The 144179-nt window shown below is 39.3% G+C and overlaps 1 protein-coding gene across 1 annotated transcript; it reads left to right on the top strand.

The window, feature by feature from the left end:
- The first annotated feature begins 11128 nt into the window (after positions 1-11128).
- Positions 11129-111191, top strand: LOC137272621 (gamma-aminobutyric acid receptor subunit alpha-3-like). Its single transcript, XM_067805015.1, has 9 exons — positions 11129-11398; positions 64288-64388; positions 85838-85905; positions 91396-91619; positions 97840-97922; positions 100669-100797; positions 103461-103613; positions 104822-105030; positions 110595-111191. The coding sequence occupies exons 1-9, from the start codon at positions 11355-11357 to the stop codon at positions 110907-110909; spliced, it is 1326 nt and encodes a 441-aa protein (XP_067661116.1). The 5' UTR covers positions 11129-11354; the 3' UTR covers positions 110910-111191.
- Positions 111192-144179: the final 32988 nt, after the last annotated feature.

Genomic DNA, 144179 nt, shown 5'->3' on the forward strand with positions numbered 1-144179 from the left:
GATCTTGTCGCGGAAAGTTGATCGTGAAATCGAAGCTTTCCTGTTTTTATACACAGCTAGTATTAATGGTTATCTGTTGATATCGGTCTCCATCTTTTGGAAAGATTACCCTAGAACGCCTGTTTTGTTTCGCTCACTTTTATATTCTCACGCTTTTCAAAGACGCCTTGCTCAAGTGTTGAGACTGGCCCTTGTGGGTCGTTAGTGGTCCTGTGATCGAAATTTCAAGTGGCTTACATTCTAATCAAGTGGTACGAGGGGCGGTTGAAAAGATCCGAGCCTGACAATGATGGGACTGAGTTGATGCCAACTCTTCTCATTTGTGTTGTGAGTTGTCGATGCCATCATGTATTTATAAACATTGTGATAACTGGTGACAGTTAAAGGTCTTCCTTGTCTTGGATCATCTTTGAGGCGCTTCTTTATCCTCTTACTTTCAACCCAACAGAGGTAAAGGAAGGAGCGTCATTCACTGAAGGTGACACCATGGCCAACTGGATTGCGGCATGCGTTAACCTTTTTTAAATGACACCTCTTCGTGAGAGCGCTCTGGCCAAGTGTTCCCTGTTTAGACCAAGAAAAAAAATATCTCAATATCTTCAGAATTGTGCAGCCCTGGCATGTATTTGATTTAAATACAGACTGAATGTATGGGAAGTGCTGCGCATTTTTTCTGTGCCGCCGTCGAAGGTTAACCCAGGACGTTTCAAACTCATCTTCGAAGTTAGATGAAGAAAGTTTCAACAATAATTTCAGAATTTGGTCCAGAACGTTTCAACATGCAATTTAGACCAAGATCGTTTAACTACCCTTTCCAAGTTATGACCAGAACATTTCAAGTACCCGTCTAGCTAAGGACAAGAACGCACAACTACTCTTTCCAAGTTAGAACCAGAACGTTCTGAATACCCTTCCTGCTAAGGACAAGAACGCACAACTACTCTTTCCAAGTTAGAACCAGAACGTTCTGAATACCCTTCCTGCTAAGGACAAGAACGCACAACTACTCTTTCCAAGTTAGAACCAGAACGTTCTGAATACCCTTCCTGCTAAGGACAAGAACGCACAACTACTCTTTCCAAGTTAGAACCAGAACGTTCTGAATACCCTCCCTGCTAAGGCCAAGAACGTTTAACTACCAACTATGTTACGCCCGCAACGTTTCAAATACCATTTAGCCTTATTCAAGTTCCCAAGTTAAGCCTTTTAGCTTAGATCACGAGCGTTTAACAACCCTTCTTACGTTAAGTCCATAACGTTTCACGTTCAAACTCAAAGACGTTTAAGCATCCTTTCGAAGTTGTGCCCGGACTGCTCAACAATCACTAATTTAACACAGTTCACGGTGCCTCAAGTGTCGTTAATCCAACAGTCTACCACTTGACAAGATATACGTTTCCACCTGACTGGCGTATATTTCAATCCCAATGTTTTGTACTGTTAATAAGTAGATTACGCTTTCTAAAACTCGTATTACCAGCTTGCATTACCATTGCACATCAAACAAGTATTACCAAACCCGAATCTGGTATTAATCAGGACCATATATGCTAACTGGATAGAGTACCAAATTGAATGTTAGTCGTGCGACGGTAGTTTCATGAATACCAGATGATTGAGGCGGTAAGGGGGACCTGCATGGCTGCGTCATGTCGGTCAAAACTAACAACGTTATTTCAACAACGGCTCACTTAGTACATCCTATGCACTTATCGAAATATACAGGAACTGCATTTTTGCCGTTTTAGCTATGCGAAATGAATACAGAACGGAATAGACATCGATGCAGGAATATGTTTTCTTTCAAACTACTAAACGCAATATCTCATTTTTGTTCGCTATCTGAGTGAGACTATTGACATTCGTTACTTCCAAGATAATGGTATCGCATTAATACACTGAGAGCTTCACTGCCGTCCAATCTACTCAAAGTAAATTTGCTCAGATAAAACATAGTGCAATAGTTTTGCTAAATATTTGTTCGCTTGAAACCTTCCATCCAAATTTCTCCCTGCTGAATGGTCGAGTATTCACCGAGGATACGCTTAGATAATGATAGCAGGGTCCTTACATCGGCAGTTTGAAAAATACATGATGTTTGGTAAAGAAGGCAATTAACCCGGCATGAGTTGCCTCCCCTTATTTCTTCCCAAACACAACCGTTGACGGTTCAAATAACATACTGAGGCGACAGACTTCCAGTCCCTAACTTGAAACGCAATTTCCTAGTGACTTCAATTCGCTGGAGATTTCTAGACATTATTAAATCACTTCATGAATTTCGTCTTTGATTAAATCAGCCCGGAAGATTCGGGACAGCACCGAGCCGATGGAAGGAAGGAAATGTACTGCAGCTGACCACAGTGGCTAGGAATAATTCAACAAAAGAATGCGCCTATTACTAGTATTTAGCATTTACTCAAAACGTCGGGCCTTAAACTGCTGTTGCACAGTCGCAGTACCGTTAGGTGGCGTGGCAGTATTTTCACGTATTTACCCTCGCAATCAGATGTTTGACTGTTGGGTTCATAACACCGTATAGGAAAGTGGCTTCACACTGTGAGTAGGACCGGCCAATAAAGAAGGAGAAGCGAAACCGTTCAACGTATTAAGGTCTTAAACTGTCTTCTTATGGCAGTCGTTAGCATTTAATGTGAAATATTGTAACTTGCAAATGGTTTTCTGATGCAGATGCGAATCATTAAGCTTTGCAAAGTACGAATTTTCACACTCGAGAGGATTTACAGATATGAACGATATTTCCATTTTATTATCAAAATCTTGCATTATTGGCATTGTATGACTAATATATCAATTTAGTGTCGTTTTATATGTGAATGGGACATATTGGAGGTTTAATCATATGTTAATATTTCGGAGAAATACTTTGTGGTAAAATTATTGAGAAAATTTGAAATACCTTTTGGCACTGATGATGCCGAGTGGCAATAAAGAATAATGCGTCTAAGAGGGTTATAGGGGACCGGATCAGACTACACATTTGTCGGAACATTCATGTAAAACACAAGTCTACAGAGAGCAAATATCACTTACCATTTAGAATAAAATAACTGTTGAAGTGGGAATTACTATGCAATATTCAAATCGGGACTCTTATGTTACATTCCGTCTCATAAATCAGATATAATCTACAATAATGTGACGGGAAGCTATCAGAGCACACCGTTGTGCTGATGGAATAAGGTCCCCTAGGAGCTCCGAGTGTGGAAAGTCGGGGACAGATGTCAGTATTTTCTCAGTGACACAAACAATATGTTACCGAAGTTTTACAGGTGACTGGCTGATTTGCCTTTTCATGCGCCTTAGATACAACGTCCGCGTACGAGTGAGTGAGTGAGTGAGTGAGTTAGTTTAGTTTTATGCCGCACTCAGCAACATGGCGGCGGTCTGTAAATAATTGAGTCTGGACCAGACAATCCAATGATCAACAGCATGAGCATCGATTTGCGAAACTGGGGCCAGATGACATGTATCAACCAAACTAACAAGCCTGACCACCCGATCCAGCTAGTCGCCTCTTACGACAAGCATAGTCGCCTTTCACGGCAAACATGGGTTGCTGAAGGCCTATTCTACCCCGGGATCTTCACGGGTCCTGTTGGCACAGGACATGCTCAGTGGTATGATCATTATTTGACATTTCCGCTGTTTGATATTAGTCAGAATTACGATTTCATAAAAGCTGGAATTAATATTTGATATTTGTTGAATTTACTATTTGGCATTTGTTATATCGTAGAATGTAAATCGATTTAAGTTACGATTCCTTATGATTTTGACGCGTTTATGTTCTTCATACCCACTGGGCTTGGTGTCCAAGTATTTTGGGTTTGGGATATGTACGATGTGCCTGTCACATGCATTCATACTGAACGGGGTGGTGGGGTAGTTTAGAGGTTATAGCGCCCGATTGTTAAGCCGAAGACCCGGGTTCGATTCCTCAAATGGGTACAATGTGTGAAGCCCATTTCTACTGTCCCACACCATCATGCTGCTGGAATATTGCTGAAGGCGACGTAAAACATTTCTCACTCATGTACTGAACTACAGTGTTCGCTCGTCACTCAGAAGACCCGAGTTCGATTCCCCGCATGGACACAATGTATGAATCCGGTTCCTGGTGTCCCCTCGCCGTGATATTGCTGGAATACTGTTTAAAGCGGTGTCAACCAATACACTCATACTGAACTGTTCGGCTTCACCCACACGCTCATATCAGTGACTAAAATGCAAAAAAACAACAACATTTCCTGCACATTGTGATCGTAAAAGTTGAAAGGTTGCGTTTATTATAAGGTCAGTCAGTGCAGATTTTGTAATATATATTTCCGGTTCCAGTCGAATCGTATTGTGCTGGAAAGACTTTCTGGAGAGAAGCTTTGATTACCTAGCCATCACTCTCTTATCTGCTGGAGGCAGTTGTCTTCGTTAAGGTAGATAACTCTGTCTATTTGTTTGATCATCATGGGCTGGTTCATTAAAAGAAGACTTTTTGGGTTTTTTTTACCGAATTTGGAATTACCGGTTTAGGTTTGAAATGTTCAAAAGGTACAGAGTTTTCCGATTCAGATAGGCTATTTGTTTGCAGTGAGTTTGATAATCAGCGTAAAGAACGTCTAACCAGATTTGCAAAGAAATTGTTTCTAATTTTATCACCGAAACGTAGGCACTACCGATTGTGAAACCAGGGCCGCCTCCAAAGATGGCGTTGAGGTGGGCGAACGCCCGTACATCGACTAACTTGTGTAGTAGCGCTTCCCTCACTTTGTGGATCCGAATCGAGTATAAACCATCCATAAATCAGCCTAGCTCAACCACACATAAACGCTATTAGAAAATAATGGTATAACGAGGTTCTGTTGTATAGAGGTATTACATTAGCACGTACTTCTCTATTCATTCTAACTGTTGTTTCAAAAACGCACCAGCAATGTAAAAGGTATCCGTCCAGTACAAATGACTCCAAAAATTTATAAACGAGAATGCATAAAACTGGATACTCCGAAAGGGAAGTATAGCCTGCACGTGGAAAACCTTTTTGCAGAAATTCTGCAAGTTCTGTTTAACACTAAAAACAATTCTTTCATTTTGTAACCTGATGAATATGGCTCGAGGAATTTGAATACAAAGCGACACTGCGAAGCCATGTGTAGTCTTTCAGTTTCGTTTCATCGTATTAATTTCTTTTTCAAAAGTCTGCAATTCTTCATGCACATTAACAGACTGTTATATCGATAGCTATCTTGTTTGCATAAGCTATTGCTTTATAGCTATTGTCAGTTCTAAGAGGATTTTAGATATATACATAAGTTTGTCTTCAAATAGCATATATAGGTTTTCATCAAAGAAGGATTAAACGCCATGGGGTATATAAAATCGATCTTTATTTTATGATGACCGCTGTCTCATATACCTTCCCCTTTCACTGATGAAACAAACTGTTGGCTTTATGAAATGGCGTCAGAAAATTAACAGCACACTTCAATGCTCCCGCTGAGGAGACATCACTTCTTCTGGAATATTTCCCAGGCATGAATGGCCCACTTCGATGTTCAAAGCAACGTCCTTTATGTACGCCAGAAACCCGTGATCACAGATTCCAATCTCTGCTCAAAAATCTCCAACTTGTTTGTAGGTTTGTTTGCTTATCGATACCCTTCCGTGTAAACGTCAGATCTTCATCACTTGGGGCTTTCATAAAACTCTCCCCGAATGATGTCATTGAAGCAAATGTTCAAAACTTCTTTAAATGAACCTTACTCACTCACCTTGGGATATCTCATTTCAAAACAAGAGCAAGCCCTGTAGAAATAAACGGTATTGTGTTGTTTTCTTTTCCTAGTTCCAGTCAATATTTACATTTACAATGATTGTCTCTTTTGTACTCTGTAATGCACAATGGAAAAAGAGTTGAAAGGAATTCATCAAACACTGAAGCAACTGTTTACAAACCAGTGCGCAGAGGGAGTACCTGCAACGTGTTAACTAATATTTTTCATTTAATACAAACACAGTATCAATGCAGGGACATTATGTGAATAACAATGCTTTGCTTTCTCTGTTCCTGTTTCATAAATCATTATTTGGACAATAATGACAGCTTGAGGAAGAGGAAGAATGCAAAGGTTGTTATCGCCAACATGACCAACGCCCATGATAGTCTTTATATCTCAGTATGGCTAGTAAAGGTGGACAGTTACAATGATTGGTATGATATGAAAGTATTAATACTGAGTGCCTAAACAGTGTACATGTGCATGAGTGTGTAAAAAAGGTTTGATAAAGAGTTGACATTTGTTTATTTATTTAATGGCTTATACTAGCGATTTTTTTAAAAAAAAAAATCATGGTGACGCATGTTAATAATAATGGCGATTTATAAAGCGACTGTTTCCACAAAGTTGAACATGCTCAAAGCGCTAACGCATTGGTACTACCCTGGTTAACCCAAGCTGCCTGTTGGGCACCAGTAGGTTGCACATTACTTATCCCACTGGGTGAACAGAGGCGATTTTGAACAAACTCACATGTCTAAGGTGAGACAATACATATCACACATACTTTGTTATGGGAGAGGACTGAAGTCACCCGTGGTCACCCATTCTAGACTCTAATTTGTGACCTGAATTCTATGCACACATTGGTGAAACCCACGAGCAGAAGTATGGAGTTGATAAATTTGGGATTCGAACAAACGAACAGCGAATCCTGTCTAATCTGCACATGTCGCTTCAATGCATTAAACCATCCGTGCTCGCTTACATGTGTTTTATGTTTCATTATGAAAATATGAAATCAAGACACATACTAACTAGAGAAACCGAATCCTTTTGATCAAACACATTATACTGGGATACAGTCTAAAGACATTGTGACATTTAAACAGACACATTTTGCCCATGGGATTAATGTTATCTTGCAGACATCAACATGGTAAATATAGCCCATGTCAGCGTTCCACAGCGCGTTCGCGTATACTTCGACAGCCGCAGCACACAACATCACGGCAGATCTACCCCGAGGAGGCATAGGTAGGAGCGTTTCTCACTCAGTTGTCAAGTCAATCATGGGTCATTCGCATCAAGATGCTACATATGAACTTTAGGACTGCTTCATATTTTTTTTTATAATTCTGCAAAATCATCGGTCATAGGTAAACAGAATATAAGATGGCATATACGAAATGTCAGCTCAGACATAATTAGAGTCACTTGGGTTTAACATCGAATGGTATTGGTCTTGGTATAGCACAGTCTTCCATCCTAATCTGAAAAAGCAAGATAGAGTTGGTAAACCAAGAAACATGATTAGGATTCGAACCCAGTCATACGATCACCTAACGGAAACAACTCTTAACATCTAAGTGAGGGTGTTCAGACGTATGTCTACAACAAGGAATGGAATTACACCGATTTGTAGTCATTCATTATTTCATTTTTCGGTATTAGCGATTATCACATGATGCGCACTTGTTGATTAGAATCCTAATTTTGGTTTGATAGTGAGCCATTGTTTGTCAGGACAAGTGTAGAACAATAACACGAAGTCATTATATCATGATTTAACTGAAATAAGGTTTACCGACCCATCAAACCAATCCGGACCCGTGAAGATCCAGGGTAGAATAGTTCTTCAAATGGCGACTATGCTTGCTGTAAGAGGCGACTTACAGGATCGTGTGGTTAGACTCGCTGACTTGGTTGACACGTGGCATCGGTTTCCAGTTACGCAGGTCGATGTTCATGCTGTTAAGCACTGGATTGTCTGTTCCAGACTCGATTATTTAAAGACCGACGCCATATAGCTGGAATATTGCTGAGTGCGGCGTAAAACTAAAATCACAAACACTCACACACCAAATCCAGAACTATACTGGACCCTGCATACGGTTGTGTATACTCAAGATACGGAATACAAAGATTTCTGTACTCTGTAATAGAAGGTGAATCTGGCACTAATTGGAGGGAACAACAGGGCCGCCATGAACGTATAGTGCACCAGAAACATTTACTGCGATTGTCCTAAGTTTGTTATGTACCTAAGACAATCTATACCTAGTTGCAGTCTATGGCTTCTCCAAGCCTTGACCAGCTTGTGTCCGTCCTCAAGCTGCAGGTTGTATCTATGGATCCGCAAGTTTTGTACTGTCTAAATACCGTGTCTATATAGAAATCAATATCAACATTGAATGCAACTCGCAAAACGTTAGCGAAACTTCGTATTTTATATGTTGCGTTCAGGTTAACAACTGTCATTCCTTTGTATGTGTTTGTAAGGAGTGCTACCGTGGGGCAGGACAACACCTGCGAACACCTGAAATCATCACTGTTTGATAATTATTCAAAAACACATTCAATGATAGTGTTGGAATCGAATAATGGACTAACATATGATCATGATTAATATACAGTTTTCCCCTTGGTATTACATAGTTGAAAAAGGATGAACATGTATAAGATAACAAGCATACTTTAAAGTGTAGAACATGGAAACATGAAGAGAGTTATGAGTATATTTATCCAGTGAAATGCGTTTTAATAAGTTCACCTACAGACCAAAGGGAAATAGCTATGTAGAAACAGCGAGTATGAAGAGATGATGAAGTGTGTGTAGATCTGCATCAAACTCGTTCCACATGCCCGCGTGAAGCAGAACACTATGGAGGCCATCTCTGCACTGATCGACAATTTCATTTATATCGTTCCTTCTGACAGTAATTGCGAGTTAGGGAAAACGCAGGGGTGGCATCAAGTGTTCGCGGCAGAGGAACGCACCAACGGTGTTGGTAGTTTACACTGTCTGACAACGTCACCGTGGGCTCGTGTTGTTACTGTCTGTCACTAATGTTCAATACATTTGACATGTTTATGACTACAACTCTACAAGTACCAGTAACGGTCGAAATCAAGCCTGTAAATAACCCTCTATGGTGGAGCACCACTCTAATTACAATCACACACAAGTCCGCTGCCCAGATGACAGGAGATGGTTTAGCTTAAAGGTTCAGCACCATAAGTGTTTGATCAAATATCATGGCACTAGTATTCTGTTATAGGGTTAAACCAACAAAGGTGTATTCGGGACATATTCTATACCAAACAGCTTTGCTGCCAGATCATCGGGTTCGGGGAGTGCTGTTCATTAAAGGGGCATTGAATCAGCAATGGATTTTGCCCATCGGCGTAGGGATTTCTGTCTCTATAGGCAGTCAAATCCGATACCAGTGTCAATCCCTTTGGAAATGCTCCCCAATCCACCCAAGGAATCAGAGAAGCAAATCTAATTTCATGGTGAATACATTTCCTGTTTTGACAAAATGCATTTCATCGAAACAATTTTCAAATTGCTTTATTTTTTTTCAACTTTTTCTGTATATTTTGAAAAATATGTAAGTGGGATGGAGAAAGTTTTGATGTTGGTCTCGAAAGGACTGGATCAAAAGTCACTTCTACTGAGTTGCTTCTCAATTCAAAAACATAATAACTTGATACTGATTCTTTGAAAAGAACTCAGAAATACGATTAGCGTGGAATTAATGTCGTAATAGTACCATAAACAGAATGAATTAATGTTTTTAACATGGAGTATAACAGTCTTGGCAAAAAATAAAATTTAATTTGCATCACGTTTAAATGGGAAGAGTTTCATGAAAAGCGAAGATATGTTATTCAACCCCAGACTCAAATCGATAGCGTTGAAGAGGCCAATTACTACACAACTATACGTGTTTTTAAAAATCTGTGAATCTTTTTAGTTCACAATGCTACACACTAAAACACATTTTCGCAATGGCATCTGTTAAAATTTACCCGTTTCTATGAAAAATGCCCAACATATTCAGCAGATTAACAAGAAATAATCCTCTAAAATTAAAGAAAACAATCCGAGTATATTCATATACGGTCCATACTTGTTTCTTAAACATGCGTGGTGTCTCGACTGGAAATATGAGATAATGTAGTTCTCAGTGCACTTCAAAATCAGGCAAAAAGGCCACGCAAAACTGACAACATTCAATTTGTATAAAACACATTTCCATATCACTGTCTCCTAAATTATGTTTTTTCATGCCAAGCTATTATATTATTGTCATACTTCCATTATATAATCGTCCGTTTTTGCTTCTCCATCCTGCAATTTTGTTTCGAAGGTAATGAAACTTTTCTTTTAAATTTTACTGATTCATCCTTGGTCTCGCTTCGCATTTCCCCATTCTCTCACTGACACCTATTCATCCCACGGCCACCTTTATCAACACTCTTCATTAAATCAATACATCTAATTTTCCATAACTTCACGTATCATTACTTGTATTTGTATTGAACATGCGGTAAACGCAGATTAGTAATTCCCATAATTACAAAATTAACTCTTTTTTGCAAGAAAGACGCCGAGTCTTGGCTTACACACTAGTTCTTTGGCATCAGTGAGCACGTGTTTTATCACCATGTCCACAAAAAGGTTTGGTACCATCAACTGATCGCTGTTTTCTACAGGTCGAAGCATTTAAGAAGCGTACTCTAGGAAGAACCACCAATGGAATAAAATAAGGAATAATTAATCTGGTAAAAGAAAAAAGCTCTAGCGCAAAAACGATTACCCTTACCATCAGAATCTTCGTTTGGCACTACTGTTTAGCCATAAATCAAATTTACCTCAAACTTTTAATATTCCTCATGGCGAACCTCGTCAAATTAATTGGAACTTTGATCAAATATCTTGATTTGTCTGGACGGGCAGAGCTTTTCAAAAGCAGTCAATTGGTTGCGTTCTCCCCTGTAGGATTCTGACTTTGAGCTCGCCCAAGTCATGAGCTTGCATTGCTTCCCTTTGCAGTTCTGTGTTGACAATTGGTTGATCGGAGAGGCAAGATTGATGGGAAAGTGCCAACACACGTGATTGATGTCAGAGAGCTCCACTTCCGCGTCACGTGGTCACAGCTACAGACTAGGAACCAATGAGGATCCATGTTGTATTTAAGCACGTGCCGCGTGTTACATGCTTCTAGTCTCCTCATGGTTCCTTCCTATCCTGGAACCAAAGACTTGCCTCAGGGCCTTCTTTGGCAATTACCCTCACCAAGTCAGCGGAATCAACCGTCGATGTTATTGACAAGCTAACAACAATAAAAGAGTACGAGTCACGCCGCCTGAATCAGTGCTCCCCATAGCCGAGTGACTGTTATATACAACCATAGCCACCTGTCAGTTGCACCATCGCTTGCTCAGCTTGGAAGAACAAGTCTAGAAGCCAAGCATAGCCCCAACACAGCACAATTGTAACACAGGCGTAGACGGACTCCAGATACATCCCAATTGATTTCATCAACGATAATGGACCTCCTGTTGTCGGTGTTTTCTCTCTGCATTCATTTCAGGTAAGCCATCGCTGTTATTCTTAGCTTTTACTACCTCATTGCTAGCTTAACTCTCACACGTTTCATTCCGAGACATCAATCACAATAGAAACCTGGTGATTACGGCTTCGTTATATATGATTAATTGACACGAGTCAATTTCGCACTGCTTGAAATGTACACGTGTTCATTTCATACCCACAAGGCGGTGTAGTGTTTTAACTCTATCGCTGAATGTCTAACTAAACGTGTATATGGCATTCCTTACAAAGAAAATCAATTGTTCCATGTCTCTGTTGCTCCCTGACTTAACCAAACACCGGGGAAACACATGTCTCGGCCTCTCTGACATCCTTAACACATGCCTCGACTGCCTAATATCTCCCTCCAGATAATCGTCTATTCCACCGCCCAAGCGCTTGATGTATACCATTGCATCAGTGTCTTATACTGGGGTCCCAAGTTAACTCGAATCGCATTATCTGTATCTTATAAAGCGTAAGATGAAATAACTCAATTATTCTTCGCGATTACATAAACTACAGGATAATGATCAACCTGATCAGTTGTATCGCCCGATTAGCTAGAAATGGAACCAATGCATGTAGAAATACTATATTTGCAAGAAGAACCTTGTTTTAGTAATAAACAAAATACATTATTAAATACCGTACGTCCTTGAACATTCGTTGATGTTATGGTGGTACTTAGGTCATAACTGATAGCTAATCAAATTTCTGCTGTGTGTAATTGGTCTCGTGGAACAAGGCCCCAGTTGCTCAGCTCCCAGCGCTGATAGTTAACAGTAAATACGGACACCCAAACACATGTAGAATCGGGTCAAGAACTCAATAGTCATTATCTCCCAACAATAACGGAGTCCGACCATTGACCTGTCTCCGTGGCATCGTATATCAAACAGCTTGCCTTGACAGTAAATATTCTCAATCCACAAGGCCTTGTCGCTGACAGTGGGTTTCATCATGTGTCACAACCAAATAAGGAAGGCATGCTTAATATCTGTTTTGAAGAATGACAAATGCCCAAGCTAATCATAGAGTCCGGAACGGGACATTGATCTGTTGTGGTCGATAACGTATTTTTTTTAATAAAACCATTTTTTGAAATGTGATTTGCAAGTTCTTCACCAGAAATAAGGAGAGAAGCATTTGAGGGCAAAGAGAGGCTGATGTTGCATCTTTGGTCGATTCCGACTTGGTCCTCCTATACAATAATATCTCGCGGTGCAGGTCACAACGGCCAGCTGTCTCATTCTGAAGCACTTGGCATGGTTTACAGAGAGTCTGGTAAATTTAGGTCTGCCGTGACATCGGCATGGTCAATATTGGGGCAATGGAGTGGAAGAATATTGGTTAGAGCCTTCGAGAGCATTGCATCGCAGGCATTGATTACACCATATGTAAAGTACAGGCCGGGATCGTGAACTTCTGGGTGTGCATCCATGAAATTAGCATTAAGTACCCTGGTAATGAACATTTGAACCGTACTTTTTACTTCGGGGAATGGACTTATCGAACATATTCTAACCTAAGGAATCGCGGCAGGCATCAGGGACGAACTGATTAAAGGACATTCATTACAAGCGGTTCAACACTGCTGAGAAGACGGTGTCCACAGTGTGTTAAACGTGAAGAGAAATAATTATAGATCTATGATTTTTGTAATTATATCTTAGTGATGTATCCTAAATTTATAATAGGCAAGTTATCGTTATCTTAGCTTTAACATATAGAGATCGAAAAGTGATAGCAAGTCAGCAGCGTTGCCGTATACAAAAGCATTAACCATGACAAAATATGTTCTGCCTCATAAGTGATTGCAATGGCCGTCTGACATTAGGAAAATCAGATAATATTATGAATCCTATTCGTAAAATTTGATGTTTTCAAAAGGCTCATGAAAGCGTTTCGCTTTAATAATGCTAAAAAATGAACTGTTACATGAAAGCATAGTGACTGGATTTCAGTTTAGAGAGGCTCAATGCAAACAAGCTGTTTTCAAAATGACAAATTTGTCTTTTCCCACTAATCATATTCTATGTCCTTTTTATTCGACAGCTAATGATGACTTACGCCTTTTATTGATATTTATTGATGGATTGCGTTAAAATTCTCTTAAGTAGCAATATTGTTAAAGTAAAGTGTAATGTATGTGTCACGTTACGAACAAATGTCTTCAACATCTCATCATTACCCTTTCATCTTCTTAGATTAAACGTTGACAGCTATTCCAATGAACACTGATGTAAATGTAAAAAAACGATTAAACAAACTTAAAATGTTCTAAAAGGAAGCCTTGGTTAAAAAATATCAATTGACTGGGAACGCAAGTTGTTTAACTTTATGACGAAGGGACATTGCTTAGCGTTAAAAGACGCTGCCCCTCTTGAGAGTACATCCCCCATTCTGCTTGCTGACAATTAGATTTGTGAATGTTAACGATATTACCTGTCGAGTAGTGTCTCAGAGTTGGATTTCAGGCCCTGCCCTTGTCAAAATATACAGGAAGAGCGATGGTTCTTAAAAGCACTGGTGGAGGCCTTGTCGTGATCTGATTGGAACAAATTGGCTTCGAACTTTAAGAGCGTCTGGTGCTTTCTTGTTCGTACGTGAACCGAAAGAATTTACGGCCACTGATTGTCAACGTGTGACATGTCTGCTAATGAAAAAACTGTTTACAAATGCAATATACTATTACAAACACAGACCCTCGTGTAACTTTATAACGTGTTGCGAGAATATAGTAATCCTCTAACAATGTACACACTGCTGGGACGTGAAAGGAAAACGCATATGTTTGATGTTGGTTTAAAATGACACAAAAAGGTAACGGTGATTTATTTGAAAAGGACTGTGATCGGATCGAAAGTTTAGGTAGTTTCAGCTTCTGTTTTAGCCCATGTAACGTTTCTTATACTTTAACGAATCCAGTTTGTAAATACATTTTTGTCTGACAATTTGTATCAGACAGTTTACAAATGCATATTTGTGTTGATGCTATGAAACATTATGTTTTTTAATCGGAGAATCTAAACAATTGTCTTGAACATTTGTAATTTGTAATGTAAGTTTAGGGCATCATATCGACATTATCTGATGGTGTGTTTTTTAACACATGTTGTATTTATTGGCACAATTCACATTGTATTCAAACATTTTCAACTTGGTACTTTTCTTATTACAATAGCCAGTGCTAAGCAATATGTAATTGCAGCATTGTTTTGTGAGTGTTGTGACAGATAGTATCTACTGGCTTCACGAAATTAGTACGAGTCACTTAAACAAAGATTATTGTTACAATTGAGACAACACTGGTAAAATACCCTTACATATTTGAAGACTGAGTGAGTATAATTTAACGCCACATGTATAAATATTGATAGAAGATGACTAATCTCGGGACTGATGTACTTGATGAAAATTATCGTACAATCGCCACGGAACTGCTTCGGCGTCACGTGACTTTATAAGTATCTTTAAGATTAAAGAGAGTAATATGACACACACCCGTTCTGTATATTCAAACACGCAACTCTTTCTGTCAGAACTCTGGAAAATGGAAAAGAGTTGTTTACGGAAATGCTGAACGGGGTTCAGATGACAGACAATGAGCCGAGTAAATGTGAAATATTTCACCTGTATAAATATGAAACGCATTCTCACCTTTCGGCCTTTTGAAATCGAAATATGCCTTCACGATTTGATATTAACTTAAAACTTCGAGGATTGTCTATGTAAAGGGTATCGACCCTCGTTAATCTATTTGATATCAAAGACATTCAGGTAACGTCTATTAATCATATCTTTCATTTTATATCATCTATCAGTTCGAATTGTATGTATTTCGCATTCAAGGACACTGGCCAGTTCTACTATAAATGCGATATTCTTGACCGCAACATTAAATTCTATCAAACCTCATTGAGCAGAGGGGTAGCAGAGTGGTTGAAGCAGTCGCTCGTCAGAATGAAGACTGGGTTTGATTCCCCCTCATGGGAACAAATATGTGAAGTCCATTTTCGGTGTCCCCACCGTGATATTTCTGGAATATTGATGACAGCGGCGTAAAACCTTGCTCACTCACTCAGCTTTATGATAAAACTCGAAATCTGAGCATTCCGTGTTTTAACTCCAAAGTCTAAAAACTATACAAAACGAAACGAAAACAGAAACTAGCCAAGGTTGACATCAAACTATTGTGTAACCGCAGGTAGTACAAGCAGCCAGGTCATGGTGACCCTATTTTTTTGCAAACACCGGGTGTCGTCACTGATTTTTAATGAGCTTTTAATTATCTATATTCTTTAGCCTTTCCACAAAACCGTTTTCGTCCAGTAATATATACTCTGACGGTTAATAGTTAATTCAACATTCACACTTAACGTCGTAAACCTGGGTTCGATTCCCGTCATGGTACAATACGCGAAGTCCATTTCTGGTGTCCCTAGCCTTGATACTGCTTGAAATTTGCTAAGGGCGACGTAAAACTACACTCACTCACTCAACACAGTTTATTATGTCTCCAACACCTTGATTACTCAGTGACCTTTGACATCAGATTACTTCACCAGATGGCACTGTATTTGACAAGTCAACATTTGAATTTAAGGCATAATCGAAGTTCTGTTCGATTGTACATCCCAGGTCACGGAACGATAGTGAAGGCGGTTCAGAAGTTCTTAGTAGAAAGGCGGTCGTTAATTTGGTCTTTCTTTAATCAATATTGAGAAATCGAGTGAGGCTTACTTTTCATTCCAGTAGGAATTTCATCAAGGTTCCTGCAAATTGCCTTCAACTGAAAGAACGAAACCCTTTTTTAAAAAGGGAATGGCTAGACCGGTGCTTTCTACCAATTGCTAAAGGCATGATTGCCTGCCTGCGCAAATAGATAAATCACACACATTGTTCGTAATGTCGCAATTTTTTGAAGTTCAAAAGACTGTTTCGGACCTTTGTCCTTTGCACAATCATAAACATATCAGCCGTACGCAAAAACAAACAAATTAATGACAGGAGATGGGATCTTTTCTATTTGCAGATTGACGTTTCATCATGAGTCATTTCGCCGTGGTTATATACCCCTCTTAGTAACAGTATACATGCCACATTTCCCTTTGTGCTTCCCGTGAGGGATCTGCTCTAGAATAATGCACCACGGTTGTCGACGGAGTCGTGTAAAATGAGGTACCTCCAGTTCGGCGTCGTGTTATCCTGAAGAGGAGCCCTATTCACAGCAAATAGGTTAAATAGTACTTACAAACAATTGCCATGATTTCAATTTAACTATCTGGAACAATAATCATTTATCTTCCAGACCCGCAGCCATATCGCCGAGTGCGGCGTAAAACTAAACTCGCTCACTATCACCCAGGTACCGTATGCTGCGGTTATATCAAAATAAACGGGACAGATAATGTTAGTTCGTTATAAGCGTAGCTACACATTTGGGCCAACAATATACAGACAATGCCCAGTACCAATTATGCAGTTCCTTTCCCCTCGAGTTTCATTGTGATGTGATATCTATATAGAGTCATTGCTAGAGAATAACCAGTCACGATTATCGGCTGAAACATTATGCGAGTGAGTTTAGTTTTACGCTGCCTTTAGTACTGTTCCAACAATATCACGGCGGGAGATACCAGAAATGTACCTAACATATTGAACCCATGGGGGAGTGGAAACCGGATGTTCAGCGTGACGAGAGAACGCTTTACCTACCAGGTTACCCCACCACTCCCATCTGAAACAGAATTAGTGCAAGTGCAAAGGCAGATAGTCGCGAAAACGTACGATTGTACAGCTGAATACAAGTGATGAAGCAAGATGTTCACAAAAGGTTTAGGATATTCTGCACCCCCTCCCCTCCACCCACCCTCTCAAACTTACGTTAAAAAGCGTCTGTCACCTCGTCACCTGACGCCACACAACACTTCTGGCATACAATGGGCCAGCATATTCTGTGACAAATAACATGTTTACTGAATATATTGGGACTCAAAACCATCTGCTAGTACATCATTGCATTCAATACATCGGAAACAATCTCATACTGAACCAATATTATCTTGCCATGACATTTAGTTATCTGTCGCTTACACTGGTATGTCAGGTATCATGCTACAGCTGATATGAAAACCCCTCACACCTGTTCAATATTTATTTATAATTTCCAGTGTTGATATTCTTTTATATTAACAGTAGCCAAATCTAGGCGATCATTTAACCATACGGTTTGTTTTCCATTCAGGGTCGACAATCTGTCTGTTTCCAGATGACTGGTCCTTATTTCAATTTCTGTGATGTCGATGACCTACGTTCATCCAAAGCATGAAATGTCGTACAATAAACAGTCCTGTACTCACATCGTGGCATGTAAAGCGTAACGAAATAATCGCATATTCATTCACTAAGGGCGTTCCATTTACAAGAACAAAGGAAACTAACTGTGGTTATCAATTTACTATGTACAAGGTCAAATAATTATTTTCTAACAACCACTGACCTTAGGTCAGTGATTAAAGCCTATCTATATTTACGTGACCCCTTGGTCTCGAGATAGCAATGTAACTGTCTTCCATGCATTCTTGTGTCTCTGTTTTGGTGAACAGCTCTCGTGAGAGTGATAACAACAATGAGATTCTAAGTTATTGCAGGGTATTAAATGTTATTAGATGGCAACTGAGTGATTAATGTCAGGTCAGTGATCAAATCCTTATGAAAACAAGAAAAACTGTACCCCTCCAAAATTGATCCCAAATTCTTTTAGGTATTAACTCAATCACTCATCTATTCTTTCATATTCTGGACACTGTCTTGCCCGATTACTGTTTTCGGGAATGATTAAACGGCATCTGGAATAACGTAGAATAATTATTGATTAAATTCCACTGGTCTAATAATAGCGGCAATGATATGCATTTTTACTGCAAAATCGAAGTTTGTGTATCTGTACTTTAAGTACTTTCGACGTGACTATATGGCTGACAACACCGCTTGCGTTATGAAGACATAACGGTTAAACAACCCTGTTCATCATTTGCCACAAGTGATGGCACCGCGCGAATGTCTATATACACACTGACATATTTCCATATATCGTCGCCTCGATGTTCATATAATACATTTACAACTTGTCATTATGATTCACACAAATCAAATGTAATCATTTTATTCTGAACATCTCGATATAGATCATATTTCATGTATATTATGGCGTTTTCTCATTAAGGGTTTTACATGGATGTTGGCTCTCATTGATTTTCCCATGAAATCCTAGAAGCAAACTGTACTTTATGTGCTCGGAGATAATATATTTCCAGTCAACTGGCCATTAACCGTCACATGTATGTTCTCATGACTTAGAAAGGACACCATTGTAAACTGGTGACGATAAAAGGGTGGAATCGGTTGTGTCAATACACTAATATGTGATCAAACACCTGTAAATTACTATTTATGGGCCGGGTATAACCGTCTGATGTATATCTGCACATACCGGCCTATACTAAAATGACTTGTGTTTTCTCTTCACAGCGTACATTTATATCGCCGGCTCAGTTATTCTATAGCTCGTCAGAACTTTGTAGTGAATTGTCAAAACCGTGGGTTTATCATGTCATATTATGTAACACGACACAAAGATTGGTCTCTCTGTACCCGCAAATTAAGATCCGGGTTAGAGCTGATCTTTAGTCGTGCTTGTCGTAAGACGCGACTAACGGGATCGGGTGGTGAATCCCGCTGGCTTGGTTCACACATGTCGATCTTCACGCTGTTGATCACTGGATTGTCTGGTCAGATTCCATTATTTACAGACCGTCGTCATATAGCTGGAATATTGCCGAGAGCCGCGTTAAACATTGATCAATATCTTTTGGGGTGACAGATGACAACCTTCGTCAGAAGGCGCTGAGTATCCTTCAGATATTACTGATGTCATTATCATCTCCACCAAAAACTACCATGGAAAGAATGCTTGTTGATAAATGCCATTATTTCAGGTATATGACGAATGAATCCAATGACTGACATCATGAGCATCGATCCAAACAATGGAGATGACTTTCATTAACCATACCAGAGATCTTGGCCACGCGATCCCGCTTGTCTCCTCTTACAATACGCATGGCATGCTGACTACTCATCCTTACCTGTTATGGGTTCTGCCGTAAAAAAATCCAAATAGGTATGATAATCGACAGTTTTAGATATAATACGGTATCATAGCTGTTTAAAAAGTAAGTCTGCATTGTTTCAACGACTATTTCACCCTCTTAGCGGTAAAATTTGTAATCATTTGGGTCAATTCCAGTTTTGTAGTGAATGTCTCCCTTTGCCCTATTGTTAAGTATAATGTCTCAGTTCAAATCCAAACAACTGTGTTTAGTCTACCTGTAGTAGCTGAAGGTATAGTGCTGACGAATGTTTAAGCGAATAGGATTGTGGTAGAGATTTATAAACAAGCTCACGAGATAATCACAACCGTACAATGGACTGCTTTTAGCAGCGATGTCCGATGATTAGAGAAAGGTTTTTTCCACTGCTATTGACAATGCTACACAGGATACTTTGTTGCACAGGATACTTTAATGACGAACCCATTAGCAACTGTAATATTTCCTGAAGATGAGAATGCAAAATAAAATAATTACAGACAATTATCTTACAGAGTATGATATGAATACTGATGACACACACTATGCGAATACCAACGATTAATTTGCACTTTGTTATAGCAAAAAAAGGGATCGACAGCGATCGTTTCTGTTCATATTTATAAGTACACCCAGTCATATTGCTGATCAGTCCCGTTCTTCCTTTAGAAGTTTGAAAGATGGTGTTTGTTGTTCCGCTGGCTTGCGTTTGACATTACTTGGATTAAACAGGTACGTACTAGTCGTGATGGAGACGTCGTTATATGGCTCGGGACGGTGGGGAAGGTCAGTGGGTCGTTCGTCACACTGAAAATACGTTTTCAATTTTCCACATAGGCACAATGTACATAGGCTATCAATGGTGTCCTTCTCTTGGTATTGCACGAATATTGTTAAAAGCGGCATAAAACCATACTCATTCCTTTACTCTTTCCTCAATATGAGGTGCCCTGTGTTTAGTAACTGAACACGTTCTATTTTTTGTTTCTCTGTGGAGCAAACATCGAGATACACCTAAACATTCGGTATGCCTCCGTTTGTGTGAAAGAAATTGACTTTGAATCTAATATTAACTGAGAATCGATCCCTGGAACCTCATCCGTCAGCTGATCGATATCAATGACGGCCGAGCCGTTGAATTTCATAGATGCGTAGTAATGCCTAAATTTCCATTATCACAAAATCCGAATCAATTGCCAAACTTTTGAACAGATATATGTCTGTCTTGTAATTAACAGGACTGAAAGACTTTTTAACTTTGGCAATGAAAACAACTACAAATGGAACTTTGAATTTGATAGATGTGTGAAGTTTGTTTTTTTTATACTCGTTGGCTCCATTTGCCGTGTGAAAAAGATTAGTATATACACAGTTTCAGCACTTGCTACAGAGTTTCAGACAAAGTCCCAAACCGTCGCCAGGGTAATCTGTCTGCGCCTTGTTTAGTCGTTTTCCCCATACTTAAACGCTAAGGAGTATTTGAACTTTACGAACAAAGCCTTCACTTCAAAGGAACGAGGTATCAGAGGTTTCAGGAAGACATCAGTGGTGCTGAGCCTTCCTTGAATCTGCAACAGAATGATAATGTCCTTCAAGGGACGCGTCTAATTATGCAACCCCAATCACAGATCCCTGGCATACCTTCCAGCAAGCACATCTCCACGTGCTGTTGGAGGTTGTCCACCACAAAACAATAACTGAGATAGATTCCTAGGTTTCTGTGTAAATATGTCTAGCCATCCTCTGACACGAGCTGATTCTGGAGGGATAGCGTCCGTTTGCTTTCCTCTTGCCTTGATTCTGCTCTGTGATCTTCTCTCAACAAAAGAACATGAAGTCGGGGTTATGACGCTGAGCTGGTGGACTGTGTTTGAGATGGATCGGTGTTACACATGTAGTCTGGGTGGTTCATACTTCGTCTATTGATTCTGCATCTTACGGGATGGTCTGGACGTGCGTCTTCGATGACTGACTGAATCCCTTATTCATTTAATCCAGAGTTATGAAATTATTCTTCATAGGTTCTTTTTAGCGGTTTGATATGATTATTTAAGGTAACTGAATTAGCATATATAGTGTTATATTTGGATTTGGTGATTAGTGAGTGTGGCTTCCAAAATAGTTCATTTATACAACTCATTTGGGCTTAGTTTTAACACTTGTCCTTACAAGTCTGTTCAGTGTATTGTAGCTCAATTCGTTTTGTTTTCTGACATTCATAAAGTGCTCAACTATCATATGCTAAAGGGATCACTTCCGTGGTCTAGTGGATTAAACAGATTTTAGTGGTCCTGGTTCGATCGCGTGGTCGGATTATAGTAGATGTTTGAAAGATGGTACTTGTTGTTTGCATGCCTTAACGGTTGAAGCGTTCGCTTATCGGGTTCGATTCGACGTGGGTACAAACTGTGAAGCCCAGTTCTGGAAAATATACCAAAAGCGGCTTAAAACCATACCCGCTCACCGTAATTTGTCTGAGAGGGGGTATCAATAATGTGCAGTATTGACTGCCTCGATAAATCAAATATTGTTAACTACAAGGAGTCACACACTTACTTGCACGACGCTATATGAGTGAAATAATCTTCAAAGCGATGTTTAACTCCATTGCGCTTTACCTCAAAGGCTGTGAAAAGCGGCTCTGTTAGCTGGCGGCTGTAGACTATGCTGTACATAGAGGAAAGTGGGGTCGCGAAATACATGCCTGACAAAAATATGGTGATTAAAAACTAAAAATGGTCGCTGAGATCAAAGGATCAAAGGGGAGATTTCTCTTTTGATGTACGTAAACAGCCAAAATATACAATCTCCCAGCCCAGCATCTTTGTTTTGATATTCCTTGGGTATGTAATTTAGCTTTTCCCGACCCACGACTCCCGCTGTGGTTTGGTTTTTGTTTTGTTGTTGTTGTTTAACGCCGATCTCAGCAATACTCCAGTTACACAGGAACGGTCTGTAAATGAAAGGAGCAAGACAATCGGGTAAGCAAACACATGAGTATCGATTAACGCAATTGGGATAACATGACGCATTTGGGATAACATGACGCAATTGGGATAACATGACGCAATTGGGATAACATGACGCATTTGGGATGCATGATACGATGACATTGCTGAGACACCAACATAGACAGACATCCCCCAACCTCCCCCCAACACACACACACACAAATCTCACATGTCTAACATCACATTCATATTGAGCGTCAATCAAATGAATATCAATATATCTTTCACGAACACCTTGAGTCATCAACAATTTTTAAGAGCTCAATTCATAAAATTTCACAGCTATTTTGGCCACGTGCTTTTGAACACGGGTTACTAAATATTAATTTTCGATAACGTAAAAAACCTTTGTGAATTTTTGAAAACGTATGTTAAGCATTTGAAACTTTATTGACTACCTTAAAAAACAAGTTAAGGCCGGTTACCATTATAATAGGTGGCACTATAGTCAATGTTTTGATTAGCATCAAGGGTTTGATTCCCCAGTTATGTTCTACATGTGAGACTCCGGTTTTATGCCGCTGTGGTGTTTAAATATTTAGGGTCTGCGTGAAATCTCTCTCTCTCTCTCTCTCTCTCTCTCTCTCTCTCTCTCTCTCTCTCTCTCTTTGTCAGACTTTGTCCTTTTACCCTGAATGTACTTTAAAAACACAGGCCATCAGGTCACTATTGCTGCTGTTAAATGCGATTTTACCTTTAACACACATGCGATTAGTTACGACACATAGTTGATACTTTCTCTGGAATCGTCCATAGTGAAGTGATTCTAATTCGCAAGGATCTCATGGCTTTTAGTGCTCAACACTTTCACAGAGTGCCATAGATGCAATTCGGTACGTCGAAGTGATATGTTTGATAAGTCTTAAAATGCATTAAAGGGACTTTCTGTTTTGGGAGTCTAGACACAATTACTTACCAAGTACCCATCTGGATTCAGACCTGGTCGTTTCTGTGTCCAATACGTGTAATTTGGGACAATGCGGGTGTCGGCCTAATTGGCCAACTTTCTCCTTACAGCTGCGTATGGGCCCTTTATGCTTTATGGCCTGCAGTTGGGAGGTACGTTTTAGGGAATGGCGGTACTTTACTGGTGCAGCAATTACAGACACGTAGGCTGTTACGAAGACAGTAATAACCTACATCCGTTCGTGAGCGTTTTCGGAAACTGTCTCATTTTTGGCAAAACAGTCATTTCGTTGAAGTCTGTCTGGAGATACCCCATAACTGCAAAAAAGATTTGATTCCTAATCGTTATGTTTACCAAAACACAGACGTGTCGTTATAGGAAGAGACAAAACAAGGTCCATAACCATAAAAAAACCCATCTACTTAAACCAGTGCATTGTACAATCCCCACAAGTGTTAATGGATTCCTATCATATTCAGTTTGTTTGCATAAAAAGACGTCAACTGAAACAAGAACAAGCTGGGGTAGACGGCACAGTACAATTAATGTCACGTAGGATGTTGTGACGTTATGACGTTGTAACGTTGTACGACTTAGAACACATTCTAATTAATCATTTGAACTAACACTGGTTCTCCTGAGGTATTTGAGGTTTCATCGTATTATCGAATTCATGATTATTCCACCGGGATGTATTTTGTACACTTACATTATACCTGATACCTGTCAACCATATTTGTTTGATGCTTCTTGTAATTCGACACGAGACAGCGAAGCTAAGTGAAAAACTGGGAAGATATGGCTCAGACAAAGTACGAAAATGGTCCCACTTGCATGTGGATGGTTTGATGTGATTGAACCACGAAACTTAATATCAAAGCTATTCAAAATCAAGCAAAATCAGACATCAAACTTTGAAATATTACTGGAAAATAGAAATTCCAAGATAGCGTGCAGTGACCCTATTAGTTACATGCAACTGGGCTACATTTCAACAAACATGCAGCATTTTTCATCAACTTTGGTAACTAAAACTGGCATTTACTTACGAAAGCACTTATTTTAAAGACTTGTGCTGGTGGCAAGGCCCCCAAATCCCTTGTTAATTTAGCTAGTCGGCTAAAGCCGCCTGAATAACATGGAGACCGTTACGAAGGAAGCAGATCCCCATCAAAATGGCGGATAGTGTAGGGTGTGTTGCCAGTTGTCTATGTTGCTACAGTCATTAAAACGTTTGTTTGAAATTGTTGTTTAACGTCTCACATATGGATATAAGAGATGAGTTCATGTGGTGGACTTTCAAACTCCCATAACATGTTTCCATGCTGATAATTAAATGTCAGTGTTCAGCCTACATCTTATTGGACCAGACAATCCAGTGCTCAGTAGCATGAGCATCGACCTACGCAATTGGGATACGGTGACATGTGTCAGTCAAGTCAGCAAGTCTGGCCATCCGATCCCGCTCATCGCCTAAAAATCTTTTAGCAGTTTAAGAAGTCAGATTATACCGATTCATCCTGTCTATTTATCTATGAACAAAAGAAGAGACATCTTACGCATTGTGAATTTAAGACAATGTTGCAAACTTTGTTTTGTTTGTTTGCCCTTAGGATAATTCCAATTATATGGCGGCGGTCGGTCGTTAAGATTGATTACGAGTAATTCACCATCACTTATCCCTACGATAGTTTGTAAAACGCTATCAGTAGCAGGGTAATTGTGTGTAAACATATTTTGGTCCAGTGATGACTTGGGTCGCCTGACTTTCTGCCGAAAACAGACATAATCAATAACTGTGTATTATGCCAAATTTTATTTTCAAAAGTTTTAAATTAAGTCATGTGTACAACGTACCTCCACGGATGAAAATGGGAAAGTGTTGACTAAGCGCGAGTACAATCTTGTTTAGGGATATGGAACGTCAGTGTCAATGAATTACTTGTCCTACTATCCTGGTGTAAAGGGAAACAGCTGTGAAAACATACATAAATGGATCAGTGATGGCACCAGACGTTCGCGAAAACAGTAGGCATACATTGCCTTAATGCTAGCCTTTTTCTGCATATATACCTAAAAAATGGATACACATGTATGTTTTACTTGACACATGTCATGCTACAGCGGCCTGCAAACAAACCAGACGATCAAGTGATCGATGGATCAGAAAATCCACTTATTCTGAATTAAGACTACTGTGCAGAAGTACAGAATGTCGATGCTAATAAACATGTACCACGTTTTGGAAACAGGTTCGTCTGAAAACTCTTTTGAGGTCAGTTTCAACATTTTTGACTAAGCATACTTAGATATTTTAGTCCACCAGCAGAAACTTAAGTCTCCCCAGTTGAATTAAATACAAAATGTCAGTGCTAAAGTATTCCCAGTCTCGACTATCATCAGATAATAAATTCTTTTTGGTGTGAAAGGTAAAATAAGCCATAATGAAATTATGGATCATGGATCTCTGTAACCATGGAGATCGCGAAGACGTTAAGAGCCCTGCCTTAAGAAATTAAAACTTCCAAATGAAAATAAACGAAACGTGACAAAATCAAACGATAGGTAAATTGTGCTATGCTTATTAGCACGAGATCTGTGACTATGATGAAATAATGTTTACTATTATTTTGTCTGACTGTTTCAGTAGTCTTTCTTCGCATTAAATATTTTGAAAATGTTTGGTATTGTAAGCAATATTCATGGAATTATCAGGTATGGTTATCGATATAGAAATGTCAGGCGATCATTCTACCAACAATAGGCACTGTTTGTATTTATGTGCAGGAAATCAACGGTCTAGACCAATACCCATTTAGTCTGCGTGTCATACAATGTCCTCTGCCAGTGGACGTAGTCAATATGATATCTACATACACGTCTAGCGCCTATGTTCTAACATACGCTATCATTTGTCAAATATATGGAGTTTTCGGGACCCCTGCAATATTGTAGCAATATTTCAACCTGCCACCGCTGTAACCATAGCAATCATATTTGAATTACCGTACAAGATAGTCCCATTTGAAAACATTTATATTTAAAGTTAGATATTTTTTATAACTGTCCGAATAGCCTTAAGAATTACAAGTCGCCCGTCTGCGACTAGTTTTATTCGAGACGCTAGGAATACGTATGTGGCTGTCTAATATGGATTAAATTATTACTAATTCGGATGTAAATAGGTAATATCGACCGTCAGAATTACATATAAAAAGTACGACCTTGTCTATGACTGCGAAATATATTCGATGTCAAGAATATTAACATGGTGTATACACACTACTCTCTTGAAATTATTTGGAAATGTATCGATTTTTCATGAAAACATTTATCTTCCAAGTGTTTAGAAGGAGAGTTAGACACAGTTGTGGTTCCATGGTTGCGTTTTCCTACAAAATGAGTACTTAAAAACGACGTCTGTGTCTCCTTGTTATGAAAAAGTAAGCAGTTTATCAAATAATCAATAATACACCTTAAAGTAATTCTGTTTTTATCATTTACAGGAACGCTTCATAACGCGAATGCATTTAACTCTTGTTAACGAACCAAACCCTCATCGATATAACGCACTGAAACAGGTATCATTGCCACTCTGCTGAAACTTCAACAAAGTCTTCCAATATGTAACAGTTTCACAAATAATATTTCGGTCAATGGTTATTCATGAAGCATCAGTTTTGGGTCAGTGTGTCTTCATAATACCATCCATAGCTGGTAAATGGCTGCATGGAGGCCAGCAGTGTCATTCAATGCATGGGTTTGCCGTGCCCATGAGAACTACCATGTAGCCCAATTTCAACCCTAGGCTTCGTTAATTCACGAACTATCCGCATTTCCATATGTGTTCAGTTTTCATTTATAAAATCAATCTCCGAAATATGGCACTGCTTGGTATGTATTTATGCTGAATGCGCTCTCATAGAATATCGACGTCTAGTCTCACAGCTCCGGGGCAGCATGTCGCATTTATCACTAGTCATTTACACCTTGTGATATATACCAACGTATTCAGTGGGCCAGACACATATACAATTGCTTAAAACTTAATATGGGCATTTGTCATCCATGCACGAACCTATTCAATTACATAGCACTTGGTCTTAATGATATGTCACGTTGGGAAGTGTGAGTTATGGTGTCACCAGATCTCAGGAATATTCTTCTCGATTATGAAGTTGCTATTAATCAACTCCTGATGTCCTGAGCTAGCAGGTTTTTTGAAAGGTATATATCTCGAATATGCCAAGTCTGCCATGCCGAGTCTTTAATACTGTATATGGTTCTTGGTTATCATGTCCTGAGCTAACAGGTTTTTGAAAGGTGTATATCTCGGCTGTGCCAGATATGCTATGTCGAGTCTTTACTTTACTATAATACATGTATAATGGTTTGGGGCTATTATTCCAGAGCTAGCAGGTTTTTGAAAGGTGTATATCTAGACTAGGTCTGCTATGCCGACTCGTTAATACTGCATAATGGTTTTGGGTTATGATACTGACGATGGTAATCTGAAGCCGTATGTTTTCTCTACGACTACTGCCGTGCGGCGTAAAGCACCATTCAGTTACAGTTTTTATGTTCGTTATTGTCATTTGCTACATCCAGGTCAGGACATACTGACCTTGTTCGAGAGCACCAGGAGTTGAAGACTTAATTTCGGTAATCCTTCCATAGAACTTTTTACAGCTTTTTTCTCTTATCGTCCACTGGATCCTGTGTTGGGGGACGGTCGGGATTGACTATTCCTTGTCATTGACGTTTTAAATTTTCATCCTTTCAAGAAAAACCTGGAAAGGAAAAATAAATTATAAATGACAGATGGTGCAGATTGAAGGGCATTTTCGACATCTGCCTCAAATGATGCGAATCCTCTAAAAGTTTGACTTGAGACTATGCTGTTCTTGGGCGTCAAACATTGCCCATTATCCAATCCAATCTCTCTACTTTTTGTAACCCGGTGAACTTTTAAGTCCATGTCCCCAAAGTGTAATGAATAAAGAAGTTTTAAAGAAGGCATTATCCTAGTGTCAAGTTTTTTGTTGTTTTCCGATACTCAAACGCCCATCACTGCACCATCGCTATCAGAGGGAGATTGACAAATCACCTCTGAAGTTCTTTTCATCAATTCTCTTGCGTCACCCGTGGGGATTCTGGTGACGAATTAGTCCCGAGTAACACATTCTAGTCGTAAAGACGCCTAAAGTTTGGAAGTGGTTGTTACATTGTGTGTGTGGTTTGTCACAGTTCTGAATACTGGAATAGTGTTCATTATATCTAACACTTGCTTGTCTGGTTAAGACTTGAGTATGAACAAGAAGAGTTGATGAACAGTATCAAATCTGCAAGTGACACGTCTGCAATTGCCCACTTGCTCTCTGCGTGTTATTGTGAACAATATATTTCATGGAGAACTATATCTGTGTCGGGTACACCGGAAGGGCTGATAGGGTGTCCTTTAGGGAACACTTGGTGTCATCACTTTAGAATACTGCTTCGTAAAAATTCCTTTAAAATAGAACCTTACAATGTATTTTAGCAATACTTTTAGGAGGCATAATTGTCATTATGACAAGATTAAGTAATGTTTCCAAAACAGTATTTCACTTTCGGTATCAATAATGTTGACATATTATGATATGATATTTGTATGAATGCATGGATAGATAGTTAACTATCCCGATAGAAGAATCACAAAGATTAGATTGACCTTCTGATAAGCCGTGGTCCCAACAACGTCAGACGTCCCCCAAGATTTATTGTGTTCCTGGAAAGGGTTTCTTTTTTGCTCTACACTATTGAGCGCATGATATTGAGGAAATATGAAGAGGTATTAGGTAGCTGTTCCCTGATTGTCTGGGCATATCACGCACAGAATCTTGATATAAGAATCTCGTCCGTCAATGTTTATGTGCACGTCAATATAACCATAGTGCCATATTGATTGTGTTTGAGTCATTAGCTTCAACGATAAATATAAATCCTACCTGATTGCCCAGCACATAAGGGTTAGGGGGATAAATTCGCAGGCAACGTTAATTGGAGGCTTTGAATTTATCATGGCTAAAAGATCCCAAGGAACATTAAATATTGCATTTACTGCTGAAATGAATCGACGAATTATTAAAGATAAGGAGATGGCAGATTTTAAGGCTAAAGGTGTTCCGATACTCTGGTCTTCTCTGAAATATTGGTCGTTTGACAAATGCCAATGCAGAAATATCTGGAAGCAAGATGTTTGAAAATGTGATATTTTGTCCATTTACTCTATAATTAGAATAAAGCCTTGAAAGTAGTGACATCACAAGTGAGAAGCACGACGTAAAAAATTGAACATTTGTTGTTTTTGGAACAGTTTCGTAATGCACATTTGTCTGGTCAAGTGTCAGCAGATGTATAAACGTTGCCTTGTCACAAAGTGTGAAGGCATTATGACTGCATGCTGTAGCAGATGTAAAAACGTCGTCTCATCACAAAGTGTGAAGGCATTATGACTGCAGGCTGTAGCAGATGTATAAACGTTGCCTCGTCACAAAGTGTGAAGGCATTATGACTGCATGCTGTAGCAGATGTAAAAACGTCGTCTCATCACAAAGTGTGAAGGCATTATGACTGCATGCTGTAGCAGATGTAAAAACGTCGTCTCATCACAAAGTGTGAAGGCATTATGACTGCAGGCTGTAGCAGATGTATAAACGTTGCCTCGTCACAAAGTGTGAAGGCATTATGACTGCATGCTGTAGCAGATGTATAAACGTTTCCTCGTCACAAAGTGTGAAGGCATTATGACTGCAGGCTGTAGCAAAAGTATAAACGTCGTCTCATCACAAAGTGTGAAGGCATTATGACTGCAGGCTGTAGCAGATGTATAAACGTTTCCTCGTCACAAAGTGTGAAGGCATTATGACTGCAGGCTGTAGCAAAAGTATAAACGTCGTCTCATCACAAGGTGTGAAGGCATTATGACTGCAGGCTGTAGCAGATGTATAAACGTCGTCTCATCACAAAGTGTGAAGGCATTATGACTGCAGGCTGTAGCAGATGTATAAACGTTGCCTCGTCACAAAGTGTGAAGGCATTATGACTGCATGCTGTAGCAAAAGTATAAACGTCGTCTCATCACAAAGTGTGAAGGCATTATGACTGCAGGCTGTAGCAAAAGTATAAACGTCGTCTCATCACAAAGTGTGAAGGCATTATGACTGCAGGCTGTAGCAGATGTATAAACGTTTCCTCGTCACAAAGTGTGAAGGCATTATGACTGCAGGCTGTAGCAAAAGTATAAACATGGTCTCATCACAAAGTGTGAAGGCATTGTGACTGCAGGTTGCATGGTTTTTGGCTGTAGGTTCTTGGGTGTAGGCTGTAGCAGACATTTAATTAAAGACTGTTAAGTCACAAACCATGCAGACATTAGTATCTGCAGCCTGCAGTCTGCAGAAGCATTATAAACGTTGTCAGGTCACAGACTAGAGTGAAGCAGCACCCTAACCATTGTCTAGTCACAAACTATGAGGGCATTATGACTGCAGGCTGTAGCAACAATGCAGCCGTTGTCTAGTCACAAAATAAGAGGCCAGTATATCTATAGATTTAGGGATATTATATATGTATCTAGACACAAACTATGAAGCCAGTTTGTAGCAGAGTTATTAACGTTGTCGGGCCATAAACAGTACATGCAGTGTGGCAGAAAGTACTTGGGCTGAAAGGCGCAGTTATTGCAGGAATGAAATGACTGGTAACCATGTTAACACATTTTTCAAAGCAAACCACGTCTCAATAGTTTCTCTTTGACTGAACACGCAAAACCTCGTTTATTCAAGTAATTAATTTACCATCCCTAATACCTTCCCTAACTCAATATACGATGTCGTAATGCTGACATTTATACATCTATATTTGTTTCTAAATTGGTATATATTGCCGTTGAGACACTAAAGAAAAACAAGAGCCCGCTAGTTTTTCTATTGATATATCTGATAAATGTTTGCAATTAATTTGTCGTTCATCACGTCGGTAAATAGCATTCATCAGGGACCTTTGCAAGAAGAACGAGTTTTTTTGTCTGAAAGAACCATTGCGTCTATATTCAGCAATTTATCACCTTGATAACAGACGGAACAGATGTCTGCTACAATGAAACACAGTTGGAACAGGCCGCGCTTGATGTATGTTTTTTATTGCCAGAACTGGATGAAATAAAAACCTGAACATTTATTGCAGCTGAGGTAGATTAAAGTAGGTGCATTACAGGTTGAACTGCGCATGTTTCAGTTACCGTTATATCTGTCCATGTGACTCCACTAGCAGCAGTTAACAAACGGTTTACATTAATCCCCTTCATACTGGAATGACAGTGATTATACTTCAAGGAACATCAAAGAGTTTAAATTCGGGGTTTATTTGTGCTTGTCTTGCATGACATAGCAATGAGATACGCTTGGGAATTTGAATGATATAGACTATCATAGAGAAGTATTATCTTTCGCGTGAACATTGGTCACGTATGTATTTATTGGTCATAGATGGTGATGATGATGATGATGATGATACTAGTGATGACGACGACGATGATGACGACGACAACGACGATGATCGTGACGATGACGATGACGACGCGATAATGATGATCTGTGATAAATGTATACCAAACAGTGCTATAACCTAACCGCATGTTGTCATTATCTCAGTCACTGCCCTCCTCACGCAAAAAGTTCCATTCCAGACATGGAGACAATCTGCGAAGTCGATTTCTAATTTCCCCTGGCGCGATATCGCTAGGATTATTCTAAAACCTTTTTCACTGACCCAATCTCGCCAACCTGAAGAATACACAACGCAACTTGAATATAAGACACTTAAACGTTTTCTGTCATAATTATCCTACCTGATAGCACTGCAATACAGGGATTTACGCTTCTCCGCATTATGTATGGAAAGATAAAAACTTTACATGACTTACGGGATTGAGACCGATACTCCGTGTTTAAAGAGCAAGATTATGACCTACCTGCTTCTAGGTCCTAAATGTAACGCTAGATGCTTCATATTTCATATCAGATGCCATTCTGTAATTTGACTAGGGCCACGTGACCTATTAGGCAGAGGGTATGTTATGACTATTTAACGGGATTCGTTGCTTTCGTTCAGGGTTAATCAACATATATACCAGCCACACACCCTGAAATAATATCATTTATCTTTCCAAGGGTGAGTGAATACGTTTATTCGCAGCTTTAATTAATATCCCAGCAATATCGCTGCCGAGGAAACCAGAAATGAGGAATGTGTGGAATCGAACCCGCTCTTCGGTGTGACGAGCGAACACTTTAACTACTAGGCAGCCACACAACCTCCACGCTTTCGAGAAAGGTGACAACTCAACCTGTTTGATCCGATCTCAGGCCATCTTCAGTGTCCTGGGTTATATTGATATTACAACTCAGATACCGAATATATACATGCATACGGTTTTATGTGAGGGTATAAATTTACTTGAAGGTCACCTTTCCGAAATGAGGGATGTACTTGGAAATTGCCAAATTACAGCTTCACCTCTCTACTTTTTAGCTTCATTGCAGGCTCTCGTAAAAGGAACATGATATTTGAAGTCGCCGTGAAGTTAATCGTTTTCTCAGCGCCAGAGAAAGTATGAAACATCTTGCCGACAGACGTGGGTTGCTTGGTCAGGCAGAAAATGTCACTACGCGACTGTCTGTGGTTTCATGGGTTTAATCGCGGCTACGAACATTACTGCTATGCTAGTTCCTTGTGATTAGGCGTGTTCTTGCACCCGCAACAAGGAGGTGAAGAGATGCCGGTAGGTTCTTTTGAGGGCTATTCGAGAAAGACAACAACGCGTACCATCAAATACGCTGACGGAGTCCTATTTTTCTTGAAAACATAATGCAATAAACAGATTATGAGGTAGCTGTACAACGCTGGGTAAACCTGAACGAACTGGTTCCATATCTTGCTAACCTTCCCAACAGGCAGTTGATTGATCTATAAATATTTGTACTTCTATATATTGTGTTAGAGCTCATATAATTGGACTTCTGAACAGGAATCTCAGAAGAACTCTTAATGATGAAGTCCGTTATAGAAGTACTACAGCAAGAATGGTACTAATCTGACGCTATATTGCATTACCCTCTGTTCATTGGGGATAACCAATTATCAAGGTATTAAATCTGTCGTACATTTGCTGTATCAAAGGTTAATGTCTTACAAACTGCTGCATTCTTATCTTATCGTTCTCACTTCTCCGATTCGAGTGTAACTTAATATCAATTGGTGAAGTTTGTTCGCTGTTCCTAAAATAGTATTGACAGATCAATGGAAGAAGATCAAGCGAGATTCTCAACCAAAGGTAAAAGGATAGTCTCCGAGGGCGATGAAATACACACGGCGCCAATCACACCTGCTACAAGGAGACCAGTGTGGGGATTGCTGGTCAGAATCGGTTCCCAGGATGGATAGGGTAATTGGAATCGGTGACTTGACTGATCATATGTCATCGTAACCCTAGGTCATGGGTCGTTGTTCATAATATGAATCACTGGATTGTCTGGTCTGGAGGCGAATATACACAGACGATCATTTGCGTTATCGGACGAAAGAAATTATGGGTGGATATGACTGCCAGACAAAAGGAAATTTGTTGATGGTTTTGAAACGGGTCGTTTAGTAGTGGTTTTATTTGTGCTTAGCCGAGAGCTTGTAAAGTCTTATAAAAAATGGTAATGAATGAATCGCTAGCCGGACCCGGTTTCAAACCTTTTTTTGTCCGTTTGTATACCTGGGACATTTTGACTTATCTTTTGTAAGGGGAATATTAAGCTGATAAAACACCCTCCGTTTCAGCGCATGTAGTTGTCAATTAACTAGCAAATTAACTTTGTTATACAAGACTGCCCTCGCAGATTCATATTGTCATTTAAAACAGGTTTTAACATCTTAAATAAGTTATCTTTTAGTGTGGATGACAGATGGCATTGCCTTGACAACCAATGATGATCATCTGCTCTCTATCTGCCTCTCAGGCTTGTCATGTTTCACCAAGGTTTACATTCCGTCAGTCATTACTTGAAGTAACGCGATTAACCCTTTCGAGCCTACGTTCATTTGTGGCTCCATTCAAGGAACCGCGGCTGCATGCATGAGTTCTAACCGCGATGGCTTAGCACCAGGAGACAACAGGATTGATGTTTGCACATCCCTTCTGATATCGTGACTGACGAGCTGACTTATCCACTAAATCATTCCAGCTGAACAGCATGACAAGCAGCTTTGGTGTTGATGCTGGAAACGTTTCATCATGGAAGGTATCAGTCTTTTGTGAATGCCATCAAGTGCGTTTATATTTTTTTTTCAAGTTTTTAAAGTAGAAAGTGAATACTTCCATTAAAGAGTTACATCAGTGAAGACAAGAAGATTCTTTTTTCAAAAGGGTTTCATAAATACTGGTGACATATATAGTTTTTTCGGTATATTCATTTGATGTTCATTCGAACCACGTGAGTTCTTGGTGCCGTAAACACTTAAATGGATGTACCAAATTAGACATGGTCGCGTGTTCAAATGTTTATATTTTTTAAAATAAAGGCACTCATGGCACTATGGAAGTACACACTACAACAAAAGAAGTAAGGGTTCATTGTAACAATTTAAAAGAAAACTATTGGTGCCACACCGACATTGAAAACTAAATTGCGATACAGATTGCATGCAACGATTTATGATGTATAAACCTTGTATGAAGAGATTTTCTACAGTTGTTTTGAAAGGACTCATTACACACAATGGATGTGGTGTCAAGTGTACATATGTATAAATATAATGAAATTTTAACTTAATTGTTTTGAATGTTCTTTTGTATTTGACTGTTATTGGCGAGTCTGTTGTGCTATCTAAGTCATTGTCTTGAAGAACTGGGGTATAATAGGTCTTCCACCCTTGCCACAAAAGGCGACTAACAATCAGGATCGTTGACTTGGTTGACACATGTCTTAGGTTCCCAATTGCTGTTGATCACTGGATTGTCCGTTCCAGATTCGAATATTTACAGACCGTCGCCATATAGCTGCATTGTTAATGAGACTGGCATAAAACTAAACTCACTCACCTATTCTCTGCAGAACGGCTATTGCTTTGTTAGAAATGTCCCGTTTAGCCTCTCCATTGTGTCTACATAAGAATAGAAACATACATAAATTCTAGCAACCATGGAGAAACAAGAAGAAAACATCAAAACATCGAGATTGGCTGTTCCTTATATTTTCGTTCATCCCAGTGAGCATCCACCATTAACTAATTTTGAGTCGTGAAAAAAACTCGTGTAAACGTACGGAAATGTGAGTATACTCACCTAGAGAAAGAAAAACCAGGCCAAAAATACCCCCCCAAAAAAACAACAACAAAAAACAAAAAAACAAAAACAAAAAAACCACACACACACAAAACAACAACAACAACAAAAAAAAAACCAAACAAAAAACCCCCCCCCCAACCCCAAACAAACAAAAAAACCCAAAAAACAAAAACAAACAAAAACAAACAAAAACAAAACAAAAACCCCCAAAAGATAAAAAAACCCAGTTTAGTTGGAACCATTCTACATTTCTTCAATTGTGAAGTCATGAAGCATGTATTTATTACGTCATTGTACGTCATTGCAAGCATTCAACGACGGGAATTTAGCAGGAAACATATTAAACATGCTGAATCATGTCCAGTCAGAATAGTTTGACCTGTGTCCAGTCCATAATTAGTATAGTGAAACAGAAGCACCGTTTCTGTCACTGACACATGCTCCAATGCCGGTGATTCTAAGTGTACATTAACATGATTAACGCAAGACTGATAAAAGTAGCCAAATTCGGTATGCACCGACATGACGTGATTCGCCTTTTCACGCTCATGTATCTGATGAAGTCATCAAGTTGGATATTCCCATTCCAATTCAGTATTTACATGTTCGGAAGCCCTGCAGCGTTGTGTACAACCAAATTTCCGATAAAGCAACCATTTGCATGTGATAAGGGAAGACCTTCTAACATGGTCGTGGCGACATGATACGCCAAATGATAGGGGGATGTTGGCATGATGCTGTAGTTTAAGATGACTTGTTTGATATCTTGGGATTTATGTTTTGCTCACCCGAGGTTTGCGATAGAAGAAGATAATGTCTCGTCAAGATTTAATAACAAAGTGAATATGGGGCAAAATGTGGACACGGCATGGACACGTCGGGGGGTGGGGGGTCGGATGGGAGGGAGGCCATTTGCTGTCGAGTCAGACTTGATGTTATGAAAGGTGAAGGTCATGCAGGGACTACGTTATTTGCCGAAACTCACCTGATTTTCTGCAGTCCCCACGGGGGAAATAGAAAAACTTATTTGTGCATATTTTAGAACAGCCTCGTGCTGTAAATCATCACGATGATTTTTAATTTGGATTTAAATCGTAATTTGAGTAGGATGCAAGCCGACAGAACAAAAACGACTTTTTCGTGAGAGATGTACGGTAGCCCAGAGACAGTCATAAGACACCAGTGGATCCGGTATACGGCGAAGTAATTAGGAGCTTCTTCTTCATCGTCTTCGTCTTCTTCTTGTTATCAAATTTGAAAGGAAGAGATGAACGATGACAGCACGTGAGGTAAACTGAGCACACACAAGTCGCACTTGTTAATTTTACTTGTAGTTAATGGACGTCCTCGCTCGCGAATTTTGGATACATCTGATATTTTGATCTTCACTAGGTTATTCTTGTTTATAACAATCGGTAGATTTGACTAAGGTTCAGCAATTCGTTTTGCGGTGTTCTGTGCCTCAGAAGAACCAGAACCCTGCAATCCAGTGTTTCAGCCCAGATTCTCCCTGGTGATGTTCCCTGCGTTGTCATATTCGTAGTGTGATGTTCCCAGGTTTGTCAGATTTATTCTCATGATGTTCTTATTTTTGTCAGATTTGCTCTAGGGGTGTCTCCAGGTTTATTAGGTCCCACCTAGTGTTTTTGTTATCTTTGGTCTCATGAATTTCATCTGCTATACCTGAAGGACAGGCATGACTTTCGGCTTTCAACCTTCATGAGGCTCAAATATTGCTTGATATAACGGAATTTCTATTCAAAGAGCTATCATGATGCCCTGATGAAGTCCCTGTATTTACCATATTCGCCCTGATAATGCCCCTATATATTGTGTACAGCCACACGCACACGCACACGCACACACGCACGCACGCACGCACACACATACATACATACATGCATACATACAACCCTGACATTGGGAATTTTATACTGAAGGGACTGTGAAAAACTTCAATCGTGGGAGATGTATTTCCGATATCTACTCTCCGTGAATGATCTGCCCCAGCACAAATTCTTAAGTGGTGTTATAGCCTAACACCATCGTGTCACAGTTATTTAGATACCTTCGAACGCTGCAAATAGCCATGAAAGCCAAAACAAGATACTTCCCCTTGACACAAAGAGCCCCACACATGTATCTCCACCTACATGCTTGTTAAAGGTTATTGACAGGTGGACAGTAACACACCAATGCACACATTAGAACCGAAAGCCGCAGCGGCAAAAACGTTGTATAAAGATCGTCATCTGTGAAGTTAAAATTCGTCGTGATTAATACATATCCCAGACGTGCGTCAATCCAACAAAGACAGAGAGCCCAATGTGCTACTTTTAAGGCTGAAAGCCAATACAGAACATGCGCTTTTATGTAAGACGTCTAAAAAATACATATGGTAGACTAAAAATATCAAGGATTCACAGAGGTTTTAATTTGTGCGGATGAATTCTTAATCGAATCAATTTCATTCGTAACTAAGGGCGGGGGGAAGTAGTAGCGTAAGGGATCTAAACATTGTAGAATTGGTTTCCTGCCAGCGACTGGGAGGCATTTTCATCATTGCCAATGCATTTTGAATTGCAATGGTTTGGGGGATTATAGAGAATACACAATATTCTTAATGTAAGCGTTCCTGGGTCTGTCTAGTATGTCGGTTGTTCTGTGCCAATTACTCGTCGTAACGAGGCTTCATCAAATTCAGTCTTTGTGTCATCAATGTTTATTTCATCAATATAACGTCTTGTATGAACAGGCTGAATCATCAGTGAATAACTCACTAACTCTGCAAAGACAAACATTGTGTCATCAATATTTACAAACACTTCACATATGAACAGGCTATATCACCAGTGAAGAACTCAACAACACTGCTAACAGTTATTGTGTTATCAGTATTTACAAATATGTTATGTCAGAACAGACTAAATCATCACTAAACAACTCAATAACTCTGCAACAGTCATTATATCATCACTTTTAACAGAAACGTCAATCAACAAGTCATCATTCAGTCACTAACACATTACCTCCGCAAAACCCCACATAGTAACCTACTGCAGTGATTCGTCAATGACTACGTTTAATATTTTTTCCAATTTCCATTTGATGCACATGACAGTGATATCATTTTATCATATATCCGCTTTATGCCTTTATTCCGTCTTTTCCAATAACACCTTATGAGGAAACGCTTAAGAATTTCCCTTGGGGGGTGAACTACTTTCCAATGTGAAACGGCGTACACTTTCAACAACTAACGGCCTAGAAATCTAATCATAGAAGGCTGATTTCTTTTCTAGTCAAAGCATATCTTTCGTATTGTTTTCCATCTACTAAAGCCAATCGATGACTACTTTTTCCGATGGAAATTACACAATCACCAAAGCCAATTCGATGGACTTGTTTTCATTTTATGAAAGGTGAGGATTTCAATCAAGAAACCTTGTCTTGTTATTTACGTTCTGACAAAGATAACACCTACACCAATCAAAAGGGCATGCAATATTCTGCGCGTTAATTGAGGCAAGGGATGGGGCCGCGCTTCAAAACAATCGCTTATCGCCTCGCTGGTTTCTTGGGCACGCCTTGCGTGATGGTTCTGCCAAAAAACATTTCAAACCAAAGATTCTAGATCCTTCAGAAACTGGCGTTGGCTTCTACCGTCATGAGCCAGCTTACATTCGTCCAGATCTTATCAGAAACCTGCCTCTCCAATGCAATCATGAAGTCTTTTACAGACAATTCCCAAACACGTACAGAACCGTTTATAGTCTGTCGGTAGATGGAGACCGAGCGCTGGCTCCCAAGCCACTCATCTGCAAGGCATGACATTCGATGTGTCTCTAAGCCATGATAGGTTCTGGTAACACGTCCTGGTGTATTGTCTGTGATCGCTTACTGCTCCATTGGACTTTATTTATCCCTTACAGCTCTTCTTTGCCAATCACAAAATTAAAGTAGGATGGTTGGAAAATATGGGTACGCGCTTCGGTGAAATATCAATTAAATTGACGTTTTCTATTTGTTGCCTTTGTGAAGCATGGTTTAGTGCTGGAAGGTAGGATGAGTAAGATGGGTTTATCGAGAGGCGAGCTGTAGTGTTCTGTTAAGAAACACAGGATCGTGCATCAGGCTGATACAATGAGCCTGATTTTCATGGAAACGCATTCATGAACGAGGGACCATTTTGAGATGTCATCATTATTGAATTTAGGACTAAATGAAAATAGATTAATATTTCGAAGGAAGACTGTTTTTAAATACGTACTTACCATGAAGGAGAATTTGTTTGTAATAATAGTAGCAATGCACTTTAATATGATTATATTTGTGTGAACGATGTCTTTTTCTTAACACATCAATAAGACTCTGCACACACATTTAAGTAGGGTTACATGTCTACGGGCGGGGTTATGTCCCAACACTTTGGCTGGATCTACTATTTGTGGATCGATTACAATGCTAGCTCTCGTCATGATCATTTTCTGAATAGATGGACTGCTTACTCCGTTGATAGGGATCTTGAGTATTTGCAGGGGGTCCATCAGAGGGCTGTATTTTCTCGCTTTTACTTCCTTGTTGATTTTTGATTGATCTATAACACATCACTAAGAAATATTCCAGCTAGAGTGTAGGGGTCTGAAAATAACCGAGTCTGGACCAAACAATCCAGTGAACAACAGGATGAGCATCGATCTGCGTAGTAAGGATATGGTGACATGTGTCAGCCAGATCAACGAGCCTGACTACCCTATCCTCTTAGTCGCCTCTAACGACAAGCATCATTCCCCATTAAGCTATCCACCACGATATAATAAAAATATGTTCCAAGCGTTAAACCAACCTAACTCGCTCACATATCAATATGTCGCTAATGAGAACCGTTCTTGATGAACTTAAATCAAGGGATAAAATCGAAAGTTAATCATTCGCAAACGAGAAACGGGGAACTTGTTTATTTCAGACCCAAAGTTAACGCATTTAGCAGGAAGTCGTAAAAGCAGGTCTTTAAAAATATTTGAATCATCCTTTTAATTTAGCGTTAGCGTCACCTGCTAATGAAAAGATTTCATGCTTTGAGAAACCAAGTCAAGTATAACGTTTTCAAAAATCATATATCGATAACGTAACTATTCGTTATCTCAAACCAGAGTCATAGCGAAGGAAGCGTATCAACCTTTGTTTTTCCAATAATTACCTTGAATTACCAGGAAACCGTTGAACACTACATACGGAAACAACGTCAGTGATCAAAGGAACATGTCGGTGTATTTAAGCTGTAGAATGAGTAAATAAAGCGTTAACTCTGTGAAATGATTACGCTTGAACTGTTACTTAGTGCCACGTATCGGCAGTAATCAGTTCATGGTGGAGAAACCGTTTTCACGATTTGAATAAGATGACTGCAGGCAATTTCGAGCAATTTTCTTCATTGGTCTGATTAATTCTATAACAGCATGAGTAATCAACAAAAATGAATATTCGATGTCGATGAAAACTGTGTAAAATGAATCTTTGGTAACAAGTTGTTTTCGGGAGAATATGAATGACTAAATTTGATTATCGATGCATTATAGATGTACCTCACAGTAGAAATATCAGTGGGTTAATATCTTTAATGAATTCCAATGATCATAAATTCATGTTACCAAAATTTCTTTATAATAAATTAATGTTGTTCGTATCTGTGGAGAACTCCTTTGATACGCATGTGGATGTACATTTACTGTAGTGTATTATGGGTCAGTTGGCCTTCAAACAATAAATAACTGGATTGAATTATCGGTGCTGAATGATCTCCGAGTTTCCAGCCGCGAGGATGTTAAATTGATGGATACAATTGCTGCCGGAAAATGGAAAGGTAAAGACAGCTAGCCACTGAAGGAAATGTAACCTAATTTTGATGAAGGGACTTGAGCAACGCGTGTGATGGAAAATACATTTGCAGGCGTTGTATTCATGAAATTTTAATCCTGGAATATAATTACTTTTGTTTTTTAATGTTTAACAAAATATGACTAATACTGAACACATGCTATTAAATCAATATGGACGAGATAGCGCCACTTTGAAACGCATTGTGTGTGAAACATTTGACCTCAGAGCAAAGTCATTGTCATAAATTTGCATCGTTATAAGAACCATATTTGGAGGGGGGGGACAAGCGAGAGAAAGCGAGAGCGGGAGAGACAGAGGGGAGAGAAAACAAGAAAGCAAGAGAGAAGAGAGAGAATGAGAGAAAAAGCTAGAGGGGAGAATGACAAGAGAGCGAGGGACAGAGAAAGCGAAAGCGAGAGAAAGATGATAGAGCGAGAGAGGAGAAAGTGGAGAGCGGGAGAAAGGAGAGCGAGAACGAGCGACCGACAGAACGAGCAACGAGTGAGTGAGAGAGAGAAAGCAAGGGCGAGAGACAGAAAGAGGAGAGAAGAGAGAGAGAGAGAGAGAGAGAGAGAGAGAGAGTTGTCTCCACCCAGACAATCCGGCAATCCAGTGATTGACATTGCGAGCAATGACCCACGCCCACGCCCACGCCCACGCCCACGCCCACGCCCACGCCCACGCCCACGCCCACGCCCACGTCTGGTCGCCTCTAAAGACGGCCTAGATTTCTGATTACCGTATGTCACAGCAAGGTTCGCCACCTGCTAATTACCGAGTGCTATATACTGCTATATCAACAATGGCCGTCTGTTGTTTTGACATAAGCAATATCTTTAAGAACGACAATATCCTCTATTAAACTTATTCGATTCGAACACTTGAAATATTGTCGAACAATAAAGGATGTACCCACCATGCCCTTTGTAAGGTGATGTGAGGCCTTCTTTTTCATTTTTCTACCGGTATACAGGCATCAGTGAGTGTGCTTCAGTAGGCGGGACTAACGCCGGTTTCATTTAACTGACATTTCAAGTATCAGTTTAAATGAGACGGATTCCCAGACTTTTGACTCTTACTGCTTAACGCAAGCTTTGCAAAAAGAGTCATCTTCTACTATTTTGGTTCCGACACCGACGGGGATCGAACCGTTATCTTACGGCTCATCGGGGAAACACCCTATCCACAGAGCCACGTAGTCGGTCGTCCTTGTTTAAACTAACGTTAAAGGTGCGTCAAAAATGCTTGTAACGGTACACGTGGATTGTATCAACACAATGACACACAATCTCTGGCCTAAGGAACTTGTGTCGCTTACGTTGATATTGACGCTTTATTAGCGTTCTCTGGGTTCCGATGAATACGTCTTTAGCACTGAGGTTTAATATTGCAGGTGAAAAAAAACCAATAATCATACTTGACCAATAAATTCACTTCATTAATTGGCTAATAACTTCAACGTTGATTACTGGGGAGGCGTTTTATTACACAACCTTTCATACGGAATTCTATTTTGGATAGAAGGCGTATTTGCATATGCCTTCCACTCACAATAAAATTGGGAAATGCAATTTAGATCGACTTTATAAAGCTGTAAATTCGAAGTACTATCCTTTTACTACTCAAAAAACGTAAATGGTAGGGAAGGCATTCCTGAGCACTCAACAGTCTCCTAAAATACAAGATCTCGCAAAAAACACACACACAAAAATGCAAAACAGTTTGGAATGTGCCCAATTTCTGATAAGAAACTAGTTGCAGAAGGACTCTATTGCTTCACTATTTTCTTTCTGCCAATCGCAGGAAATTGCGCATTTTCGCCCTATAAAAAGATCGTGCTATCTGTGCTCGGCTGTTGGATAGAGCCACCAAGCTGGTTTGTCGATATGAAGAGCCTCCGTCCGTTCCCACAATGGCCAGTTCATAAAATCAATGCAAGAAATCTGCAAAACTTGAACCAGAGCATATGGCATTTTGTTTTTGGCGTAAAACTGTGTGCTAATCTACATTTACGATCCAAATGGAAAAGAAATGTTAGTTTTAGGTCTAAAAACTGTATCTTAAGGTCTCGGGAAGTGATTGACAGGGCAGCCGTTCAAGTATCTTTCAGAGTAGATAGTCAGACGAAGTCAATATGCAATGCACTTTCATATAGATATAAGTATATTGAGTCTGACCTATCAGCGTGGATGCCGCGGAGAGTGAGTGATTTGTGATTTAACAAAGTGTATAAGGTTATGTCGATCAGATACCCTTTTAATTTGGATTCCCAAAGTTATCGAAACCTGTACGGGACATTCTCTCATTCTTGACATTTAACTTGAATTATCTCTGCATTATTCTAAGAGTGCAAAATGACGCAAGTGAAGGGTGATTGGAAACCAGTTTGAACGCCCGGGATAAGGATGTTCATCGCGGGATAAGGATGTTCATCGCGGGATAAGGATGTTCTCATCGCGGGATAAGGATGTTCATCGCGGGCTAAGGATGTTCATCGGAGGAAACCTGGAGCACGAAACTGCTAGGAATGTAGTCAGTCTACAGTTACCATTCTGATACTGCCATTATTCTACTGCTACTGAGGCGTTGGGATGGCCTAGTGGTAAAAGCGTCCGCCCGCCCCGGTAAAGATCCAGGTTCTATTCCCAGCATGAGTACAATGGTGTTCCCCTCTGTGATATTTCTGGAATATTTTTAACTGTTAAAATCACTACTCATTCACACTGCTGCAACTATTACCGCCACTACTACTGCTGTTTCTGCTACTCCAATTATTGTTGCGACTACTACAACAAATGTGTCTGTTGTTATTGCAACTCACTTTACTACTTATACTAATTCCGTTACTAATACTGGTCCTAATACCAGTGCTGGTGATATTCTATATTGCTGCATGGTACTACTGTTTAGTATCATATCTGCCAATACCGCTGCTACCACAACAAGTACTGCTGCTTCCGCTAATGTTACTACTATTGCTGCTGCTACTACTGTTTCTTTCACTAATACTTCTAATTCTAGCACCACCACTACATCACTACTACTACGAATACCATCTTCTTCTTCTTGTACTACTACTACTACTACCACTACTACTGCTGCTGCTGCTACTGCTACTATTACTACTGCTACTGCTACTACTACTGCTGCTACTGCTACTGCTACTGCTACTGCTGCTACTACTACTGCTGCTGCTGCTACTACTACTACTACTGCTACTACTACTATTGCTGCTGCTACTGCTACTACTACTACTGCTACTACTATTACTACTACTACCTCACCTTTCACTAATTTCACATCTACTTTTACTTCCACTACTACAACGTCTACGACTACTACTCCTATCACTACCATTGCTTATAGTACTATCATTACTACTACCACTTCCGCTACTATTGCTGGCACCAGTATCACCTACTACTACTACTGCTACTACTACTACTACTACTACTACTACTACAACTACTACTACTACTACCTCTCCTCTTACTAATTTCACATCCAGCCCCACTAAATCACTTAATACTGCTGCTACTACAACAATCTCCTCACCAAATTGACCAATACATCAGAACTGTCATGCGGACGAGTATTCACGGTACAGTGTGTTTTTCAGCAGATAAAGACTCAATTTTCCAATAACTGAAATTACGCTACATTAACGCAAACGACGTGTCACATTAATTCTTCTTTGGCATACTCGCCAGAGATGTGTTGCTCGTGTATTAATGATATCATACAAGAATATGTCAAGGAAGCGTCTGACCGCTGGATGGAACCCTAGCTAGCCTGTTTGCCGACATTCCATCGTTCAAACTGAAATTTTCTGTTGATCCTCATAATCATTCATTTCCCCTTCACTTCCTCTTCGTTGTCTTCAGCCTCACGTGACGTAAGGTCGAGTTCGATGTTTTACGTTGCCGATAGCTCGCTAGCTGTCACAAAGACACGACAGAAACAGTTTTTTATCAGAGTTAAATGTTTTCTATTGTATGTTTCATCTTTTAGTTGTATTTGTCGTAATAGCTAATGTCGTAATAGCTAATGTCATAATGACTTCTGTTATAGTGAGTGCTTGAATTTATGACGGTTATCCGGAGGTGCTGATTTATGTCTGGGTTTTTCAGCGCCATAACCGTTTTTATATAAGCATTGTTTCTGGCAAAGAGGCCAAAGGCATAAAGAACAATACAGTTGGAAAAAACACAAGCATATGTTTTAGCGTCATATAAACGTTGTCCCCAAAGTTGAATGGATATGAATAGTGATATATATATGTTGCATTATGACGTATATGTGCATTGCATAATAACAACTATAACTCTATATACTGATACAGGTACCTATGGTATGCACCATGAAGTGTAAAAGCATGGTATATATTCAAGGTATAAGGTTGCTGATTGATAATTTACGTTCATTAAGTTCGTGAGATATTCCTGTGATGGATTTATCGTATACATGTATTACATAGATAAGGAAATACTGTACATACCAAAAAAGTCAAATGAATTAATTTTTCATTATAATCTAATCCATACTTACCAATAGGGTTTCCCAAAGTAGTAAGCAACTTTGGAGCTGCATTACTTCGGGATTTCCTCCCCATTCAAGCTGCAATGACATAACTGGAACACTGTTGGAGACAAAATCACTCACTCACTCACTGCACATTAATTGTTTCATCAATATTGTTGAATTTACCATTGGAAATAACCACGATCGGTTTATTTTTTCTTTACAACTTAAAGTCAGAACTGATGTTCGCTGTCCATTTGTTCTCTCTAAAACAGCAGCATATATGTCTTTGTTCCATAAGTGATCCATTTTTAGGTGCTTGCAGTGAGAAACTTTAATCTAAGTTTGCTAACTTATGAATCAGATGTGATAAATGAACTCAACCTCGATAGTCCAGACAGTACCGCTCGTATTCAAAAGGTCCGTTGTAATGAGGTTTCGGATTAACGACACATTGTTATTGAATCGTGCACTTATAAAACATATCCTAGACGTTTATTACACCCATCGTCGGAGAAAAACTATCTGCGTGACGACAATGGAGTCTTGCTGGACAAATATATTTCTTGAACTACATGACTTATACCAGTACATGGTGAATAGGTCAACGCACACAATTTGGTTAGTGTCAAACTGAGCTGGTCGGTCGTTCTGTTTTGCAGCCGGCGAGGTTACAATTGAATCAGCTGAGACATTTATTTGTCTTTAACTTCTCCCGTCTCGGCATCCCACTGGCAAGACTGACACTGAGCGTACGGCTGAACACGTTCACGCTATAAATCACAAGTCCCAAACAACGACCTTGATGTACACCACGTGTGGTTTGGGTCTTTCCATGCATATGCTTCTATTTTGTCACAGTATCATAATGGGGAAATATTTTACGCCGCATTTACGATGTGAGAGTATGGATTTACGTCTCTTTAAGCAATATTCCAGCAATGTGTGATGAAGCACCTCCGATACATGACTCGTCACCATATGGTTGTGATATTGCCGATATGACGTTAAATATTAACTCACTCACTCCGATACATGAGGTCTCGCATGAGGCATGTGCCTTCGTTCACCCAGCAGAAAATGGGTACCCGGTGGGATAAGTCATATGACTATAACCTTCTAGCGGTTCTAGCTTCTGTTACCTTTGATAATAATAATCAGATTGTAACGGTGGGTTGTGAGCATGGTTAGCCATGGATATATGCGCGGTACAAACATACAAATTATTAATATCACATCTGGGGACTCCAGAAATGGTTCTCGTATATGGTTCGAAATGGTTCTCGAACCCGGGTCTTCGGCGTGTCGATAAGAAACTACGCTACACCAACGAACCCCTATCTTTACAAATATTCCAGAAATATCATGGTGGTGAAAGCATGCAGTGTCTTTGAATTGAAGCAAGTCAGGAATCGAACTCAGGTCTTTTGCGTGACGAGCGAACACTTCCAATATTGAATTACCTTATCGCTCCCAAGGAAAAATAACATGGGCAATTCATATTTTCACTGACAAACCGTAGTAGGATTTACTGTTAATTCGAATGGATAATCAACGCTACTGGTCATTGTGCCATTATTCTCATGGAATTAATAAATATAGGTCTGCAATGTAATATAGCATGACAACGTCCGAGAATAACATGTTTCCGTTGGAAATAACTTCATTGGGCTTAAATGTCAGAATGGTGTGAATGCATCATTGGAAATCAGTGATGACACCAGGTGTTTGCAGTCGCGTTTTGAAAAACTGCTCATGGTCAAAGATCAGTATGCCCTACATTCTCCCATCAAGAAAATGCATATATATCTGAGACAACTGTATGCTGTATTGAAAACACCTGATGAAATTCCGGTACTTTCCCGTCTGGATTATGGAAACTGTAGACCGCATGTGCATATAAAACGATGAGACCTGCCATACCTTTTCTGAAAAACCTAGATTTGATGCCGTTTCTTAAATCTGTTCATCAAATCTCATCTTACTTTGTCATGTACGTGCTTTTACAGGACCATTGTCATGAACAAACGTTACATTTAGTAACATAAATCCATTTTCTATCTACATCTTTTTCAAAACGACTGACCAGAAGCAGTGGGAATGGGCATGTGTGAGTGTTAGAACCATTGCCAACCCCGGAATCGACACTGGTGCTCTTCCTGAGCTGCGTCTTCAACGTTAAAATTCAGATCAGAATTGGTTTTAAGCAGTCTGCGTCTATTGTGAGAGGCAGCTAACGGTATCGGGTGGTCAGAATCACTCACTTGGTTGACACGTCATCGTATCCACATTGTGTAAATCGACACTCTTGATGTCACTGGATTGATGGTCATCGTATCCACACTGCATTAATCGGTGCTCATGATGTCAATCACTGAATTGATGGTCAAAACCCGATTATTTACAGAATGTCGTCAAAGAGTTAGAACATTGTTGAGTGCGGCGTTAAACAATAAGCAACCATAATATTTTGTGTAGAAAATCTTCAATAAATAGACAGAAACATAAACTTCGTCAAAGGCCTTCCAACACTCATTTTCCCACGATTTCAGAAGAAAAGCATGGAACATTGGAATATTGAAGCAAGTGTAAATAAAGGTTTAAAAGCTGTTGAGCATTACATGTTTTATCACTTCTGACATTCGATTCTACGACCATTTTTATTCCAAGGCGTTCATTCTCTACGCCCATTAATCCCACACAGAATGGCCATAGCGGGCGCGTTGTGATATTTATGATACCTGTCATAATTGGCCGGTGAATGTTATGCTTCCGAGTCGCTGTTTCACTTTCATTATCAAGAGGATCAGCTTGTTGCGTGTGTGCAGAATGTCTTTCTCTCTCGAGAGCAGACTAACGTCTTTTCATTTCCAGCGGGAATATCCTCAGAAGATGTGTTATTTTGCAGCAACAGCTGGGGTTTGGAGAAACGTTGTAGTACGCGTTGGGAGAACACGTGAAACTACCATCGTCTACTTGTATCATTTTGTTGCTGGTCGAATGTCGTGACAATTGGGAGTTCCTGCTATGTTTTCGCCAATAGCTATGTTATTAACCTTCCTTATACATGGTATCAAGTGTACTAACTCTGATAAAGGAATGTTAGGATTTAACGCGTTTCTACATTGGTATCTGCTCTGGCCTCATCCATACAATGCTAAAAATCATTTCAAATTAAGATCATACTGAATACAGAGATCCCAGAACGGTAAGCGGAGAAGATCCCCACGTCCGATAACATGATCCGTCGGTATATTTTTATGCTATTCTTGGAAATATATATTCTTTTACATTGTCTACTGCATTAGAGTCTGGTTGATCGTAAACAAGAGTGCGAAGGCTTGCGAGAAGTGTAAAGCAGTGAAAATGAGAGCACTGAAGTGGGGCAGAATGGAGTGGAGTAGAACAGAGTGGTTCGGAGAAAAGATGATTATGCGAGTATGGTGATATGCCTTTTTTAGCAATGGTCCAGCAATATCACGGCATGGACACCAAAGTTCATACATTGTTCCAATGTGGGAAAAAAAGCACAGCGTTTGGCATGACGAGCGAATGCTTTAATCACATGTCATCGTACCCAATTGCGCAGATCAACGCTCTTGTAGTTGATCATTGGGTTTTCTGCTCCAAGTCATTCGCAGACCTCCTCCGTAAACAACCAACACCCACCAACCCCACAGTAAAGACTGTTCCACAATCATGAGCCATGCAAATACAGTTTCAACCACCATTGCCTGGTCTCGATAGACCTGGTCAGACTGTCGATGTTTTGGAGCTCACACAGCAATGGACTTGTGGACAAGCACCGTACTTGCATCCACCGGAATTTTCACGTTTAAAATACATTCAGTCATTCAAATTCCCCAACTTAGAACGAGGGATCAAATATTCATAGGACACGCTTTGGAGAAGACCGGTAATAAACGAGTGGCTTCAAACGGCTTAGGTTATCAGAGCTGTGGGCTGGTGTCGTCATTACTGGAAAAAAGCTGCTGATGACATTCCAAGGGGATAACTGCATTAGGAGTGATTTCCACATCGGAAACGAACGTCTTTCACGACGTTTGGCTTTGTAATGAAGCATACTATTACAGTTTCCAGCTCATTATAAAGTTCCTAACTAGATCAAAGGATCTTAAGCGAATTCCTTGTACGATGATGTTGATCACAAAGACATGTGGAAACAGTCGTTTAACTGATGTGCTTTTGGAACATTTCAGAGCGTTTGGAGTTGTTCAGATGGTTTCTTTAATCATCGATTCGACTTGAAGATGATGTTGTTTTTTTCTGAGATATGTTACTTAATTACAATCGGAACTATGGCAAATAAAGCATACAACCCTGTTTGATGGTTGCAAACACGAAACAAACATGAATGGTTATTCCATGGCAATGTGTTTGATTGTGACAAACACGAAACAAACAAGTATGGTTATTCGATGGCAATGTGTTTGATTGTGACAAACATGAAACAAACAAGAATGATTATTCGATGGCAATGTGTTTGATGAGATGTCCTGGTTGTAGTAAAGACGTTACATTTGATGTTTGAGGGACATTTAGACGTTGATACGTAACATAACAATGTGTGGTATGGATTTACAATTTCTTTAATATTTACAACACGACATTTTCACGACACTACCCCGTACTCCTTCATCCGCATGGAGTGGATTTTCACCTTCTTTGATATTTACAACACGAAGCCTCTGGGCTGTTCCTTGTCCCTTCATTCACCCGATGAAGGAGCAGCCTAGGGACGTCGTGGTGTAAACATTAAGATTGTAAATCCATACCATACGTTGTTACGGACGCTACATTTACTGTGGTAAAACAAATGAGCAAGCATATAGGTTTCCATATCTGTTTGATATAATGTCACAAAGTTGTCTGTACAAGAAGGGATATTTTGATTAGCACTATATAACGTGTCCACTGAAGGTTTGGTGAGTGAGTGAACTGGGTATTACGCCGCTTTTAGCAATTTTCTAACAATAAAACGGCGTGGGACACCGGAAATGGGTTTCATACATTGTATCCATCTGGGGAATCGAACCCGGGGCTTCGGTGTGACGAGCGGACGCTTTAACAAGCAGGCTGCCCTACCGCACCATTTGGTGAGTACATTGGAGTAGAAGCTTTTCAGTAACATCAGTGCACGTATTTCACCCTTCGGTGTTTTAGGGAATCCTCTCAGTTAACTAAACTTTCTTCCTAAAGACTCGTAAACCTGAACTCTTAAAGAGTCGTTTATTATTAAATTCTGTATAACAGCTCATGATTGTTCTGCCTGAAAGACTTAACTCAAATGAATCAGAAATTAATCCACACGATTTCTTTAAACAGATGATACCTACTCGGCGGTGTCTACCTACAAAATAATTCAATATCCGTGAAACCTTTAATGTTTATTTACTAGAGGAAAAAATGCAAATTTAATCAAAGTCAAATCATCCGAAAGCCCGGGAGAGTTGTCTTGGAAGACCAACCCATACTTTAACCACATCTTCCTGTCTGTGCTAATCCGCGTACCATTCCTTTCACCTAACTCAGTGGCTGTGAATGTGGCCCTTTATTGCAGTACGTAAGATGTTCCTTCACGTCTATCTTCTAACCACTGCTGCACCTCACTAGGAACGATCTCATGTACGCCAGCTTGAGGTTTTTAAGGTGCTTTGCCAGCCTTAACAACCCCTTACGGAGTCCGAGGCAGAGCTTGAAATTGACCCAGACAGTATTTAAGGGGAAGGTTTGGTAGTTTACACCAATTATTTTGATTTGTTGCACGCCAAAAAGTTGGATGAGGCAAGAGGACATCTTAATTAACCTGAGTCGGACTGTTGGGTCGGTAATAAACTAGCGTATTAAAGAGGATTGAGATTAGGGCATTGTAGGATGGCAAAATTGCCCCAACTTCGCGGATTTGCATGATTGCCTTTGACTACAGGTTGGAAGTCTGGGTCGACTGATGAAGTAGGAAACACATACACTGTTTGCACTTTGAAGAAAAAAGTGATCGTAATTCTTCTTTAAGAAATAATTATGAACTCTAATTTCGATTTGGGATTCCTTTGATCCATTATTTTTACAACATGTTCGTGAGTGTGGTAAAGCAGATACATCGTCATATATTCTGTTATTTTCTTTTTGATGTGACAGCGAGCAAGACAAGATCTTAGAGGTTAGGGGTACCATATTACAAGTACACTTTATTATTACAAACCACTATATAAGCTCATATATTGAATGTGTATCCTTCACTGTTCTCCATAGTCAGTGATAAATTAATTAATCGCTGACACCAAAGCACTAATTACCGAATCAGGTGTAAATAATGTATAGAGTGCCTTGACTATATTTGGTATGTGATCTTTGAACGCTAGGCTCACAGGTCAGGCAAGGTAATTAAGCCTTCACTCCTAAACAGGTTCTGGAATTAATTTCCAGTATGGCCGATCGAATCATCTTCACGTTGTCCTGAATGTGCGAAGAAAACTCGATTTCTGTGACTGCTTTGCTTGCTTGCTGTGGTAAAACAATTAAGTAACATGCTCTACAAGACGTATGGTGTCCCTAAATAGCAAGGTGCCAACTGGAGTATGTTTCAAATATCAATATTTCTTTCAATTCGCGATTCTTCATGCCATGTTGTGAAGGAAGATGACATGCGAAAGCGTAACTTATAACTTGCAAAATCAAAGTGTAGTCGAAAGGTAAGAATTCATGACACTGGCATAACCAACGTCAATAAATTACACCCCTTGTAAACAGACCTGCCAGAAGGAATTAGCCCGAGTTGTGTGTACAGATACTATATGGCCTACGGGTCAACCATGGCTCAGATATCAGCCAAGTCTGGCGAAATATACATTTTTAAAAGAAGAGGTATGCACTAAGCCTGAGTCAAATCAATAACTTTCTGTTTCGCTCTGAAAAGTTTGCATTTCATTATTTGGTTTGCAAATGGAAGATGCTAGAGAAAGTGTTAAAATGAGATCAACGTGCGATGGAGGTCGTTGGTAAGACTGAGAAACTAAAGAAGGTTTACTTAACATGTTGCATATATACACATGGAATAAAGTTTCGCAACGCCTAATATTTTTGTTACAAATAGCCATAACAGAAGAGCCTATCCAAACTTCAGTTCGACGTATCTGGAAAACTGACCATCAAGGAATAACTGAATGGCAAATCTTCATGCAAAATAAAAGAACTTGGACAAAGAGAAGCAAACATTGCTGAAAACTTGCGCCATTTTGTAATGTGATAACTGTGGTCGTACAACACGTGAGGTTATCGTCAAGATTCTGGGACACAACCCACAGTAACTGTTCAATATCTGCTTGACGGCTTGTTTTGGAAAAGAAAAACCCCCAAAACACCCCCCCAAAAAAACCAAACCAAAACAAAACAAAAACAATGTCCCAAAGATGCTGCTTCGGACTAGCGACCTGAGGTAGAGCTGCTGGTGCCGCCTCTTGTAAGAAATCACCAACAACCACGATATGACCAAGCATTGTCTGCCATGAATACTACCCATTGTGTTTAGAGGATGGTCACCGAAATATGGCACAAAAACACTGTCCATAATGTCTGCAATGCACCTTTGTCCACATCAGTACAGTTTACAGTCATGTGCGAAGCACCTCTAAAACACCAATAAACCCTCACCAACCGGTACTTGCTTCTAGATCTTCTGTTGTGCATACGCACTAGAAAAAATCATCAACAAAGGGAATAGACTCTAACCAGTGGACCTTTCCCCGTTTCCTTAAATTCCAGTGATGACGTCACTGCTACGTTTTGCTCTGGTTATAACAACAGACCTGTGATAGGTTGTCTGGCTATACATCCGGCCGATATTATATCGTTGACAAACAACGATGTGGAAACCTCTCTATTTGATAACCAACGATGAAATTGACTGATTTTCCAAGTTGTAAGAACAGTTGATATTTGCCAAATGCCTAATGACAGATGGTACACATACTGTTTGTGATGCTTGACTTTGATCGTAGCATCTGCTTATCTGAAACCAATATCAAATCAAAATAATCATACAAACAAACATAATAACGATTTGAATACGAAATATGTGCGTCGCGATACTCTTATTCATGTGTATGTATTGCAAGCTTAGCCTACTCTTTGTATAAGTAGGAGAATGACTGGTCTTGTTCAATTTCAAACTTACGTTTGGATTTAGAAGGCACATCTCTTTTTCGCTATTTACGTTCAATAGTATGTTAATTTCAGTTGATATTCGAGAAAGGTGTATTAACACTTCTAGGAACAAGTTGTAGAACACTCGAGGCTGAATTCATTATCGTAAATATGCAATATTTTGACTAGCAGATGAAACACACACTCGTCTCTGCACTCCTGGTTATATCTGCTCATTGTTTCAAGACACGGTTTGAGCCTAAACTGTTAAACATGTATTTGTGTTAACTGAATAGGATGCTTATAAACTGACGTAAGTAAACTCGAGCGGACGAAATCTGAGCAATGTGCATAACTTAAATGCTTCAAACTGGTCGTGTATGAGAACACTTCAAAAATAAATATTTACTACAGTGTTTTTTTATGTATCGATATTGATTTTGTCACCAGGCGGCGATGCATGTGTCAGGAATCAGATTATGAATCTGTCAATCGGAAATTATTTGTATCGGTAGCACAGTCATGCACAGAGTGTGGTTGTGTAGATGACTTCTATCTATTGCCTCGCTGTTTTCCCACAAATAGTTGTGTGATTTGGATCCTGTTCCGTTAAAAATCCATAGGTTTTGTGGTTTGTTTAAACTGCAGATTTGGTATTGCCTGTCAGCAACGCCATACTTGTCATTTGCGACACTCTGCACAACTGTCTCCATCAACATGAAACGCCATGTAACAGGAAGTCTATACAAAGACGAAAGACGAATTCGTCATCTAACTCAACTTATCACAGACGGCAATATCTCTGATGTTCTCTTTTATCTAACTGAGGCAAAAAATGTAGAGACGTCCTGTTTAACATCCTTTGAATGGTGGTCGAATGATCCTATACAAAGGACTGATATGAAAGGGCTCTTTGACCGTGATCATCCGCAAGTGTATTTACATTTGGTGTGAGAAACTGACACCGCAACACCTTGTAACATATCAGGTCTGATAATGAAGTAACTGTCACTGCCTTTCAGCCCAGTTAATTAATATAAGTATGAATGAATTGTGAGCTCTCATCGACATTTCCGCACGACATATACTGATTGGAAATCACCTTTCACGAACCCAGTGTCTGAGTGCTGTGAGATGTGGTCCAATTAATACTGAGAGCGAATCGGCACAAACTAACCTGCCTTTTAATTAGAACATAAACGCATCCTGGATTTATGACTTGCCATAGGCGGTACGTTATCATGTAAATACCACAAACAATAAACAAAGTACCTTGTAAACTTCGTCCCATCAACATCCTTCACTGTGATGGGAAGACAATGCGTGTTATTATGTCTGTTAAATTATACGTAAAAGACGGCGTTCGTGATGTGAAAGATTGTTTGGCAACTGCATTAGCATTTTGAGGTAGGTTTGCTATTAGTTCCGAAAGACGATTATCTCTACGCCTTTAAAATATGACAGTTTCTCGGTAATGGTGCAAGTTTATGAAAGCAGTGGAAGCAAAGGTTGAATACTTCTATGTTGATTTAATGTTGTTTGATTCAGAAGGACTGCACACAGTCATAAATTTCTTCATTTAGATTGAAAATTGTCACAATCGCCATCTTGTCCAATATATCTCGTCCATGAAAGTACATCTGGAGGTTATTAATGAAACGATGTCCATTTCGGAACCTATAACAACACAATCAGATTTAAGTAGCAATCGGATGGACATTCTTGACCTTAATCTTTACTTGGCTCAATAGTCCAACAGGTTTCAAGATGGCATTGGATGGGTTCATTGTCATTTTACCAAAACAGTTTATGCACGAACATATTCCGAATCTCCCGAGTGAAATCAATAAATATATTCTGGCACCGTTCGAGATCGCATTTCATCTGGATATACTGAATTTGGTATCACTCATTCTGACAGCTACCATTCTATGTTTTCCACGAAAAAGTTAAATGTCTTGGCTTCAGCGTAAACGTGATCTTCTTTCGAGCGAGATGGACCTATATACTGTACTATTGCCCTTCCAATCGAAGGGATCACGGATTTTTTTGCTTGAAGCCATCTTGTGAGAGCTCCACCATCAATCGTCCACTAATTCCAATAACAGTCCAACCTGTGATTAATTCAAAAATTATTTGCACTACACTTGGTGTGAATTTAAGTGCAAATTCGTCTAGCTTTAAGGTTTCTGAACCTCTCGAATGAAATTGAATTGTGTTTTTGTCGACTTCGGAACTTGACTGTCTGGTCGTCTGTTCTGGGGGAATAATTGCAGCCTTGTCTGCGGCTTCACCTTAAGAAGCATCACATCAACAGTAATCCTTTACTGTCTCTCAATAGAAAAAAACCCGTAGATTCTTATTTCAGTAAGAATATTAATGTATAACCCGTGTGACAAGATCAGAATTTATATTTGCGCAGACACAGTTTACTGGGAAATGCTACAATGATCAGGAAAATATTCCCAAAGACACTGAAGACGTCAACAGCTGTTTTTATGAGATGAAAAATTTGTGAATATTTTATGAGCAAAAATGAAATATTGACAACGTGATTTGAATAACATTATTTTTTACTTTTTAATTTTTTTTAAAAAAATGATATCAATGGCGCGAGTCGTTTCAAATGCATTCTGGTACTATTCTAAAAACATTAAAACATTTGTAATCAGAGATGCTGAGATTATTTGGCTTTTGGCTGCATATATTTGTAGAGCTCCTTCTTGAAACACACCCGTCTTTAGGGGTTTCTTCTTTGGGGTTACAAACATCACAAGGGAGAACATCGCAAGTGTAGCAGACTTGATCAGGGTCTCATAATCACGATTCATTTATTTGTAATTGGCATTCGTTGCATGCAGCCAATCGATCGCAATGGCTTATCACTGTGACTTTAGTGGCCAAATAGGATTAGAAACAGATTTGGTGTTTGCAGGGTAATTTGGGAGCGCTATGCAATCGAAATAAGAAGAGATTTGATATGCCGTTAGCAGATATTTTGATTTATCATTTATAGTAACCTTTAGGGTATTTTCAAGAAAGGAGGTTTTGGACCAAATCACACACATTCATAAAGCTGAACCGCCATATATTCATACAATCTGCACATTTGTGCGAAAGACAAAGGGTTTTGGTGCTGCAATCTTTTCTAAATGTCTTTGATGCTTATTAACACATTTGCATGATTGTGTTATCAAAGTGTTTGTACTTTTTACCAGTTTTTTCACATATTTTTTATTGCAATGGACGTTTCGATTTATTATGATCCTGAGAAGTATTATTTCCATGCTGCTAGGCATTCCTATCAATAGCAGTGTGGCTTGCAATGTGTGTAACTTTTAGAAGAATGTTACCCAAAGTAATCCACGGCAAATTCTTTAAAATGTCTATTTGTATGAACGCAAAGACTAGTGATCCAACCTAGAAAGTTTCAACTACTAACGATGACGTTGTTAATGGATATTTGTCTGATGGCCTTACCACGAGCCAGCTATTTTTAGCGAGGTCTGGGCGACCTGTAAATAATCGAGTCTTTACCAAACCTGCCATTGTTTGGCAGTCTACGCATTCAGGGTAATGTGTCTCCGAGCTGATGATCTGGTTCAACCGTTTAACCCATTTCAACAAGTGAGTTTAGATTAGATTTGACATTTAGATATTCCACCAATATCACGCGGGGACACCAGAAATGGATCTACACACTGTACACGTGTCGGGAATCGAACCTCGTCTACGGTGTGACGAGCGAACGCTTTAGCCACCGCCCCCATTTCAAAGGGTATAGTCGTGGTGAATGGTACTGGGTGTGGAAAAGCATTGTTTGAGAGGGTGAGTCAGCGGGATGATGGACGAGTGAGTGAGTTAGTCTGGCTTAACGCCGAACGGAAAAATATTCCAGATACATAGCCACATGTCAGTGTAATGTGGGAAAAAGTCCTGAAGCAATGTAGGTCTCAGACGTATACCATTTTGGTGAAACCCGCAAGCCCGGATATGGTTCTGACAAACCTATAAAATGAGGCCGAAATTCGAACCGTATGGAACTGGAATGTCGTAAGACGACACACGCCCCACCGCTTAGTTCTGAGGCGTACATGTTTGTGAACATGCTTTGTGTGTTGTTTCTTGTTTAACACTACATTCAGTAATATGACAGCTATGCGGCGGTTGTCTGTAAATAATCAAGTCTGGACCTGATTGTCCAATGATCAACAGCATGAGCAACTGGACTACGATCAGCCAGGTCGGACCTCCCGATCTCGTTAGTCGGCTTTTGCCTTTATTTTTGGAGATCAGTTCTTATCTCAAGTTTGGTGTAAATGAATCAGCACAGAACTGATAATTCATGGAAGTCATACACCACCATGTCAAATAAATCGTGGCGTGTCAAACATTTTGTTTTTACGTCAAAGAATCTATGCTTCCAAGCAGATAGCGGCAACATAAAAAATAACTACTTTACAACTTTATTATATTTCAACCTCAGTGATAAAATACACAGACTTGCCACATTGCATTTTGGGTAACATTTTATGATGCCTGATGGTACAAAATTGCTATTGTGAAGCTTTGTCCCCGTGCGAGTGATTCTGCAGCACAAATGCAACAAGAAATGTGCTCAACCTGTCATGGTTCTATAACCATACGCTCATATTATCGTCAAAGATAACGTCACATTCGTTTTCGGTACTCGTAACATTATGCATTATTGCATTATTCAAAAACTACTGCAGGGAAATGCTGCCATAAAACCATATCTAAATTAAAGGGGTAGCACGTCTACGTTGACCTTGACCTTGACCTTGATCTAAATGACAGACATAACTGAACAAGGAATAATGTAGGGGTTTTCAGAGTATTTGAATCGTTGACGCTGAATAAGATAATAACATCAGATATAAATGTTGTTTCAGAATATAAAGGTGTCATGTGGTGGTTTGTCTGCAATTTACAAGTACAAGGAGAAATAATGCCATTGTGATGGTGCCATGTTACAAAGTTAGTTATCTTTAACTGCAGGGGGAATCGGGTTCTAGGGTTTTACTCCGCACTTAATGTTTCAACCATATCATGGCTACTCCAATGAGGGCGCCTAGTGGTTGCAGCGTTCGTTCGTCACGCCGAAGACCCGGGTTTGATTCCCCCCATGAGTACAATGTGCGAAGCCCATTTTTGCGTTCCCAGCCGTGATATTACTGGAATTTGCTAAAAGCGGCGAAAAAATCAAACTCACTCACTGTTGAAATGAAATTACACAGGCTGCCATGCTCAGCATTTTCTATATGTATATAATGTGAAATATTTGGGGATAACTTTCGTCTTTCCAATATAATTGACATTGCTGAACATTATATTTGCATCTAATATTAAATCCGTTACATTTCGCCCAAAATTAAAAAAGAAATTTCAAATTCATGAGTTTCAAACCCTCCTTCTAATTTGTAGGCATGTTTCCATTCGTTCATCTTTCGCTCACGGGTCAGTGCGAAGAACATCCTTGCCCCACCTACACATTACATACATTTGATAAAAAATGCTGTAACATTTTCTCCTAAACTGGCATTTATTCATGATATTCTATTGCGATTCCTTATTTATATGATCTTTTTCGACTATATGCATTTATCATCATTCTGACAACAAAACGACACATGCAGGGAAATCTTTATCTGGCATCAATCATATCCTGTCTACTCCGTTTTTGAGAAGAACCTGCGACTTCTTTCATCATGCATTTACAAAGGAATAATCCCTCGAAGTAATGTCCCACACGGAATTGAATATGTTGGATTTAACACTGCAATTGAGAGAACCAGAAATATCGTACTGCTTTCCATCTATCCTTTCCATGAGGGAAATATGTACATGTAGAATTTATTCCCTAGTTACAGGATGAATAAATCAGAAGTGTTGCTACGTCTTCCCTTCCTGTGCTTTGTAGTGAGTGAGAGTGAGCGTTACGTTAGGCCCTTTGAGAGGTGATATCGATTAAACAACTATACGTTGCATTGTTCTTATCAGGCAGCTTGACAGTGGGGAATGGGGGAACGCGGTTATCAGATATATAAACAAGACTCGTTATACACGAAACGTCTTTTAGGTACTGATTTTGGTTTACTGATTTAATGAGTCTCTCTCCCTCCCTCTCTCTCATGCACACACACCAGCGTTCACGCACACAGACAGGGCACATAATTTACATGTGGTTGCGGAAGCTTGCAGTCACGTTGCAACAAATTTTGAACGCCACTGGAAATATCAAGGCATCTGTCTTTATTTGCCCTGAATTTGAACCTTACCCTGTTAACACCACGATTGTCAGCTCCGTAATCACGTCAAAACTGACACGGAGTGATAATCATAAACCCAGTGTAAGGCACCCAGTTCCCGCCAGTGCAAAGGAAAAGTGACGACATTAAGTGTTGGTGACGTGGTTGTTGACCCCCTCACCGTTGAAGAAAGGGAATACGGTCGAGGTCAAGGTCAAGGTCATTTCGCACCGGACCGTCTGCAAGATATTTCTCCCCCAAGTGCTGGAAATTAATTATGGGGTCATAAATACTGCCTATTACATATATGTCCGGCGTATTACCGGTCCCAGTGGGGAGAATTCGAAAGTACGTAAGTGTCTGTGTGGTCAGGGCGTAGACAGAAATTCATGTAAGGTATATAACCAAGACTCAGTCATAAAGTGACAGGACACTGCCAGTGTGGTCCAGTGAAACGTAACCATTGTGCAAAACAGGTACAACTTCACTAATTATGATTAGGGACTGATTATATTCAAGCGTCGGTGTGTTTAGGCCCGATCTTATGCGTGAGTTCTCATGTATCACTTGCTTGACACCCTTTTCAGAATAAAGAATTGTTTATTCATAAAGATAGCATCATTCTTCAGGAAGTATGACTTCTTCAGACCAGAATATACTCATGAATAACGTTGATGTTATACTAATATCACAGGTTAGTGACGATATGCTGAAGAAAAATAAGCACACTTCAACAAACATTACAGAGATTACAAAACTGCAGAGAAGATTGTGTGACTGTGTTTCTAAATCACTTTTAGATTGAATTCTATGTGACTACAGAATATTTGCGCACAAATGAATGTATTGTACAGATCTGTGGCACCTGTCACAAATACATGCAAAACCATGTCAAGTACTCATCTGTTAAAACATAGGAACATATAATTACAAATCACAACGTCCTTTACCAGTCTACCATAAATCTTTTCTGAGGCCTTGAATAGTGTATTTCTTTCATAATTAACCATTATTTATACCATGTTCAATTTGAACACCTAGAATAATAGTAACGAAAGGTGCGCCCTGAATTCTTAACACGATTAAAACAGTCATGACAGCCATTATGTTTTTTTACACAAGGCGGACAGAAAGGCATGGTTTGTTTGAACACAAATCAAACCAAAAGCTGTCTATGTTTTCTTCTGAAAATGCGGCACTTTATGACTGATTGCCTTTTCTGGAACAAGCTTCTGAATGTAACAAAATAAAATGCTCAAGTAGTTGGAATTTCTAGTTTGCCAAATGATGGGACACCTGCGTCCGAATAGCATTGTCTGCATCCGTAGCGTGAGATCGCAACACATTTGTAGCTGCTTCAATTAATACCACTTATAAGTCGCAATCCCACTTTAATCCAAGCATACTTCACCTTACAGTGCAGTCTCGGCTCTAGCTCTTCCTGTGTTTAGACTCTAATTATGAAGGGATGCAGGAGTTGATCACATCCCATAGACGGAAGTAATTTGTAATGGTATATCATTGCACATCCCCAAATGATGCGGGAGCTGGCATCCTGTACTATTGTCCCGTTACTTCCAGGAACCCTTTGATCATGCATTGCGTATTCTCAAAGAGCTGTAATCATACTGCTTTCCTGGTGCAAGTTCCAATCGTTCTACTCTATGTACAAAGCGGATGTACTATATAAACCGTGGCGGTCCAATTTGTTAGAGAGCTGGTAACGAGATATGATCGTGTGATATATGTCACCGGATCGCAAAGGTCTCTCAATTGTTTCTGCACTTGTACGTAGGCGGAAGAGTGCTTGTGAATGCCATTATCAGTTCTCAAAGTTATTTTCATGACAACCAATGCAGAAAATTGCACTGGGCGCATTCGGTGTTCACCTCGTGAACGTTGTTTCTTCGGTTCATAGGAATAACAAGTGAGAGTTGTATACAGACCTATGTGGCACATGCACTTCACGCACTTCACCCTTGCACTTCACGCTCGTCGCAAAGCAGCTGGGATGGAGCGTGAACACTGTGCACATTTTATTTGCACTGTCATTATATGTTTGGTGCTGAAACCCGACACGATGACTTCTTTACGGGAAAGGAAAGAGTAATTAAAGATGCCAGATAAACGGTTAATGCTTAAATTCTCAGTGTTTACTGTGATTAATATAATATTAACAATATAAAACGAGTAGTGGGACCAGTGAGTGAGGGAATGGGTGAGTACCGCCACTGACTGATAGCTGCGTCACGGAAACTTAGCAATCGAATCTGAACCAGACAAACCAACCAATATATCTATAAGAAGCGATCACCGTCACGTCACAGGGACACAACAACACGTCGGTACGGATAATTCGAATATTTCGAAATGCTGGTAATTGATGAAATCGAAAACTGAGTTAATATACTACTCAGAATGGATAGAAGACCACGCAAGTCCTTATCGACATGTCAAGTTTTGAAACATTAATCATACATAAATGTAAGCATCGGGATATCCTTGTCTTAAAGAGGAGATGAGATAATGCTATAGTTTCCAATCGGAAATGTCCGCTAATTCGTGTACATGCAGTAGGATACAGGCAATGCAGGATATTTAGGAACGAAATTATACACGTGTTTCCAGTGGGAAATGTCCGCTAATTCGTGTAAATACAGTAAGATGCAGGCAATACAGGATATGTTTTAGGAACGAATTATACATGTGAGGTTTTGTACCACACTAAGGATGTGACAGAACTCATAGTCGTATATTAGGAATAATCGTATCGTTAGAAGATGGAATATCACATCATAAGAGAACACAATGTACAGGGATTAAGTACAAATCTGTAAATGAAAGCATGGTCTCCAAAAGTTAGCATATTTTGATGTTATAGTGCCGCAGTCAGTTCAAAAAGTAAAAAACTGGGATAACGGCTGACATAAAAAGACAATTCAACACACAGTGAAAAGTGCAGAGCTAAAAAGGTAACAGGTGGTATTTCTTTGAGTATAGAGTCTGGAAGAAAAATTCCATTTCGCCAATTTGTGAGTTGTATTTCACGTTATCTCGAGGGAGGATAACTTCCTTCAAGGTGACAAACAACAGACCCCACGGGGTTCCCTATTTCCGGAGTTGACAGTAGTTCTGAACTCCAAAGCTGACAGACTTCTCGTACGTCCGTCACATAAAATATGCAACAGCGTTAGAGAATCTGATCAACACATCTTCCAAAATGAATCATATAAGATACTGGAAAGCAAAAACGAGAGCACCCTGCTCTGACAGTGCCTATCGTCGAGTTAGAAGATCATGACCACAGTATATCATAAGTAACCGACGATGTAATATTTTAGATATGCGTAGAAAAGTATCCATATATGATTAAAATGCGTTGACTTTCGAAGGGTTTTGTAGAAAGCACTAAAATGTTCACAGACATTATCCTCACATGGTCTCTTTTCATTCATTGCACAAACATTTGCATATATTTGTGTATATGTAGGATCTTATGATATAATAAATATCACGTTTTATAGTCCAGAATACGGTACACAAAAATCGATTGATATGGTACTGTTAGATGATCCAACAAATTCATTCTTCCGCATTACAATTTCAGATATGTTTTGGGGGCATATTCTTCTCTGACGGATGAGGTATCGGCAGTACTGGACAAGCTTCTAGATAATTACAACAAAGACGTTCGCCCAGGTCTTGGAGGTAAGTAGTGTGTTTCCCGAAGTCCTTATACACCGGTACTTTACTGGACACTCCTCAAAATAATGCAAGAAATAGCATGGACTCGTGACTATAATGTATAACGTTAGTGATTGTATGTTGTAGCTCACGTAACTCAAGCTTACTAATACCTCTCTACTGCAAGGGCTTTTTTTTACCTATTACAAGCCTACTGCTACTACACTACCTCAAGGTTTATACGTAATAGAAGCTAACTGCTACCACACTACCTCAAGATTTATATGTAATACACGCTTACTGATCCCATGCTACCTCGAGGTTTTCACGCAATACAAGCTTACAGCTACTAAACTAGCTCAAGGTTTATGCGTAATTCAAACTTACTGCTACCACGTTACCTCAGGGTTTTCACGTAATACTAGCTTACTGCCACCATGCTACTTCAAGGCTCAGACGCAATAGAAGTTTACTGGTATTACGCTGCTTGAAGGTTTATGCATAATACAAGCTTACTGCCTCTACACTACCTCAAGGTGTTTATGTAATGCAAGCTTACAGCCTCTACAGTACCTGAAGGGTGTGTGCAATACAATCTTACTGCTAAGATGCTACCTCAAGGTTTTACGCAATACAAACTTACTGCTACCATGCTACCTAACGGTTTTTACGTAGTACAAGCTTACTGTAACCAGCATACCTCAAGGTTTGTAGGTAATACAAGCTTACTGCAACTAGCATACCTCAGGATTTGTAGGCAATACAAGCTTACTGCAACCAGCATACCTCAAGGTTTGTAGGCAATACAAGCTTACTGCAACCAGCATACTTCAAGGGTTGTAGGTAATACAAGCTTACTGCAACCAGCATACCTCAAGGTTTGTAGGCAATACAAGCTTACTGCAACCAGCATACCTCAAGGTTTGTAGGTAATACAAGCTTACTGCAACCAGCATACCTCAAGGTTTGTAGGCAATACAAGCTTACTGCAACCAGCATACCTCAAGGTTTGTAGGCAATACAAGCTTACTGCAACCAGCATACTTCAAGGTTTGTAGGTAATACAAGCTTACTGGAACAAGCATACCTCAAGGATTGTAGGCAATAAAAGTTTACTATGACCATCGTACTTCAAACCTTTTAGTAATATAAATGTACTGCTATCTCTCTGCCTCTAGCAAGTTTATGTGATGCAGTCATATTGCTGCCATGCTATCTCAATGAGTGGCGGGTGCGACGATAGGACTGAACCAACTCTTCATCGTGTCATTACTGATTTCATTTGATCTATTGGTTATATTTGTATCGCTATTGAGCCATTTATGTCCAATGGAAACTGTATCAGCGGATATTGGAGACTGGCTGGAATTCATATTCACATGTTATGTCAGTGCATTTTATTGATTGTACGACATCGAGGGATGTGTGTATTATACACCTTGGATCAGTATTGTAGCATCTAAGGCCAATTTACAGATATTTATCCATACGTTCCTTCCGAGCTTCAAGGCACTGAGTCATTGACAGATGAATATACAGTGTTTGAGAACGGTAGTATCGTGTATCAAAGCACAAGGGCTTCCCAGTGTAAGGCAAACGAAGCCCAAAGCTATGAAATATTTAAAATTAATTCCAATCCTACCACCGCTACTGGACAAGAGGGTTTAGATCTGACATTTTGGCATCCCTCAATAGATTATCCATGTCCCAGCTTGACAATATAATATGTTTTATATATAGGATAATTCCATTATAGGCACATCTAGTAGAGTGTATAGGGAATGGCTGGTCAATTTTAATGATCCTCTGTAAACACAAAAAGCCCCAAGGAATTGCCCACTTTATACTTAAGAGTCATATTCGACTGCTGTCCTACTGACCGCCCCTTCAAGGGGTCTGGCACAAATGGCAGCTCGAAGTATGTGTGGATTATTGTGAAACTATACGTGTCCACACTATGAAAGGGCAAACGGTGACTTTTAGGTTTGGGAATGTCTTCGGAAATTGCTATGAAAAGAATAATACGGACGCGACATAGTGATTTATGGTGATCTTATGAAGAACAGATATTTACTCCATCGATGGTATAGAGCGCAAACAAATATTTTATAGATGTCACCATACTGAATTGTGTAATTCCGCTGGGAATGGCTCAAGAGGACCATGATATGCCATATATCTGTATTAACTGTAGTCTGAATCGTCGCGTTGATAATAACAATACGTCTGACTCAGACACGTTGTCCACAATGAAATATTAACCGCCAACGCCAGAGAATACCCAGTCTCAGTTATCGGCCAATAAATACCATAAAGGCGTTAACGGTAAAACCGTAGTGAAAATAATGTGAACTGACCACTAAAAATACAGTGATTGTACGAAGAGTTCGCCAAAACTCGTTTCACCGAAGAACCCGCTGCCTGATTGTTTACTGCGATAAAGAACAATCGTTAGTCCGAACATGTTATGATCTGTTAAATTGGACCGGTTTACAAAAATTCGTATTTCTGTCACTTATTTCAATTTATAATACAATCTTTTGAACCAAAATCTACTTCCCTCACAGTTCATTTCGATTTTCGATGTAGTTAAGGTTAACCTTTTTTGACGTATTTTACGGTAAATGTTTATTAGCTAGCATTCAGTACAGTAGAGTTAAATGACATAACAATATAACGCTATATTATTGAATCCCGTCCTCCTCAAGTCCTGTAATTAGGACATTTAAAATTTCATGCAATTTTGATTCAAAGTTTGCCCACAATATACATTCCAGTCGGCAAAGCATTTATACAAGTCCCGATGAAATCGTCAATTATCTCATGACAATTTAGTGCTTAGCATTTCTTCCAATTTGATTGGTTGTCAAACTCCCAGAGCAGGATCCTTTGGCGATGAATGCCTTGAGAGATGTTCACAGTCATTATTGGCTAACTGAGCTTCATTATTCAGTGATGTGTGCAGACCTGATAAGGATGTAACTCTTTAACCAGCATGTGTGGTGTTTGAGTAATAGGATATAGGACTGTATAACTTCGCAATTCTGTTGATAATGGGTACCAGTACCCTTTTCAAATAGTCGAAAAAGTCTAAATTAAGCTTTGAATTTTGTGAAATCTTGTGGCATCGTTTACTGTTTGATCAAGTTAGAATTGGGTTTTGAGAGTAGTAATTTTCTGCGAAGTAAAGAGCTATTCCTGTGCTCCATTACGGAAAACCAAACAAAAATGGGAGAGAGATTGTTACCAAATGAGACTCTTCATTCTCGACAAACATAACCACAGCCAATGCGTTCAAAATCAATGGAATTTTCAAAAGCAAACAACCGTAGGAAAAAAGCATTGAGAGATGCTTAGGACTTCTATTGATGGACTCAATGTGATCGAGACGTAACCCCTGGCGAAAAGCGACCACGGATTCGCTGATCTATGCTTACCATGAAAAGGAATAACGGCTCATCAATAACTCCCAGCGAGTATTTCTGTGTAATAGAATTCCCAAGCGCTAACTACTGCTGACATACACTCGTCCAAATCAAAGGCTGTTTGACCAGAGATTGTCCAGTTTGTTCCAAGGTGGACCTGGATTTATGACGTTACGTGGTTGGGAATGACCCTCGTCTCTTGATTTATTCACCGTCTTGTACCCGTAGGGTTGGTCGATTCATGGCTCCTAATTTTTAAACCTCAGCATACTGTTTGGCAGAAGTTTGTTGGGGCTGTCGAGTAATTGGACACTAATAACCCCAAGGTGGACTGAATTGACAATTACCGCAGATTTTTTTATTCATCGCCTTTGTGGTCTAATGTGTTAGAAACATACCTGCAAGGATGAAAACACAGCGATCGAATCTGTCTTTCTCCCCTCCCTCTTCCTTTTGAAGGGTTAATTTTTTTATGAAGTTTGCTTTTGGCCAAACAAATTTTATTCCGTGAAACCTCACGGAAGCTGTTTGCAAGTTGTTAGGCGAGACTAGAAAATAACGTCTTCAGGTTCTTTGATAAAAAACTTTCAATCTGCTGAATGCAGGGACGTGTTTTTTTTCTTCTCGAAACGACCTTACCGCATTCGTTAACTTGAGATCAAGTGCCGTTTGGAGAACTGGTTGATGCTCACAAACCGTCTTCTCCATCAAAGAGACTGCATTAGTAGAGTGTGTGTCTTCGTCAAGTAAATGGAAAATACTGATTTTTCTCATCCTGACATGGTCGTGCATTTGTTGTTAACATTTAAAGTCATATTAGCGGTTTGAAATGGATTCTGCTTTTTGTAGACATGATCACAGTAGCAGAAGGTGTGGTGATTCAAGAAAATTGTATCCAGCAAGATTCTGGTATGTAGTGTCCATCAGTGTATCTAGTTTTTTGGGGGAGGAGCGTTTAAAACAACGGCTAGTCATATTTTGATATATGAAAAGACAACTGAGGTAAATGAAAGCGACAAAACCTTTTCACATCATACGAAATCTCTTTTTGCACTATATGATGAACATATGTGTATGAATTCCCATGTATATCACATTGGAATGACGCCTGGTGCAAGAAGGAGGGGAAAATAGGTAGGGTGAGGTAAGACAAGTGACATCAGGTAAGGTGAGATGAGGTGAGGTGGGTATTGGTGAACTGAGGCGAAAGTGAGTAGAATGAGATGGGACTGGTGAATGAGATAAGATTGGTGAGGTAATTCCTGGTTAGGAGAATGAAATGAGATGATGAGGTGAGACGAGTGAATGGGGTGAAGTGAAGCAAGATCAGGTGAATGAAATGGGATTGATGAGGTGAGGCAAGGTGAGGTGAATGAGTCAAGATGGGTGAGGTGAGGTGAGGTGAGGGTGAGTAGGATAAAATGATTAAAAGGGCATCTTGTCTAAAGATGCAATTAAGGTAGATGGATTGGCCATGCTCATTATTGTTGATTAAGTGTCAGCATGACTCGTGTGCCAAAATGATAATTTGTCTGGTGAAGACTTGGATGTTTATGAGCCGGGTGATATTGACTGTCTATTGTTGACTGCTGCTGTGGTCAGCAACATTCACTCTTGACAATCAATGCTTGGAAGCATTATCAACCATTCTCTTATAGCAATTTCACTCATTCTGACAATCCTAGACGGGGGAGTGGAGGAGGGGGATATCGGGGGTCTTAATAGGATATTCAACCACGTTGTTGACGGCCTATTTGGCTGTCATCTCTTACGGCTTACGCTCCATCCATTCATTGTTATTTCAATACAAACAGCGAGCGAGTGAGTGAGTGAGTGAGTGAGTGAGTGAGTGGGTGAGTGTGCAGTGCATGACATACTAGTTCCCACACAGTTTTACTATTTAGCCCTATGGGAGAAGTTCAAAATATAGCAAAGGAACGAAATTATAAACAGAAGTTATTGGGCGATTTTGACGATGTTATGAGCTTGTTATTAACTACTATATAATAGCGATGACGCCAGATGTTTGAGAAAAGTAATCCTGTCCCACCGATGGCACATCTCACATATTCAAAGGCAAGTCAGAGACGGAATAAATGCTACCAGTCAAATAGGGATCTTTCATAAATGTACATGTCGGCATCATGTCTACTTTAAACATTTTGAAAGCTTTGCTAGAGTCTTAACGCCGTAACCTTGTTCAAACAACTTCGAGCAAGGGTTTGAACAAACCACGCCAACGCCGCGATAGTTCTTGCCTATGAATATCAGCGCCAGAAGTATTCTGATCACATTCTTGGAGCTTGTAAAATATGTAAATTGCTTAAAAAATCATCTAAAGGACGGTTTTAGCCTCACTGATCTTTTAAAGGCCCCTGGTACACTAATTAAGATTGTTGTCTTCCCATATTGAATATCAGAACCTTTGAAGATATTTTATTCTGAATTCCAAGTTGTGAAACACATCACGTGGTTCGGTTCGTGAAAATCTCACAGAAGTTATATGGTCGTGCCACGAAGTGCAACGGAACCCGTACAACAATGTCAAAACAATCACCATATTGATTGGCAAAAGGCGCAGAATCGACGAAGGCGCCTCATGATTGTCATTATAATATCCGTTAGTGATCCTCTGCGATCAATTATACCAACGCCTTAATAACTATTGAAATGCATTTCTGTATTCAGGTGCCATGTTTACGGTCAACTGTAGCGACTCAAACACCACACGAAGGTGTACTTTATGTCATGATGTGAAATGTACTAATAGCCTAAGTCACGTCCACATTTGTAACTATCTGGACTAATCGTCTCAGTGACAAGGTGAGTCTATCTCATTTGTGTCACATTTAAGGTGTAAATATTCAGAAGGACAGCATTATTAATCTTTCCAGAAGACCGCATTGCAGAAGAGATGAGGCCAACTTTCTAACTGTCACAGTTCCCTTATGTATTTCATCCGGACCAGTCTTTGGACTTGGTTACATTGTCCCAATTGTGTAGATTGGTGTTCGTGCTATTGATCACTGGATTGTCTGACGTACATTTGAATATTTCCAGACTGCCGCCATTTAGGGACATGGTGGGCGAGCTGACTAAAGCGCCAGGCTAGCGATCCAGCGAACTTGAGGTTTGGGGATCGAGCACACCCGTGACCTGGTGTAAAAACGTTTTGTGCGGACTCTTTCAGTGTTGTCACACCCAGTGTACAATACACAGCCCCGGGTACTTAAAAGAACTCTTAAATCCGTTTATGACAAAGTGGTGACAAGAGGAATACTGCAAACACCCGGTTGCTGGTACAGCAGCGAGCAATGACCTTGGCTAAAGTACTGTGACGATGTTTCTACCACGCTGTGAATGGGTACCTCATGAGGATGAGATCGCCTGAATAAGTCGATGCATTTAGTGACTGCAAGAGTTTTATGATCCCCAGGGAGTTGAAATTGATAATATGATGTGCCTTTGAGACTGACACCCAATAATCCAGAGGGAAAAATACCAACGTATTGAACATGACTAGCTGTCTGAATATGTGCGTTATATAAATATCTCGTAATCCTATGCTATAAAGCCGGAATATAGCTGAGTGCGGCGTCAAACACAACAACATACCTCGTACGCTTAAAAAGGTGTTTTGTGTTTGGCGATCACCGTATTATGATGCAGCTGAAGAATATGCTCACGTATTCATCTGTGCGGGTCAGTTGACTGACTACGCGTTAGCTAGGGAAAAAACCCTGAATTAATGCAGGCATGTGACGTTTACTACGGTCACAGTGATGGGGCCGGCAAACCAACTAACCAGCATAAAATTCGGGACTCGAATGCATTAGTTCTAGGGATACAACATAAACAACACATGCTTTGATGACTGATAGCTGCATGCACCAGGGCCTAGAGTTTCGAAGCTCTCTTAGCGCTAAGATAGTCACTTGAAGATGGCAATTACATTAACAGTCGTAAGTGCCATACATTAACTTGTAACTAACTATCTTAGCGCTAAGAGAGCTTCGAAACTCTAGGCCCTTGCTGATGACGAAATAAACGCAGCGGGTCACTGGATCAGACTAGATTTGTTTACAATCAACATCACACAGCTGTAATGCTGAACCAAAGATATTCTCGTGATATAATCACAGCTGTAAAATCGACTCTGCTTTGGCAGAGATTTCTTATGAAAGGGTTTTGTCGCTTCTGTATACGATCTAATAAACTGTAGACAACAGTTGTGACGCACCAAGGAAATGAGGTGCTATGTGTGGAATAGAACAATCTTAAACACGAGAGCAGAAATTGCAATGCTAAAATACTAACACTCACATGCTGCTTTGATGTCGAATAGTTCACAAGGAACAGTTGTCATTATTATGGATGTGTACCCACTTGCAGAAACCAATCAACCACACATCGCATCAAGACAACTATATTTTGAAAAAAAAATGTCACAGTTATTGAAATTGTGTAAAGCCTATTTTATTGGCTCTGTGTTAAAAAACGAAATTAAATTTAAACCCTTCTTTACTTAGGCTCTTGGACTGTAATTGAATTGGCTGAAAAAAGCCCCAAGGGATCTTAAAACTAGCACGCATGCCTTTCCGACGAAAGAGTTTAAGTAAATTTCAGTGCCTTTTCACAGATTTTATTCATTGCACTAGATTACATCACCGGTTAATGTAACCCGTACTTCTGCAGATTAGATTAACAGACGCTCCTGAACAGCTTTCATCTATGATTTATCGTTGAATTAATATACGAGAACAATATGGCGACAAATGAATTAAATAAATATCCTTTCATTTGTGAGGGCATCCTTGCAACCACTTAGAGATCTTTTTGTCGTTCACACAGAGCGTGCTTCCTGTTTCTAATATTATTTATTGCAGCCTTATCAATTTAATTTTCCCAAACGTGCTCCTAGCCGGATATCTGTAATTGAACAATCCAGATTGGAGGTTTAAATGTTTTGATTTCCAGTTTTCGGTTTTCAGTTTGCATCTGACTGCTAAAGTTATGGTATTAAGTTTAAGGTTTAAGTGCAGTCATAACTAATTGCGGCAGTTTGCTTGATTCATTTTGTACAAATTACAAGGCATTGCGTTATCAGTGATGCCCACATCGGTTCTGTAGATTCTGTAAATTCTTGTCATGGTGATGTTTTGCTATCTGAGCTTATTTGTTTGTATCGTTGGCCTCCTGGTGTTTCAGAGAGACTTCTACTCTGAATGTGACTGCGCCATGCGAGCAAAGAAGATGCTTGTTGTCACAAGAATATTGCTAATAGCGGTGTAAAATCAAACTCACACACTCACCTAGATGGATAATTTCCATGTATTGTACAGGGTAACTCGAAATCTTTTTCCCATACGTAAGTGACGCTACAATGACAACCACACACAATGAACTGCTGCATCTTGAACGACAAGGCCACATGTGTTCTACGTGCAGCAGAAGCCGTTATTGCATACTGAATACTCGTTACTGTAAGACAGATTGAGTCCACGCTAACCAGTGTCTGTTTCTGGTGTTCCCAGTCGTGATATTGCTTGAGATATTATTAAATATAGGCGCTGTGAACGAGCTGGCTAAAGCGCCAGGCTAGTATTCTTGAGGGAGCTTTGGGTGTGGGGATCGAGCCTACGTGGCCTCAACAGACTCTTTCCGTTTCACAATACATAGTGTACAGTACACAACCCTGTGCCACACGAATCCGTTCGTAAATGACCAGATAGTGGCCAGACACATGAATATGTGCACACACCTAGTTACGTGTACAGTAACGTGCAGTGAACTTGTGTTCCAGGCCACCCAGCTGTGGTTGGATACCTCGTTAGAATGAGTAAGCCACAGTAAACTCGGTGCACCTACAGACAGCAAGAGTTGCATACTCCCAAGGGAGTTGAGGCTGATAATGCGACGTGCCACTGAGATTGACATCCAAAGATCGAGGGACAATTACCAGCGCCTTGAGCAAGCAGTGGTTGCGTGGATATGTTCGATATGTAAATATACTGAGTCCAAAAAGAAACTTATCATTCTTTCTTCAGGGCATTATAAAAAAAAGAAGGTAAGATAATTAAATTGTTATTATTTCATTGCTTAGATATGTGTGATGTACTCGACACACTAACAGCGCCACAATCAGCTCCATTAGACTACACCGCTGTTCCAAAACATGGGTATACAGAATGTCAAGTCATAAGAATAGAAATTCGAAATTTCACAGTTCAGTATTCTGTATGGCACTCACCACTGCCAAACACCGTCTCCTCATCGACAGCATGATGCTTGTGAACACGTGGTTGGGGATTCTGCGCCATTGCTCCTACAAGGCAGCGCCAAGTGCCTGCAAATTCTGAGGTTGGTTCCTAAGATCACGAAGCCGCCTCCCAAGTGCATCCCAAACTTGGATTAAGGTCAGGGAACCTCGATGGCCAGTCCATGAAGTTGATTCCAGCATTTTGAAGGAAATGGCGTGTCAACATCGCAGTATGCGGAAGAGCATTATCATGTTGGAACTGTAGACCTGGGCCATGAGCCGCCATGTAAGGAACGGGTTCAGGGGTGATCACCTGGTCGCGGTAAGCAGAGGCTGTGAGGCTTCCGCGGATGAGCACCCCACACCATGCAACTTCCCCCCCGAATCTGTTGACACAACATTGGGCATACCGTTCATTACGTTGTCTCCAGACTCTATGTCTGAGGGTAAACCTGGATTCATCACTAAAGACGACTCGAATAGAGTCTCTCTGGGTCCATCGGAGGTGACGTTGGGCCCACTGCAGACGTTGACGTTGATGAAACGCCAACGACACGTTCACGTTGCTCATTTGACAATCGTGGCATTTAAAGTACCGTTAGAACTGTGGTTTAAAACTGTTTTTTTCTAATTCGTGAGGGCAGTGCAAACAATGCATTGAAAACTTTGATGCGAGAATCACGTGATCAACTGCACTTGCAAAACCTGATATTGCACTAACATCATTTGCAAGACGAATGAATGGGTTTGAGTGGGTTTTATCTAGAGTCGAAAGATACATTTCGGATACATAGATGTATTATCAGGGGAAAATTATTCATTTTTTTTAATACGTACATTTTGTGAAGTTTCCTTTTTACTCAGTATATATAAATATCCTATTTTTAATAATAAATGTGGCATTAAACCCCTCACTCAATCTTTTGCTCAATTGATAAAAGAGCAACAGCCGTGAGGGTGATGTTAACCACCATTTCACTTCATCCACATTGCTCGTTTTTTTATATTTTTGCTTGATCCCGCTGTAAGGGTACAACGAATACGGTGTGCGAGTATGCACCAGGGTCTGCCTGGGTGTGCCAGGGTGTTCCAGGCTGTGTCAGGCTGTGTCAGGCTGTGTCAGTTGTGTGAAGACATGCAATAGCCCTACCCGATCCTTTCAGGTGCCCTAGTGAATGGATACGTTCTTGAGTGTAAATGACATAAATAACGTGTCTGATATCTATGCCGTCCCTGGCACAACTAACCCGAATAATATCAATAACCACACCCCTATGACCTCTGTGACATACACAACGTCTTACTGCCAGTGCCATCTCAGACTCCTGAGGAGGCAACTTGATGCTTCTTTACATAGTTTCTTAGAGTTTGCTTGTGTTTTCTGTTTTTAATGATATTCCACAGCAGGACCAATGTTTGAGGGGACCCGAGGTAATCCAGGTCTTAGACGCTTGTCACTGCGGTGCAACCGATAAGTAAGGCGACGAAGAACCGAGCTAACCATAATTGAAGCTATTGGTTCCTGGTGAGTTCAAATTGCCGCGCCACGCGTGCCCCTGTATGCGTTATTGATGTCATGATGACATCAATATGGAAAATATAATATATGTCTCATCTAAGCGCTGTACCTCTATTTTTAAATGGGAATCCCACATTGCTTCTAGAGTCACAGTACCTTACATCCGACTGCTTTCGACACCTTACACCAGAATTCATCTTCAGGACCAAAGCGAGTCGTTAGAAGCGACCGACGGGATCAGGTGGTCAGGCTTGCTGATTTGGTTAACACATGTCGTATCCCAACTGTGCAGATCGATGGTCATGATGTTTTCTCCGCACTGTCTGCTGCATACTCGATTATTTACAGTTCGCAACCATATAGCTGGAATATGGCTGAGTGCGGCGTAAAACCAGGCATGGGACACCCAACCAATACAAAAACAAAAACAAAGTATAAAAAGAAAGAATAAAAAGAAGGTGTTATCCATGAAAACGTGTCACATATTTAGGTATGTGATGACTTCAAACTCAGTTCTCATATATATCCCTGTTCCTTGTTAATGGACAAATATACTTAAGTTTGGACATTTTTATCTCACTTTCTTGTCCGGAAGACCATTCGAACCAGATATATTACCATGTGGTGTGTATTCATCAACACAACGTTTCTTTATGTGTGATTGAACTACATGATTAGGGAATAAAGCACTCGTGGTCTGAATCCATGAACTTTACAGAAACCATCTCATCATGAAACTCTGTTTGTACAGTGTTGATTTCGTCCCAGGAAAGCATGGACTTTAGAATGTGTTCCGTCGAATACAATGAGAGAGTAATGGCGCAGCCGCATTTATTTGATTTCAGATCATATTCAAGACAACATAAATGTGAGAAACGATGATAACGCGTGCTGCCAGATCTGCGAGGATGCATTTATCCTGTGCGCTCAGACAATAGAACTTGTCTGCAAATGAAATCTCTATGATAAGTCACAGTGGGGTCCGCCTATATGCCATAAAGCCTAGACGTGTTTATCACGGGCGTACAGATCTTCACTTGTAACTAAACACAACGAGCAACAGGGGATTTGAAGAAACTATCGAATGTGAAAGGGCTTGTCAATAACCGGATGCTCTAGCAGACAAACACACATCCATATAGATCTTCTCGCCGATCCGTGAACTTTGACGAACGTGCATAATTGAACATGGTTTTGTAATGGACCGCGATTCCTATTTCACTCAGTTGTAATGTAATATAATATGCGTTACGGCTATGTCAACATTAAAACTGAAATATGATATGACTGGTCGAGAGGATACATGCGGATATGAATGTTGTTAATGTTTAAATGTGACATTTTGAGTCATCAATATTATCATTGTATTTAATAATACGTCAGTGGAAGAAAATTATTTGAAAGTTCTTTCCAAAGATATAGCTAAAGGTTTGATTTATTCATTTCTTTATTAGATTTATGGTCGTGACCAAATATAAGGAAACTAATCATTTGAATACAGCTATTGTTGAGAGTTTAATCATAGCAAATTAAAGTTCACTAAAATCACCGTAAAATAAGGCGAAATAAGTATAGCTGTCGGGGTCGTTACAAGAGAGGAACTAAACTGTTCAGTAGGGTCAGCATGACTGGGTAACTCAGTATCTGGTGTAACTGACTCGGACTTGGATAATATTTTCTACACGACGTCTTATGCTGGTCACCAGATGTCTGACTCTGGATATTCTGCCGCTCATGCATGTGTCAGTTCCTGAAGGTTGTGAACTGGAGGATCCCTTGCCGTCATCCTCCGTTCCAAAATGGTCAATAGGATTCATGTCTAGACTTCTTTTCAGTGTCTAAATGGCATTGTGTTGAAGGTGCTGAACATCAGCTCGAGCGCGATGTGGTCTGGCATTATCGTCCATGTAGATTGGACGTGTGGCGAGAGTAAGTTTATCGAAATGAAGCACAACAGCACCATCCAGCATCAGGTTCTTTCACTGTCCAGGGTACGGTGACGAGGTCACTCTTATAGTCATAGGACCAAAAACCCCACACTATGACGGATCCACCCCCAAACTGAACATCAGCTTGAATGTTCCTCTTATCATATGCTGTGCATATCTGCTTCTAAACCTGCGCCTTCCTGTCTGTATAATGCAGCAGAAATCTGCCTTCAGCGAATCTGTGGATCCTTCTCCATGTCCCCAGGTTTCAGGGAGCACATGCTTGGCACAAGGCTAACTGGACATGGCGGTGGTGGTTTGCGAGGAGTGGACGTGTGGTTGGTCTTCTCAACCCTGCAGAATTTAGGCGTCGTCTGATGAAGTTGATGGACACTCTGTTGTATGGATGCCAACCATGTCGCATGTGTGTACAAGCCCACTTTTGGCTTCGTCTGTTCGGCGTACGAGAGCACGATCTTCCCCAGTCTAAGTAAACTTAGTCTCAGTGTATTTCGTTACACTCCACGCACTGAGTTTAACAAACCCTATAGTATAAGGTCGCGTCAGGTAACCTTTAAGCGACCAATGACCGTCCAATCAAACGCGAGACGGTTAAATAGATTTAACCAATCAGACAATGGCTTCTATTTAGGGATCGGAGGGACATTCAAAACATTCAGGTCACTGACACAGATCTCTCCACAAATAGAAATCCGCATGTAACACAGTTATTTGACCTGCAGTATATACGCTTTGGGGTTTCTGTTGACATGGTTACAATTACAATTTCCGCAAGATAACATCCTTGAATATTGCCAGAAACACTATTTTCAGCGACTGTTTACTCACCGTTGTCGTGGATGTAAGTGCGCCGTGTGCATCACCCGGAAGCGAGCGTACGCTAAATAGCATTCGGAATCGTTCGGGTACGAATCTTTTCTAAATAAAAAGTTCAAAAGGTATGTGCTAATGTCCACTTTCGCGATTTGGTAAGCTGTGTTCTGATTGGTCAATCACAAAGGTTACCTGTCGCAACCTCCCATAAAGTTTTGTTAGACTCAGTAGTGGAGTGTAACGAAAAGTACTGAGGATAAGTTTTAAATTTACTTAGACTGCGATCTTCCCAGTCATTGTTTTTTTTCCGGGACGTCCATCCTCGACTTGACCGGAAGCAGCATGCTAACGTGTCAGCTTGTTGATGACAGTGTGATTAATGTTCAGTTGTGTGATTAATGTTCAGTTGTGCTCCAATGGCATGACATGACATACCAGTCTGGTGTATACCAGTAATTTGCCATCTCTGGTTCAGGGGCACTGGGCGCTTGGAGATTTCACTGGTTGATCACAACGAAGCTTCATTAATCAGATTTTAGCTATGCCTGTCAGCATAACATATTCAAAATGAGACTATGTGCATATTGCACTTTCAACAAATCGACCCCCTGAACAACCATGCTCAGCGCACGTGTAGGTTGGAGAAGGGTGTGTTTGTGATATTACATTCACAGATGGTGTGGTATGTGTACATGTAAAAAAAAAACAAAAATTAAAAAAGAAAAATATATTTTCAAATTTAACTTTAAAATGTGATGCGGTACTTATGACGAGTTGTATATAGTCGCATGCCTGTCAACTGCTCGTGATAAACGATAAACGAAAGCCATATGATCGTTCATGGGGGATCCACAATCATTGATGTGTTTGAGATTAACACACGCTTGCAAAAGTTTCCAAGACAGTGTTTCAACGTACAGTTTGACTGTCTCTGTGATATGTGGTGAGGGGTCAGTGATTATGTCCTTGGGGCGATCAGTATGCTGCCCAATTGTTTGGCAAATGAATTCGAAGGGTTATTTCTAGAATATGAAACAAGAATCGTAAAACAGTTTGCTTTTCAATGAGAGCTGACAACCCTTAATAAACGACATCTGGACAATATTGTCTATTTGAATTAATTGGAAAAAGCCACATATTATGATCCGTAAATAATAGAGAAAGACACACAACTTATGCATGCATTAAAAATTAAATCAGTTCAATTTGCGAGGCTATCAATTGCTTAGTGATTGTGATTATAGCACAGACCCATGAGTCCTTTTCAAAAGTCAATTTGAGAAATATGTTCTCTGATGTTTTATCTATTCCCGAAATCATTCTTGATCAGCAATGATTTTAAGAAAATAGTTATTACAAACAATTATAGCCATTATGACGTAATTAATCAGATTATTTATGATATGTGTTATTATCAAAATGGGATCAAAGTCCGAATAATATTAAAAATATGATGATCGATGAAACGTTTCTCCGTTTCGCGTTCATTATTTTTCTCAAAACTTAAGGAGGCATCATCTGACTTACAAGTTATCCTGACCCAACCAAAGTGTGAACTTTGGGGTGAAACTAAAGTCTGGAAAAGAAGTGCAATTAAACTCTCATCCGCCACAGCATATAGCAAGTAATGAAAATCTCGACAATCTCATTATTCACCACTGTCTTTTATTTTCATTCGATTTTTCTCTTCCCATTTTATTATTCAGCGATCAATCTGTTGGGATGGTCACAGATCGAGTAGAAACGGGGAAGGGAACTGTTTATGTTGAAACAGCACGCCATCAGATAAGCAGACTTTTTTGAAAAGGTTACCAGTCTCTAAATTGAATTATTGTCCTTCAGAGCAAATGTTAAACCTTAATGGCGTATTTGTCGATATCAAAGGAGTATATGTGAAATTGATGATGAAATGGATTTCAGGCGTGTATGTACATTTCAGTCAAGAAAGATTTATTACTCTCACTGAAAAAAGTATACGTTTACAAGGGAGCCATATGAAGTATGGGCAGACATTCCATGATGGCTTATAACGGTTCCGTATAAAGATCGTAATCTCTGCCTCTCAGATGAGGCGTCCTTAAGGTAAATCAGTCTAGTTGCTTTCCTATCAGATTGTGTGTATGTATATATAGAGCAAAATAAATGCAAATGACTTAATTGGTCATATTTTGTAGATCCAATTGCACACTTATCATGCGTTGTTGTACTGATAACGTTGTCTGGAATTTGTGATTAATACGTCAAGCCAGACTGTGAAGTGAGGCTGTTAATATCTCGATGGTCTATCAATCGACGTAATATGGACAATGTGAGAAATGCAATTGGAAATTCGTATGAAATAGGTATTAGTTCTCTGTTAATCTCCATATGGTTATATTCTGTACATTCAAGTCTATCATAGCGTAATCTGTAATGCTGATTTCAACGTTGAAAACATTATGTGTATTAAGTTCATTGACAAGAAGGTTCGTCAAAAAAGCAGTTCATTCAATACTGCTTGGGCAATTCGGGCATACGAAAGCAACATGTATCAGAAGTAATTGTAAACAGGCTTGTCATTAACCACCTCTGGGCCATGTGATTAGATGAGAAGAAAAAATAGATAATATGTTATTGTTATCAGTATTTGGAATTTATGAATGCAGATAAAATATACATACAATTATGCCAGGCGTATGAGGTACATAACCCAAAAAGCATACAACTATGCACAGGAAAACTAATGCATGTTGTATTAGGATACAGACACCGGGGGCTACATTCAATTAATAGGGATATCATGCACACAATAAACGCACTGAAATGGACAGCCATAAATGCACAAAACAAACATTAATTATAATGCGCATAGACTCGCATATCATGGTGTCTTTGATGTTCATGTATATTTCATGTCTTATCGAACAAACTGAAATCGACATCCATAAGGCTGAAACAGTGATCATAGAGAAAATTTCATTGATATTAAATATTTTGGGCAGGTCCTTTATATAAAATACCATTAATTTCGTTTGTTATCGCAAACCCTAAATAGACATCATCGTAATTACCTAAAACAAACTTTTACCAATATAACCCCGGAAATCAGAGTGTACATATATACATCTTACAAGACGCTTGTCATTAAGTGTTCTTGACCAGTCTCTGATATATGTCACTCCTGCTTTCATTTGTCATCGGACCGAGTGAAATGGACATTACACTCCTGGCAATAACAAACATAGCCCTGTCAGGTCTGACAGCAATCTCACAGGCGAATCGGAGAAGGCTGCAATGAGCAAGTCTGGGGCTTTTGTGAAACATACACATTATCGAGTAGCATGCTATCAACACTCTTGTCCCATCGATCAGAGTGCGGGATATTTACACGGTGCTAGTCACTGCCTCTGACCCACGGAACACAGCCGTTTATCTACACTATTGGAGCCAAGAGAATGCAATTTCTGAGTTAAGTGGTTATATTTCTTGCTACAGGAAACCAAATGTGACGCCGGGATGAATTGCCTTTGCAGGCTTCCACACAGGAAAACCACTTATGTACTCAAAGATTTCAGGTTTTTTTCTCCTGGTACTGCCACGAACAATACTATTCTATGCAAACCTACTTTGCGTTGTCAAAGTCTGCTGACGCGGGAAAATGCTTCTCGCTGAAATGCACTGTCAAAATAATACTTTGATTTATGACAATTTTTAAATAGTATATTTCTATTTTTAGTGATGTGCCATGTCCTCTAAAAAGCTCACTTACATAGCGTTTGTTTTTATAGAAGTTCTGTGAACGTGTTTTGTTAAGAGTCTTGTAGCGCTGGGTAGCCTTGTGATTAAAGCGTTTGCTTAAAACGCCGAAGACCCTGGTTCAATTCCCCACATATGTGCAATGATGACACCATTTCTTGTGTCCCCTTTGTGCTGGAATCTCGCGAAACCATACTGACTGTTTTGATGCCTCACTCTGCAGGGAAGAGAGAATTAGTTGTTATGAAATTAATATTTCTTACAATATTAATGCTCCATCTGAAATATTACAGTACGTGTCAACAATGAATTATAAAGGAATGTTCTTGTTTCACCGTTAAATATGCATGTATATGTAGTTAGACACCCTCTGCCTATGTCCTCTTTCATCGACATTTTAGAAACTGTAGTTATAATGTATCAGTTAATAACAGGATGACTCAGACGTCTGAAACATTTCAGCATATCACTAAGTGGTTCATCACGTCTGAAACATTTCAGCATATCACTAAGAAGTTCATCAATTAAATATATGTCTAAGCACTTATATCGACATACCCTATTGAGCTAATGAGGAAACTGATAAATGGTTCAGCCTTATTCAGCTTTCGTTGTCTGGTAGGAAGGGAAACAGAGGTACTCGTATATTGTAGTTCAATGACGACGAACACTTGTGCAGATTTCAGAGATTTATTGCGGCGCTAGTAATGTGGGATATGGACATCTGCAGCTGGCTCTTAGGTCCATGAACTGAACTAACACAACGACCTGAATAACAAAATTATACACCAATGAGTACATGAGTTGTAGATTCAATCACACTCGTTCTTACAAATACCCATTATTATAGACGACTGTCACAAATGGATGATCACGACGCGGTAAAGTCAGAAGTATTTTTTTTTTTCAAATGGCAATAACAAATTGTTACGCGCACAAATGACAGTGACGCGCCGATGCCCGAGAAACATTTTCACTTGCAGTCATCCCGAATGGCTATAAGAAGTTGACAGTTGCGTGAAACAAAAACACAGCGAACCACCACCCTGTTACCCTTTCACTGTCCCGGGGCGGTGGGGTAGCCCAGTGGTTAAAGCGTTCACTCGTCACGCCGAAGACCCGTGTTCGATTCTCCACTTGGGTACAATATGTGAAGGCCATTTTCTGGTGTCCCCAGTCGTCATATTGCTGGAATATTGCTAAAAGCGGCATAAAACTAAACTAACTCACTCACTCTTACTGTCTCTTGTTAACGCACCTATCTGATATGTCGTTCCCGGGTTAAACGTCCTATAATTCTGCTGTGAGAGATGCGAGTTGAACAATTCCCGTGGCTTGACGCTCCTAATTACATACATGTATAGACTGTGATCAGGCAGCGCCAACGCCAGCCAGCGTCACACCCAGTCTTATCGGAGACTGTTTTGTCCGCCTTGCGTGTCCACGCTACGATTTACACTATGCTATTCTGGGAAATGCTTTTCATTAAGGTAATGTGCGAAAAGCACCCGCTTGATACACCATGCCGTGTTTTATCTTGACGAAGACCAAAGCCAGCGTATATCTTTCATTGTATACAAAGTTTACTTTCACCTCAACTGTAGTCCAAGGTTGGCTTTATTGACCGTGCAAACTGTATTACAGCAACGAATCCCTTAATTTTCACAAGAGAAGCAGTTCGTGACAATGATATACTTTGTTTTAACGAAATCAGAATTACGTTCATAAGGAATCTGATAAACTGTCGTTATTGCTTGTACCCAGCCTAGTTTATTGTGTCTTGTATAAAATCAAAGATACTGCATCGATCTTACAACCGTTAGGTTCAAAGACTTAAGAGGAAAGTTCCATCACACTGTTTGAAATACAGAAACGTAAATTACAGCTTTTTGATGCAACTGTACAATGTTTATTCGTAGGTCAGGATCAAAGTGATATAAACAAAGCGATAAGATCGCCTGTCCGTAGATAAGAGCTATTGTGGAAGGTCGACTTTGTCGAGATTAATTATCCTTTGGTTTAGTGTAGGCCGTTTGCACTTTGCGTCACCTTTCCCTCACATAAAACAAATGTAAAGTAATGTTATTAGGGGTATCACAGTAGCGGTCACTTTGGATGGCCACATGGCTCAGTGGAGCCTTGTCCCAGCGTCTAGACTGCCGGAGACGCTGATGGGGTTTTAAACATGGTGATGAATTATCTCAGAGTGGTAGGCGTGACACTTCTAATGACACGGAAACGTCAAGGTTGTGTCAGTGTGACGCCAATGCAATCAAAGAGCACGTTCAATGTATTACTTATTCAGGAATTGGTTTTGTAGTGTTGTTTATGCCAAAGAGGAAGCACTTACTTGTATGACTTTGGGACATGATATTTTGCACCAGTCTAACCTACTCTCTATTTACATGAGTCGTGGATCTGGTTGTGGCTTCTTGTACTGTTGCGAAAGACGCACGAATTTGATTAAAAATGCACTAAGAGTACAAACTGTATCTTTTACAAATGTAATTAGATTTAGGTAGAATAACGGCGTACGAATTACGTTTTGATATAACGTGCGAATCTGAGTGAGTATGAATGTACTTTTCCTTCCGTTTTAGTGTTGTGCACCATAAATCGGTACAGATAAACCATATTGATTTGGTCTTAAAGAGTTAGAATGAACGATTTAACCCAACGACTGCAATGTTTGTGCAATCAAGACAAGTGGGTGAGTAGGCAGGTTTGAGAGGCATTCCTCTTCTGTCATGGACAAAACACAGAGAAGACCAGGATACGAACCCGCGATGATGGGCTTCAAGAGACGCAACTCTGCTCTGCGAACTTTAATAAACGTAACACACATGTTCACATATGTCACTGAATGTATTCACTTGTGTAATGTTAAGGATAAAATATATGGATTACCAACTGCTGCATTACAATTTGGACAAACGTTTCGGTGTTGGTTGCTAACGGTTAAAATGGCGCTCCCATTTGTAGCAGAAAATTGCTCATCCCTGAGCCCTATCTTTTCTTAGTCCTCCAACTTCAGTATGCCAGTCGATGAGGTTATTTTTGTTATTTTCGAAATATAGGAAACCTTGAACTTAAAAGTGTGATCTGACATTTTATCAGATAATGGTTTCAGGCAAGTTTAAGTACAATCTATCCTCGTGCTTTAATACTTCAGTCTGACATTCTCAAGCAGTCTAAAACTGCAGCGTTTCCAATGTGGTAGACACAACGAGTTAAATCCCACTTAAATGTTCACTGAATCCCAGCCACGTCAATACTCCCACCTAAGAGAGATCCGTGACAGCGTCAGCCAATGTTATGTCAGAATGAGTTTTTTTTTTCAAAATCATAGTCTTAAAAATGAACCATGGAACTGTAAAAAAGTAAAGAACTATATACTTTCTAATGACACTCTGATGGTGATTTAAGGCACCTGGGGCTCTTTAGCGTCATGTAAAACTGCCTTGAGTGACAAGAAATTCTCCTCTGTGTGCGTCTGTATTTTCTTCTAGCATCCCTGTGTCAAAGAACAGGGTGTTTCGAAGAAAAAATGTGGCTTTGGAATAGTCGAGGCTGAATTTGTTCACGTTATAACACTGATCAATTATTTACCTCAACTTTAAGGAGCATTTGCAGATCGAATATTCAGCATGGCATTTTGCTCTTCGACAAATACCACTTGAACGTGTCGGTCTTAATCAGATCAAATTTCATGAAACAAGATATGCTTGATAATTATTTAGACAGCTAGTTTGACTCTTGCTTTCATATTTCAGATGAGCCTGTACTTATCGAGACCCACGTATCTATAAGAAGCTTTGGAAAGATCTCCGAAATGGAAATGGTGAGACTTTATAAAGCCATGTTGGTTTATATACACTGCTGTCGGAAAAGTCGTTTCACTTGCAGCGTTTCGAGCTTTTGTGTTACTCTATAGGGGGTGGGGTAGTCATGTGGTAAAAACGTTCGCTCGTCACGCCGAAGACTCGGGTTCGAGTTCTCACGTGTGTGAAGCCCATTCGTGGTGTTCCCCACCGTGATGGTGCTTGGGTATTGCAAAAAGTGGAGTACATCACTACAGAATAACTATTATACATGTATATGGGAGTATACGTATACTTCATTTGATTGTGTATGATTATCGAATATTTTGAGTTATTCATGGAGGTTATAATCATGATTTATTAATGATTTATGTAAATGTGCTGTAACATACATGATGCTGGGTCTTTCGTAATACACACGTGTGTGTAAAGTAATTGATATGATGGCAAAAGAGCAGCTGTCAATGTGTCATGGTAGCCAACAATGTCTGTGTTGGCAAACCAGAGGGTGACAGCATGAACAATGAACGAACATGCATATGTAATGTTGAGTCCATGTTAAGTCGCCTGTCCGTAGATATGTCCATCGTATGTGATCACCAAATGGTCATCATATGATCATCTGTTCACGTCCATCGGTTTATGGTCAAGCCCCGTTTCCCAAATACTGGGAAAAAATAATCCTTTATAATATAAAATCCTTAAGAGTCTCTAAAGATTGACGACGCCTTATACGTCGTGAATGGCATCCTGAAAGCCTGGCATGAGTGTAACAGGAAAACGATAATGTAATTTCTCTTTAATTGGTGTTAATAACAACAATTAATCATTATGGGTGCAATACAGGTTAATCTTATATGTACAATGTTCTCAAAGCTGCAGAGTTCGAAATGTAATTCTACTTTCACAAGGAGGTCATCGAGATATAATTCAGTCTTATAGAATCAAGATCAAAGCCTGAATCGCCCATCAATTAGGTCTGATATTATACGTTAACATTATCGTAGTAGTTCCTATGTAATAAGTTAGCACCAGAAGCTTCTTGATGCTTGTCAATTGCGGTGATATATTACAGAAATCGACATCACTATCAATCACCCCAATAGACAAGGTCGTCCGAGGTCAAAACATAATTTGACAACCCAATATCAGATTACGGATAAAATATTGTTATTGCCTGTTAAGGCTGCGACCATTTCTAACCTGCGTGGCATCGCTTGTTTGTTCTAATTGCAGTCGAGATTCAGATAGGGTTGACGGGGTAAGAGAGTAGTCAATGATGGGAAATATTATGAAGAATGAACATCATATTTTATAACTATCTATGGTTGTCCTTAGAAGATTTGATTACAAACGTCAATATCGTTATGGCACATCACTTAACCCTTACATTATCTCCATCCCCAACTCAGAGGGTGTGGCTTCCGTGGAGTGGAGAGAGAGCCGTGGGATTAAAGCGTGAGCTCTTCAAACCAATAACCCGGGTTCGATTCCTACCACTGGTACATTCACGAAACCCATTTGTGGTGTCCCTCACTATGGCCGGAATATTATTAAAAACAGCATAAAACCATACCAACTCACCACATATCAGTGATGTCAATTTCATGTCTGCGGAACATGGACTGCGCCATCACACGTCATCTAATGAAATGGACATAAGATGCATATTTCTAAAAACATACTTTCAATCAGTAACACTGGTACGACAGAAGAATGTACGCATTGTCTGCACTTCTTTGCATACCGTTACAGGCCAAAACGATATCAGACCTGCGCTCACGGTAATAAATAATATCTTGCTGTTTTTTGACAATAAATGCAAGGTGTCTTAATACAAACATTAATATTAAGGTTGACTGGTTTAATAAAAACATAATCGGGTTAGACCGGTAAGTACCGCAACTTGATCAGATTTCTGTGCATCAGAAGGGCTTATTTGCCTTGCTGTTATGACACCATTATCGATACTATAGGGAGAGAATGATCTCTTCAGAATTTAACCAGCCTGTTATGGTGGACACTATAAATGGTAAAGTGTAGGCTTCTCCTGTAAAATACTGACAGGTCCTTGCATATTAAAGGGTAGAAGAATACTCCATCGCACTCGGCAATGTTCCAGCTATATGGGGTGGTCTGGGAATAACCGAGCTGAACCATAAAATCGAGTGATCAGCATCATGATCCTCGGTCTATGCAACTGGGATGCAATGACACGTGTCAACCCAATCAGCGACCCTGACCATCTGACCCCGTCAGTCGCCTCTTGCGACTAGCATGGGTTGCTGATGTCCAGTTATATCCCGGATCATCAAGGGTTATTTGTTAGTGATTCAGAAACACATATGCCTATCACATAGTGTAAATCGCATAACCGATTATGCTTTTAGCAGGGCATCTGTACAGCAGAAGCCGTTATGCTATGCTGAATATTTGTTACTGCACGACAGGTTAGGTCCACTCTAACCATTGTCTGTTTTTGGAACCTGAAATCCTTGCAAATTGGTGAAACGAAATATGATCTTTGACCACACTGTCGGTAAAATATGTGCTGATATTTTGGACAAGTGGAACGAACTCTCAGAGGGACAGCTATCCTGATGAAATATTGATCGAAGGTTTTAGATTCTGATAAAACCTACTTTCCGAATTTGAAGTTCCTTGTGGAGGGTCGTGTAAAACTTGACAAGTATTTAGGGAGTTCTGCCCGGGGCGTTGTGTAAACCCACTGGGAGGCCCGATTCTTTAGAAAAAAATGATTGGTTGTTAACGTCATGATTGATAAGTTTTTGACCATATGCATCAATGAACATGCTGTGCTAAAAGCATTGTGATTGTCAGCGCAACCTGAAGGGATATGGGATATTTCCATGAACAGGTCAAAGCTTTCACCAATGACATCATCAGCAAAGGGTGACCATGAACATTTCTAGATCCCATCGTTTACGGTTTCAGAAGTTAATTCATTGAAATTATGAAGGGCTTTACAAAAGATGCATGAAATCAAGATCATACCAATATTTCATTAATAAAGAAAATAGATTGAATGTGAATGAAAATGTGCCTTTTCTATATAAAGAGACCATAGTCTGCAAAAGATGTCTAGAAGGATTGTTTTAGTTGACCGTAGTCAGTATAAAAGTACTAAATTTAGTTTGCAAGACATAGATACAACAAACGTGTTTGGTTCTACAGAAGATTTAAGTCCTTATGCTTAGACCATCAAATACAATGAACAGAACAAATTAATGCATTTTACGACAAAACTGTAACTTATTATCAGCATTCAGTTAAGACCTACACGTTCATTTTCATGTATTTTTAACATGGATTCCATCGACTCGAAGGTATCTAGTTAGATACGTTCAACTTTCATGTTTTATAACTATTTCAAGTTGTAATCGTATATATTTTAATATGATAGGGGATGGCCAGTACGAATAAAACGAAATATGATTTTACGTTTTTTACAGCCTCAGTATGTTGTGTGTAGGTGTATGATATGATATTCAAATGTTGTCAAATGATGTCACATTAGACCTTTTAGTATTTTCTTCAGTCCGCTGTTCTTTTTAAAATAGAGAAGTTGTAGAAATCTCATATCTTCTTTTTGTGATCGACACTTGAACCTTCAGCTGTTCTTAAATGTCTGTTTGTTTTACCAGAGTTAGTTTATTTGTTGTATAATTCGAGCTCAATGACGGCCGTCTTTGGGGCAATCCACAGATTGAATTCGTGAGCATCACTTTTGGGATACGTCGGCATGTATTAAACAAGTCGGCGAATTGACCATACGATCCCCTTATACACTTAAAAATCGCGTTTAGAACTAGTCTTCGGAAAGACATGCTTGTCGTAAGAGGCGATTACCAGGATCGGGCGCGGACACATGTCATTGTACCCGAATGGCGTTGATCGGTGCACAACTAGATTGTTTTCTCAAGATTCGGGTGTTTACAGACCGCCGCCATGTAGGCAAACTATTGCTGAGTGCTGCGTAAACTAACAAATAAACAAATAAACACACCGTTCCCGTCAACCGCCTCGAACGACAAGCATGACTTGCTGTGCCGGATCTTCTCGCCTCTGACAACCCATCCAAATTACGCTTATAAAATACGATTGTGACATTAACACCTAAACGTAGGCACTTTCCAAAATCAGCTGATACTCGCTGTATCTACGACACAGGCTAAGGAAGAAAGAAGTTTGTAGTCGGTGTGCATCATTTAACACGATAGAGCTACTGCTGTGTGTGTATGCTATGTTACCACAGATGTCTCAAATTGAAGCATAATTACTGTACACATTTCCCCCAAATTCATTATCTATGCTGATCGTTGCCGTCTCTCTATCAGTCTTTTCGAACACTGAATGTGAACTACATTTGGAGCGTCTGGTATTAGTAGGGAGGACGTTCCTTTGCTTTGGTTTGCATTCATAATCATGTGTACACTCTGAGCCTGCTTTAATCACTGCCTATGTTTCATAGATTTTGTAACGACTGTAATTAAGTTTTGTTAGTGTAGTAAAACGTGAGAATGTTATGTTAGAATTCCATTAAAATAGTGTTCCGCTTCAAATAGATATGACGTGTATCAGACCCATGGAAAAGACTCAGACTCTTATACATCAGCGATCGAATTGATTGTATCTGACAATTGTTAGCATGCACTAAACACAATCACAAAGTTAGTCAGAACGGGGCTCGGGACAATAGCAGAGTGAATATGGTTTTACACCACTTTTAGCAATATGCCTGCGGCATCGGGGCGAGAAAACCTGTATCTAAATTTGATGAGAAATCTCCAAAGTCGTAATGGGACAGTTGGTCTTGTATTCAGTGGAGATTCGAGTTACAATTGACCTTCATGATCAGTAACCCATGCTTGTGGTAAGAGGCAACTAACGGGATCGGGTAGGTGGGCTCGCTGACTTGGTTGACACCGGTATCCTATTGCATAGATCGATGTTTATGGTGTTGATCACTGAACTGTTTCGTCCAGACTCGATAATTTACAAACAGGCTTTATTTAGCTGGAATAATGCTAAGTGTGGCGTAAAACTGGACTTACTTATTCAGTGCTGTGCAACTGTTGAACTTCCTTACCATAGAGGATCACCTGTTAAGTACGTGTTTGCCATAATATATATCATGATCTGTCAATCAGGCTTAATGTGTCACAAGTGTAAAACATTGAACTTCCGAGCACGATTGTGTCGCCACCCAGTTCCGGTGTCTCCCACAGCGATTACTGGAATATTGGTAAAAGGATCACCTACATCCATTAGACGCAAATACCGCTCCGCCACCCCTTAAAACAGCAGTCTCTTGACTTGGAACACTCTCTCTTTGCTCGTATCTCCAGTCTTGTAATTTCACTCCGCCGTGGGCGTTATTTCTGTCATCGTAAATTATAGATGGGGGTCAGTTGGCAATCCAAACACTTCAGCGTACGCAAAAACATAGAGCTAATCATTCTTATATTTATCTATAATTTTCTCCCCAGGATTATTCCTTCCAGTGCTACCTACGACAGAGATGGCACGACGATCGTCTCAAATTCCACATGGACAACGTCACTGAATTCACCCTCAGCAATCGTTTTCTTCAGTATATTTGGAAACCAAACACCTATTTCCTGAATGGCAAAAATTCCAAAGCTCACAACATCACCGTTCCCAACGCATTTGTTCGGATTCGAAACGACGGGCATCTGTATATGTCTCGAAGGTGAGTCTAATATCCGGTGCCCGGAAGCAAATCCCGCAAACCGGATATCCGGTGTCTCTCTGTCGAGTTTAGGGAACAAGGAAGCGTGACAAAGGAGCGGAATTGAACAAAGCTTCTGTGCCCCTGGCAATGAAACGTGCAGACATTGTCTGCTATATGCGAGACGCACCGGTGTCCATTTCTTCCTTGGAAATAACAGATTGAAATGTAATTAAATTTCGGAGACTCTGTTCTCTCCTGGGCCATCTTGTCGCCCAGCTGAATGAAACAGTAACGTTGTAAATTGGTTTGTGTAAGTAATTTATCTCATTATAGATTGGACCACGCTTCCCTTGTTCTGTACCGATGTTCGGGATGTATATCATCAACAATTTGCTGGTTGTATACGACAACTATTAACTTGGATTTAGGAATTTGTGAACAATGATGCTTTTCCTAGCCATGTTTGGTCGGAATCTATTATGGACTTGGTGTTCTGAATTTGCCCGTAAACGACACTTAAGTATTATTTAGTGTTGACAGTTTTACACCATTTTGGGAACGTTTGTTCATATTGTTTTGTGCACGCTTAATCGTGAAACTGTGACGCTATCCTAATATCTTACATTTGTATAGTTTCATTTACAGTTTTACGCATTAGGATGTGTTAATAATACTGGTTGCAGAGCCCAGAACGCACTAGCGTATTTCATTCCCAATGCTGACGTACAACCTCACGAAGCCTGTATAATGTCATACAAATCGAGTCCTAAATATTATTCTAACGTTCCAAACTTAGTGACGATATACCATTTTCAGTGCCCAAGCTCAAAACAGATGATAAATCCAGATTCCGAAGAAATCAGCATTTTGAACTCATTTGCTTGCTAACATGCTTATCATTTTTCAAAATATTTATGTTCGCCATCTGGAATACAAATTTAATACATTTAGTTGCCTGTTATTACGTTGAAATCTCGTGACAGATGTTAGCATCGTGCATAATTTGTGTCTTTTAGTTATTTCTGTTCATATGCAATGCAAATATAAGTTGTTGCTTATTAAATCAACAGTTCTACGGACAAGTGCCAAATTTGACTCTCATATATTGCTGTGGAGTCCGTTGTCTCTACAGCTGAGAAATTAAATAATCCATGAACGTTTTATTTGTTTTAGCCGTTTTGTTCTCATTTAAGTCATACGCAGTGAATGAGGATCATTACACGTTTGTCACCGCTGGCGTATGACGGACATGAAGAGTTACCTTTTTATTTTGTGGATTTCCGTTAAAGAAAACACATGCTTAGATGTGCATTTCATTCCCATTCGTTCATATTTATGTCAACTACATGCTACAAAACTCACGCGGGCTTGTTGAAATTGACGCTTTGAATCATAAGGATTTAAAATCTGTCTGCTTTAACACCAGAATCGTATTTGTCATCGGCCATTGAGCAGTGGAGACGTGCTTAGAGTTCCTGAAAAAGTCAAGTTCTTGATTTCAATTGCTTCAGAGTGTGTCAAAGCTTACTCCGACGTCAAAGTACATCAGGGCATAGTGACATGCATGTCATTGAGGTGCGGGTATTTTTTAGCCCTATGAAAATCCTGGTTAGAATTGATCTTAAACAACCCATGATTGTCATTAGAGGTAACGAGATCGGTTAGTAAGGCTCTCTGACTTGGCTGACATTTGTCATTGTATCCCAATTGCATAGATAGATGCTCATTATCTTGATCACTAGACTGGCTGTTCCAAACTCGATGATTTACAGATGGCTGCCATACAGCTGGAATATTGTCGATAAAATAAACAAAATCACCATCCTAAAAATCACTTTCCATGTTTTTCGAAAGCAAATACTTTGGATTTTATTGTATGTTGTCCTCATGTTCGCTGAATATAGAGACAAAAAAGTAAAAATGTCCACGAATTCCAAAATGCAAGGATAGAGCTTCATGTCATCTGAAATCATTTCTCAATTGACTGGTCGCAAGTCAAGGTTGTCATGGTGATGTATACGCCGCTACCAGAACCGTAGACACACTCAATCATCATCTGGCGATTTCAATATATATGTATGATCTTATCTGTATGATTGACTTGCCTCGCGTCGTGGATGCTGGAACGATTGAATCAAGGACTGAAGAATAAGGGATTTACGAATAAACACTATGGGTGAAAATACCGATGATTGGATCGTGTGAAAAGTCGATCAACTGGCCGAGGTAGAGTATTTAGTTAAGACAATGAGAGGATAAGACCGCATTAGACAAGAGTAGAGTTGCGAGCAGTGTTAAATGCCACAGTTAAGCGTATTACTGTATAGTTTGTACATAGGCAGAGCGGTGAACAGTATGAGCAAAGGTCCATATCGGTAAGTGCAAAGGTCTATATCGATAAGTGGATGACACAAACATAAGGCGTATGGGTGGTGTGGTGTGGTGTGGTGTGGTGTGGTGTGGTGTGGTGTGGTGTGGTGTGGTGTGGTGTGGGAGCACATATGATGAACACCCAGTCTTCATTCTGTTTTTTAACGACAATAAACTACTTGGGCTTCGGGACTTGCCACAGAACGACAAGCAAGAAACACTCCCTTTACTCTTGCGACAATGGCCTGTTGCCATAGAAATTCCATCCGATCCACTTTTTATTCTATCACACTTATGGCAATAACCTATTTCGAAAAATACTGCCAAAGTATCCCCATGAGATTTTATGGGTATGAAAGCTGATGAATATCACAGGAACGCTTTAAAAGGCAGTCAAGCGATTGATGTTTGAAGTTGAAGGCTGAAGTCTTATTACTCCTCCAACTGCAATCCTGGAGGAAATGGAAAGACCATGCCATTACCAGCCTATTCCTGTGCTCTTTGCACTTCTAGAAATGAGCCAGCCGATGTGCTGCCCTTTAAACCGAAAGCAGAAAGTCCTTGTCAAGAAAATAGACTTCGGCATGGCATTACCTCCATCGATGTGATCTGATCGTCATGCTCCCCGAAATTGAAGGTTCCATACATCAGAAACCTCTCAATCATATTTCACCAACCGCCGCAGCCTGATAAGAGGGTCCTCTGTGCGGTTATTGAAAGATGATAGATCAATGATATAAGTATGTCCAGTGAAGGAAGTGTCATTCAAGATAAATTTTCCGATTTCTCTAGCCCGAGGAAGAGTCGGCAAACTCCCCCAATCAACGGATGTGTAACTCCTTTATTCGGAAGTAGAATGATACAGAGGAATCGGTGGAATCGGAGTCCTCGCCATTGGAAATCACGATCACTCCTCACGCTAGAGAGAGATCGTTTTTTCGCAAAGCAGGAGACAAATGATGTATTGGTTTTAATGGCAAGCTTTTTGAAAAGATGGGATTTAATTGCGCATGGTGTCAGCTGCTACCAGTAAAATGCCACCAAGTTCCAATTGATCGGATTTCGCAGCAGTGAAATAGCGACATGAAGTTCCTGATAGTTCGCTCGTTAAAACGGAACCGTTTCTTAACCGTAGCCAAATCCCGTTGTTAACCTGTCGACCCGAAACTTCCCCAGCTTAATATAAAAACATGAGTCCATTTGAAACTTCTCCAAGCTCAACTAGATCTTTTTATGCATCTTTGATGAAGCGTTTTGCTTTGTAGTCGGACATTTTCTTCTGAGTTCGATGAAAGAGGGAAACGATCTTAATTCTTTAAACATTGAAGCCTAATACACCTAAGATAAGATTTAGTACTCGATTGATTTCACCATAAACCTTACACAACTACAAATTTGAAGAAGCCTTTACCTCACGTTGACTCATCCTGGCCAGATAGGACCCTGTTTTCATAGACAATAGATCATTCATACAATCTGACAATGTTCATATGATTAATAAATAAAGACTTAAGTGCTGATTACTAGGCGGGATTAACGTATCACAATGTGCCAGAAATTCCGATAGCATCTTTGAAATGAGATAGCAGCGACAAGGCAATTATGGACCCCCCATCACAGTCACGTTCTCAACTCAATATTCAAATTTTGGTATCCCATTCTGATACAGAATTATAGCTATTTCATAAATCTCACCGTGGTTCACAAGCTGATTACAAGCTAATGTACAAACTGAGTTTCTGAATTCAAATCATTTATTTCCCTATTGAGACTCAACCCATGGCACTAATGATCTCATTAAGCGCTATTCCAAACACAGTATGCTAGTTTAACGTTATGAATAAGCAGTATTTGGCCTAACATTTACATATGTGAGAGACATTCCTTTGTCCTTTCAATAGGAATGTTTTCCAAGTCCATGATGGTTTATTGATCAGATGAAACTGTACATTTTCATTGGATTCAGTATGTTAGGATGAAAATGAAATGAAGATATTTTTTACGATTAAATTATTAGTTATAATTGCAGCAAGCGATGAATATGTATCTGTATGTGAAAATCGTTTTTCAAGGGATTTGTCCAAAATCTTAAATTAGACTATCAAATATTGACGCATCGTCTACAATGGGCATAGCATACGCGATGCAGTAAGGTTGGATGTTGTGGAACAGTCTCACTACCAGACTAATTCTCTTGAGGGCATTAGTTCTTTTATACCTAATATTAAATGAGAATACGATCTCATGACACACGCAAGATTCTCCCTAGCAATGCCAGTCTTATGATTTCAGATTAGATAACGAAATTAATCCCATGCATTCTCAGAGACAAGGCACGGCAACGTAAGTCCGTGTTAGACGACCGGAAGTCCGATGAGACCGTAATATTTGCTGTGTTCGATAAGTGCTGGTGGAATCAGTACAGCCTGTCTAACCTGAGTTGGTATTCCTCCAGATATTTCCCTGGAGCATGATCAGAATTGCTATGTAGCATGTTTGGGTATTGCATTTCGTCATCACGATATTTTACATTTGTCTGGACACCTCATCGAGTGATAAGTTTCGTTTTGGACACGGACATGCATCACGTTGGAAGTCCTCAGTACATTAAAACATATTTAAATGTCTTTTGAAGTTCGAGCATTGTTCAATGGAGGACACTATGTACATGTAATTCACAATAGACGTTTGTCATAGAAAAACAAGACAGCTGTCTTGTGAAAAACGAACATTTCGTAATTACGGATCTTTGCGAAAGATTCCAAAATGACAGGTGCATATTAGGATAATTGTTTGATAAAAAGTTTACAGTGCTGTTTTGCACAATAGACGTAAATGGAGAGAGTGACATCTTGTAGAACTGAAAAAAACATAAATGGATCTGTGTCCATAGAATGCTGTTATGCGATAATGGATCGTTTTTTCCTCTAGTTGTTTGTTTGGATGTATTGTCACATTTTGAAATACAACCTTAACCTTTGATGGTAGACAAAGGGCTCATTTTCACGGACGGTAGGAATTTCATTGTACGTTTGATCATGATACAAGGGCTTTACGACAAGATATATCATATTTAAGAAATGACTGTAAATAAGCGTATCTTCTAGCTTTTCTTTAATATAGGCAGCTTGGTCTGAAATGGCTCTTTGTATCAAGAGTATCGGTTTGATAGAAGATGATCATCGTGTTCACTTAAAGCAGCAACACTAGACTAAGAAATGTTTTGTTTTGTTCGTTTGTCGTTTAACGACGTACTCAGAAATATTCTTTACGACTATGGTAAGTATTCGAGTCTAGACAAAACGTCCAGACACAAAGACCGTGAGGATCGATCGAGATACGATGAGATGCATCAACACAAAGAGTCTGACTGCACGATTTCGAAATTATTTCGTGCCAGAATCTCCACTGACATCAATGAAAACCTTATGCTTCTTGCAACTTTTATCAGGTGTGTGTGTGTGTGTGTGTGTGTGTGTGTATCGCAAGTAACTTAGGTATAAAACTCAACGTTAATTTCTAGAAAAATCTCTTAGTAATAAGGCAAAAGATGTATATTTTTATGAATTTGACATTGAATTACATTTTGACATTCGGTGTTGGCAAAACATATTATGCTGAAGTGATGCAAATATAATCACGCCTAAGCCGCCACCTTAAATCTTAATTACATGAAACATCATTCATGATGATATTGCATCCTGCTTTTTGTCTGGTATTGTTCTTTTTATTTCATTTCTGACTGAACAACCTATCTTAAAGTTTGTGCAAAGTTTGCCATAAAGCATTCGCTGAACCTTTGATTTCATGTATGAAAATAAACCAATCTGCAAAATTAAATTTCTGACGGATTCATTTATCCTTCCAGATTGACCGTGAATGCTAAGTGTCCCATGCATCTTCACAGGTACCCCATGGGTAAAATCAAATGTCCTCTAAAACTTGGAAGCTGTGAGTATATCATTTTATGTATCCCATATATTTTAATGCATATGCGATCGACCTCTCTCTCTCTGTCTCTCTCTCTCTCTCTCTCTCTATATATATATATATTATGTAGAGTGAAATATCTGTGAGTTAAATGGGGGATGCGGAATGTAAAAGGGGAATTGGAAGGATAACAAGAGAGGATGAAGAAAAATGAAAAGGAGGGTGGTCGGAGATGGGTGGAATTTGAAGTGGCTGAGAAAGTTGGAGTGGAAGAAGGCGGAGACAAAGGTAAAGAGATGAGAGACGAATTCAAAGACTGTAGCAGTGGACGCTGAACGGTACATTTCCACATAAGACAATGATCAGTCGTATATCCCCTGGCATTACTCCCTGATCCCTTAATACCCTGGATCAACCCGTTACCCGATGGGAAATTATATTACGCATTCAGCGGTTTTCTTCTTACCACTTCCATGCTCATAGCACATTACCATCGGCTTCATTCGTGGACAAAGAACATTTGATGACCACCATTCTGATGCAAGTTGTATCTTGCCACGTCCTTGAGACATTATCATTGATTCTCTATGGGCAGGCAGGCCAATTTATATGCAGGCTGTGCATCCAGGGGAGATTACTCTAAATCCTCTGATTACGTCACTTCCTGTGAAGACCAGCTGCTCCTGTTGTCGTCTGTCAAAACAGTCTATTGTCTCTGTATTTAGAAATTCTGCAGACATATGTTGTAGTTTCTGTGAGGCATTTTCTGAATACTGTCATGGTAGGGATGAAACGAGGTGTTATCGTATATTTCTTAACAGATAGTGTAAGAACTCCTGTGGTTCCATTTGATTAAAATAGTGCTGTAAATAATTAGATCGCCTTCGTGGTGTAGTGTGTAAAGAGTTTATCCGTAGAGAGGAATGTTTGTGGTTCGATATCCGCCCGCCATGAAGGATGGAACTTGATGTTACCGTGGCTAGCGCTGGGAATAAGGGACATGGTCAAACTGGCGTTTTGGTCATGAAACAAAGTTTGAATGTCTTGAAGTGAATACTCTAAGTTGACATCCGTGTTTAATTGCGGCAGGGCATTTAAACGTGTTAACATTACAAAACTGGCAAAAATCTGGGCATTGTTTAAGGTAAGGTTTTGCCACTTTTGCTCATAATGTATTGGGAATTTGTCAAATGACTTATGCAAACACAATAATTTGAACGCTATTACGCCTACTAGAGATACAGCAGACATACGATTTGTTATTGAGCTCGTTATCAAAATTATTACCTCATTGGATTTCCAGTTATGTTAGTCTTTGTCTTCACAGCAAAACAGGATTGTAGTTTGACATATTTCTGACAAAAATACATTATATTAACATCGGTGACTGGTGTTCACCTTCTAACCTGACACGTGTCTCCTATTTAGGCACTATCGATGAAACGCAAGTGCTTATTCAAATGTGTTCCAAACCCACCATTATTTCTGAATGTTTTAATTGGAAACAGATTACCGTTTGTCAGGCAAATATCTCAGACATGATGAAATAAGTTTCATTTCTTCCCCAACCAAAGACCTTTAACCCATCACAAACACCACGTCTGTGATCCATGTGGAGATGTGATCGCTCTGGCAACCTCTTGATAGGACAATAATGAAATGCAAACATACAAAAACGCATGAAATGCGATTTTGAACGCTAACCACCACTGAAATATAACTCACTGGATTACTTGGAAAACAACTCTGATTTAAAAAACAATGTATTGTCGGCCATCATTCATCTGAAATAGGGATATTGATTAATTCCCCTCACTCATTCTGGTGTTCGCAACCAAATTGTTCCGAATAATTGTATTCTGTTGTTGAAGTAGATTTATGTAATCGGCTGTTCATCTTTAAATTGCGAGGGGAGGCATAACATCTGATATCAATTAAAATCAGGATGAACTTGCGTAACATGTGTCAAGGGACATTTTAAAGTAATCGCGTCAAATGAGAGTGATTTGGGTGTTGTCTGGGAAACTGCTGTTCCAGAAGAATTCATGGGAATTCGAGGGAATACTTACAGTCGTTCAAGGAGTCACTGGTAGTGAATTCGCCTCGACAATGTTCCATAGTACCATGCGCATTTCACGATTGTTAGAAATCGTACATGTTTATAAAAGTTTGGGCTCACATCATAAGTGACAAAGCGCCATATCCTCAGCTGGCTGCACTACAAGTAATATGACCGTACGTAATACTCAATAATGTTTAATATGGTGTAGTTTTTAAAGTTTAACGTGGTTTAAACTCCATATCTCCTTATTTTGGTTGGTTCCACAACGGATGTTTTCATCTACTTCTCAGGTTTTACCGTGGGCTAAACTCCATATCTCCTTGTTTCAACTGGCTATACCACGGATGTTGCGGTGTATTTCTTAAAATTTAGCATGGTTTAAGTTCTATATCTCATTGTTTCAGTTAGCTATACCGCGGAGGTTCTGGTGTACTTCTTAAAGCTTAACATGGACTACACTTTATATCTCATCGTTTCAGGTGACCATACCACGGATGTTATGGTCTATTTTCTTAAAATTTAACATGGTATAAACTCTATATTTCATTGTTTTAGTTGGCTATACCACGGATGTTATAGTACACTTCTTAAAGCTTAACATGGACTGAAGTCTTTATCTCATCGTTTCAGGTGGCTATACAACGGGTGTTATGGTATACGTATTAAAGTTTAACATGGCTTAAATCCCATATGTTCTTGTTTCAGTTGGCTATACCACAGATGATATGGTGTACTTCTGGAAGGGGGCGGTCGATACGTATGAAGGCCTGACAACGTCAACGTTTGAGCTTGGAATAATTGAAACATACAACACAACGTCGAGAAATACTTTAGGTAAATATATTATTGAACAGAATCGTATTTAGGACAGTTAACGTACGCCTTAATTTACGCATTAAACTAAAGCAGCAATGCACCTATTTCGACCTGTAATAAATCTTTCCATTATATTTCAAGCGAATTCGTGACTTGCCTTTGCATGTGTTTTTGATTCATGTGTTTTAAACACCCATTAGCAAGTATTTGGTATTATTGACAGTGGCTAATAAAGACACGCAAATGATGTGGACGGAAAACGACTCGACCTTCAGTCTTTCTTATGATTACTTAAGTGGGTTTCACCATCAGGAATAGAGATCAGAGTTAGATTTTGTCCAAATGCAGTGCAAACTGCCAGTTGTAACTGATAATTGAATTTCTGAGTTCACACTGGGTAACGGTTTCATTGATTTCGTAGTCATACTGGCTGGGAACGTCCCATTCGTGATACTCATTTTTGATGTGATATCATTTTATACTGCCGTTATATGGAATTATCATTATATTACATATGGTGAGGTGATTGTACATCTGCAGCCAATAGTTAGAACAATGTTTTGATCAACGATTTCAAATAACAGCTTTAAAACCTACTCCATAACCGTAAGACACGTATGATTCCGACCTGCCAAAAGCTTAGTCGTACGTTTACTTAGTGAGAAACAGCTATAACGTTTGATAAGTGATGTCTAAGTTAATATGTAAAAAAAGTGAGTGTGTGAGTTTAGTTTTACGCCGCATTCAGCAATATCCCAGCAATATGGCGGTGGTCTGTCATTAATTGCCAATGTGCCCAATAAATCACGGTTATTACTGAGTGGGGCTTTGACCAACATTAGACACTACGGTTGTACGAATGTGAAAACGACGACTAAATTTCCTTAGCAGTAGTCATTAAATGGATTTCGATTTAAAATCATAAAGTGTACACGAGTTCGTCATAACCGTGTTCGCTATAAAGGTAGGTTATTGAAGATTAGATGTTCCTGTAGGTCTCTCCGAACGATATATCAAATCTTGATTTCAGCCAGTTACTCATATTTTTAACACAACCATCGCACAAAACGCGGGCGGTGGGGTAGCCATGTGGTCAAAGCGTTCGCCTATGACGCTGATAAAATATGCATTGGTACAATGTGTGAACCCCATTTCTGGTGTTCCCCGTCGTGATATTTCTGAAATATTGCTAAAAGCGGCGTAAAACTAAACTTACTAATTTGAAACGATACCCCATGTCAGACTTTGCTTTTCTACGTTCGATTGATATAATTACAATGTCTGTTCATGAGACACACATATGCAGAGGCAATTTACAACGCAGCTATTACTAGAAAAGATTATTGGGTCAGATAATCAGGTCGCACGTTCTGGAAATAATGTAATCCATCCGCGAATATTAGCACGTCGATCCAGACAGACAGTAGACAACACCGAGATAAACAACGGCCGCTCTTCGGAGATGGAACCCTTCGATCATTGTGTTTTAGAGATAACATATCTTAAACGGAGTTTGATGAAATATTAATGATTCTACGGAAACAGAGATATGAAAGGGGAAATTGAACACAATAACATATGCTAGCCGTCGGTTAAAAAGTAGATTGGCTGATATAAGTCATTTCATGTCTAGTCAGGCTGGTTACTTCCACCGATATTATTTATAAAGCCAAGCGGATACATACAAATTGAATCACGTCAAATATGAAAAGGTTATCACGTTAATCTAAGGGAATTTAATCATTCCTTCCGTACGAATAGATTTGATTGTCCTGAACATGTACGTGTATCACTGCTATAACATGTTTTTGATTGTTAATAAGTCTCCAAATTTGATAGAATTCTGAATTTTAGTTAAATTAAATTTTAAAGAACATCAACAGCTTATAACCGTTACAGATATATTAAGAAATCAGGCAGACAGACAGTTTTATTCAGTATAAGAGCCGCTGGCCCAAAATACAAATCACTTGCCCTTGAGTAATTAAAGCGCACATATGAAACATAATCAAGGTATACAGGACCCTAATATTACGTCACCATGGTTATGGCAAAGACAGAATCCTTATACCCTGCTGTGATGTTTCGGTGAGTAGTCATCTTGTTTATTAACCATAGAGTAAACTGAATAAACAGGAAACGCTTATGTTACAGAGTGAATCATACACAAATAATATACACAGAGTGAATTAAACACAAATAGATGAGCTATCGGGGAACAAATTTAATACTTGTGTGTGTGTTAGTGAATGTAGGCAACTGGGCAAAATTCCTACAATAGTGGCCGTGAGTGGACACAGAAACACGATAGCCCTCTTCGGTTTACAAACAATAGACGCTCAAAACGGTTTTCGAAATGTATAAATAAATACACTAGTGGGCATCTCCATATTAGTCTAACCATTTTAAAATATGGACAATGTCACTGAATTGCCTGGGTTTAGAAGAACGTCTATGTGCATAACAAGCAGAAGCTGTACGCCCAGTATTTAAATGACAACTTCATAGAATCATTTTTAAACCGGTCATTGCCGTGACGTTCTTCTGTTAGAATCGGCTCGGAAGTTGAATGCGGAAGATATTTCCGAAACCAGCTGGGTGTGCTCACACTCCCCATGATAGTGTTCTTCCAGTAGGAAATTAACTGTACCGACTTAGTAATTACCACATTTTCATTTCAGGAAAATTTTCTATTCTTGGAGTTGACATACATATGCATCGCCATATTGGATTTTACATCCTGCAGACTTACCTCCCTTGCTACCTGATTACATCCCTCTCATGGATATCATTTTGGATCAATAGTGATGCTGCACCTGCAAGAGTTTTGCTAGGTAAGAACATGCATTAAAAGTTAGTGTTGCCATGTATTTGTGACAGAGTGACAGTTTGGACGCCGGGATTATCTGGTAGTTCAACTTGCCATTAAAGGTAAAACCATTTCCGGCGTTTCATAAAATTTTAGAAATTCCGCTGAGCGGTGGGTTAGCGAAGTGGTATAAGCGTTCGGTCCTGTTCGATTCTCCACATGGATGCAATGCGTGAAGCTCATTTCTGGTGTCCCCAGACGTGATAGTTCGGGAATATTGCGAAAAGCGGCGTAAAACCATACTCACTTCCTCACTAGAACTCCTGCCAAAGCGACGTTAAGGCATTTCTATTTCATTCCTTATGAAAATTCGCGTATGTATTTTTAGTTTACAGAAGGGGCAAAGTTTATTCTTAAGTGTACTGTGTCACACGTTTTGTGTCCACAAATGGTACTGTCAGTTACATTCCAGTGGAATATTCGAACGGCGTTTTCTTGCACGTCACGTCACTTGGTGTTGTCAGGATGCAATTATCATTCATTAACACATAAGGGTAGTGCAGTTTTATTAAAGCGACATCATGGAAAATATAATTATGTCACGTGGGAATACCTGCATTTTTGACTTGAAGTTACAATTTGTTTGTGATGATTGTATGAGACATTAATGTCCAGATAAACTATTATCACAACATGCTATGTCAGTCTGGAATCTCGGAATTTCCCGTTTGATTATTAGATTTTTATTAAAGTCAAAGTTCATAATATGCAATGAATGAAAACGCAGTGTTGTTGCAACATTTGGAAACATCTTAACTCCAACATTATCAGACAATAGGAAACATTACGTATACACTCAAACATTATCATTCATGTGGAAACATTACAGACCAAACATTATCATTCATTTGGAAACATTACAAACCAAACATTATCATTCATTTAGAAACATTACAGTCCAAACATTATCATTCATTTGGAAACATTACAGCTCAAACATTATCATTCATTTGGAAGCATTACATCCCAAACATTATCATTCACTTGGAAACATTACAGCCCAAACATTATCATTCATCTGGAAACATTACAGCCCAAACATTATCGTAAATTTGGGAACATTAGAACCCAAACATCATCACACGTTTGAAAACAATAAAACTTTATCTCAAATTTGGAAAGATTACAACACAAACATGATGAGAAATGTGAATATCAGATCTTGTTTTACAGGTGTTACAACAATCCTGAGCACTGCTGCTATTGGAATGACTGTTAGAGAAGGGTTACCCAGAGTGCCATACGCCACAGCATTAGATATCTTCCTCAACGTGTGCTTAGTGTATGAGATGGCGGCCCTGATCGAGTATGCCGCGGTCAACTACTTCATGACAATATGCTCTAAACTTAATGCACCACACGAAGACGATGAAGATGAAATTGTGAGTGAATACCATTAGTTTCGTAGCCTAGACACATAGTGTACATAGTTCTGGAGGATATAGGATCGCGGCATGCGTAGATGGTATGCTAAGTACACATTCCCCTTTACTATTTTATTCTATTTGATATGCAACGACACTTCTGAGAAAATGATGGAACAAACACCGATCCGATTTTGCAGAGGATAATTCTACTGCCATTTGTCTGCGAGATATTATCTCATATCTCTCTGACTTTTGGTTCGAATCCACATAGGCATATGTTATGATCCCAAGTCTGCAGAGGCACATATTTGTTGTCAGGTATCATCAAAATGGTAAACGTATACGTCCATTATGTCTATTCTGTGACAAAATAGCTGATCCAAAATATGGTCGGAAATGAATACCCAGGAAGATTATGCATAAAAATTATATAAATTCAGTTGTATATTACTTGTTCTTCCGAATGACTAGTGACTACGATTCACAGAGAGAGAGAGAGAGAGAGAGAGAGAGAGAAACAGAGAGAGAGAGAGAGAGAGAGAGAGAGAGAGAGAGAGAGAGAGAGAGAGAGAGAGAGAGAGACTCCATTTCAATTCACGTCAGAAAGACGTTTCTCGGACTTTGGCTAATACGAAAGTGATCTTTACCTGTGTCCTTAAGCCTATCAGAAAACAGCTTTCTTCATTTTACAGAAATAGTGACCTTCATTGAAGACATTTAAAAATGGAATCCATTCCTCGATTCAACATGTGAAAAATGAACAAAAGAATTTCGACTACGAGATGGCCCAGATTGTTTGGCAGTACTTCCCACGGGCTACGGAAAGTTTCTTCCGAAGCAAATGTTTGCGTTTTTTTAGAAGCGAGATATAGACGCTCTCTAGCATTCGGAATCAGTCGCACAACCTATAACTGATGTGCGGAATGTCCCGTGTGAACAATTTCCGAGGCTGCATGATAAAAAAAAACACATTCGAATTTTTACGTTCGCGATCTCGCAAAGGACGCACTGGTTGGTCGAATGCAAGGCTTTTCAGAAATAACCTGTGATGCTATGTCCCCTTTCCAAATCTTTGTGCAGCGGTAAGGTCTGGTTTTATTTAGCTTGAGGGAAACTTGAAGACTTCTTTGACTGGCATTGTAAAAGTTGGCAAGAACAATAACATAGGCAAACTTTGTGGAAAAACTCTTCAGTATTTCGTTAGTGTGACGTTTCGATACTGATGCTTGTACCGTTGTCTGCACGGCACAGGAATCTGTATCAAAACGTCGAAACACACGAGCGGACAGCAGTACAAGGATCTGTATCGATACGTTGCACTAACGAAATGAAAAAGAGTTCGTCTATAATAAACACCTGGACAACGATGACCGCCATGGGGCACGATGAAAACCAGCCAGCTTACCAAATGATCCTATTTAGTTCATTCTCACGACATCAATAAGTCACCAGGACCGAATGTAACCCAATATTGATACGAGGGACGGACCATAAGACACCGACTGCTGGCTTCAATCCGAAAATATATATCCAGTTAATTACTAGGGTTCATACGGTTTCAGAATTTATCATCTAGAACTATTGATGTCGAGAAGAAGCTCACAATTTGATGACATCAACCCGTATCTCTTTGTGCTCAGCTGATAACACTGCTGTTCTCATGTCCAAGGTTTTCCAACACTAGTTATCACGAAGGAATGGGTTGTTAGTGTGTTGTTTTACGCCGAACTCAGCGATATTCAAGATATATGGCGGATTTATGTAAATAATTGAATTTAGACCAAACAACCCAGTGATCAACATCGTGAGCATCGATCTACGCAATTTGGATGCCATAGCAAATCTGACAACCGCTCCCATTAATCGCCTCTTACGATAAGCATTCGTCAAGACCAATTCTAACGCGGATTTTCACGGCTTTATCACGAAGGAAGGCATATGTTTGTTTGTTTATTGTTTGCAGCTAAGGTCAGCAAAATTTCAGCTGTATGAAGGATGTCATCAAATGACATCATGAGTATCGATGTATACCCGAAGTCATTGAACTACATATCTGCATGAATATTTACAATTAATGTGAATATTTACAATTAATGTTAACGCGCTGTCGTGAATCTGAAAAGGAAAAGAAAAGAAAAGCTCACTTTTTATACCACATTTCGCTCTGGTCCAGCTTTTTTGACACGCGCTCTAAATGTTAACACATGCTAACTCAGGTCAGCTCCAAGACATTACCTACCTCCTTCAGTATGTTAAAGGTTGCCAAACAAACAGCTAAGCAAGGTCCAAGAAGAGATGATAACGTGTTCAAACATAATGAAAAAGCTGCACAGCCATTTAAGCGTCAATTCTCTTTGCCCGGAGGAGTTGCGCCCCTTTTCCGCGTCAGCGACACATGATCGGTTCAATCTCAGATATGCTCTGACTCTGACTCCAGGTGAGTCAACACATACCTCACGCGTTCAGCAAGCATGCATAAGATCAGACTTTCCGCCAACTCAGCTTAGCCCGCCTTGATATCACGAAATGTTGTAACAATTCAAATTGACAATAAACCAAATTCCCATGAGCGGGGGAAGGTTTCAATTCTAAGAAACTTTTTAAGTGCATTTCCTTTGCCCTGGCTCGTGAGGAAATCATATTTATGAAATTTCATCTATGTGAGACGCGTCTCGACATACCTAGTGGTAACATTATTATCGATTTTGTCCATGTGAAAGGAATGCGTTGTTGGTTAGGTTTTTTATGGGACTGAAAGGATGTAACTCATCCCGTTCCCCGTGTATGCCTACTAGTACAATAACAGACTTGTCAAACATATAAAAATGGTTTGGCACTCGACTAGATATTGGAAACAGCATGACACAGAATGATATCACCAATTTTGTTAAAAGGAAATATTGGAATTCTCTGGGTTCCATCATTGTCAGTGCAATCATACGCGGTAATACAATTTTTGCATCACAGAAAATGTGGGCCGCTTTTTATCAATTTTCTATGCAAACAGATGCAAACCTTGGCCACATACGTGGATCAAGTTCACTGCAGTCGACCAATTTATCCATTATGTCAAGCTTGACATTTACCGTTATTCCCTTGAAACAACATATAAAATTATAGGTCTTGCCTTCTAGCACATTAGGTTTGTTGGCAGAACACTAGTCAAGGGATATTGCATTGGGTATCCTTTTTTCAGAACGTGCTGCTCTTAATCTCACGATGTGTCGAGATAAAGAGAAACGACGGTGTGTTTTGAAACTTATTTACTAAACGCGTTAACTCAATCAGTTAGAAGAAGATCACGGACGATTTATGCCTTAATTTTAGATATTCAGAATCTGTGGTTTCAACGAAGACCTAGCGATATTGTCAAATCCTATTCTTTCAGTGTCACAAGCTCTTGTTTTTAGTTGACGATAAGGAGAACATGACTAGAATACCGACGACAAACCAAAACATCATGGCGAGAACTAATTGCATTTGGACCATTTTTATTGGGACGTGTAAGGCATGAAGAGACGTGAGTCACCCTGTCAGCACTCTGAAGGTCTGACATCTGGCACTTACATACTCTTCTTGTTGCATTAATGGCTGGGAAATAGATCTTTCGAAAGATGGAAAATCCAAAATAGACTCCTGACTATACTCGAACCATCAACTCTAATTTGGTTGACAAAGAACTACACTTCAGATTGTGGCGTACCTTTTTAGGATAGAGCCGCAGTCTCTTGTGAAATCATAGGGATATGACGTGAAACATATGCTTCCAAAACGTTCCAATCCAGTACCAGAAATGCGGAGATGGTTAGATATAATTCCTGAATTTTGAAACCTAAACATGTGTACGAGACTTTCAACCATCAAAATATTAAACAAATTGCAGTCCTCTAATTTACATATTGGACATAGTTTTAACTTTCTGTTCATCTATGAGAGGATCAAAGATCAAATATTTTTAATTTGACGTAGAGCACCGCAATATACTCCGGCATTACAAGTAGCATATAATGTGCTTTATTACAATTGCTGTTTCTCTGCTGAACTGGTCATCCGTATTGATTGTCTCAGCAATTCTCCTGTGCGAGGTGTTATTACCGCAGTGAAGATTTGGTGAAGCACTTCCAGTGTGAAAAAGCAATATGTATGTGTCTAGTAAACTCATTGGCCACCACTTCAGACGAAGGGCTCTCCGAATGATGATCACATAATCACAATGTCTGCTTCGAGACAATGCAGAGCATTTGTTTTCGATGTCTGAATATGCTTGTGATGAAAGAAGATGAAGTACCGCAAAGTTTTGATATCGGTCCTTAAACTATGAAGATGGAATAAGGGTTGTAGCAAAGCATTGCTTTACTGGTCAGGTCTTTAGATACTTTCAGAAAAAATGCTTCAAAAAGTGGTGATAGATTATGCATGTCACTTATGACATTCAACGACTGTGGTAAGGTTTGATCTGAAGAGTTTCTCACAAATACATTTGGAAAACATTCAGAGAAGCACGTCGTACTGTTATATAGAGTTGCAGTGTACAGACTGTTAGGGATTTAAACCCCACAGTATGCACACTTTCAAAAGCAAACTTAAAAGAATACTGTATTCATATATACAGGAACAGTGTAAATGGGGACACTTATTATTCGACAACTTTAAAAGAAACCCCAATAGAATCTTAATGTTTAATGAACAGGCGATTAAAGGAACATATCCACACAATACAAGGCTATTTTGATACAGATATGAGGTTAAATTTCATTCTTAATATGGACCATGAGAATATATCAACAGACGAGCTCGAGACTGTCCACTCGAGAAGGGTAATAGTTATGGCAAAACAAGACTTATGTCTTTGATGTCATCGGCGTCATACCTCCAATAACGTCTTGATTGTATTATTGGGATATCTTTCTTTTCACAAGATGCAGTCACTGACGTTCTCATATTGATAGATTAGACAATGCGTAAATCATTGCGATCGGAAAGTAAACCTGACATAGAAGTTTCTTGTTTCAGGACATTTCGGAAATCTAATCTAACCATGAAACAATATATGCAGAAGATGACTAAAGGTATCACAACTCAATTTCAGCATTAATAAAGACAAAGAAAATCAGCCGCAATCTGGCCGTGCACAGGTATTAAATCAGACGTGACTCTACTCAGGACGAAACGTGTCAATACTTGTCGTAAGAGGCTCTGGTCGTTTCGTACAGTGCTTTCTGACAACTTAGTGTTTACCAGAATGCATAGGGCGTAATAATAATGTTAACAACTATCTCGATTGGTGCAGACCGCCATAATATATACCGGAATGTTGCTGCGTCAGTGTTGAACAATAACCAAAAGATTGATGAAACCTTTGACTGTAGAATCAGCTTAAAGCAGGGTTTTCGGATAAATGACATTCAATTTTACACGACACTACTCACACGAATACCGGAATCGTATTACCCATCTGAATAGCGACATTTCTATAATGTAGACAGTGGAAAAACTCGTAGACATTTTTTAAAAGAAGGAGCTAAACCTTTCAACCAATCTGGTTTAAGCACCGACTCACCTTTGTCTTCCAATTTCAGGTTCCACCTCCACCTCAAAGAAAAGCTATCTACGTAAACGAGACGGATGAACGGGAACGGGAGATTCTGATAGAAGGGGATGAATGCATTGAGATGGAGACGAACAGATACAGCAGCAGCTGTTGTGCCAACTCCTGGCGCTGTTTGATCGGCAGTAGCAGTTATAGACCTGCACAGAGCGAACTAACTGCTTACGAACCCGGAACCAACGTGAACCGAATAGACAAGACAGCAAGGATAATGTTTCCGGGGTCATTTATTGTTTTAAACACGTTATATTGGATAGGATATCTTTACTTCGAAATGGATAGCTGACTATTTTCCCCTTTTTCTTGTTTCAAAAAGTTGGTTGCTAGTTCTTTTACTATGTCGTTACATTATTACCAGACATCTAATGTCGTTATGTCGTTAAAGTTTGCTGGATGCATGGCATTAACATCTTGAACATACTTAAAACTATTTTGTCTGTTCTGTATTGCTTGTAATTTCACACAGTGGTGAAAACTCAAACAGCTTAAAAGGCAACGTTGTATAGAATGAAGGTTGATGTATTATGCAATAAAAATGTCTTGTAAATAAACACTATGTTCACAACTTAGCACAGCTTGTTTTGTTGAGCATATGCCATCGAGTGTATATGTCACCGCCACATTTCAGTTCAGATGGGACCTCAAGAAATGTAGTCTAGAGAATGTATATGCCATTAATGCCTCCCAGCCTCTTTCACTGGTGAGTCGAATTAAAGAATTCTTTTCGAACAAATGCGAAGTAAATCACTTTCATTGTGTAGGGTAGCTGAAGCAGCCCATTCCTGTTACCAATTTCGACTTGATTTCTCAGGAGGATCCATCGGTACATTGCACATTTTCATGAGACTTCATGTCATTGATCCTCAGACCCTGATGATAAGAGCAAGGGTTAAGGGAACACTTCGCTATACACTAGTCCAGTAAATCCCCTTTTCCAAATTGTCAACAAGCAGTAATGAGCTTAATTCCTCTACATTTTTCTGTGAGGTATTTCTCGAGAACAGCCTATTGCGCACGTGGTTATTCATCTGTATATTTTGACGGTTCCAGGATGGCTTTGGGACGCTGAGCAGTGAAATTGGCTTCCAAGACCAAACTGTGTTCGTCGTTCTGTCATACTGTAGCGTTAGTTCTTTAGCTGTCATGGAAATACACTGATTAAGGATGCTTTTGGTGAATTCGTTAAGACCATGTTAGACGGGTTTTCAGAGGGTTTGACTTGGAAAAAATAAATGAACTACTGTATTGAAGCCTTCGGTTAGACGATATTACGATATTTGATTCTGAAGATTCAATTTGTTATCTCCAAGTGTCCCATCCTGCCAGTCAGGATAATATATTTACTCTTTAAAAGACAATTATGTTAACTGAGATAGAAGCGAAATAGCTCTTTCCGAGAATCCCATGTGATATTTTCTGTAATAAGTTGTCTGGTAATTCGTTATTCACACACACACACACACAGACACACACACACACACACACACACACACACACACACACACACACACACACACACACACACACACACACAAACGGTATGGTATTGATGCATTTAAGTATATAGAAAGCAATTAAATATTTGCTAACCAAAATATAATGAATTAAAACCAACCACATATACCAGGCAAAATGTTCTGTCCATATGGTCGACAGAATCAACTATTACCAACTGGAATGAGAATGTAACACCAGGTTTAAACCTTCAATATCAAAGCAGTGGACAACATCACTATGCCTCGCGCATGTTATCCATGTGTAGAATCGAACGATGTCTTCTGTAATAACACCAAACACCTTACCCATTGAACTGCCCAGCGTCGAGTGTATACATAACGCCAAGACCCGAGTTCGATTCCCTACATATTCCCTAATGTGAGGAAACCAAGGTTTGGGTTATTGCTAAAAGTAGCGTAAAACCTTACTCGCTCACTTTATATTTAGCATTTCATGGTATTCTAAAGCGTGGTGGCTTCGTCTCTCTTGCTACCAAGTCCATTAACTGTCCCTAACGAAAACAAACCTTCACATGTTTCAGTATAAGTTTTAATTATCATATTCAATCTCTGTCAGTAATAACAGCTAAAAAGTGCATCACGCGGCTGTTTTATACACTCATCGCAATCCCATTACCTCAGCATCTGCGATAATCACCGAGGAAGAAGTCCCTAAGGAAATTACACAACCTTATTTGAATCCTTTAAACTTTAACGGTATTGCCGGTTTAACCGTTTCAAGACAAGATGAAGGGCCCACTCAGTACAGATCATCATACGGCTTTGTCCCGCCGTGATCACGTTTCCAGCGGTGTCGTCTCCGCGCGGTCAGGAAGTGTTGTTGGTTAAAATGACAGACTTTATTGTTAAGGTAATTTCTGATATTTCCTGAGAATGATTTATCAAGTGCGACTTAACATTTAAAGTGATAGCAGAAGTGCGGAGGATATGTCTAGACCACATCTTCATTTATATAGTGAACATGTAGGTCGTTGTGACTGACACATATTTAATTAGAGTTGGTTTGATATGGAAAGGTTAAATGTCAAATCGTTTTAAAATTAACACTATTTTATGCTTTTAAGTGAAATTGTGTTTACGCTTGGGGATGTAAGTGGGAAAGCGATTTCAGTGTGAGTGAGTAATAATGGTTTTACGCCGCTTTCAGCAATATTCCAGCAATATCAAGGCGAGGGACACCAGAAATGGTCTTCATACATGGTACCAATGTTGGGCATCGAACCCGGTTCTGTGGCGTGACGGACCAAAGCTTTAAACTTTACGCTTCCCAACCGCGCCAAGATGTAAATATACATATTCCCGGGTCAAGTCCCGGGTTCGATTCCCTTCATAAGTATATAGTATATTGTTCCCTGCTGTGATATTGCTGAGAGGTGTGCTGTACTAAATCTGACTCGGTCACATCTGTTACGAGCCGAATACCTAATTACATAAATAATCTGAACTAAACTCACTCACTCACTCACTCACTCACTCACTCACTCACTCACACTCTGAAGGCGGCTGACGAAGACGATGGCGGTGGGAGAGTCATTTCCTCAACAACATTCAAAGTACACTAAACCTTTCCACTGCTTTTAATCGTAGCATATGAGTATTTTTAATTTTTATCTAGATGTGTCTAAATTGCTAACAGCTGAAGGGATGGTGTAAATCCAGCTAGAAGCCATGCAGGAAGCAAATGTACTGTAAGTCCCCATGGTCCATAGTATGGTGATCTACCTTCAGTTGATCTATAGCCCATTTTAATACTGCCTTGTCCGCATTTGAACTCAAGTTTTAGAGATAAACGCTAGTTTTACTTATAAATTACTGCGATATGCTAGTTGGGTTTACAGTCCTTCGCTGCCAGATTTTTATAATTTACATGTGTCTTTGGTGGATTTACAACTTGTCTTAGTCACGAAATGGCTGAAATATTTTAACTCACTCACGCATTTACTCAACAACCTCATGACAGCGAGTTGCAAATATATGTGGGCGTTAGACTTCCCCTGTCTCAGCACTCTAATGTTGCAGGATTGGTGCTGAGAGACACAGAAAAATAATCAGAAAGAAGCGGGATTGGAACCCATGATTTTCGTCACGACGACCCATCGCATAGGCGACTAACCTCTACCCCCAACGTCAGACTATCAATGTGTGCACTATATTATATGTTTCGTCACAAACGTGTGCTTGTACGACGCTCGACAAGTATACAAGACGAAAAAATTCTCTTTTCTTTGCAGTAATACAAAATACTATATATACAATTACATTATTTTATTATTTTAATTAAAACAACTGCAAACCCCCACAACCCACCCCACCCCACCCCCTGTATGAGGCTTCACGTCAAGAAAACATTTACTCCATGTCATTCTTAAGTATCAAACATAAAATTATACGATTAGGATATCTTACAACTAAGACAATAAATTCTACTTTTGACTATTTTCAAATGTTCTGTAAAGAAGTAATTAATAATGTGTGGATACCATCATGTCGTCAAGTAGACTGTTTGTGTCCCTATGTGCTCCAATCAGTGTAGCCCTGGAAAGATCATTATTATCATCGCTCTCAAACAGAAGATAAATATAGGAACAATGGTGTTTCTTCGTAACTCAGACACTCCAGATCGATGTTATCACTATAACCTCAGTGGGTACACCAGTACTCACTACGGCTGAGGGCATTCACATACATGCCCTTTTTTATTACGTCTGAACACAGTGATGAAGATGGTCTTGTCTTCCTGGTTTAGTCCTAATATTATTATAAAGACTACAAAAAGGTATATAACTGCAGTATTTGATACAAATGAAGGGCCGTGGGTTTGCCTTTTAGAGTCCACGATTCTCCATACGGGTTATACAGTTTGTGGAGCTCAGCCGTCACGTATAACCTCGCTGCGATATCGCTGTTATGTTGCTGAAAGCCACCTACGGGTCACTCATACACTGTGACAAATTCGCAGCATCCAGCCTTTATTTTCGAAATAATGATAGTTTTCCTTATAGCGTAGTGTGGAGTTTAAAAACGCCAAAATTATGTATTGCATATTCGTCATATTCAAAACGAGGGGAAAGCGTTCGCTTGTCACACCTTGGGTTCAATTCTCCATGTAGATACGAAGTAGGAAACTCACTTCTGGTGTCTGGTGACGATGCTTGAATACTGCAAAAGTGGCGTAAATCTCTACCCACCCTCTCACTTCCAGCTGTTTGTCAGTTGAACAATCGTGAGAATCTGTGACATAGCATAGCCATTTAAGTTGACTATTCTTGAAGCTAAACGGAAACGAAGACTTTGCCTGAACATTAGGTTGACCAAGTTCCACAGTTCGTTCTTCGTAAAGTGATGAGAATCCTATTTGTTATATGTATTAGATATTCACTCTGAAGAGATAACCATTGCTGTTATATTCGGACCGCAGCTTAACAAATGTATATTCACATATGTTATTGCACGATTAGAAGTAACGTTAAATACATTAGTTCTCTTCTTCAAGAAGTAACGAAGGAACTTTGAATACCTCACCATCACAACGGCAATGAGATGACAACCATTAAATCGAGACTAATATATGTATTAAGTGTGATTCGATCACGTAACATTCTACAACTTAATGATACAATGATCCCAAAGAGGAATATAACCATATTGATGAATGATCCCGTGCTACCTTTACACATCGTCGTCTAGGTGAAGGGAACAAGTAGCGGCGTCCTGATTATTATTCAGAAGTTACTATGACAGGTCTGTGTGAACCTTTAAAGGCGATACCAAACATATTATTACACAAACCACTGACCATTTATTCCCAGCCTCTTGATAAAGTCGTCCAAGTGTTGCTAATGAAGTCTTTGATCAGACATTTAGTACTTGCTACGACAAGACGACATGGAATATTATGGATACTGTATTGGTTTGTTAGTCCCCTCAAAAGGATCCAGGGCTAGTGTTTGCCCATTCACCAGATAAAATCTTCGAGCCGCAAGTAAACCTGCGACCATGGACCAGTCTGGTTTTATGACAGACAGCGTCAAAACAGTTAACGCCACAAGCCTCCGAGCTGATAACTCGAGTCAGGATTACTGTAAAGCTCGATAAAGAAGTTATCATTCCTAGATTGGACAATTAGGGGTCGTTTATCTAGTTGCAAGCTCCTTACAACCTTCTAATCCCTGTGTTCTGGTTGCCGTTCATAATCATTCAATAAAAAATATGATACATATCAATCAATTATTGATTTCTGAAAGTAGACGGTCTGTCTAAATTGGAATCTGATTGGTTGTCACTCAAGCGGGCCTCAAAGCAAGCAAAGCGAAGTGGTGGACGACCTAGGTTCGAAGGGCACGTGCTACCAATCAAAATGCAAATATAGTTAGTAGAGGGCTTGAATCCCGTACAAATCATAGTGACAAGAGAGGAACCACCAATATTTGCTGACAACATTTGCCCTTTCATCGCATGGCAAGTAGTTTTCTGAGGTATCGCTTTAAAAGGGAAATGACAATCATCCTCTACACAGTAAAACAGGATGGACCCCTTACCTGAAATGGTTTGCATGAAAATGACTGGTCAGTTTGTGCTTTTAGCCGTGACGACCGCACATGATATTCAGGCTACCAGTTCCAAGCATCCTCAATCCAAGACATCTAATCATCCAACGGACCTCACTGGTATTGCCACTAAATGGACCCAACTAGGGGCTCTTCTTTTTATTCATAAAGCCAGAACCTCAGTGCGTTTGCCACATACAAATCACACATACGATAAGATTTCATGCAGATTGTCACTTCGAAGGTTTGAGTAATCTGGACATGGCATCTACTTTTATGTACTTCTTCACACCCGAAACACACTTACGAATCAATCATTACAAACATCATCAACATATGTATCAACATTTTTCAATGAAAAGACTTCATCTAGTTCCTACCTGAAGATTGGAAGTGGGTTAATTGGGTGATTAGTTTCCTTTAAAAATGGGAAGAATGATCCCCGGGTCCAGTTTTCACAAATTACGAAAACTTTTCAAAGGCTTCAGCGACTCGACAGGATTAGGTACACATAGATTAACAAGGGCGCCACGTGGCTCAAATTAACTATAAAAGAACGTAACAGAGAAATTTCCCCACTATAATTACGCATTCACACCGTCTAGACATTATCTCCTGAGGTGTCACTCGGCTTCACAAAGCACAAATGAACCTATTAGACATTTGCCTCCCGAACTATCTATAGTTAGATTATGACTCCTTTGCCATTGGTAAACGTTGCTGTCCACACTGTTAGAATACCGACGCTCACCTTGTAATTATGCTATCGGTTGAATTGAAGTTGAATATTTCATTGGTGTTTAACAGGTTAACTCTTTCTTACGTACAGGTAACAGTGATCAGTTGAGTATTGTTTTATACTTTCACACTTGTTTCACTGAATGTTGTTTCTTGTAACTGTTGTTTGAACATCCTCTTCCTGGTGTAATGTCATCAGTCGATGATGAAGCTTAAATATGAAAGAACCTGATGTTAATACAGATGGCTGGTAATTGTATTTCGAACTACAGTCCCTTGTCAATACCTTTCATATTTTACGCTCTTATTTAGGAACGTTTAGGGCCATGGTGAGGCGTGTGGGGGAATAAAGGTTTTGAGAGACGTTCTTTTATAGGTAGTACGGCAGGTCAGAGGTGATTTTATTTTGTCCGTGTCAAGATGGTGAGCTAAGTAATGACTCCTTGGATGGAGGGCTGGGCTAATCGTCATGCTGATGTGTCCATGTTGAGACGTTCTTTCGTAAGTAAAAGGTAAGGCCAGAAAGATTTTGTAGCAATACTGTCAGCTGCAGACGTGAAAACAGCAGCATTTAGTTACCACATACCCGCTTTGATTGGACTAAAACGCAAGTAGGCTCTCCATGAACAGAAGCCCTTGTTCATCGTCACTGTGGTGCGTCCTTTTAATAGCTTTCGTTCATTATGATGTAGGTCCAAGTTTGATTTCCATCGCGACACATTCACCCACTGAGTTGACCACATAACATGAAAATGATCCATGTTTGAAATTTGCTTTCCTTAATCATTCCTATAAATTAGAATCCCTTTCACGTCCCTAACGTATTCGTTTTAGTCGCGGGCGGGTATCCAACTTTAAACATTTTCATGGTATGTTAATGATGTTACTAATATTAAAATAAAAAAAAATCAGTACAACCTTCCAGACTTGATTGCCACCAAGATTGTATGTATTTGAAGACCGAAATTGAATGTTTTTTTGTGAAAAAAGACTTTTTCATTTTTTTGGTTTTGTGATTTCTTACATTGAAGTATATATAAAATGATCGACTTGATAACCATGTCCAAACATAAACGAATAGATTTTATTGTTTTACAAACAAAACAAAAAACATGACACTCGGACAGACGCACACATACATATGTGTTTTGCATCACACTGCTAGATCAGAGTGCTAAGGGGATATTCAACAGAGCATGGCTATGTCGTTGAACTCAATTGTGCCTGTGCTTCGATCTGAAAAAAATAGCTCTGTGCCAAGGAAGCCATAAGCATATTTGAGCTATACAAAAAGTGAGGACCGCCGTGGAGATTGATCCACATGCATTTCCCAGTTGCTGGAAGGTGACAAACCGGACAAATAAATTAACTTTTCATACAGACCCTTAATACCATTGTCAAGCAACACTTCAGTATTTCAGTACAACCGAGAAGTTGTCGTCGATAAGTTTTTTTTCTACATTTGCTTACTGTAGAAGTGCAATTGCTCCTTGAATGAGCTCAGACAAATGTAGTTTTTCTTGAACTATATCCCGATAGAGTTCGTTGCTCTGTTTCCTCAGTGGGGCTTTTGCAACCTCACCACTCCTCGAATGCATCTTATCTCATATATATGTCATATTCAGAATTGTTTTGACGTGTGACAGTACCATAGACTGATACGTTTACCTTATTGCTTGAAGACATGTAGCAACGGAGCATATTTTATTTATTTTGACGTTCGAAAACTAATAACGACATTTGAAATTAATAGATTCTTGTAGTGTTGTAACGCATTGTAATAAAGCGCACATACCGCAGTGCCATATGGTGTACAGGAACATTTGTCAAAATCCGATTTGAAAAAAACAACAACCATCTCTCTGTTGAACTGAATAACAGGTTACTTTTTTAGCTTTATCGATTTGTAAGTCCCACGACAGGGTATCTGTGATGGCAAAATGGACATCAAATGTTTGTGGATAAAAGCGTCTTTACTGTACTGTAATAGATACGTTTATGTACAGATCCGTCCGCAGTTGTCAAACGACAATTCCGTAAAACAGCACAAACGAGAAGTTGGTATCCATCAGTTTCTTTTGGCTTCTTTGACTTGCCTTATGAATGACCTCATAAAGTCAACATGCATTTCTCGGATACTGATACTAACAGATGGCAAAGTGCGCTGAACGTTTGTGGATAAAAAATTCTTTAAATAACTGTAATTGTGACGTTTCTATACAGATCCTTATACCAGGGTCAAGCAAAACTTTTCTATTACGGAGTACTACAAATATTGTTATCCATCACTTTATTTAGCTGTTTGGCATTTTGTAGAACTGTCATTGCAATATGAATGAACGCTGAAGACCATGGTTTGTTTCCTGCCTGCTAACTTTGCTCACAGGTCGCATCAGTATATATTTGACATATAGAAATTCGAATTTATTGTGAAGTGTGACATGGCCGAACATAACAAAAACGAGATATTTTCACAGTGCTGCTGGGAGGCGAATCAGAAAGGAACATTTAATCATTTTGATGTTCCGAATCTGACAAAAACAACTTTTGTCATTACGAGATTGTTATTGAGATGTAACTTCGTTGAAATATTTGTTTTACTGATAAAGAAAACCATTCACGGCGTTATCAAGTGCATATGAACATTCGTCCATAATCCATGAAAAACTGTTCTCGATCAATTTGTAGGTCCCACGACAGGGCATGTGCAAAGCGAAATAAATTGACGTTCTAGTTGTGCTCATAACACCTCTCGGGAGAACAGTTTCGAGTTTAAGAGGATAAAAACATTCAACATAAAACACATGTTATGACTACTGGATCAAACGTGTTTTTTTTTAGCCCAAAGACCCCTTACAAGGGAACAAGGTTAGAAGCACTGTGGAATGGGTGCTAAGAGAAAGAGAAAGATGTTATTCATGGAATTGTAATGTTTTTTTCTGTTATTGAATGATGCATACGTATCTGTTCGCCAATGGACCAACTGTTTTTCGACATAGTTGCTGGCAGTTTGCATAAGTGTTATTGACATGACGAATATGAAGGGCATTTTTAGCGTTTTCTTTCAGTATTTGCATCATCTCCTTTTGGAATGTTGCCGAGAAAGTACGAGCAAAAGAGTTTCTCAAAGTTTTTTTGTAGTTTTTCTTGAAAGTGTTGTAGGTTCTCTAAAGGCAACTGGCTGTACGTATTTCAACGTAAGACGAGGGCGATACAAAGCGTTCTTGCATCATCTTCTATACTTGAAAAAAAACCTACTCCTGCTTGTCTTTCTCTGACAGGAGATGAATCCTTATTTATTACTGATGAATCAAGTCTTGACTAGTCGCCTTGTAATTTATGATGGAAACTAACCTAACCCTCTCTACCTGTCTTTATAACATGTTAATTACAAGCATTCATTGTCTGTGTCGTAAAATATTGATTTTACAATGTTGTCCTGTATGTATTATTTTCTAAGTTAAACCTTCTTTTGTAATCGCAATCAACTTGAGCATCTTACGTATTATGAGCACTTTATGTATTATATTATCAAAAGCTCACAGGAGAAACACAGATAATGGCACTACCAATTTGTCTCTTATGAATACTGATCCTCCTGCAGTTATTGCTCATATGTCATCATGCAGATGTTACTGTATTCAAATTCAGCTATTTCAGTCTGGAACTGGAGGGACACCCGCAGGACATACAGTATCTTCAGTACTCAAGAGCACCCATAGAGTGCACACAAACAGAATCACAGATTCGAACCCTTCGCATGAAGAAGACACATACTCCTCTCCATTGCGAAGTATTCATGCACAATGTTTTACGATGGTGATATCTTAAAACTGAAACGGTAAACTCTATTTTTATCTACTTTCCAATATGCATCAAAGAAGTAATTAACACGTCACAACTTAATTCTGGACTCACAAAAGTCTAGAAGCTCTCCGCACTGTGGCCACTCTCTCACAAGGGATTTGTCCAAAATAAACATGCAGCTGTTATGTATATGTGCTAATTATTAAAAAAATGAACCAAAAATATTAATAATGTGAGGTTCCTTTGAGTCGTTAGGTAGACTTTGTTTTTGTGACCGTGTGCTCCAATCAAGGAAGGACATACTAGACCAACAATGTCATCACTTTCAAATAAACGAGAATATATATAGATACAGCGGAGTGTCATTGGAACCCAGACACTACAGATCGATGCTATCACCATTAGCTGAGTGGGTATATCAGTACTTACTACGTATGTATGCCATTCGCGTATACGTACGTTTTATAATGTCTGAAGGAATGTCTGAAGAAGACGGTTTTGCATTCCAGGTTTTATGGTTACATAAAGGTACATATATAAAATCAGCATGTGTGTGTATTAATATTATTAAAACTGACATAAAACTGAACTCCCACACTCAATGTAACATTGGGTAACCACCCTTTCCTTTTGGCAGTGCAGTTAAGAAATCATTCGTTCAACATTGTGAGTTGAATAGTCTTATAGATGACCAGCAGTTGAAGAATCGCCATCGTCACGATGTGGCGTAGTCAGTTAAATGTTCTTAAGCAGTGACGGAGACTTTGCTTTAACTATAGGTTGGTCAAGTTTGACAAAACATCGAGAAATTACATCGCTGTTACAAGTTCAATCACAAACTGCTCCGAATCCAATTGCATCGTTCCCGTATGCCTTATTACTTATAACGTACACCTATGGTTTTGCACAGTGTTTTAATTAGTGGTTTCTACTCTTTTTACATTTTGACCGTTGGTTTAAAATTTGATATGGTGTAGTCAGTATGGATGAATACTCCGTAATGCTATACAATAGGTTGACCAAGTTGGAGAGCTGACGTCGATGTATCAAGATCAATCATAAAGTGGCCAGAATTCAGATGTATTGTTGCCGTAAGTCCTGTCTATTTGATCTTTGTCCTGGGCAGTTAGGCTATGGTTTTGCACGGTCCCTAATTCACGTTTTGAAATTACCTCTTATTCTGACCATGACTTAACAATCCTACTTTCCTGTACGGGTTTGAAAAAAACACTCATGAAACAGATCTGACTCTAGTAAGCCAGTGTCTAGGAATCACTATTAAATAGCGATATTAGGTGCACTGGTACCAGCGTTACTGTCTCATGCCTTACTTGTCGCATTCGTCACAAACACATGTAAAAACAGTCAACTGTTTACCTCTAAAACGGTTACAAGCTGCTATAGGGACTTGCATTAGCCATATATATTGGTCAGTTTTTGGAAATGCCCTTCATATGATCACGACCACTAAAACCACTTTACTCCGAGATCCTCCGAAGGCTTACATGTTGTAAAGTTGAGTCTTTGAAATGTTCGTAATGAGAGTCTGTGGGTCACTGAACCCATTGCGATGATGACGTGTGACTATGACAAGTAGACGTCTCTTCTTGCTCATGCATGCCGTCAAGTTCTGGCTACTTCATTAGGAAAGGAATATTTCATGTCCGTTTGATGTAGCGTGAACATTGCCAGCATGTTTCATAAAATGGACGGACTTGCTCACTACGAGTATGTACACAGACGTCTCTGATCCACGAAGAAACTTTGAATACGTCAACTACGCAACGGCATGCACTTTAAAGAGGAAGGCCATTAAATCCAGATCAATATGTGTGTATTCAATATCACTCGGTCTTTGAATTTGACATTCTAAAACAGATCAAATTATAATGGCGCAATCCAAAGGAGGAATATAAACAGGAGAGTGATCTTACGTCACCTTTGCGCATGTAGAGACGTCTTGATGGTTATTTGGAAGTTATTATGACAGGATTGTGAGGGTCTTTACGGATGTTAACAGACATGTTATTACACAACCCATCGACCGTTTTCCCCAGTCTCCAGATAAAGTCGTTCAAGCATTGTTAATGAAGTCTTTGATCAGACATTTAGTACTTGCCTCGACATGACGATATGGAATTTTATGACTACTTCGTTGTTTTGGTATTCCTCTCACAAGTGCCGAGCCCTCGTTTTTGCCCATTCACCAGATAAAATCTTCGGGGTGCAGGTAAATGTGGCACCATGAACCAATCTGGTCTCATGACAGACTACCACAAAACACTGACTCGAGTCAGGGTTACTGTAAAGTTTGATCCTTGTTGTTTCAATCACTATTGTGATTTAATTCCTGTGACCATGTGTTTTGAGTCGGGATTACTGTAAAGTTCGATGAAGCAGTTATTATTCCAAGATGGGCCTGCCCGGGGTCGTACATCTAGTTACAGCCCCCTTACGTTCATCTAACCAATGTGGTTGCTGTTCATGAGCATTTCACATAAATATGACGCACATCAATCAATACTTGATTTCTAAAATAAACCTGTCTGTCTAAATTAGAATCTTATTGGTTGTCACGCAAGTAGGTTCGATAGAACCACACTAAAGTGGTATATAACCTAGGGTAAAAAGTCGCATGCTGCCAATCAAAATGCAAATATGTTTAGTAGACGTCTTGAATCTTTCTATGGCTATAGAAATAAAAATAAGAACAGAGGAACCGAATATATTTCCCGACAGTATTTGTGCTTTTGTTTTACGAGCATGAACAATCGGGACATTTTTAAGAAACCTGGAAGGAACTGCGGAGAAATATTTTTCTGTGGCATCATTTGAAAAGTTAATTGACCCGGCAACTAAACAGTAAAACTGAATCATTACCTCTTACCTGAAATAGCTTGCACGAGAGTGACTGGTCAGTTCGTGCATTTAGCTGTGAATACCTCCTCAATCAGAGGAGCGGCTGGCAAGAACCATCGATTTGTGACTCTCTGATCACCCACCTCACCTCTATGTTATTGCCACTAAATGAACCACAGAAAGAGAATTTCATTGTAGTTATCATGCCAGAACCTTACCGGGTTTGTCGTGTATAGATCATACAACCATGTTCATCTACATGGCGATTTTATGCAGATCGTCACTTGGAAATTGTGATTGCTATGGACATGACATTCCCTTCTATGTACATCTTCATACTCGAAACGCACTCAAAAAATCATTTACTGGTTATCTTAGTGAAAAGCGGATCTGATTTAATGCTCCAGTGTCGATCGCAACATATGTCGACTCTTGTTTTTCGACTCTTCCTTTCTATCTGATCTTTAAGACACGAGATATAACATGACGTTGTGCGATGCTAAAGTGAATTAGAACAATTTTCGTCCCTTCTTATGAGAGGGCCGTCTCATATTTCTGAAGACAGCGTTATATAACACTGTATCTGATATTTCAGTACAACCTTTTTTACAACACTAGTATACGTGATACAAATTTAGAATTCTAACAATACGAGTCCTCATCGTCTGAGGGAAGTACCAATGGTTGTGTGTCTAAAACGTCTGGTTTGTGTAGTGTTTCTTTCATTGGTTGTGAAGGTCAGTTAACAGTGTTACTTAAGTCAACACCGCACATCGTAGAACATCAAAGTATTGCTTTTGTCAACGAGAGTTGAAAAATTTCTTTTTCCATTTTGTCAATCACAATCAGAAAAGGAAGTCATCTGAACTTGCTTCTGTAAGGGTTTTAACATTGCAAAGAGGGCTCGTAATTTGACAGTATGGGAAATAATGCGTTTCAGGGACTGTGAAACAGACAGCCTGAACATTTCTAACTGAACATCAAAAATGGGTTAATTGGATGATTGGATTATCTTTCAAAAAAGGAACGGAAAGATCCTTGGTTCAATGTTCACAAACTGCGAAAATTGTTCAGTTGTTTTATCGACTCGACGGAATTAGGTATGCATTGATTAGCAAGGGAGCCACGTGGCTCCAATTAACAATAAATGAATGTAACAAAGAAATGCACCCACTACAATTACAATGACTGTCTAGACATTAGCTCCAGAGTCACTCGACTACATAAAGCACAAATTAACTTATTAGACATATGCGTTCCGAACGATCCATAGTTGGATAAAGACTCATTTACCAGTTCGTACATCTTACTTTTCATTGTGTTAGAATGTGGCACAGGTATGCATGATCAGGCATTTATTCTACATACTTTCGCATGCTTTTTGTTGGTGAATGTTGGTATTATTAATGACATACTTGCCGTACATTTGTTTGATCATCTCTTTTCTTATGAGACACAGTTAGCGGTACATTGAAAAGACACTTTTTCTAAGATTCAAAACTTGGAAAGGTTTAATTTACGAGGGATGTTTGGGGGAAGTACCTTTAAAGACGGAGATATGTTTTTACTTTAGTTTTGACATTTCCATTTTCTGTAAAGCTGTCTACCCTTTCGAAAATAGATTCGTACATTTGACAAGACCTGCTATCTGTTTCTCTTCAGTAATTAACTAAAATATTCCAATATTGATCACCCTGTAATCCCAAGGTCACATAGTAGTGAATTTCCATATTTTTCGACTTCATTGAAAGCTAATGTTGCACGCATGTCAGAATACGAATTACCCCGGAAGACTTCTCCGTTTGAAAAACCAAGTCTTCTAGAAAATGTTTTTATCAGTTCTTGCCCTTGTGATGGCTCACACTGGAAAAGAAAATAGTCGTCTTCAAATTCTTCAAATGCATAGCAAAATCATTAAGGAATAGATTCCACTATTTACTATATATTATTTACACGCGTATAACCACCCCCCCCCCCCACCCCCCACACACACACTGTTGCCCAAATGAACTATCATGTCGTATCGAAGTATGTCTATTACATTTATGTCTAGAGATGTTGTGAAAATATCCGACAAACCGATACGTTCTCCTTGTTGTTAGGACACTAGTCAAAAAGGAACATGTTTTATTCATTCTGATGTTGAAGACTTAAACAGACATTTGTTATTATGTAATGTTGTGGAGCTGTGACTTTTCACGCATTGTAATAAGTAAACAAACATCTCATATGACGAACAGGCATATTTGCCATATCCAGTTAGTAAGGAAACCAGCTTTCCCTTTAACACAACAACGATACGTGCTAAGCGGGCATGCTCTAAGCGAATTCAAGATTCAAAGCGGTTCATACCAGTGGACCGTCCATTTCGCAACATATTGTCTACTTGTACTCATACATGTCATTGACATGTCTTGTATACACAGCATATTTAGAATGTTAGTGTTAGCGTATTTGTAGCACGAATATGGGGTCATCTTTTGTCCACTGTAATGTGTTGCTTTTGGAATGGTCTCTCTTAGTTTCTATATAGTTGTCAGCTAAAAGTGATGTTCGTTCTGTGATGTAAATTGACTGCACCTATTGAGGAGCAATAGTATGACGATGCACGTCCTTTTTTAAAACTTATTGGTGTCCTATCTGCGGCCGGGCACAAAGTCTGAAATCGATGTCTGTGTTGTCGCCGCACGTAGCCCATCACTAAAACCCACCACTAACATGCCATAATCCGCACCTACACGCGTCTCACTACCATACTTAGGCAAAACAACCGCTTAACAAAGGAGCAAGCAGACATCGACTCATACTTCACCACAGCCACAACACCCAAAACCACCATTGCGGACAACGGTAGGAAATATGCAACGTAGCAGCCAACAGGTGTCGTCTCTAACATTAGCAGCAACTGTGGTAGGAACAACATCCGGGAAAATCATACTGCATCAACTTTTACACTGTCAAAACACTAGCAATCAATCAACATGATTACACAACAAAAAACCTGACAGAAACATTACAGATTAAAATAAACTGCCCCAAACCTAATTGGGACAAGGGCTATTTCAGCCCACCAGCTTACCACCATCTAATCCAAAAATAATTTATCCAATCTCCCTCTCTCTTTGGCTTCTCCCAATGGCTTCTCCAACTAATCCTCTCCCCTCATTTATTATCGTAACCATCACTGGTAATCCTATTCAGTATGCTTTTATCTTGCCTCAAATATGTTATGGTTGTTTTCATTGTTAGTCATGTTGTTTATCATCCATTGTCTTTGCTCGCACTCAAGTCTCCTATGCTTCAGTCATTTTCTACAAGTTCACTTGCTAACAACTTCTAAATCGCTTATTTAAATGCAGAAATTAATGTATTAGCTAAAAGAATCATTCTGTTTCTTTTAGTTTCTTAAACCTCATCAATGGATTGATTCGTCATGTCAACGATAATTTTTAACAATTCCCGAAAATTATTTCAATAAGTCTTGTCACTAACAGCTAGAAACTATTATGGTAGTGGCTGGTACTCTCCAGCTTGGCGTTGAAGTCACTTACTGTACGCTGTGTCCAGAACAGCCACGCCTCACAACCCCCTGTCCACCAGATATTGATGAACTGATATTTCATGAAATGGCTAATTGATTGTTGTTATATAAAATAACTTGAAATGACACTCGTAGTCATTTCACAAAGTGACTAAAAGTTTTAGTCATTTCTCGAAGGGACTGATTTCGCAATCTGACTGTAACATAGATATATATTCTGCTGTATTACTATCTCATGCTTGAAAACGGCATAAGTATCTGTACCGGAGTATGGCTGTTGTACAATGAAGAAGCTGATCATCCATAATGACACGTCATTACCGTCTTGTTTCCAACTATGGAATCTTATAATGGATATTGTCGCACGTAATTTTGATGCGATTTAGCTGGTTCTGAAGGGCATTACGCAACAATGTCCCTCTCAGTAAAATATTCCATATCAAATACTGTTTCCTTGATGAAACATAAGAGATATCTGATTTAGGACATTCAGCTGTGACACATTTTGGACATTCTACAGTTCGCAGACATCTATGATAGGTCATGTTATTTTTTGGTGATTTATCAAATGTTTGCGCATTGTGCCGCATCATGATGCGGAATAACCTATGACCCTGTGTCTGTCTTTAGTCACAGGTAATTGTCACTGTTGAGGGGTTAATTATTGATTTAACAAATTTTGCATTGTGTTCCTAGAAAGAATTGGAAAAGGTGTTTTGGCAATATTCTAATGCATGCACATAAACTATAGACGTTTTTTTAAAAAAAGGAGTATGTAGAGATACGTTTCTCTTTCAGCCTATGTGTCTTTCCAGTGACTTCCTTGCCCTGCAATAGAAGACTGAGTGCGCTTAGGTATACTAGCAATCAAAGTTGTAGGAAATCACGTAGCATCTTTCTTCTCCATACCCTCAATATTGCTATGTTCTCTTTGGTTCATTAGACCTTCATTAGTCCCCTTATCCACATTCTCAGTAAAGTTAAGATCTGGTTCCCGTTTCACAAAACTGTCGTAAGCCTAAGATCTCGTAACGTTTCTGGTAGTATTCGTACTTCCTATGTTACAGTATAAGAGGTACGGATACGACGAGAAAAGTTAGGAGATCTTAGACTTAAGAGAGTTTTCTGAAACGGGACCAAGGGTTGTACCAGCGCCAGTCTTAAATATTTCCACCCAACAATCATTGTTTTCTGTACTCGCAGTATGTTTTGGGTCGTTATCGTGCAGGAGAACCCCATGATCTTCTTACAGTGTTGGGACCGTTGGAAGGAGGTGACCATTTGCATAGAAGATGTCAACATATCACTCATTCGTCAGATTTCCAAAATACACAAAGGAATCACTCCACTAGATGATGTACACCGCATGTGCAATGTGTTTGGAGGGATTGGTTGACAGGTTTCGCGGTATATTTTTTCCAAAGTTTCAGACAGTTCGGAATAAACCAGTCACAACTTTCATCAGGAAAGAAAACACTATCCCAAGCATAACTTTCACGAGCGTTATACCGGTTTAAGCGTCTTTCTTCTTGAGCATCTTTCACCAGAGGAAGGAATTCCGCGTTTTCTCATCAAGTTAAGCATTTGTAATTCTTGTCTGAGGGTTTCATTTACTTACCGCCTTGAGGACTTCCTCATTTCCGATAATATCTCATCTCCTGTCACATATTATCAACGCTTTTCAGTTTTCCCCAACTCACAATCTAACCATCTCGCCGGAGATCCACAGTACTGAACTTCACCAGGGGCGGAGATGACTCTTGATGTGGTCGGTTCATTGTCTCCCATGTTGTGTACCTCACTACGTAATGGAACGCCTAATGTACAGTTCTAGAAGGTTAATTTTCTCACGACTTATTACAACGGGTACCCATTTCCTGCTTGGTGAACAAAGGCAATTTTCACTAAGGTACTTGCCTAAGGGGAGACCACATGTATCACATGTGCTTCGTTGAGGGCAGGACGGAAGTCCTAGACACTCCCAGGAGTTAAGCGTCCAAACACGGTCGCCCATCCAAGGGCTTAACTTCAACTGATTGTGACAAGAGCGCTACGCACACGACCAAACGCTACCACGTTTTAATTTGAGCATCTTGCACATTAGCTTACAGGAGAAACACAGATAGTGGCACTACAATGTTTGCCTGTTACGAATACTGCTGCTCATGCGATTGTTGCTGTTACCTCAGCAGTTGCTAGTAACCAACGTAATTAGTATTGTCTAATATTCTGTATTTATATATTACTGTTCTATATTAAGTTGTTTCTTGGGTAAATAATCTTAGAAACAGACTTATGGCAGACAACGTTTCCAACTCACGATCGCAGGTTCCTGTTACACAAAGGGACACAGCGTATCGATATGTGGAACAGATGTTCAGGAACTACATTTCTTTGAAAACATACATCCTTATATAACGCTTCACGTGGAAACCCCCCGATTCATTCCATGTTATTATATGAAAATGATATCTTGCAAACAAAGCAGTGTGGTGTAAAGAAGTAATTAAACATATGTGGATACTATCAACTCGTTAAGTCGACGCAGTTTGTGTCACCTTGTGCTCCAATCAGGGCAGATGATAGATCATCAGTGGCATCACTTTCAAATAAACGACGATATATATAGATACTATGGAGTGTCATCGGAACCCAGACACTGCAGATCGATTCTATCACCATTAGCTCAGTGAATATGTCAGTACTCACTGTTAATGCATGTCTTTCGCATGTAATTTTTTTGAATACTCTGAAATGTTTAACAATCATTAAGAATGATGAAGTTAAAGAATTGACGTCGCCCTTAAACTTTCAACCATAAAGTTTCAACAATTCCGATTTATCATTTAATGGAAGGTATTATCGATGTAATAAAGCAACATGTTAAACTTGATCTGATAAATATACAAATTAGGTCAATAGACGACCTACTTTCACAAAACTTCATACAACCCATGCGAATCCTATAATATTAACATTTCATTGATGACGTCGTCACGTGTTTACAGTGCTTCTTTTCAACTGCGTCGTAAGCGACCTTGAACTTGACGTACCACTAGGTGCTCTTAAGAGAATGCTCGATTCTCTTAATATGAATATATGTACGATTTGCTTCTGTTTTAGAAAATTGTCAAGAACAACGTTATATGATAAAGAGGTTATTATCCGAATGCATTTCCATGTTCACAAAGATTTTCCATTCGAATATTGCTGCATACGGCATAAATGGACGAACTTGTTCACAGCATCTTTGCACACAAACCTTCCTGGTCCATAAGGAATTTGAAGACCCATTACACCTCAATATCCCAACTGCATATAATTTAAAAGGAAAGGACAATAAATCCAGATCAATATATGTAGTCAAAAAGAGTTGGAGATTGAATTTAATATTTTAAAGCAATCCAATCATAATTGTACAATATAAAGGAATATAATCAGAAGCGTAACCATACGTCACCTTTACATACGTCGAGACGTCATGATTGTTATTTCAAAGTTACTATGCCAGACTGTGTAAACCTTAACGGATGGTAACAGATATAATATTACACAAACCATCGACCGTTTCTTCACAGTCTCCAAATAAAGTCGTCCAATCATTGCTAATGAAGTCTTTGATCAGACATATAGTATTTGCTACCACACGACGACATGGAATTGTATGGATAATTCGTTGTTTTGGTATTCCTCTCACAAGGATTCAGCGCTATGTTTTTGCCCACTCAGCAGATAAAATCTTTGAGCTTCATGACAGACAGTTCTAAAGCTATTTAGTCTTTGGGCTAATAGTTCGAGACAGGATTTCTGTAAAGCCCGACATTGAAGTTGTCATTCCAAGATGGGCCAGTTAGGGGTCGTGTATCTAGTTACAAGTCCTTACATCCTTCTAATCTCCGTGGTATGGCTGTCGTTCATAATCATTCCTGATGTATATGATACATATATATCAATTCTTGGAATCTGATTGGTTGTCGCTCAAGGAGGCTTCAAAACAAACACACTGAAGTAATGGCCAACCTTGGTTCAAATCTCACACGCTACAAATCAAAATGCAAATGTAATTAGTCGAGGTCTTGAATCCTTCTGTGCTCATTGAAATCATATTACGAACTACCTAGTTGTGCTGACACAATGTGTCATTTCATTTAACAGGGTCGAAACATTGAGACATCTCTCTGATACTTTACACAAGAGATATAAGATGAACGTCAATCTGTAAACTGTTCACCTTTTTGCATAAATAGAGACAGGTGGAGAGAGGTGTCTAATTCAAGGATCTCACATTTTCGGAACATTTCCGTTTGGAATTTGGAATTTAAATGGACGGAAGTACGAATGATCATTTATCTAAAGCATCTATTTTTGTGAAGAGTGATTGTCATGGGTTGCGAATTGTTCTATTTACGATAAGACATGGTTTTCGGTCAATGAAGTACACGTTCCTCAAAACGAACATCAAAGAATGTTTTGGTCAATGAGAATCGATAATAGTTTTTTCATAATATTATATATTCATTACTTTCAGAAAATGAAATATCAGCTTAGGACTGAAACAGATTATCATATATCTACATATTATCAGTAGCTGGATAATTACTGTATTATTACTACACCATTTTGTACATCTTACTGTCCATCGTGTTAGAATGTCGACGCTAGTCTCGAAATTATGTGATTGGTAAAACTGAAATTCAGTGTTTCATTCTTTCCCAAATGTTAACGAACTGACTCTGTCTTGGGTTGATTATTGTTTTATACTTTAACGTGCGCTTCTTTGGGGAATAATTAGTATTGACTTGTCAATACATATGATGCAGTAACCGCTTGTATTGGCACAGTGTGTCGTTCGTTTGGCGGCACGACAGTTTGTTGAGACGTTCCTTTGTAAGAAATAGGACAGGTCAGAAGTCATGTCCTGTCGTCAGTGTCAATATTGTGAGTTGCAGAAATGTAGAAATACGCATGTTAATCTAGCTGTCAGCACGGTGTCTTCTAGTATACCGTGGCAGGGGGTCGGCGGGGCAGTCTAAGTAAACGTAGGCTCATACTAGGGTTTGTTTGACTCAGTATAACAGTGTAACGGATAATACTGTGCCCACCACTGCTATATCTGGCGGCAGGGGTACCTTCCTTTGTTCATACCCATGCAGCGTTCGTTTGAAGGCATTGCCTCATCATACCAAGGAGCTATTCGAACTAGGTCTTCAGCATAACGAACCAACACTTTAACCTCTAGGTTACTCCACCCATAGATATATATGTATGTATGTATGTATGTATGTATGTATGTGTGTGTGTGTGTGGTGTGTGTGTGTGTGTGTGTGTGTGTGTGTGTATGTATGCATCAAATCGTCAAGCCGATGCTGTTAGTGTCATCGTGTGCTCCAATCATCACTCTCAAATAAACAACGATATATATATATATATATATATTGATAGATAGATAGACAGATAGATAGATACAGTGCAGTGTCATCGGAACCCAGACACTACAGATCGATGTTATCACCATTAGCTCAGTGAGTATACTAGTACTCACTATTAATGCAGGCCATTCGTAAACACATACGTCTTATAACGTCTGAATACTGTCATGTAGTCATTTAGTTGACTGTTAAACAATAGGATGACGAAGTTGGAGAGTTGACGTTGCTCTTACATGTTCAATCATATAGTGACCAGAATTCAGTTGTGTCGTTGTTGTAAGTCCTTAATACGTATTTGCTATGCTCAGTTAGCCCTTGGTTTCATTCCGTTTTGAAGAACCTTTCCATTCTCACAAAGATTTTCTCTACGAATATTTTCCTGCTTGCGGCATAAAATGTGCGAACTTGCTCAAATTGCACACAAACTTCTCTGGTTGTGTTGAGGAACTTTTAACACCTGTATATAACAAGGTCATGTAATTTAATCCATTTCATCCAGATCAATGTCTGTATTAAATATGATTCGATCATTGAATTTGACATTCGAAAACACATCAAATTATAATGGCACAACACAAAGGACGAATATAAACAGAAGAGTGATCATGGGTCACTTTTACGTACATCGAGACGTCTTGGCTGTTATTTGGAAGTTATTATGACGGGCCTGTTTGAACCTTTACGGATATTAACAAACATATCATAACACAAATCATCGATTGTTTCTTCCCCGTCTCTTGATAAAGTCGCCCAAGTTTATCAATGACATGTTTGATCAGACATTTAGTACTTGCTACTACAAAACGACATAGAATTTGTATGGATGTTTCCTTGTTTTGGCAACCCTCTCACAAGGGTTCACATCTAGTTTTTGCCCATTCACCAGATAAAATCTTCCAACTGCATGGCAGAGAGCTCCAATGCTACTAAGCCTTTGGGCTGATAATTTCAGTCGGGATTACAGGAAAGCCGGATAAAGAAGTTATCATTCAAAGATGGGCCAATTAGGGGTAGTCTATCTAGTTACAAGTCCTTTACATCCTTCCAATCTCGGTGGTTTGGTTGTCGTTCGTAATCATTCCACATAAATATGATACATATCAATCAATTCTTAGTTTTTGAAAGAAGAGGACCTGTTTGAATTGGAATCTGATTGGTTGTCACTCAAGCAGGCTTCAAAGCCTCCACACTTAAGTAATGTATAAACCTGGTTCAAAAGTCACATACTAGCAATCAAAATGCAAATATAGTTAATGGGGTTGTGGATCCTTCTATGCTCATACAAATCATAGTAAGAACAGAGGAACCATCTATATTTGCTGACAGAATGCGTTTTTTCATTCATACCGACGTAACGTTATGACATAATTAAGAAACTTCGAAGGCATTATGGAGAAGTGTACATTCTTCTGAGGTATCGTTTGAAACGTGAACTCACTCAGCGACTAAACGGTAAAACAGGATAATTACCTCTCACCTGAAAGAGTTTTTTTTGAGAGCGACTGCTCAGTTTGTGCTTTTAGCAGGGAACACCATACAATATGATCAGGCGACCAGACGAAGAGTTTCAGAGACCCAAGACATCAAGTTGCTCAATTCACGTCCCTGTTATTGTCACTTGCCAAATGGTGCGCACGACGGGAATTTTATTATGCTTATCATTCAGAACCGAAATCTATTTGCCATATACAGACCACTCATACGATGACAGTGTACAAGAAGATTTTATGCAGATCGTCACTTAGACATTTCAATGTGATATGCAGATGACATTTCCTTTACTGTACGTCTTCAAACTTAAAACGCTCTCATACGAATTCATTTACTGGTTATCCAAGAGGAAGTAGGATCTGACTTAATGTTTCGGAGGAGAGATATATATTTTTCAACTGATCGAATAATGTTTAGAACATCAAGGCATTTGGTATGGATGTGCAACTTCGTTATTATTTACACACGTCGTTTCTGGTCTAATACGAGCCCCTTCATCAGGTAAATGACAGTCAGTGGTTTCCATCCATATCCTTGTACCGTTGTTAAGCTACACCCCACTATTACAGTAGAATAAAGAAGTTTTTGTCAATCAGTTTTTTTGTCTACTCTTGCTAACTGCAGAGCCGCGCTTGTCCTTTGAGTGAGCTTGAACGATATACATGTTGAAGATGGGGTTTCTTTTGTCAGTAATTCTTCTCACCTCCCACTATCACTCCGATGCCTGATCACGTCGCATAAGTATGCTTCTGACATTCATATTTAGAATTGTTGTACAGTGTAAAACATTCGACATTACCAGAAACTGACACGTGCACGTTCAGTATTGCCTTGTAGCAGGGAGCATGTTTTATTCAGTCTGATGTTCGAAGATTAAACAAAGATGTTTGTATTCAGGAGATTCTTGTAGAGTTGTAGTATTGTAACGCGCTGTAATAAAGTAAACACACTAAGGTGTCATATGATGCACAAGAACTTGTCTCATAATCCAATTAAACCCAAAAGGCAGTTGTCCTTTTATTGAATAGCGAGTTATTTTTTGTTCAGAAAACAATGTTTTTCATCGATTGGTAGGTCCCACGACAGGGCATGTGCAAAGCGAAATAAATTGATGTTCAAGCTGTGTTTGTGGATACCTCTTGGGATAGGTTTTGCGTTTAAGAGGATAAAAACATTCAACACAGAAGAAGCATTATGACTATTGGATCACAAGGTTATCTCACGTATTACTAACAAAAAGCAAGAAAACAACTGAAGGTTAGAAGTAGGATGAAAACAGTGGGGAGCGACTGAAGTAAACCATGAAATTGTACAGTATTTTGTTCTGTTATTGTCACCATGTGTGTGTAGCAGACATGTGGTAAGCAAGACAAATCTGGAATTTGGATTCCTGACTCCAGTTCCTGACACACACAGCCATTCAATACCATATAGATAAAAGAAAGTCCATCTCAAAACTGATTTCCTGCCATTTTCCCCACATATATCACACACGTCGTATGTGAAAGAGTGTGTTTCATGTTTTCTGTACTTAAAGCATGAATAGAACGTCATATTGCTATTATCGGAAAATCTCCGGAAAATGAACGAGCAAAATGACCATTTTTAGTTTTCTTGTAGCTATCGGTTGAAGGTGGTGTGAGTACTGCATGCGCATGTATTATGAAAACTGACTGAACCTTCAAGTTCAAGAGGAGGGCAAGTCGAGGCCTTCTTTGTTATGACTCGTGACGTTAAGAGAGAGCAAACCTTTAAGTTTTTACAGTTTAGTTTGTTTTAAAGGCTGTTGTCTGGACAGCTGTGACAAATTCTGCACTTTCATAAAATCACTGACTCGTGTAACAGGGTCCGTTATTTATTACCGATGAATCATGTGCTGACACATTGCATTGACCGATATGCCTGTAACTTGCGAAGTAGTATCTGTTCCTTTATAAATCGTTGATGACATGGTGAACATTTGTGGTTGTATACTGATTTTACAATGTTTTTCTTTCAAACTGAATATCAATTTATTTGGGAGAAACTGCCCGTTTCGAGGTTACCACGTTCCCTAGACATGCCGAAGACTGTGTTTTGACCCATACCTATACAGTCTGTATATGGAATAATGTTGCCGAGATACACGAACTAACAGAGTAACAAATCCTACGCTACTGTATAGCATTACAATCATTCATCTCGCATGATATGTATAGTGCATTGTGGTACATGGTTACAGTATCTATAGCATTCAACAAGGTTTCTGCTATATAACGACGATCTGTAGATAATCTAGTCTGGACAACACAATCAGGTGATTGAAATCACGAGCATCACGATATGGTGACATGTGTCAGCCCCCGAGTTAGTAAAACTGACTACCTGATCCCCTTTATCGTTACTTCAGACAGGTATAGTTGACCCGAACTTTTCGGTTGCGATGGAAACAGATGAAGTTAACTACATTGTATTATGATTAGTATTGCATAATTAACACGGACTATGTGCCTGTGCGGTTGAGGCGTCATGAATAGGCATATGGAAGGGATTGAACGTGTGTGCATGTTTCATTCGATACAGAAATGCCATTTCCAAGTGACTTTATAATTATTATCACAAAACCTGGATGTGAATAGAGATATTTTCTGTGCTTTCTTTTAAGGGTTCATGTTGTTTTATCTCCATGTTTCTCACTACAGCATTACGATTAGACCTGGTATTTGTGGGGTTTTTTTTAGAACTGAGTATATTATAGAATTATATAAAGTATATTTTAAAACCCATGATGATTCTCATAGACAACACTAATATAATATACATGAGAAAAACAATAATAAATAAAATGAAAATGTTACTGTTTCGTGTCTTCAACGTTACACGAGGCAACTGTTGTCAAGTGGACAATAAATATGACTGGAAGAAGGCAGTAATGAAAGTACTCAAAGTACTACTAACAGTAATAACGTTATCTGTGGCACCAGAAGTTGACGAAGGACTAAATGAAGTAGGCGTTACAGCATAGGTTGAGAACTCGTGAAGGTAAAACCGCCCCTAGTCGTTTGTGTGCAAGATTGCCTTTTGTTTCATATGCATGGTACACTACAAGACTACAAGTCACGTTCCGCCATTAAGTCTCCTGTAAGGGGCAAGTCCATTTTATTATATTTCAAAGGTGCTCTGTCTCCAAGATCCATTCTGCCATTAACGTGAGGTACCTCGTTTTGGTATCTTGGTTGGACGAATGAAATGTCCGGTAGACAGTTTAAAGAAGAAAGCCTGCTTTGGAAAACACGCAGATCAGCTCTGACTGACAACCGTGCAACTTACTTACAACCATGGGGTGTGGTATACGACTCTTAAGACAGACCTCAGCTGTTCAGGTGTATAATTATACAGAGGCTAGCGGTTCAGACTTGTGATTGAAAGTGCACGCAATTTGTAATCGAACAGGCACCCATTCAAGATTGGTAGTTTTGTACTCGTTCACCTTATATTTTCATTCCATTCTTCACAGAAATGAATGAAGTAAATTACTGGATTGAAAGGAGATAAACGTTTCCATTTAAGAAAGTAGCGAGTGTGTGAGTTCAGTTTTAGGCCGCCTTTAGCAATATTTCAGCAATATCACAGCAGAGGACACCGGAAATGGGTTTCACAAATGTCTATACTGGAAATCAAACTCGGGTCTTCAATGTGACAAGCTAACGTTTTAACCACTAGGCTACCCCATCGCCTCGGATAATTGTCGGGAATTATGTTGAACATGGTTCCCTCGCCGTGATATTGTGGGAATATTGGTAAATGCGGCGTAAACCTAACACACATCCTACATTTTTTCAGTTTATTTGCAAATATTGCTCACTTTTAGCAATAATTTGACAAATATGGGATTCGTGTAGGTACATGTGTATGGGAGAAGATAGCGTGGGAGGTGGGCCATGATAGATCAGTGAGAAACGGGAGTTTATACTAAATACTCTGTTGAGAAATTGGAACTGTGCTTCAACGTGTCGAAAGAACGTTTTAGCCATTTGTCTACCCCTCCGCCCCAAACCAATTTGAGTGAACTAAGATACGTCATACGTGGATGAATTTAACAGGCTTCTTAGAGCAAACATGTGTCAAGATTGACAAGCCAGAAATGTTGAAAGGTGTGAACTTTGCTGTACATCGAGTAGGGGTCACAATGTTATTGCATGCTCATGTTTCCCAGAAATTACATGCGTTTATTTAACTCTGCAATGCCCTAACACCCGTGGATCAAATTGAACGACTTTCTGGCTTCACTGCCTATGATTGTGTGTACATTACTGATTAATCTGTCAAAGCTACATCATGTTGCTTTCAAAATAGAACATCGTTCAACTGAAAAACGTCTGAGGCTTTGAACTTCAAATCACGCTACACAATAGGAGCATTACCAAAGTCACTCAAAAGGGATCCGGTGACCTATTCAGTCATTCACATGTCAATCACAGAGGGGAATTCTGTAAAGTTATGTCACATAATCTGTACCGTAATGAGCTATTGCTTTCAATCAATTGCTAGCAATGAAACCGTTTATGGTCTACTGAGTATTCTTGATTTTATCAGCTGGTATGTGCTGACAAGATTTATCTATCTATAATATATCTGCTGGTAGAGATCTGTAACGATCTGTGGAATTTCGTCAGACGCATCCTGCTCGGCACTGGTATTTCGTGCCAGGAAATGGAATGCATTTCACAATACTTCAGGACGTAACATGTTATGTACTGGAGCCCATGGGCCGACTTCAGTGTGGAAGGCTTGCTCGTGTTGAGAGGGATGAAATTGGCGCCAGTATAGGGGAGAATCAGAGGGTCAATTTTACCTGACACAGGGAATATGCACCCACTGGTCACTGTTTGCTCAGAATGAAAATGTTCAAGTTTGACTGCCAAACAAGTTATGGCGTGAAAGGATAAATTCATGATATTAAAACATGGATATCAGACAATGTGGTCACATAAGGGATTTTTATATACTCAAATACAGTATTCAGGAATGTGATATCCCAATTTTCCGCACTCAGTGAACCTGCTATTGGTTATATGCCTAATATTGCTAGCAATATCTGGCCAAATTAATACATCCACAACGATTCAATTGTCCCCGAACTCTGAAGAAATGGCCATTATTCGTTTTGTTCTTGATTCCAAATCTCCATAAATGTCTACGGGAATAGAGATATATTGCTGTTTCCAGAAAATGCACCACCATAACATTGCTCGCTATGAACCATTATCTGTAACAATCCAGTATTTCTCCATAAATTGTTCACAAAAAATATATGAGACAAACAAAATTAATACATGCTCAGGTTTTGTTAAAACAACTCAAGTGATTTGCTGGGCATTCTGCAATCTCAGAAAAGAACCGTGTTTAACAACTGCCATGATAGGGTACTCGACACGCTACAAATCCGGAATTAAACCACCATTACTGGGTCCGAATTGTTTCGAAACGTAATAGCAAAGGCTTTAGTTGCTTGTCTGTTGTTAGAAGTTGAGAGCAGTTTGCCCAAACGTACAGTTACTGACATCTGACATATAATGGTAAAATTTGTATAGTTTGTGTGCTGAACTTCCTCACCGACAACATCTACGTACTATTCGGGGGTAAGGCATTTAGGTTGAAGTTGAAGTTGACGTCCCCATGGGAATCAATAACTCTTTCCTTCTTACTCACCTGTTTCCTTATGCATAAGTTCAAAGAGTCAAAACACGTAATTTTGCCTTGAGGATTAACTTGAGCTTACGTTTTATCAATAGTCTGGAATTGTTAAGTGACGAAAGGCCCAATTCACTTCCAGTAATTTACCCCGAACGTAAATTGAAGCTGACGGTTACTGGTAAATATTTTGTATGCAGAACTTTAGGCAAGATGGAGGGACTACTATTTCAGGATTAATAGTGTCCTTCCCCTGTTCTTCATACGACATTTGTGTAATATAATCATATATTCCTCTTTCGAGATTTAATGCTCTAGTGTACTGCTTAGACATTAGACTATTGTGTTTACTGATTGTATAGATTTCTCTCATCTATTTCTGACAGATTTCTAATCACATTCAACACTCGAATCTGGAGTCTGAAAACGAATATGTACAGCAGACCACTTTCCTCAACAAACTTCAAAATATCAGAGTGGCTTTTTGTATTTAAGTCTTCGTGTATAATTTGATATATTGCATATAATCGTTAAAAACATTTTGACGTTTCGCTTCTTTTTCTACATTTATAACAGCTGTCACAAACGTCTCCTGCCAAATACTCACAAAATATCGATACTAGAACGTCAGTGTAAAAACCTATGTAACGTGTCTTCAGTTTTGTTCATTCTATCAAGAATGTGATTGGCATTTCAAGTAACATATATTTTGAGTTAGGACTTAATTAAATATATACATTATACGTATACGTGTGTTGCTTAACGCTTCATTCAGAAATATTCCCGTTTACATCACGTCATATAATCTGCCACTGGACGAGTCAAACAAGTGATAATGTAGGACCCAAGAGGTCGGCGAACCATTACGTTAAATAAACCCAGCCACAGAGGCTGACCACAATATGTATTCTGCTGTATCATACTACCACAGGGACATTGGTCAGAGTATTCGTTAGTTACGCTAAAGACCTTTTGCTCGAATTTCGACGTAGGTCCATAAATGTATGTGACGAGAACCTTTGAGTAATGACCTTGATTCTACGAGGTATTCTGCATCGGCGTAGATGTAAACCACATAACCTGAGTGTTACCACAATAATGGCTTATCAGCTTTCTGTAAAGCATAATTATACACATATAGGTAAGACACACGCGTCAGGAAACTCGTATCAAACGACCGTTACATCCGGGATTGCTTACTTCATGATGATGGCATCTGTCAGTTTTTCTGTCACTTAACGGCGTCTTTGGCGGCATGAAACCTTTGTTTCTAACATTTTAACATTTTCTAATCTCATCTAGTGCGCATCATAATCATCGACTGAATAATCCACAAACAGTTTTGTGTAGCATCACACATGATATGAGAAGGAAGCCATAAGACGTCTTACATCACCTTCATCTTACGTGTTAATGCGGCACCGCGACAAAATATACATCGATTCTATCGTAACTTAATATTACGGATGAGTAGAAGATAGCTGAACTAGCTTCTGTCCTACAAAATCTATCAGAGTCTCCACTGTGAGATAAATGGTATCTGACAAACATTGGTATTCTTACATCTACAACTCGAAATTGTACGTGGTATGTCGTTTAAGACAATGCAAGTTCAAAGTCTGTGTGTCAATACCAATGTAAAAATCGATAGTCTCCAACTACCCATCAGCCGACATAGGCAGTAAGATCCACGAATGAAATGCTATCACAAGACACGGTGCCCTTATGACATAGGTTAATGCGCTGCAATATTCTAAATGAAAAGAGAGAAAGAAATGAGGACGAAAAACGCTAATGTTCTAAGTGCTTTCCATTTCTTGAAAGTCAATGTTTTAATCTTCACACGATTTTTCATTCCTACTCTCTAGGCTAGTATATGAATCAAACTTACCCTAAAGCGACTAGAGCGTCACAATGATATCAGTGTATAATCCCACAGGGTAACAAGTCTTCAGTGGATGAACAGGGGCATACATGTACAACTCGAACCCAGAGACAACACGTGTACTACCTATACTTCTGGCATACCGAAGTCATAGAATACTTTCGCAGCCAAGTAAACGCCTATCATCTTTTGAACATTCAAAGCTCAACTTGGCGTGATTTGTGACCCTGGGCACTACACAGGTCAACCAGGTATCGATACAGATCCAAAAAGGATTATGTTTGATTGTTGCCATGAGATTGTAGACAACATTTCTGATGTGGCATGGCGGACTTGCAAATAATCGAGTTCGCCCATACAAAGCAATAGATACTTTGAAATGATTATGATCATCGTTATATGGAAATATGTCAGTTTCTTTGAAGCACAATTCCATAATCTTGAGCACCTAATCCAATTTATTCGCGTCTAGAAGATTGAAGTCTCCTTCTTAGAAAACAAGTTACTTTCTAACTATTAATGTGCTGTTATTTTCTTCGATCATACTTCCAAGTGTTATTTCACGGACAAGATTTAATACCTCATCGCGGAGCTGCACTCAGGAACATATAATACCTTCAATACCCAAAGGTGTGATCACAAGAGGATATGCCATTATGACAAGTTTCGTTTTAAAATGTTACTGAAGTTCGCGTTATCCACAAACATGGGTATAACATGTTTCTGTTTATTCAGGTCAAAAGATATTTCCATAACATAGTTCAGGGCTATGATTTCGGAGAAATCCATGTTCGTCAGGGTAAAATTGATTCCACGTCTTGTGTCAAGACGACATGGATCAATTGAAGGTCTTTGTTCTTGTTGCGCGATGTTGACATGAATTTTGTCGGTTATATTAAAGACACATTTTTAAATGTCACTGTTTGCTTAATATGTGTGAGCAAATACAAATGGTAACAGGCATGTCATACAAACTGCCACATACAACACAGTTGAACCGACATGTTTAATATAACGAGACCAACTGGGGTATTGCAAATATAATTTACTTTTTGAATTAATCCTTTTATTCATTGAATCTCTTTCCCCAAAATTTTCTTTATACGACCACATTAAAGTGTGCGTAACGAAACTGACATGTGGCTTAAGGGCATATACGTCTGTTTGACAAACACATTGAGCATTGTTTTTCAATGTGAAATGCATGCCACTAGCAACAAAAGAGAGATAAGTGCTAGGAGACGTACATTAAGTTCTAGAATGAACTGACTATTCTGTGAAAATTCATGTGTCAGTTCGTTTTCTTTTTGTTAAGAATTCTCCTTCTCCCACAGTTGAAGAAATGTCATAGTATCGTGTGGCACAAGTGTGTCTGAAATTCATATTGAAAATTGTTGTGAAGTTATAGAAGTACCTTGAGAGACAACAAGATGTTGCTACTTTAAGGTTTTTTTCCATTTTCTGTAAAGCCGTATATAAGCTTTCGAAAATATATGAACATTTGACAGAACCTGATGTCTGCTTCTCTTTAGGGATTGAATCAAATGTTCCATTATTGATCATGGTGGACATACTTCATTATATGTCAATTTGAAATCCCCCAAATGCAATCATTCCTTTTTGATTTTCCCCGGAAGGATTCTATGTTTGAAAACCTGGCTTTCATTAAAGTAGAAGATGGACAATTTGGATGATCCATGTTACACAGATAAATTGATTCCAATATTTATAAGCGTACATGAAACAAGACAAATCATGACACTCGGGCACACGCAAACGTACTTGCAATTTATACCTCAAATATATTGCTATATCATTGCTTAAGGTGATATTCAGAATGACTATGTTGTAAAACCAAAATATGTCATTTTCTTGATAAAAAAACTGTACTCGTACCATCAACGTCATAAGTAGGTTTGAAATATATGCAATGAGTTGCAACTGTTGACGAGATTTGTTCAACAGTCATTTCCCAGTTGGTAGATGACAAAATGAACAAAACGTTTGCAGAAGAAAACTTTGTTCTTCTATTGTAATAGTGGTGTTTCTATACATTCGTCCGTTCACTG

This window comes from Haliotis asinina, chromosome 2, assembly GCF_037392515.1.
Source record: "Haliotis asinina isolate JCU_RB_2024 chromosome 2, JCU_Hal_asi_v2, whole genome shotgun sequence".
Taxonomy (NCBI): domain Eukaryota; kingdom Metazoa; phylum Mollusca; class Gastropoda; order Lepetellida; family Haliotidae; genus Haliotis; species Haliotis asinina.

Bases quoted from the DNA above. Each gene is read 5' to 3' on its own strand.
- LOC137272621 (XM_067805015.1), top strand. From the start codon at position 11,355: ATGGACCTCCTGTTGTCGGTGTTTTCTCTCTGCATTCATTTCAG. The intron at 85,906-91,395 runs GTGAGACTTTAT...TTTTCTCCCCAG, and splicing joins AGATCTCCGAAATGGAAATG to GATTATTCCTTCCAGTGCTA. The intron at 105,031-110,594 runs GTGAGTGAATAC...TTCCAATTTCAG, and splicing joins AAGACGATGAAGATGAAATT to GTTCCACCTCCACCTCAAAG.